At 40.2% G+C, this 129059-nt stretch overlaps 6 protein-coding genes across 9 annotated transcripts in view; 4 read left to right on the top strand and 2 right to left on the bottom strand.

Annotated features, from left to right (window-relative positions):
• The first annotated feature begins 23846 nt into the window (after positions 1 to 23846).
• Positions 23847 to 49042, top strand: lima1a (LIM domain and actin binding 1a). 2 transcript variants are annotated; one of them, XM_034202628.1, is made up of 11 exons: positions 23847 to 24217; positions 26242 to 26434; positions 28395 to 28440; positions 31333 to 31746; positions 42463 to 42529; positions 43883 to 43977; positions 44437 to 44523; positions 44651 to 44702; positions 45656 to 45720; positions 45916 to 46049; positions 47335 to 49042. In XM_034202628.1, the coding sequence occupies exons 2-11, from the start codon at positions 26310 to 26312 to the stop codon at positions 48395 to 48397; spliced, it is 2148 nt and encodes a 715-aa protein (XP_034058519.1). In that variant the 5' UTR covers positions 23847 to 24217; positions 26242 to 26309; the 3' UTR covers positions 48398 to 49042. The 2 variants fall into 2 exon arrangements, with proteins under 2 accessions (XP_034058519.1, XP_034058520.1); XM_034202629.1 differs by having other exon boundaries at positions 23854 to 24217; positions 44437 to 44502.
• A 977-nt stretch (positions 49043 to 50019) lies between these two features.
• On the bottom strand, positions 50020 to 50941 carry LOC117537340. Its single transcript, XM_034202527.1, has 2 exons — positions 50558 to 50941; positions 50020 to 50363 (listed from the first exon to the last, which is right to left on the bottom strand). The coding sequence occupies exons 1-2, from the start codon at positions 50909 to 50911 to the stop codon at positions 50064 to 50066; spliced, it is 654 nt and encodes a 217-aa protein (XP_034058418.1). The 5' UTR covers positions 50912 to 50941; the 3' UTR covers positions 50020 to 50063.
• Positions 50942 to 51098: 157 nt separating this feature from the next.
• On the top strand, positions 51099 to 52061 carry LOC117537394 (putative nuclease HARBI1). The gene has a single exon (XM_034202597.1). The coding sequence runs from the start codon at positions 51099 to 51101 to the stop codon at positions 52059 to 52061; it is 963 nt and encodes a 320-aa protein (XP_034058488.1).
• Positions 52062 to 54993: 2932 nt separating this feature from the next.
• On the bottom strand, positions 54994 to 113970 carry LOC117537397 (SPRY domain-containing protein 3-like). 2 transcript variants are annotated; one of them, XM_034202600.1, is made up of 11 exons: positions 113886 to 113970; positions 112401 to 112528; positions 110916 to 110991; positions 106303 to 106427; positions 105565 to 105700; positions 105250 to 105438; positions 87565 to 87714; positions 70110 to 70167; positions 63740 to 63859; positions 62009 to 62142; positions 54994 to 57907 (listed from the first exon to the last, which is right to left on the bottom strand). In XM_034202600.1, exons 1-11 carry the CDS (start codon positions 113895 to 113897, stop codon positions 57773 to 57775), a joined length of 1263 nt encoding a protein of 420 aa, XP_034058491.1. In that variant the 5' UTR covers positions 113898 to 113970; the 3' UTR covers positions 54994 to 57772. The 2 variants fall into 2 exon arrangements, with proteins under 2 accessions (XP_034058491.1, XP_034058492.1); XM_034202601.1 differs by having other exon boundaries at positions 113851 to 113961.
• Positions 113971 to 113983: 13 nt separating this feature from the next.
• LOC117537398 (insulin-like growth factor-binding protein 5) lies at positions 113984 to 121126 on the top strand. Of its 2 annotated transcripts, XM_034202603.1 has the most exons (7): positions 113984 to 114005; positions 114197 to 114258; positions 114390 to 114482; positions 117000 to 117578; positions 118376 to 118410; positions 119161 to 119280; positions 119590 to 121126. In XM_034202603.1, the coding sequence occupies exons 4-7, from the start codon at positions 117242 to 117244 to the stop codon at positions 119701 to 119703; spliced, it is 606 nt and encodes a 201-aa protein (XP_034058494.1). In that variant the 5' UTR covers positions 113984 to 114005; positions 114197 to 114258; positions 114390 to 114482; positions 117000 to 117241; the 3' UTR covers positions 119704 to 121126. The 2 variants fall into 2 exon arrangements, with proteins under 2 accessions (XP_034058494.1, XP_034058493.1); XM_034202602.1 differs by lacking the exon at positions 113984 to 114005 and having other exon boundaries at positions 114077 to 114258; positions 114390 to 117578.
• A 7055-nt stretch (positions 121127 to 128181) lies between these two features.
• Positions 128182 to 129059, top strand: part of pip4k2ca (phosphatidylinositol-5-phosphate 4-kinase, type II, gamma a) — a 13147-nt gene continuing 12269 nt past the window's right edge. Inside the window, exon 1 of the mRNA XM_034202616.1 lies at positions 128182 to 128611. Within this exon, the coding sequence (XP_034058507.1) occupies positions 128453 to 128611 (159 nt within the window). The 5' untranslated portion in view covers positions 128182 to 128452. The remainder of the gene's footprint in view (positions 128612 to 129059) is intronic.

The following is a 129059-nucleotide window of genomic DNA, read 5'->3' as shown; positions in this document are numbered from 1 at the left end:
ACTAAATATATATTTTGTTTTTAAAAAATTGGTTTTCTTAGTATTAGACAGACATATTTGCATGTCCTCACTAAGCATTATTACATATTAATTTAATATCAAACCAATCAAAATGGCCAATTATCCCAAAATGTTGCTGCTAATATAATCATATGCTTGTCAACTTTAACTGATCAAAAATAAATTCTGAAAAAATACTTGAATTATCTATGAAATTGCAATATTGTCCCTCAGTTTGTTTCAACCCTGTCACGCCATACCATTTACCCTCCTATTAAAATAATGGATCAGTCCATGTGTGATCTGCATTGAGGGAATTACAAAGTGATCGATCTCCCAGCTAACGCTGTTTGCGTAGTATTTTGTAACGTAACGCCCCAAATAGCGCCTGTCTGTTAAACGCTATCGATTCAAACGGCAGCGTTTTATTAATATTTAGTTTCAAGCTCTCGTCCTTAGTAAAAACAAAACTAGTGGAAAGGGAAATGCTCCCAGGGGAAGCGGATCCATAGGTGCTGGGACAGCTCGCTCCCTCTCTGCAGCGGTGTGAGCCGCGGTCTGTGTGAACGCCGCTCCGCAGTTTAATGCAGGGCCGTAGCTGCGTTTTTAACGGGCCTAAAATGATATTTAAAATGATTCACTTTTAACTAATGTAATGCTTGTTTTGTTGCTTGAGAAGCTTGTGGCAATAGTGTTGGTTTGTTTTAGTACAGTTTTAGGGAAACAAAAGTTAGGGGGGCAGCTGGGGGGGCAAGGCGCTACAGTGGGGGGGGGGGGGGGGGCAGCTCCCCTTGCCCCCCCATAGATCCGCCCCTGCGTCTTCATCTGATGCGGCTTTTACTGTCAAAGGTTTTTGCGACTGGAAACACGCATTACAGACTGATAAAGGACTCCTAAGGCATGCCGCATCAAAATAACACATTTCATGTGAGAGTTTGTGGAGAGAGAGAGAGAGACAGATACGCGAGGAAACAAATAAGGAAATTAGTACTTTGGTGCAGATCAGCTGGCACGGAACCGTTATTACGTGTCAGCTGTCGTTGATATTATAGCTTTTTTAGCTGTCAACCAACTCCCTCTCAGAGGTGACCACGATTCACTCCACAGCATGTCCGAGTCAGGCAGTGGGCTCTTCCTGTCGCTGTTTGAGTATACGCTGCACAAAGATGCAGAGTGTAGAGTTATATTTGTATTTATTCATGTTAGCAAACTATGGATAAGCTTAAAATGAGAATAATTTGGGTAAAACTGTGAGCTGGATATGGGGCCTGTTGACATGTGTTTTTGAGGACAAAGGAAGATGGGGGAAGGTGAGAGCATGTCCTGATTTGCATTCAACTTAGAACGAGCTACAGTGGTTTGTGATATTAAGAGAGGTCCCTTGGGTTTCTCTGGTGGTTATCAACAGTAGCAGTTAAGTGAATACTGTTCAAACAATACCTGTGTTTGTGTTTTATATTGATTTCTCTGTTTTATCCTTTCATAAATGTAAGGACTACAAATGGCTATAAACATTCTGGGCTGGTTGGAGTAAACAGGGTTTTATTGCTCTGTGGGGGAGGTGTAGGTATGCAGGCCTTGAGACCTTTTGTTGGAAAGTGAGCCTGTTTGGTTTCCTGCTGGCCAGCGTTGCGTCTCCCAATGAGATGACCTGAAAAGATGACCAGCTGACCTAACACCAAACCCCTCCTTCTTACTCTGGTATATCTCCGGTGGATCCCTGGCGTTCGGCCTCTTCTTCACATGCTGCCCTCGGGTGAAAGTAGCTCTGCAGTATGCGAACCAGTGCAGGAGTAAGCCGGCATTACTCCTTAAGCATTACAATATAACTGTAATATATCATGTTGTATTGTAATGATTGTATTGCATTGTCATATTGCCATTAAAGTAGATTATTGTTAACGGTTACTTTGTAGATATGGATTCCTTCCTGTATTATAAACAGCTTCATAGGAACGCGCGGAGATTTGAAAAGCGGATCAGATATCCCTTTTAATCTCCAACAAAATGGTGACCCGACGTCTAGATATAACGAAGCTGGGGAAGAATTCAGACGCTTTCAAACATCTCAGACAATCAGCAGGACTCTGCAACTTTGCAAATAAGGTAAGCAGACGATGAAAGTCGCCTGTCTGTAATTGGATACGCTAAAACTTTAGGATTGTCTGTAGGCGTTTCACAGTGTTTTTATAGTTTAAATGGAATATACAATGCATATTTTACTATGTTAGGAAAGTTATATACAAAACGTAAACGTTGATCGACAGGTAGACGAAAGTCCTGCGTGACGTAAAATAGAGCAGTTTGGCGTGGATCTGCAGGTAGATTATTCCTGAGTGGCGTGGAGATGGTGCAGTTTGTTTGAATGCAAGGTTTGATTCCTGCACGACAAAACCTGGAAACTCGATATATCAGATCGAGTCGCCGTTTAAAACTGGGGTTTAAATAACAGACCAATGCTAAAAGCTTAAAGCCAGAGGTCTGTTATATATTAAACCAAGGGAGAGCGTTTCCCTTTGTCTGGAAACTTCTGCTGCTGCCATCTAGTGGCTGAAAGGGGGTATCACACCCTTGAAACTTCTGCGAGCTAAAACTGGTACAAAACAATAAGGGATTGAACATTTTTTACAACGACAGCACCAGGAGATGAGTAAACTCAAGAATCTGTAGAGTGTAAATACATTGTGCAAAACACATTTTACACTCGAACTGTTTGCAAATTTAGACAATATAAATAAATGTTCAGAAAGAAGACATAGGCCTACACTTGATTCAAATTTCATTACTGTGATCCGATTGGTGTGCCCTGCAGGTTTACTATTGTTCGAAGTAACAGTGGGATTTAAAATAAGAGAAGATATGGAGAATGTTCTTTCATAGTGTGTGGAATATGTGATGCTGGAAACATGTAAGTATTTCAGAGTTGTGTTGGGTAAATATGTAACAATGGATGAAACAATTTTTGGAGTGAGTTTTTGTAATATCATAAGTAGACATTAATTATGTTGTTTACATGGCATTTAACAACTAAGACAGATAGTATGATTAGAAAGACACAGAGTGGAAAGGGTTGGATTTATTTAACATCAGTGTGCTAGACTTCTTATAGGTAATGTGTACCGAGACCTGGACTCCCCCTGTGAGTTAGAAAGGCTTTGATCCCGACCCTCCAAGCAGACAAAAACACCTAACCCAACAGGAGACTCCTCCTTCTCCATCGTACAGACAGAGAACCAGAGCTGAACCAACAACAACAACAAGACTACATCAAGACTGCAGCCAGAACTATCTCCACCTGTGGCATCCAGAACCAAACCAGCATGCTGACATACAGAGAGATACTCTCATCAGCCCCTCAAACAGGACATGAGAGCAGAATCCGCCCTCCATAAAAACAGCAGAGAGACTGTAAAGGAGGAGTGCAACAACAGTGGCATGATGGGGCTGCAGATGTGACTGGGCCAATGGCTGCCTACAAAAGTTACAGCGGATGGATTCAACAGCTGATGGACTGAAGAGAAGACAGAATCAGAGGAGTTGGCATGGTCGATTAGAAGTGAGGAGGCCGGGGTCACGGCTTGAGAAAACCAGGGGAGGAGGAAAGGAGAACGGGAATGAGTGAGTTACACATAAACACACTTATTCACGAAACGCACATTTAAATAACTTGAATTAACTTCATAAATACGTAAAGACAGAAAGATTTATTAATCATTTGGTAAATTAAAAATAGCAGTAAAGAGGAAACTATTAAAGTGAAATGATAATCATCCTAAAACACACTGACAGAGTAGAACCATATTCTTCAATATTTTCATCATGTTAACAAATCATTCTTTAAGACATTTTTATTCACGTGTGAATAAAGTAGTGATCTCATTGGTTACAATATTGATCACCATTAAAAGGATAGTTTTAGGAACCACTCTATAGGACAAATCTTTGTTTGTATTAATGGCTAGTGCCAAGCCACATATTAAATTCCAATCTAAAGTGTTGATTTCACCATTGTGGCATAGTTATTACCAGACTTCGGTTTTAAATCCTTGATAAAGGAGGGAGTAATTGTTGCATGTTCGGACACCCAAGGTTCCACACACTGCTAAAGAGTTTAACATCGTTTTTTAAGTAGACCAGAATTATAATGAGCTATGAAATGCAGAGCGACACAGATCCTAGTAATGTTTTGACTCAAGATAATAGTTATTGTAGACAAGTTTCTGAAATAGATCATTAGACATTTTAATACTAATTAGGTGTAAATGGATTGCAGTAGTAGTGGTACTCGAAGGAAGTGAGTTTTCTACCAAGTTTCAGGAAAAGTGGGAGGCAGAAGTCCCAATGACAAGTGAGAATCATCTTGAAAATTATAGTTGAAATCGTGACATATTTTTGTAGACAAAGGATACTGGCCTATGCTGAAATGTCAAAGTCTCTGCAGAGCACGACACATGGCCAAAAAAGACGGAGACCAACTGACCTTTGACCCTGACCGACAGTGTAACTTGACAAGGCACTGTGGATGACTGACTCTGGGGTGAACCTGACCAAACTTGACATGACAACCAGACAGTGTGAGTGTGAATGAATGCCGGCATGTGATCAGTGTAACTGCATGATTCTAAAACAATAACTAACCAAGCATGTTTTTGGACTAACATATTATTTTGGAGCTCCAAGGGAAACGAGAGGTTTCCTAAAAATTCCACAAAAAGGGGAAACCGCACATGTGATATTTACCTCTCACATGAGTTGGCGGTTTGCAAATGTAAAACTAAAATCTGAAGATTCTGTTTCTTTTAGGCCTGAAGGACGGAGAGGAACACTTCTTTTCACTGAAGTCTTTACTGTGGAAATAATGATAATGGATGTCAAATTGAAAATAATGTTCGTTATGTCCCTAACCAATTACCTGACAGTTTTTGTTCCCCTCCCATTACAGGGTTTTGTTACACATGATTTCATGTGTAAAAAGGGGGAGTGAGTATAAGGTATAAATGTCAACATGGCTGTAAAATTCACAATTTAAATTTTTCTTTTAAGGATTGAGCATTGAATGTAATTAACCTGCTCCATATCTGGGGATAAGATACTGTTTGATGAAGGTTGAGATGTTTCTAAATATTGATTTGAATTATAACAGGTAACAAAGAAGCAGTGGCCAAGGGGCTACTGTGAAACCGAAGAAGTTGACCTGTGATAATGAAACAATTTTGTAATATTTTAACAGACATTAGAGTAACTGAGGTTTGAAATGTAGAAAGAACATATTACAGTTAAAGCTAAAACATAGTAGTGTATTGAGACAGAATTTAATTTAGACAACATCATGTAACTAGCCTGGTAAAGAAGTAAAAGCCATATACTTTATTGTTTAGGTCATTATGGGGATATACATTTCATCTAAATTTATAATAGAAAGACATTTGATGACAGTTTGTTGGAATTCTGTATTCATTTTTTCAGCGTGATAATATCTAAGCACTGACAGGTAGAAGCAGTATCACCAGGAAATCATTCACTTTGTTAGCATCGTGATTTTGGTTGTTTTTGAATCCATAACATTAGTGTGTTTCTTTACCAGAAACATTAGCAGTTCATATTATATTTGGATTTTAAATAGGATTTCATTTAAAAATAAACACGGATGCTTGTCAGAAATTCAGAGCTATTGAAATATGTTATTTAGTTTACCTAAAGATGTTGAGGTTCTTATTTAGTTGGCACAATCCAAGTATTAAGATTCTGAAGCTGCACTGGCAGATAGGAGGTCTACAATTAATTTGGAAAACCTGTTCACAGACGGCTGTTGTTTCAAGACACCCCACCAACAGGCTCCAAGTGGGTCAAAACAGCTGAGCGTAGGCTTGAGGGAGTTGCATCAGATTTCTCCACACAGGTCGCTGGCGCCAAAAGGGGGACCCGAGAGTCATCAGGACAAAGTGGCTCAACCCCAGGCTCTCCGACCCCGACCGAGTGACCCAGCGGACCTCTTATGCCGTCTGCCTGGGAGAAAAGGGGGACAGCTCGTACCACGGGAGCCAGTGTGCGGCGGGGAAACCACCTACTAGGACCAGGGGACGACATCAGGACGGACGTGGCCCTGGCAGACGTGGACTACTCGGAAGCAGCAGACTGGAGGAGCAGGACCCTGGAGGCATCCTTACAGCAGACGACCCGGGAGGCATCATCAGCGGGCCGGAGAAGGAGGATCCTGGAGACATCTCTACAGCATCGACCCGGAAGCCGCCATCAGCGGGCCGGAGGACGAGGAGGAGGAAGACATCTCTCTAGCAGGCAGCCCAGAAGCTGCTGTCAGCGGATTTGGGGGGACAAAGACACGGCAAGCCAGGACGGCACAGGGGACTTTTCGAGGCAGCAGAGGAGTCTACTTCGCTCTGATCAGTTCTACCCGTGAAGGGAAAGCTGCATCTCCCCCTCCCTATTAGCTGTCCTTGTGGGCTATTCCTCCGAGGGGGGGGGGGGGGGGGGCTGATGATTCTAGCACTCAGCTACCCCCTCATGGTTCCTTCACTGCCATGGAAAGTGGTGTTCTGTCTCCATGAAGGTTTCAAGTACTCTGAATACCAGCTTCGGATGGATTTACGGACACAGTAGAAAAGAATGACAGTGGGTATATTTCAAAATGCCTTGTCTAAGTTTATCTCTGGAGAAGGAGATAAAAAGGGGGATTTGTAGAGTTATATTTGTATTTATTCATGTTAGCAAACTATGGATAAGCTTAAAATGAGAATAATTTGGGTAAAACTGTGAGCTGGATATGGGGCCTGTTGACATGTGTTTTTGAGGACAAAGGAAGATGGGGGAAGGTGAGAGCATGTCCTGATTTGCATTCAACTTAGAACGAGCTACAGTGGTTTGTGATATTAAGAGAGGTCCCTTGGGTTTCTCTGGTGGTTATCAACAGTAGCAGTTAAGTGAATACTGTTCAAACAATACCTGTGTTTGTGTTTTATATTGATTTCTCTGTTTTATCCTTTCATAAATGTAAGGACTACAAATGGCTATAAACATTCTGGGCTGGTTGGAGTAAACAGGGTTTTATTGCTCTGTGGGGGAGGTGTGGGTATGCAGGCCTTGAGACCTTTTGGTTGTAAGGTGAGCCTGTTTGGTTTCCTGCTGGCCAGCGTTGCATCTCCCAATGAGATGACCTGAAAAGATGACCAGCTGACCTAACACCAAACCCCTCCTTCTTACTCTGGTATATCTCCGGTGGATCCCTGGCATTCGGCCTCTTCTTCACATGCTGCCCTCGGGTGAAAGTAGCTCTGCAGTATGCGAACCAGTGCAGGAGTAAGCCGGCATTACTCCTTAAGCATTACAATATAACTGTAATATATCATGTTGTATTGTAATGATTGTATTGCATTGTCATATTGCCATTAAAGTAGATTATTGTTAACGGTTACTTTGTAGATATGGATTCCTTCCTGTATTATAAACAGCTTCATAGGAACGCGCGGAGATTTGAAAAGCGGATCAGATATCCCTTTTAATCTCCAACAAAAGTTGGCCAAAATAATGGAAAGCATTCCCCACACAGCAACATACACCTCTCACGACATGCACAATGCCATAATAGAGCTAACAGCAGTTCATCGTCTCGGTCTATTTCTCTCCGAGTGCAACGATGAGGAAGCTGCCATCCTTAACCAGTGTGCCAGATTTGTTTTCTGTTGTTTATTCTTGTTGACATTAACCTTTTTCATAGCTTCCTCATCACCCTTCTTTGGTTTTGTTACTGATTACACCCTGCATTAAATCCCATTGCTCTTAAATAAAGAAAGAAAGACAGACACAATGCATGCTGCCCTGATATCAAGTAATTCCAAAGTCTACCATTGTATTTAAAATCTGAATTAATAAGAAGAGTAGAAGTATTTAAAGGGTCTCAGAAAGTGATGAGCACATGACGAGTAGCTGTCTTTAGTTAAATTATTGAATTATCTCTCTCTCTTCCACAGAAATTTTGTTTGGGAAACTTTGTAAGCTTTAGAAGGGAGAATGTCTTTGAAGGGCTATTTACCAAGGTCAACAAATGTTCTAAGTATTTGTTGAAATCCTCCCTCTTTATCTGCGCACAAAATAAGAAGATGGCTTACGGCTGGGCATGTTGCAGGACGAGACAGATTTGAAAGCATTTCTTGCTACTTCAGACCAGCTGTAGGAAGATAAGAAAGTGACGTCCCGCCCCCCTTTATACCCTGCTCTCTGGACCTTTGTATCACTAATATCTGTGGCTTTTATCATCAAGAGCACTACAGATAGGTGTACTGTATAAACTGTGTAGATATATTTCACAACGTAAAGCCCAAGTAGTGTAGTGATCCTGATCCAGAAAATGTAGGTATAGGCAATTTTTCTGAATGAATATATGTAAGTAATGTTGTTGCCCCTGCTGTACACTCCCACTGCACACAACAACAACGAAACCACTGTCAAGCAAAAGCACAGTTCATTAAATTAACATTCCTTCACAAAAAATAGAGACCACATGCTCCTAACCTTGTCACAGTAAATGCAATTGGACACCCAATGCAACCAATACTGTCAGAAAAAAACCATGACCTGTTTGCTCCAAGCTTGGGAATTCTCCACCTCCTGGATGTGCTTTTGTTTGATTAATGCAACCATCACCAATCTACTGTCGAGTTTTTCCAGCTGACAGAATGTGAAGATGCTTTTGGCACTGCAATGTGACAGTGCCTAATTGGAATATTTATACTGTTTCTGCTAATGAGGAGGAGGAATAAAAAGGAAAGAGGACAGTGTCCGAGTTTTGATAAAGGAAATTAAAGAGAGAGGACACCTTTGTCTGTTAGAAGTTCAAACTCTCCTTAATTGCAATATTAACGCTAAATATGGGAGCAGAATAGAGGAAAATATGTGATGATATACTGCTTAAACTAAGATAAATCAATGATCTGTAATCAGTTCAGTCTATTTTTGCTTTATTCAGTAGGCTTGAAATACAATAAATTGCTCGTTAACTAAAAAAAAAATTAGTATTGTTTGAGCCATTAGCCGCTTTCACACCAAGTACTTTGCCGCACTTAATTCCCAGCACTTAGTTCCCAGCACTTAGTTCCCAGCACTTAGTTCCCAGCACTTAGTACCCCCATGGAACTAAGAGCCGATCGCGTTCACACCGGAATAAGTTCCCTGAGGGAAGATTACGCAAATGAAGCCGCTGACGTCACTTCTTCTTCTTCTGCTTTGGGTTTACTGGCAGTAAATCGCCAGAACGCCGACATCTCCTCATCACTCCACCGCTCCCATGTTTTTTTTTGTGTTGCCATAAGTTATTCTCTCTCTGTTGGTGTGCGGGGCTAATGCTAATGCTAATAATGCTAATGCTAGCAAATACAATGGCGGCTTCAAAAAACTTTTCCGAGTTTTACGGGCCGTGGATTGCAATTCGCCCAGCCAATCAGATATTGGTACTTTTTTCCCCCCAGGATAGTCCCACCTCTCTAGCAGGCACTAAACATGGGGGTAAAAGTTCTCTGACGGGACTACGGATGGAAATGAGCTCAAAGCTAAAATCCGGCTCATTTACATTTGAAAGCATTATTTTGTTTAAAATGTTCATTAATGTGCACTGTCCCGGTTCAAATAAACGATTAAGGCGAGACACCCCAGGTGAATAGGGTAACTTTTTTAACTTAAAGGTATCAGCTAGAAATTTCTCCAGTTAATTACTTACAATAAGGCAATTGTCTTTTGTATTACAAGTTTTGTGAAATAGCATGTTTAAATATGCAAATTATCCATTATCTCATTAAATATGCACATATTTTAACACATTTCAGGAATCGAAATCTGAACTTTGGATATAGCCAGATTCAAAATTCTTGTTTCATTTTGTAGTCATATTAGTATCTAAGGCTTTTACAGAAGGGATATTGGATATCTCTTTTTATCACTCCATAAATCAGAAAATACTGTCAACAGCCCTAAAATATCCATTTTCGCCATGTTTTTAGGTATATAATGTTGTATAATTCAGGCTATGAATGATATATGGACAAACCCTAAAGTAAAAGCCTTCATAATATTGATAGGAATATAACTGGAAGGTTTGGTGTCTCTACGTGCTACTGAAGTTGAAATTTCGAACTCAGAGTAGGAGAAAAAACTCATTTTGAGAAAACGACCTTTAAAGATTGCAGTGAGGCGCTAGCTAAACCCTCCTGTTCTTTGGATGACAGCTTGCGCATCGACGCACTCCGTGAAGGTATTTCATGTTCAGGGTCATTTTTTTTTGTATAACCTTGCTTCGTGCAAGTGACAATTGTTGTCGTCTTCTCTGTGAACGTTTTTTTCGCCGTTCTTTTTGCATTTTGAGATTTCAATTTCTAGCTGAAAGCTAACCAGGAAGTGTTTTAGCACACCACGTGACGCATCTGAACGAATCACGTTGTCATAAATTGACACCAGCCAATGAGATTTCGTTTCTTGGTTTAAGACCCCTTTGTGCTTTCACGATTGGTTGCTGATACAAAGGAAATGACCATATTTGGATCCGATGAGATTGTGCAGGAGAGACACAGCTTTCCAGCGATACCTCTGTTGATATGGTGCACACAGCGGTCGCGGTACTTTATGTTACGTTAGAATGCTAACTTTTGGTGAATTTAGGAGAAATGTACAGACGCAAATAGACAAACTATAGTAAAATAAACACTTAAATGTGTATTTTGTACGTTTTCCTTCCAAAACCCTGAAAGAAAACATGTTATGGAATCAAAATAGCACAAAATCTCAAAATTGACCTGTACTTGAAAAACGATGTTTTTGCCTGCCGTGTCTCGCCTTAAATGAAACTAAGTACTCTTTTTGGTGTGAATACAAAATTCCAGGCACTAACGGAAATAAACGGGAACTAAACGGGAAAAGTACGGGTAAAAGTACGGGTAAAAGTACTCCGGTGTGAAAGCGCCTATTATAATGGAAATAGATGAGCATATCCGACGTGAAGTTGCTTTTTTAACCAAACAGCCTTTGTTGGAGAAGGCCATCTTTCCCCACGTTACAGTAGGCCTACTGATCAAACCAATGGTGAAAAAAAATCATTTGAATTTGACTGATGTATTACATCGATGACATCTGTAATGTATTTACTGTGGAATGGTTCGATTTACACCAAAGCATCATATTTTTCAGAAATCATGTGAAGTAACAAAAGAAATGTAGTGGAGCAAAAGTATAATTCTTCTCTCTGAATTGCAGTGGAGAAGAAGAAAACACAAAAAGAAAAGAGTAAGGTCGGATAGGACAGCACATGTGTGAATGTACTTTGAGGAGGCTCCGGTTGGACTCTCTCCCACCAGGCGCTCCTATTCTCCCCAATGTTTGTATGACCTCATATTCCGCAACAAGCAGGACGTCCAACAATGTTTGCCTGATGGGTGCCTCTCTCTGTTCATAGGGCTCACTAAAACAACAAGCAGTTAAAGGGTGCTGCACACTCACACTCCGGTTGTGTTGCTTCATCCCAGAGGGGGGGAGAAAAACAAAAGACGTGAGGGGAGGGCTTAGGGTGAAAAACAGTAAGGGTGATGAGGGGGAAGGGAGCTGCAAAAACTGAGAATGAGAAACAGATTTTTGGGAGGGTTCAGCAGGAGATTTTTGGGGTGTAATGGATGCTTGCTGTGAGCGATAACAGTACTTGTGTGTCCGTTCCTGCTACAGTCATATAGGCACACTGAGAACAATACCCGCATTGTAAGTGAAAAACTTTGAGACCATAAAATCTGCCGATGTGCAGAGTCCACTGTGTAGGACACACTCAGATAAGATCCCGCTCTCATTGGTCATGCATGTCTTTCCTGACTTTTGCTGATGTGTGTCTTTTGCATTATCCCAGTGCATATGTACTGTAGTCCACACCCTTTACAGGTGCACATACATCTTGAATATAAGACTTTTAAAAGGCAATATTGCTATTTTCTTTTCATGTAAAAGCACTTTTTCCATAACTGAATGAAGTTAAAGCTTTACACAATATACATTTCCTTAAAAGCATACATACACATCTTGAACACCCATTGGGCGGTGGTGGTGAAGTCCATAGGGACTTGGCTTGGCAACTGGAAGGTCACCAGTTCAAGTCCCGGAAAGACCAAGTGCTACCGAGGTGTCCCTGAGCAAGGCACCGTTCCCTACACTGCTCCCCGAGCGCCGTACATAATGGCAGCCCACTGCTCCTAACACTAGGATGGGTCAAATGCAGAGAAACCGTTTCGTTACATGGTACCTGTACCGTGTAATGACAATAAGTTGAATCTATCTATCTGAACAATTCCTTTTTAAGTGGACAAAATGCAGTCAGTTTTGCGTTGAACTGTAAACTCACTGTAATGTTGGTTTTGGTGTGTACAATTTGGATCCAAAAAGTTGTGTCGTCCACAGTGAGAACGATTAGGGAGGTCTGATAGGTTAGAGATGAAAACTGGTTAAACTCCCATTATTGATCTGTGTGTCTCCGCTGAACCCTTTGACTCCCCTAACCTTTGTCTCTGTCCTCTTACCTTTGTCCCCCTTTGCATTGTACACAGTCTGTCACTGTCCCCCTCGTACACTCTGTATAAATCCAACTCCATTTAAAGGACATCAAGTGTTTGAATTGGGCTGTATGAGGTTTTTAGAGATAGTCAATGTTTTACCTACAGTAGATTGGAATCGGCACGCCCCCAGTTTGTAGAAGCAGACAGAAGTACCGGCACGCTATATTTAGACATGTTCACCGCTTTATCTCACTGTCAGACAGCCGTTTCCAATGGGGAACTGAAGCTGTTATATATGCTCTCTTCAACCCTAACCCTTTCAGGAAACTGGACTTGCTGGTATTTTGCTGCCTCAATCACTTAGTTTGTGTTATTGTGTGGCTTTGGTGAATCCGAACACTAAAATAAGTGAATTTAAACACTAAAGTCACACAATGAAACAAACAAACTTACTAATCGGTAGACCAGCAACTGTGTTCTGCAAGGTAAGTATCAATAGCACAGTTTGAACATATTCCACTACCAGTAAAAGTCCTACTTAAGAAAAGTTTGTAAGATTGAAAGTACCCATTGTGTAGTAAAATGTTTCTTGTCAGTGTTTTTGCTGTGAACCATGCATTCATGAGCTCAGAAAAACAACCTTACTTATTTTTATTTTCGATTTGAGAAAATGTGTTTTCTATCCAAGAGGGAGTTGATTTAGCTTAAGTGGTAGGAGTATTTTCTCAGCCAATAAACGAACACTTCATCCTTCAGTTTATAATTAACAGTTGATGGGAAAGATATACAAAAATAGAACCCAAAGATGTCAGACAAATGTAGTAGAGGAAAATGTACAACATTTCCCTCTTGGATGCAGTAGAGTAGAAGTATAAAGTAACATACAATGAATATACTTAAGGAACGTATTGCCTCAGATTTGTCATTAAGAACACAAGCTCCTAACCATACGGCAGAAGAATATGTGTTCACTCGGGATCACTTAGCCATTCAATTATTGATCACCACATCCCAATCTATCTATGCATGTGCAACCAACACACATAAATGCCATGTGTCAAACAGCAGACACCAGAGACCCTCCATCTCCACTTTTTTTTTAAACTCAGCGTTCTTTTCCACTCTCCCTTTTTCTTGTACACGTCTACCTCTACTTCAAAGTCCTTACTGGTTAAATTAAAGTCAGATTCCTAATGATTACTTCAAATAAATCAATATCTTGACAGAAGTATTAAAATATGACGAACTGTCAAACTTCCAGTATAGGTATTTTGAGTGTAAGTGTGATGAGCAGGCTGCAGATTTTTGGGACTCTTTTCAGGAGGACAGATACAAAAAGGGAAAAAAAGAGAGAAAACCAGGAATGCAGTGGTAAGTGTGTTGTTTTGTTTAGTTCACTGCATTGTTTGGTACAGTGATGACAGTGTGCTTTCATGCCTGAATGTACAGAGTCCAGAAAGAGCTCAGGGAGTTTTTTAAACCCAATCTCTTTGACCTATACGTTCTCTTTTCCTGTCTCTATATGTCAAACATGTTTATTTCAAGCAGTGGTGCAATGCACGAAAGCACATTTAGTCAAGTTCTGGTTTTAAGTACAAACAAAAGTACTTGAGTATTTACATGTGTCTGATACTTCATGCTCCAATACAATGCAGGTGTGAACATTTTACTTGTATTCCAATATACTTGCTTTGCTGTCCAGTAAAACCAATGTATCTCCACATGTGTGTATTGAATATTTATGATAAACTCGAGTGTTCCTTTCTCAGTTACAACATTTCTCCTTCATCTTAACCTGAATACATTTTTCTTTAATCCCTCTTGGATCAGCAAAAAAGAAAACTGAGTCACAAAGCTGAAGACAGGGCTGTTTTTTGAATAAACTCGTAACAAAAAAAGCCATGAGTTTTTAGAGATACATGTTTCTCAAAGGAAAGCATGCACATCTTCAAAAAAGTATATAGAATTAGATACGTAGCTGTAGATGGAAGCACACCTTAACCATCTACAGCAAAATACCCATTAAAGCCGCTGTAATATTAACCCAAACACGACACATAGTAACAGTAAACAAACACAGCACAAATCAACACTTTTTTTTAGCAACTTGAGCAATCCTTATATTGCTATAAATCAGGGGTGTCAAACCATCTCATTTTGTGCCATGCGCACTGAAGAGACTTGCAATTATTTGCCCTAGACTTTTGCCTTCAGACGTAGTTAATAATGAAGTTATTACCCTATCCGATAATAATCCAATGCAGAGGCAATAATGTAATATAATACATTATTTTATATATATTATATATTTATATAGTCTTAAAGTTACAACTGACCCTTTGAGTGCAACCATAATGTGGCCCGCGATGAAATTGAGTTTGACACCCCTGCTATAAATACTTAAATACTAAGTAAGGTTTTGAATGCAATACTTTGTGTGGTATTAGTACCTTAAAGGATCATTTCTTTCACTACTTTATCTGATAATGAATGAAGATAAGCAGCAGAAATTGTGTCAACGCTGGTTATGCTGAAGAAAGTCGGAAGTGAAAAAGCTTAACCAAAACCAGATGAGAACGTGGTTTGCCGAGGACATGCTGTGCACATCAGGCCACATAATTCATAGAAGGTTGTAGTAATCAACTCGGGCTGCTGTGAATTAACACAGGGTACAAACTGTCTTTCTATTTCATTTAACCCTCAGCTTCACTGACTGAGTATGATTCCTGCACCCTGAAAAAGAGAGACCCCCAAACTCCATACTAAAGCCATGTGCAGATTCCTTAAATCACAGGAGAGGTGGAGCTGTAACTCCCCTCCCTTTCCTAACTAGGACGTCAGTGTGAAAAGCGACTGTACCGTGTGGGAACGTGTGTGTGTGCGTGTGAGTCGGTCGCACGTCTTTCCTGTCTATATGTGGACATCACAAGACTTCTCTTTAATGTTAAGGTCATTTGTAAGTGTGCTTTCAAATGTATACTCTGCACGTGCACATAACAGCACACATATGAATTCCATATTTGAACACAATTGTGCTAATGTTATCTCACGCAGGCATATTCAGACTGCACCACGTAGTGTGTAACAGTGCCCTATGCGAGCTGCTGTTAAAATAAATAAAGGATTTCGGATATGGATTTCTGACTTACTCATTTAATACAGTTGTAGTGGCTTATTTATCAAATAAATACATTTCAGTGTTTATGTATATTTTTACTATTTTATTATTAAATCATTGAGAGATTTGTTTATTCATTAAAACACATAAATAAATAAATAATATTATATGTTATTTGTGAAATAAATAAATAAATGTTGTTTGTTTTCCTATTGTAAAAAAAACTCTTGAATTCGAACAAGGGAGACATTTTGTAGCAGTGCTCTCTGGTGGACAACAAATAGAATAAAGATGGTTTCTAAACTGCTGCAGGTTACATATCTTAAAGGTCCCCTATTGTACTGTTTTTAATCAATATATTACAGGTCTCAGATATATACAAACATGTCTCTGAAGTGTTTGGCTCCAAACACCAGACAGATCATTGTAGCATCCCATAATCCCCTCTGTTTCAGCCCTGTTTCAAAAGTGCTGATTCTCTGTCTGTTACTTTAGATGAAAATAAGGAGCCCCTCCCCACGCCCCTCTGAGAGAGACTTGGTTAGAAAGAACACAATGGTGCTCTAGGAGGAGATTCAGGTGATAAGATGGGGGGGGGGGGTTACCTTGGTTGGTGATTGGCTAATGGTTACTCAAGCCAAAACATCGTTATGACATCATGAAGTGGCCAAAATCTGATCAGCTCATTTTCAGACAGGTTTTTATAGAAATGGATCAGGACAAAAAGAGAGAGAATCTTTTCTCCTGAAACTTTCAGAATCTCTTTCCACAGAGGGGACACATGTTGATTTTGCACAATAGGTGACCTTTAACTGCAACAAGTCTTTCTGTTCCTTTATGATTGACCTCTGTGGAGTTTAGTCTAATGTAAGGACTGGCATTCCCCCACACATGCGAATGTGTGAAATTACTGCTGCAAAAAAAACGTTTAGACTCCTTAACCTCACGTCCCACAAAATGTCTGACCTTCATTTAGGGTGTTTTCATCTCCAGCAGCCATGCAACTCTTGTTTACCATCTGCTCATGAATGTTCTGCAGTGAAAGAAAAACAACATGAAAAAACAGTAACATGAAACGCAACGTAAATATGCACATACCCATACACATTTTTATGGCTGTCTAATCTGCAACTGCTGAACATGTTCGTACTGTTACAAGGGCTGCAACTAATGATCCATTTAATTGATGATTAATCTGCAGATGATTTTCCATAATATATTAAATAATAGGTTAGTTTCTAAAATGTCAAGAAATAATAAAAAATGTCCTATCCAGTTTCTAAATGTCCTAAATCATGACTTTAAATGTTTTGGTTTGAAAGATATAACAACATCAGACGGAGTTGAATATAATACATCTAATGCAGCGTTGATCTGAGACTACCTGGTGACATTGAGCAAGCATGTATAATACCAGAATCCTAGACAATAAACTAAATGGGATTGAATCATTATCTATTTGTATTATTTGGATGCATGTATTTTAAAACAGTGACATGTCTCTTTCATTGTCTTTTCTATGTTTCTAAGTGTGCCTTTTTATGTTAGAGTTCAACTTTGATTCTAGAAACGTAATGACCATCATCAGATTAAACTTTCTTTAAAAGAATACTTTAGTTCTGTGAAGAGATTTAAGGATATATGCACCGTACTTCACTTTAATTACAATTGTATGCTGATTTTTTGTTGAATAGATTTGAGTGAAATAAAAAAATGGGGTCCCGAGGCCTGACCAGTTGAGAACCACTGCTCTAGGAGGAGATTCAGGTGATAAAGTGGGCGGGGTTACCTTGGTTGGTTATTGGCTAATGGTTACACAAGCCAAACAATCGTTATGACATCATAAAGTGGCCTCATTTTCAGACAGGTTTTAATATAAATGGATCAGGACAAAAAGTGAGCTAATCTTTTTTCCTGAAACTTTCAGAATCTCTTTACACATAGGGGACACATGTTGATGTAGAAGAGACAGGAAAAGGTGGATTTTGCATAATAGGTGACCTTTAAAGTATACTGTGCAATGGGAAGCTGTATACTAGATAGATAGATAGATATATGAAGATAGATAGATAGATAGATAGATAGATAGATAGATAGATAGATAGATAGATAGATAGATAGATAGATAGATAGATAGATAGATAGATAGATAGATAGATAGATAGATAGATAGATAGATAGATAGATAGATAGATAGATAGATAGATAGATAGATAGATAGATAGATAGATAGATAGATAGATAGATAGATAGATAGATAGATAGATGGAGATAGATAGATAGATAGATAGATGGATAAATGGATAGATGGAGATAGATAGATAGATAGATAGATAGATGGAGATAGATAGATGGATAAATGGATAGATGGAGATAGATAGATAGATAGATAGATGGAGATAGATAGATGGATAAATGGATAGATGGAGATAGATAGATAGATAGATAGATGGAGATAGATAGATAGATAGATAGATAGATAGATAGATAGATAGATAGATAGATGGAGATAGATAGATAGATAGATAGATAGATAGATAGATAGATAGATAGATAGATGGATAAATGGATAGATAGATGGAGATAGATAGATGGATAAATGGATAGATGGAGATAGATAGATAGATAGATAGATGGAGATAGATAGATGGATAAATGGATAGATGGAGATAGATAGATAGATGGATAAATGGATAGATGGAGATAGATAGATAGATAGATAGATGGAGATAGATAGATAGATAGATGGATAAATGGATAGATAGATGGATAGATAGATACATAGATAACACACAAAATAAAAGGAAGCTATCGTCTGCCATCTAGTGGCATTGAACTAACATTACATTATCAACGTCATATAAACTTTATCTTGTTGCCACAAAGCCTCCTACTGGAGTTTACATGAATATGCAAATTCAGATCAGATCAGAAATCTTTTATTTGTCCCGCAACGGGGAAATATACATTATTAAGTGTGCACACGTTATTAATAACACAATAAGTAAAAAACTAAATAGCATAGAAGTACACCATGGTAAAAAAGGTTAATATTTATTTTAGAAAAGTGACCATAATGAATTAAGAGCTATCTGGTACTGTACCATTTGTAAATGAAGGTATGTCTTGTTGTATACTAAATTATGATAATTTGAAAAAAATATATAGGCCTACTATAATTTTACATAATGCATTTATTTCACATTTCCCAAACAGTTAATCACAGGTGATAATGTGACTGGACACTTACCTGGTTTCTGGACCTGCCGTTGACGTCACTGCCCCATCGGTATGGCTGTCAGTTTGTTAGCCAGTTAGCTAGGTTAAGTATCTTGTTGTCCTGGTGTTTCATGCTCGGTATTGCTCTCAGAAAGATGGTTTATGTCCTGAAAGCCATGTCCGTTGAACAAGTAGCGTCTACTCTGAATAACGGCAATATAAACATAGTTTTTCTCTGACATGCTAATTTAGCAAAATCATCGTTAGACAATAACCAATCAGACAAAAGCCGATTCAGAGATTGCATTTCACCAATGCATTTCTGCCTTCTCTGCCCTTTAGCACATGGACAGTGTTTACCTGCACTCAACCAAAGCCCTCTCAAAATGTGTCTCGATTATTTGCACATAAAATCTAGTCTTGTTTCCTACATATTCTACAAATGAATGCAGAATCTGTTAATGGAGAAACGTTTTAATGTAATATTAGATGCATTTCTTCAAGAATTGTATTTTACAAATGAAACATCTAGAAAATATGAGCAAATTGCAGGTTCAGGTATTGGTGCGCTAACGGAAAACCACCTGCCAGAGGGATACAGTTCAACTCTCAATTGAAAAGGATACATTATTGCAGTTAATCACAGCTGAATACGAACTGTCTGAGGAGTGAGTTCTGATAGACCTGTCGCAGTTCAGGTGAGTATTAACAATGATGTCATAACATTGTGCAAAAATGAAGTAATTGAGGAAACATGTGTTAACAAGATCGATCATAGTTCAGCTCCTTCCTGTCGAGTCAAGATGGTGAGTCAGAGTTCACCTGAGCAGTACCTGTCTCACAGTCTGGAGGACAACCTGTCTGTGAGCTCATGTAATGATCCGCCTGTAAAGTATATCAACTCAAGTATCCATTTCCATTTTATACTCTACGACCTAATACACTAAGATGTATAACCAAGACAGTTATTCTTACGTACTGTCTAGTTCATAAATATATTGAACCTCAGCTCGAACAGTTTGGTTTGCTTGGCGATGAGCTGAAACCTCACGTAGCTGCTGACTTGGCAATAAACTCGGTTTTAAATGTGGCACTCCAGTGAATTAGTGGTGTCAAGGTTGGTGAACTTGCAAGAGGTAATATTAGTCTAAATCAAAGCAGCAGAGGCTGAGACATTGACCTTTTGTCCATATTTGGCAAAAATCAACCAATATCTTCATGTTAGACCCTGACGCTCAAGCCGAGATAACCCTGATTACTTTTTTCAGACTGAGACTTTAATCAGAAACCTCTAATTTACATTGTTTAACAGTTTATTTCTACTTCCTGTTAAGGATAATCTGATATACCTCTGAGACATTCCCAAACTGTAGATATTGCAACATGGACTGGGTATTTGCAAAAGTCATGATTGTGTTGAACATTTCTTTTTGTTGAACTTTAACGATAAATTGCACCATACTAAATAATTGCGGATGGCTGTTTGATAATAATTGTCAGAACAAACAACAAAGAAGAGCACATTTGGAAAGGTGTGGACACAATTTGTTTTGTTTGTATAGGCAGATCAGTCATCTGAATCATTTTTGTTTTGTTTTACACCCATCTGCAGATTATCTGTGCATCGCAACAGGTGTCTGCTTGGACAGATGACGCGCTGAGTCACGACGCAGCGAGTGATGATTTCATATCTGATGAGCGTGTCCCTGCATGTACTGAGGTGTTTGTGTCGCTCATTGTCTAACATGTAACTGGGTCATATGAAAGCATCATTTGGTCATAGGCTTGATGTATTGTGTGTCATTGTGTACAGACGTGCAGTCACATACCCTCTGTATTCTTTGGTGGGAAAATTATTTTCTCTAGTGTAGGGTACTTAAGACACATTTTGGACTGGCGTACTTGCCATATACTGTACTTTTTAATTCACATTTATTTTGACAGTCAGTTAAAACATTTTTGATGGAATTAGCTCCACTTTTACCAGATGCAACATGAAAATGATATAAACAATATTGCATTAATAATTCCTACCCAATTATATACTGTAAACTATTCTAAAATATGCCCATCTGCATTTTGAGTACTTTTACTTTTAATGCAATTACTTTTAATTATTGTTTTTGTATAGAGAACTACGATATGCAACTGGTGTTGCAAGGTGTTGGAAAATGCCAAAGTGAAATTAAGCTTGGGTTTTTTGGAATTGCTATTCCAATATAATTATTGTGCCTTTAAATATAAATTGTTCCAGGGAAAAGCACAGAACACAAAAAGTCTTACGCCATGTTTTAGTTAAAATGTGCCATATTAATTGTAACCATGTGCATTCAGCAGCACATTCTTCTCTAACATCTACAGATCATTTTAATTCAATTAAATAGGAATTCCAGAGGATGGCCGTCCTCTGCATGCACAGTGCATTCTCTGATCACATGTGCAGCCACACGGCTGCCAACACCCCCGCTCTGTCTGAGCCAAGGACTGCATGCTTTCAATGTAAGTTATTATTATACAACTGCAGTGAATATATTGGATGTATTTTAATGATATTTCAGTGAAACAGCAGGTAGTTCATAAAGCAAGGTATAGTTAATAATGTGTTAACACTTTCTTCTAGTTTTTGCTAGCTAACATTAGCTGTTACCATGTGGGTGTAGCTGGATGTAGCTTAATTGTGCCTGCTAACAAAGATTTTACTAAATGTATTCCAATTTTTCTCCACCTTAAACCCTTTTTTAAAGAATTAGTTGTTCCCTCAAAACCTTAAGTTTGCAAATAGGATCACATTTGAGCTATCTGACCACATGGCACATGTCTCACTGTATGTAGCCTGCTTGACAAATGCATGTGTTTTATTGGCTATTTAATGCATTATCTGAATGTGACATGGGAAATACAGCCTGTGCAGACAATCCCTATAATTGCCAATGCATTCCTGTCATTTCCCATTCATTTGCATAAATTATCAATCATTCACTGTAGAACGCTTTCTTCTTAATATTTTCGGCATTTTCAACCTAAACTGTAACAGATTATTGAGACACTTTGGTATTTTCTATGTCTACTTAAAATATCGGAGTACTTCTTTTACCATTGTCTGTAACAAAGATGCAACTGATGGTTACTTTCATGTTTGATTCATCAGTAGAATTATTTTTGTGAGAAAATTGTGAAATTTGTCAGCCACAATTTCAAAAAGCCCAAGTTGAGACCTTCAATTGTTCTATTCTGTCTTACCAACATTCCAAAATGTCAAGTATTGAGTTTACTATAATCTATTTGAGAGAGAAAAGCATCAATATGCCTATTTCTCACTTCAACATACAATGGTTACTTGGCTGTAAACTTTGCGATGTGTTCAATTGCAACATTTTTGGTCAAGACGCTGCTAGTTCTTTGATGTCGGTTTGGTGTATAGCCTCCCTGATATTAACTTTCAGGACACTCTGTTTTGTTCTTACCTCCTCCCTATTACCATCTCTAAAAGCCCTCTTCTTTGCATTCAGGATGGCCTTGATGTATTTGGTTACACATGGTTTGTTATTTGAATGACAATGCAGAGTCTTTGCTGGGACAGTGCCGTCTACACACACTCTATGCAGTGGACGATGCACTCAGTAACCCAATTCATTTCCATTTCACAGGCCTCACAAAGTGCATGCCGGTCTGTCACCCCAAAACCTATTTTTATATGACAGACAAGATAAGTGTTGTTCTGATTGCCATGAAATCTGGGTTTAGGGTGATCTGCTGGTCCATGGAGTGCCGCAAAACCTGTTTCAAACCAGATCTCTAAACCATACATGTTCATCCCCCCCTGTTAAGTTATAATGTCCGATAAAGAAAACTAGACGTTAAGCCGGAGTCCTCACTACTTCACCTATCTACGCCTCCCATCTACATTACCATAGGTTAAATAAAGGTTTGAGAGGCTTTATTTTCAAAAAGCACAATAGCTACAGCGTAATTTTTGGAATAAAAAGAAAGAAGACATAAAACAGTGCAATCGACATAAGTTGCAATAATATATAAAGAATGTTCCTGTTGCCGTTCTGACACCTGAATTTCCCTTTGGGGATTAGTAAAGTGTATCTTAAGTAACACAACTCAAAAGGTTTGACACTTTTACACCCATAACCTTAAAGTGACCAATACATACCATTGCATATTTGGGGTTTTTGGACTGTTACGTTAATGAAGACGTCACTTTGGAGGTTGTAATTTGGCTTTTTCAATGTTTTATGATGTTTTGCAGACCAAAATCAATTATTTAAATCAATTAATCAAGGAAATAATCCACTTTTTCTACATAGTCCACAACAAAATAGTTTTTACTTTTTTCTCTTCTTATGTTGCAATATTAGACTATTACTGAATTTTGTTGCACAAACCTGGGTTGTACAATAACAACAAAGTCATCTTATATTTCCTTTGAATCTATTTTTTATGCTGGCTTGATGGTATGTTTAACCAAAATGGTATACACTAAACAACCACCATGTGTAACTGTCAGTGTGTCTCAAACAAAACAATGAAACATCTGTTTTTCTCAAAAGATGTATGACTGTAATGACGTTTGCTCAGCTTGTTTTTCTGACACCTTATGACCCACATGTCATATGACCTAAATCCTCCACCCTGTTAAAGTCAAGTTAAAGAAACAACCCAAATCTAAAAGGTGTATTGTAAAAATATGACTTTAAACTGAATAAATGCAACATTTTTGACAGCCTCAGACAAACAAATGTGCACCAAGGATTTGACAGTCACCTGATAAAAATCACACGTTTGTAAATGTATGGAAATATTTGGGATAATCTCCACATATTATCCAGCATATGTGGAGTTGTTTTTAGACGTGTTAATGCAGACACATTTTACCCTCAAGTAGCATCTCATGTTCTTTCTCTACCCCCCTTCCTTTGTTTTAGTGCAGTCATCCAGCATTGTGCATGAGTCACATCCTCTGAAGTCCTGACCTTGTGAGAAAGTAGGCAGTCAGTCAGTCAGTCTGTAGTTTACTCAACTTCCAGGAATCCAGAGTGGGATCCCCCTCCCCCTCTCTGTCCTCCCCCTCCTCCCTGTCTGCCTTGTTGGCTGCTCGTCTCACATGCCTCCAGCTGCTCTGAGCTCACGCTGCTGATTGGACGAGCTCCTACCTGCCAGGTGGAGGTGAATGCTGCTCCTTTCATTGGCCGGCAGGAGTTAAATAGGAGCTCCTCCTATTTCCCTGTCTACTCAAAAGAAAAGGTGACAGCTGCAGAGGAGTGAAAAGGAGAAGGAAATATACAAGTAGCAGACGACTGACACACACATCAGGGAGGAAGAACAGCTGAGAAAGTCACAGGTAGGCATTTTTAAATTATGACATCTTCCTTTTTTACTTAAAGTGGATAAATGTCAGGTTTCTTTTGATGTATTTTACCATGTGTTTCTTTGAAGTTTGAAATCATACATCCATGATATCTTATCACCTCTTTGAAATCAGGAAACTATTGTCTTCTTTTAACCTCGGGGGTAATTTTATGGTGATACTGAGGACCTTTTGTTGCCTTTGACACATGACTTTTAAAACTTTGCATGGTCACTTTTACATGCTGCTTTGTTTGTAATCTAAACCTTGTGACAGGAGAGCTGAATCGCACTCTGGACAGAGTCACTATCATGCTTCCTTTTTGTCTCCGAGACAAGTTGTGATGCCAAGTGTGACAGCGTAAAATAGAGATGACTGAAGTGAATCTCAAACAATCGCTGTTGCCATTCTTTCAATGTGATTTTCCTCCTTTTGTCATTTAAAAATGTTTTTGTATTTTAATTCAACGAGCCAAACTATTTTCAAATTTGGTTCAGGGCATTTAAATGTATATCTTAATGGAAGAAAGTGGTTAACTAATTAATTAAAGGAGGCAAAGATTGAGAGCGAAAGTTGCCAAATTCTTGTGCTTGTAGAAAATGAAGCAGATAATCCTAATTGGGGAACTCCCACAGTGGGTTGTAATTGAACTAATCACATATGACACGCTGTGGGAGGGGCCAACATCTCAAACAAAAGTGACAAACGTTTAATGGGTTTGGCTTGTCACATGACACAATCTGCTGATCTCTTGTCTTTTAAATTGTAGAACATGTTGAAAAGTAAATGTATTGATACAGAAAATAGCTTTATCATGAATTAATCAAATGCAAAGTACCTTCCTTGTTAGTTAGTTAGTTAGTGCAGATTAAAGAGCTTTCTGACAAACTGGAAATAAAACAGAATAAATTGAGACTGTGAAAATATAAATCGCTAAAAATGTGCGACCAATGCAATTGAGATACTAAAAACTATGAAAGTGTATTAAATTAATTTTAAAAGTGAAAAATATGAATAATAAAACAAATTGTGACATTTACACTTGATAAATAAAATCACAAAAAGAACAACATTTTTCAAATTGGATGATAATATTACAAAATAAATCTAATAAAATAATCCTGCCTGCTTGAATAGCTAGGTTTTTTTTAAAAAGCAGTGATTTCATGCAGAAATGTCACATTCTCTGTCATAAATGTTTCTTGTGCAGTTATTTTAAAACCCCCAGTTGTTGTTGAGTACTCTTACACAAAGGAAACAGTGTTGTAGAAACTAACGAGGCACGAAAAGGCACAATAGTCCACCTGCTGGGTGACGTGGAGGCCGGAGGCTGTGCCGTCACCGAGCCGCTCGTCGGCCTCATTGTTTAATTCATCCGGAGCGTGTATAACTCACAGATGACAGTTACTTATTTATTACAAGCTGAATGGTCTGCCGCGTGTGTCTGCATGCCCTCGGCCTCAAGCCTCTGAAGCAGGTAGAGACATGTGTGTGTTGTGAAAGTGTGTGTGTGTGTGTGTGTATACAGGAGGGTATATGTTGTCCTGCAGGGAAGGTGTCAGTTGTCTTGCTGCTAGTCGCCCTGCAGGCTCAGAGCACAGGGAACAGATGGTCGATGTCTGCGTGACGCGCTCTATTGACTTTCTGACTCGGAAACTGGGTGCAGGCTGCAGTGACAGTCATATGTGGCAAAAATATTGATTTCTGAGTGAGGATTTGTACAGAGGTAGCAGTCTAACTGGGACATCTGATTTAAAGCATGTTCAACTACAGACAAAAGTGAAGAAAAACGTGGTAGGGCTCTTTTTTAAGCTTGTATTTAAGTATTCCTTTTAAGCATTGCAAGGTGTCCTGAAAGGCGGCTCCAATTAAAATGTTTTATTATGACGCTTTATGTGCACATAAAGGGTGTTTCTGTCAGCTTAAACTCTAGTCTTAACTCCTCAAAAGTGCAGAGGAGGAAGGGAAATCATCTACTTCATGTGTTTAATCACTTTTATTTTTCGTGTCCTTTTCAGAGTTACGACGTGTGTTCCTGGGAGACTGCAGAGACAGATTGATAGCTCAGACTAGACGTACAACAAAGATGGCCTCCGCCGCTCCGTTCAGCCGCAGACCGTGGGCGTCCCAGTCGCTGAGGGTCACCGCCAAGGAGCTGTCTATCATCTCCGCCCGGGGGAAAAAGAACGCCATCGCAGAACGCTTCTCAAAGTAAGTCTAACTTTAGCTCTCTGGCTTTGACCACGAGGGTCATTAATAATTCACCAGCAGCCACTTTGGAAATGAGGTCACGGGGCTTCCTCGAATCACTTTATTGCTAATCAGCTGTTTTTAAGTTTCCTCTTTTCTGTTAGAAAGTTACACCATCAGCTCAGTCAGTTCTGGCTCACAGACTTTGCCGAGTTATACTGATGATTGTATAAGAGAACCATCATCCAAAGCTTTTGCTCTTTCACTTGATAAACAGATCAAGTTACTTATTTGTCAATTGAGAAGGTGACATAGGTCCTCTCTACACTTTCTCCCTCCGACCACTAGGAGTTAGTACTGCTCTGTTTTCAGGGCAATACATCTTACAGCAGGGGTCTTCAACGTTGTCAGGCAGGTGAAAAACATTCAGCTGGAAGACCCTCTACGACCTACTCATACCCTTGACTTGCATGTTAAACAATAACATGTAGGGCAGCCTTTAGTGCAGTGTTTTTCATACCAAGGACCACTTAACCAATAAAAAAACACTCGCGGACCACCTAACTCCACAAATATCCAAAAACACATCGTTTTTTACAAATCGCCTGAAAATTGTACAAACAAGTGGCCACATGTGTGATGAAGGTGTTTATCTGGGCTATATCATGCAATTGAAAGTGAAACTTAAGCTCGCTCCATTGCGGAGATATTCCCGCGAGAGTGCGGAAAACTTAAATGTATTTATGTGACATTTTACCAATATACTCACGGACCACTAGGGGGCGCTCACGGACCACCAGTGGTCCGTGGACCACACTTTGAGAAGCACTGCTTTAGTGCCATGTGTAAACGTACTTGTACAAGCTATAAAATAAAAATGGGCTGCGTTGTACAACTAGTCAGCCGCGTTGTACAACTAGTCAGCCGCGTTGTACAACTAGTCAGCCGCGTTGTACAACTAGTCAGCCGCGTTGTACAACTAGTCAGCCGTGTTGTACAGGTGCTGGACAGGGATTCAGCAAAGGTAACTAGCTCACATGATTGCACAAAGATTTTATTGAGAATAAGAACACTTTTTTATGCTGTGTGGGAATTAGGTTTTGTGACAGTTGCACCATTTTAGAATAAAAATAATAATTGTTTTAAGTAAAATTGTGCAATAAAAGCTCTTGTAGCCACTGGGACACGGCGTCATAGGAACAGGAAGTCATGAACGCATCATCAAAGTTGTGTACACATTTTTTTTTTTTAACGATTACAGTAACAAATGAGGAAATGTGTAAAGTGTATTTTCAGACACATTTTTATCACAAAATGAAAAATGCTAAACCTTATCAAACAACAATGAAATGGCGGCCCACATCCAATAACTTTGAGGACAACTTGTTAAAGCCCAATGGTTTTCTTTTCTTTCTCAATGCGTGTAAGAAATGGTTAAGTTATTGTGTTCAGATGTATATTGAATATTATTTAGAAACGGCAGGACATTTGTCACTCAATCTGTGAAATGCATAATCTTGTAACATATTCTCAAAATATACTGTTACATTTAAGATGTGTTGTAGTCTCACCTAATGCGATGAAACTCGAGTCCCCTGATGAAAGGCTTGATCGGAAAGAGAAAAAACGTTTTAGATATTTTGGTAATAATTGCAACTTTCTTGTCAAATACTAAAAGTTTTTCACTTCAGATCTCACTTTTCAAATTAAACGATTACAGAACATTTGATTGTAACTTTGATATCGTTTTGAAGCAGAAGTGAAACGTAAACATTGAAACCACTTCTCACTTCCTTTTCCTGCTCTGTATCTCAAAGTGGGTCACATGTTTTCCGTTTGTAATGCATGACATGATCTAATGTTTTCGGAGCGAGGATACTTCATGTTATCTTTCTGGGTGTGTGGGTTCAGCAGCAGAATGTGGTGATGATTTGACACTAAATGTTCTCGAAATCACCCTCTTCCTCTTCCTCTTTCTCAGGTACCAGATAGCAGCAGAGGAGGGAAATGCAGAGAAGAAGAAAGCGGTACGTAACTTTAATTTAATATTAAATATGTCTGACTATACTAATTCGCAGTGGTTAAGGACATATTCAAATTCTTGACCCTAGTAAAAGTATCGATATTACAATAAATCGATATTACAATAAATCTAAAAGCCCTGTGTTCGACTGAGTAAATTGGTACAGCATCAGCTATATGTACTCAGGATATGAAGTAAATGCAGTATAAAAGTACTCTATACAGAAAGGATACCATATAATAGAGCTCCCAATACCCTGAAGAACAATATGTGGTTTGAGGATATATTAAAGGGTTGTCTGAATTTTAAGATTCTATATAAATATTTGTTTTAAAGGCAAGTAGTGTTCTAGCTTATTGTGGTCCTTCTCCCGTAGTCATGCAGGTTTGTAGGGGACATGACGGTTATTGAGAACAAAAAGTGTCTTTTTTTTAATCAAGAACTGGTATCAGGAAGCAAATGACTCGTAGAAGATTAGCTTGGGCAAAAACGCCTCCGTAATTCACAAGCATATTAATTTTCTCGCCAAATGTTTTAGTTTTACTAGACTTTCATAAGGTCACTCTTGGAAAGGTTAATCGAACAGTAATGGCGATTGAAGCAATGTGTTTGTGGCTGGCGTATTTGTACATAATTTCAGCTTCTTTATCAACAGTTGTGTAGTTCAAAGACATTGTACACCCTTCATCTGTATTTCAAATTATATATTTGGTACCTGGTATGAAGTTTGTATTCCTCATGATTGTAGGGGTGTGCACATTCAGGCTCACACACTCTCCTGTTGCTGTTATGGCAAGAGAAATCCCAACTTTATTATTATTATGGCACGCAGTTTTGTAATCACATCACAATCCAACCTCAGAACGTCTAATCGGCTACAAAACACCTGCATGGACAGGCTGAAGTTTTATAGTTATGCGTCATATTTTATTAGATCATAGGTTTTTTTTTTAATGAACACTTGAAGCAATTGGTTACTTTCAGACAGTTGTAGCGGAGTTAAAAGTACAACATTCTCAATGTAATAAGTGAGTATAAAAAGTAAAGTACCTCAAAATTGTACTTGAGTAAATGTACTTGGTTTCTTTTCACCACTGGTCCTTCATACTGGTGCTTTGTTGCCTTATAAGGCTATGATGTAGAGTGAGGTCACCTGCAGGTAAACGTGATGACGGCGTGTGTAATTTAACCTACTGTCAGAGGGGGGAGACATAACATCTGTTTTGAAGGTTTAATGCATCTCATCAAGTGGACATTCTTATTTTTTAAAAGGGCTTTTAGGTTTCTTGCTCCTGTAAACGAATGACTGTTTTGTAGCATTTTCCTGGCATTCAGAAAATAAGGAAAATCATAATCAAAGTATATAAGTCGGGGTAGGTGTTTCTATCAAATCCATTTCCTAAAACAAACATCCAAGTCTTATCAGGAGATTTTTTATCCAGGTTTAGCTTCTTTTTGAGCTTTGTATGAATGTTTTTTGGTCCGGCTCACACTCCCCTTTTACCCTTTCTCTCATTTCCTGAACTTATTTTCCCTCCCTCACCCACTGTCTCTGGTTCTGATTTTCTCTCCTCCCTCCGCCCCCCTCACTCCCTCTCTGTTTCCTTCCCCCGTGTTGCAGGAGGGGGGGTGGGCCGGTTACTTCATGCTGCTATGATCACTTCTCAAGGCGCTCACATCTGGGACAGCTTGTAGCCGGGCAGCACACACACACCCACACACACATTGATTTTAAACAGACAACCCACACCGGACAGCCGTGTCTTCAGCGTCTCGCTCAGGTTTTTACTTTCTTCTGTGGTTTTTCCTAAAGTTTCCCAGCTTTTTGTTCCGTATCCAGCAGATTCAGGTTTATAGACTCGCATGCTGAGCAGCCCTTTGTCTTTTGTTTCTCCCTTCTTTCAAAGGTGAAAGTGTTTGCTTGCATTATTTGCTGACAAAGTTGTGTGTGTTTTTGGCTTAATTTAGAAGTGGGAGGATCAGGTTGCATCAGTTTGACTTTGATATAAATCATTGAAGCAACTAAACACGACTTTTCAGAGAGCAGCTACTCGGTGGGTTTGTCTGCTCTGACAAAGCTTTAACAGAAATAGTGAGTCATCCAATTTAACTTGTTGGTATGTGACTGTTTGTGTTGCTGGAGGTTTATCTTCTCACTGCTCTGTTGAAATCATTTATCCAAACTTCTTACATGCTCATATACTGCACATCTGCATTAGACTACTGCTGTTAAGCAATCTTAACTATTTTCATATATCATGGATAAAAGTTAACTGAACATATCTGTGGTTTAGGATTGTGGGTCAGACAAGCTGAGCAATTTCAAAGACCTCGCCCTGAGTGTCAGGGAAATTGTTGGCAACATTGTTCATCTACTATGCTTGGAATAATGTGTTTTTATTGACTGACACAATAAGATGCAACATTGTTAGCCTTTTTTTAAAGTTTGTTTTCAATTGCCGGAAAACTATTTTGAAAATCAATTGTCATTTTTCCAAAACATGCTAAACATTTTGATGTCACTATCAAATATGATTATTTGATACGTTTCTTAGTGGTAGTAAGCGAAGTACATTTAAACTGTTTCCTTGTGTTTCCAGTATATTGCGAAGTTTTTTGATAAACATTTGAGCCTTTTTAACAATTTTTTGTATATCTAAAGCTTGATCAATACGATCCGTCCTTATCAGGAACAAACGCATACTGTAGTTCATTTTAATTGAATTGCCACAAGGATTCATTCACCGCTGAAAATGGTCTTGAACCAATGCAATATTTCGAGATTTGGAGACAAAGCCACTTTTTATTTTTGGACCCAGGATTAAAATGCATTTAGGGTAATGGATTGAATTTTCTCTGAGTGTAAATAACAGCTGAGTGTTTCTTTCATCTGCAGGTCACAGAACCTCTTCCCTTCACACTGCGCAGCGGGAATCTCAGTCTTTTAAAGAAACGCTGGGAACAACAACATCAGCAGTCATCCAGCCTCAGAGCCCAACCTCAGGCCTGCAACCCTCAGACCCTCAAACCTGCGCCCACATCACACATCCAGAACCACGCAGAGACCCTGAAGACCGCCCCACTCTCTCAGGACCAGGACATCGACCCGGAGACGCAGCTTCACTGTGAGTCCAGCTCCCACCAGCTGCTGTCGGCTGTTCCTGAGGATCTGATCATGGAGGAGAAGCCCAGCAGAGAGTCGGAGGAGCATCAGGGAGTGCCGGCTGAAGTACCCGAATGTGAGAAGCCCAGCGTCCCCCTCAACAGCCTCAAGATGATGTTTGAGAAGGGAGAGAACCTGAGCGACAAGGTGAGGATTCAAATGTAATCGTCGCACCGCACACACAGTGAATTTAAGAAATAGATATTTAATCCATCCTAGTAATTGGGGATAGTGGGCAACTATACAGAGCCTAGGGAGCATGGTGGGGGTCTGATGCCTTGCTTTAGGGCACCTTTCAAAGTCACCACTCAGTACTTGGTCCATTCGGGGACTTGAACCGGCGACCCTCCGGTTTCCAAGCCATACAGACTTACTAACTGCCACTCATCTCAAATATGATTGGGGGGTTTCTGTTCTTCATCTGCTGTTTGAGCATTTCCCTTTTATGTTCGTACATCTACTGCATTCATTCATTTAAAGCAAATATTGTCCTATTTTCCTTTCCTACATTTATTTGACAACATTTTAGTTACTTTGCAGGTTTACATTATTAATACAACATAGAACTCAACTTATGGATTCATATACTGGCAATATATTTTCATCTTGAATCATAATAACTAGTTTAAATAAAAGTCTGGCGGTCTTGGCACAAAGAGGTTAGAACCCTCCAGTGCTGTCATGCTGATAGTCACATGGTTCAGCATCATACACACACACCCACACACCCACACCCACACACCCACCCACACTCAGCTGACTTTTTACGTCTTCTCAGCAAGCATCAGTGGCCGGAGCTTCATGCACTGCGGGGCGGCTATTTGTGGAGCATAAAAGTTGAAGTATTTAACGTCCAGTCATGCATTGGCTGGAGGCATGTAACATGTAAAGTGCTGGAGGTGTGACACGTTAACAAAGGCCACGCTGTGTTTCCGCAACACAGAGCGTCCATTTACGACAGGAAGAGAACATTACAGGCCCTTATGAGGCGTTAAGAGGCAGTTTGAGTGTTCAGTGTGTTTAACTGAGGACTTTGTGTTGCGTCCTCTGAACTCTACTGTACTTTATTGATCAGGAAATATGACGATGGTTATTAAGGCTGCTAAGGTCAAGCTTTTGACTAGGGTCACATGACCGCTAGTCACGAATCCACACAATGATCACTGAACTTCTCGTAGCTCTAGGGTGTTTTTGCAACAATCGGATCATTTATTTGGTTTTTCTACAACTGTACCGTTTCGGTTCCTTTACAACCTTTTATAGATTAAAACATATCCTTCAGGTGTTACTCCTCTGAAGGGGTTAGGTCAAAAGACATAGGAGAACCACACATGTGACTCTCTTTGACTTTGCCTGACTGGATGCACACAAGCAGCAGAGCAGACATCTCCTCCTGCAACTCGGAGCCAACTCCCTGGGCTAACAAACTCCTAAAAAAAATTCTGCTCGTCCATTCCTGTAAAATAATTTTCCAGTATTGTCTGCCAGACAAACGGGCTCAAACCTCAACTATCACCAATCATGCATAAACCCTTTTTTTTTTATATATAAGGATGAGGATATTTTTGGCAAAGACAAAGACCAACAATGTTATAGTCCGTAGCTCTCAGACCCAAACCCCATTGGTTCCTAGTTGGAAAAGAAAATCAATACACCTCATGTACTGCAAAGCTACAGCCACACCTGGTTAGCTAAGCTTAGCCACACCTGGTTAGCTTAGCTTAGCACACAGGTTGTAAACATCTTTACCTAAAATGGCCCAATAGACTTTCAGAACTAACACAATCTATATGAAACTCATTAATGAACATATAGCCTAGCATCAAGTTTGTTTAACCCGGTCTAATGCCTAAGTGTAAAATTGATTAGTCATAGTTTTAATGGGAGCTAGGCTAGCCTTTTCCTCTGTTTTCAAGTCTTTGTGCTAAGCTTACTGGCTGTAGCGTGGTATTTACTGTACAGCTATAAGACAGATGTCTTATTCGTCTAGTCAGTTGGTGATTTTAACATCCATGTTGACAACCCCCAGGACAGAGGGGCTAAAGAACTGTTTTGTGTTCTTGATAGCTATGGACTGACTCAGCATGTGACAGAGCCCACCCACAATAAGGGGCACACTCTGGACTTAATTATCTCAAAGGGTCTGAATATCTCTGAGGTTGTGGTGACTGATGTTGCACTCTCTGACCATTCCTGTGTTTTCTTTGAGAGCTCTATTTCTGTTCACAAAAATGTTCAAAAAGAGGTAACCACAAAGCGATATTTAACTGAAAATACTAGGGAAATGTTTACTCAGAATTTTTCTTCCACACTTGCCCCTGCTAACATCTCAGTAAATGAGCTAGTAGATCATTTTAATTAAAAATTTTAAAATGTTATAGATGCCATTGCTCCAACTAAGGTGAAGTAAGTGACTGGGAAGAAAATATCTCCATGGAGAAAGGCCATGACCGTGAGAGCAGAAAAAAGAGTGTCGAAAAGCTGAACGTAGGTGGCGAAAAACAAATCTCCAGGTTCACTTTGAAATCTATAAAGAGAGACTTGGCCTTTATAATTTGGAATTGAAAAATGCACGACAGTCTTTCTTCCCTGACATCATTACCAAAAACAAAAACAACGCACGTGCCTTGTTTGCTACCGTCGACAGACTAACTAACCCCCCAGTGTCAGTCGCCTCTGAATTTCTATCCACCAGGGCGTGCAATGATTTTGCCTCCTTTTTCACTGACAAAATTCAGACAATGCCTCTGCATCAGGAACAGCAAATGTGTTGTCTCTGTGTCCACCTAACATCAATTCAGACATCATGACACAATTCCATCAGATTAATGATAAAAACCTAGAGGACATTATACAACTTCTGAAATCCTCCTCCTGCTGCCTTGATATTATTCCAACAGGATTTTTCAAAGATGTTTTTCGTTGCATGGCCTCAGATCTACTTCATATAGTAAACAAATCTCTTCACTCAGGTATTTTTCCACAGGCCCTGAAAACTGCAGTCATTAAACCGCTCTTAAAAAAGAATAATCTAGATGCTTCAGTAATGAACAATTACAGGCCCATATCAAACCTCCCATTTCTAGGTAAAATCATTGAAAAAGTTGTTTTTCAACAGTTGAGTAAATTCTTGCATTTTAAATAGTTGTTTCGATGTGTTCCAGTCAGGCTTTCGTCCAAACCACAGCACTGAGACTGCTCTTGTAAAGGTCTTTAATGACATCCACTTAAACACAGACAGTGGCAGAACTTCAGTGTTAGTATTATTAGATCTCAGTGATGCGTTTGACACTGTTGACCACAGCATATTACTCGACCGACTGGAAAACTGGGCGGGACTTTCGGAAACAGTTCTGAATTGGTTTGAATCCTACTTAAAGGACAGAAACAACTTTGTTTCTATAGGTAAATACACATCTGAGATGACAAATATGACATGTGGGGTTCCTCAAGGCTCCATCTTGGGGCCTCTTCTCTTTAACATCTACATGCTACCACTGGCTCAGATAATGAAGAACAACAAAATAAGTTACCATAGCTATGCAGATGACACACAAATTTACATAACAATTTCACCAGGAGACTATGCTCCAATTCAAACACTGAGTAAGTGCATTGAACAAATCAATGACTGGATGTGTCAGAACTTTCTCCAATTTAAACAAAGATAAAACTGAGGTAATGGTTTTTGGAGCCAAGGCAGAACGTATAAAAGTTAGCGCTGAGCTTCAGTCTGCAATGTTCAAAACAACAGAGCCAGAAATCTAGGTGTAGTCATGGACTCTGACCTGAGTTTCAACAGTCACATTAAAACAGTTACTAAATCAGCCTACTATCACCTAAAGAATATATCTAGGATTAAAAGACTAATGTCACAGCAGGATTTGGAAAAACTTGTCCATGCTTTTATCTTCAGTAGACTCGACTACTGCAATGGTGTCTTCACAGGTCTCACTAAAAAATCTATTAGAAAGCTGCAGCTGATTCAGAACGCCGCTGCTCGAGTCCTCACTAAGATTTCTAAATACTGCTGCTTGTTTATAAAGCTTTTTAATGGTTTAGGCCCAAATTACATTTCTGACCTCCTGCTAAATGATGAACCATCCAGATCTCTCAGGTCTTCAGGGACTGGTCAGCTTTCTGTCCCCAGAGTCAGAACTAAACATGGTAAAGCAGCGTTCAGTTATTATGCTCCAAATATCTGGAACAAACTCCCAGAAACCTGCAGGTCCGCTGCAACTCTGACTACTTTTAAATCCAGGCTGAAGACTTTTCTTTTTGCCGCTGCTTTTAATTGAACTATTCACATCTTAAACTGCACTGTAACTTTTATCCATGTATTTTTTCTTTTAATGTTTATTTTATTAGCTTTTCTTTTTAATGACTGATTTTAAATGCCTTTTTCTTAATGTCTTTCATTTTTTGTAAAGCACTTTGAATTGCCTTGTGTTGAAAAGTGCTATATAAATAAACTTGCCTTGCCTTATCAATTATCTCATCTTAAAAGATTCCCCAAAATACTCCTTTTTAAAAAAAAATAGTTTTCAAACTTGAATAAATTGTGCTTGCCGCTATGAATTAACACACATTTTGGATGTTCAAGTGATTACTCCAGCAATAAGATGGCAAATTGATTGATTAATACGTTTATTTCGAACAGGTAAAATAAATAATTACAAAACAAAAATGTTGCAGTGCATAGTCATGTAAGAGAAATCAAAACAAATGACATTCACAACAACAGCATTAGCAACATAAACAGTCCCACATCTAGTGTTTGAAGAAGAGTGAGAAGAAGTATAATTTATTTAATCTCACCCCCTTGTCCCTAAATGATTTATTTATAATCGGCAATTATTATTATTAATCTGCTTTACCTGTTTGACATATATACATATATGTACATACATAATATACACATAATCAAACACCTTCCCCATCCCTGTACCTCAAAAAAATAATTTCTCTGTATTTCCTCTTGAACTGGTTAATGTCTGGACATCGCTTTAGCTCCAAATCACAAGACTATAAACTTCAGAAAACGTTAAAAGCTCCCCTGAGACCCAGTACCAACAAAGGAGTGGTTATTGGTGAAAAAAGAGATGTGTCGTCAGAATCTAAAAAAGAAAGTGCTTTTCTAACACAGACGTTGTTTTTTCACACTGACCTCCTACAGTATGTGGGAATTTTAGAAAGTGAGATCAAGGGGCGCTCGAGGGAGTTGGAGAGACTTTAACTGCATATTTGTCTTTCCAAAGGAGGGATTGTTTTAGGGGAATCCTCGAGCAGTAATACAAGATCTTTACAGTTCTTTTACAATAGCGTCCACTGTGGCTGGGGCTCGGCCTTCTTCCTCTTTGTTGAACTCTTATTCTCGCGGCAGATGATGTAATGTTGCGGCTCATGACTGCAGACAGCTGATCTTCAGACCGTCTCCCCCTCTGGCCATCAAAGCGCTCCCCCTTCCCCCCCGCCCCACCTCATTAATCATCCATAGTGTCCACTTTTCCACTCATTGGTCCTATTTCCATTCCCTTTTTTTCTCTCATCCCTTCCTTCTCCTCCTTTACCGTGATCTCCTGATATTCCTTTTGTTAACTTTATAACGACGCTGCTGCTTATTGTAGGCAAAAATCTCCATTTGTGGAAATCCATCTATTCATGTTCCCCTGAGGATGAATACTATTGATTTAGTTGACCTTTCTTGTAGCACCATCACGTGGTCTAAGTCTGTTGTTCCGAGTAAAATATCTCAACTGGATAATGGTCCAAATTGGTGAACTCTAACAATCCCCTCTGGATTAACTGCAACAATTTTGGTGATCCATTTTAAGGCTGAATTTGTATCCGCCCAATGCTTTGGTATATGACCAAATACTCTATTAGCTTATGCCATTCACATCAGGGATGTTCTTGTGACTAATTTCCCTTTTTAAAATGTGTTTTTTAAACTTGGACAGCAGTCCATGGTTTAAAACCAGCAGGATCACAATGTATTCCTGTTGTGGCTTTTACACATGTCCTATGGGTTTGGCTGCTCTTCTTGCAGGTTAACATCCACAAGCCTTCACTGAATGTGGTTAAACATTGCTCTTGTAGCATGGTCAATTTAAATGCCAATTTATTTTGAAACCATCTACATACAGTACAACCTAGCAAATGGAAATATTGCCAAAACGTACTGGTTATTAGGGCTGCTCGATTATGGCAAATCATAATCTCGATTATTTGGGTCAATAATTGATATCACGATTATTAAAAACGATTATCCATTTACTTTGAAAACAGTATGTTTTTAACAGTTGATTACCCTGAACTTTAGGTATAATTCAACTGAAAAACCGTTTCATTTGAAAAGGTAATAATACAAAAATAATCGTTTTATTTCGATTACGTTGTTTTCGTAATCGTTGCAAGCCATAATCGTAATTACGATTAATTGAGCAGCCCTACTGGTTATACTACAAGTCTGTCAAATAGCCCCAATTCCCATCAGCTGTACTTTGAGCTTAATGCTATAAAGCAAATGCTAACAACTTAAATTAAAACGGTGAACAGGTTACACATTACATTTGTAAAACCCTTGTTTATTAAAGTATCTTTATTAGCATTTCAATTGTTATCATTTCCTGCTGCCAGGGTGTTAACAGAGTCGTATTCTCTAAAGCCCCTGTGATGCACATTTTTGATACTGGGATACATAAACAAAAGAACATTGTAGTGTTAGCATTTAGCTGCAGCCTCACAGAGCTGCTAGCATGGCTGTAAACTCTTTTAATTATCTTCCCCCCCCAACCAGTATCTTCGTAGACCCCCTCCCCTCTAACTCCCCTCCTCGGGCCGAGCAAAGCATGAAGTCATGAGGCGCTCTGAAATTAATTGACCCCTCAGCCTGCTTTCCTAGAAAACCCCTCCCTCTCTCCCGCCGACACACGGCTCCCCCAAATTCCCCTCCCTCTTTCCTCCCACTGTCACCCCCCCCCTGCACCAGCTGCTCCTCCAAAAATGACTCCACCCAGACCGCCTGCCGCTTTATTGTGAAGCTGGGGGACAATAACTGCACACACCCACCCTGTATGGCACACTTTGCCCCCCCCTCCTGTCACCGTCCCCACCTTTTTTTTATCAGGACACGCCCCCCCTGTGAGCAGCCTCCCCCCCTGGAACACCTGCTCCCTGTCGCCTCTCCTGTTCCCACCCAGTCTCCGTCCCCTCCTCCCCTAAAACCATCTCCGTCTCCCCCGCTGTAAGCCTGTCTGTGCCTCCTCTCTGCTGCCGGCTTCAGTCATACGATCCGTCCGAACCGGCTTCCCCTCCCATCTTTCTGCCGACTCTTTCGTCCCCTTCATCTCTCCGCTCGCCTTCACCAGAGGTAGCTATGGTGTTTCCATTCACTTTAAATACGGGGTTGATTTTTTTCTCTTTGTTTAGCTTCTGCACAGGCGCCTGGCTTCCTTACGCTGAGACACACCGTCTACTTTGACTTTTCCTCTCTGTTTTTGTTGACTTAGATTAGTATGTTTTCTCTGCAGCTGAAAGAGGCCTTTTAGTGCCGCGGCTGCAGAAGTGCCTGCATTGAAAGCCTAATCAATGGCTGCTTTTGAACTGTGTGCGATAACTTTGATCAATATTATTATTGTTTTAAAGGGTTTCATTTATTATTTGGGTACTTCACTCTTCTGTCTTTGTTTTGCTTAATGTAAGCACATCCTATTGTCTTTGAATAGTGTGTTGCCGGTGGTGGGTTCAGGGACGGGTGGGGTTATTACTGCAAGTCAGTCTGTAAGGGAGCTTTAATGGTATCAGGATTAGCAGGAGATTCTTTGTCTAGCCGCTGATCCAGCCTCCTGGGACCTGCATGGGCCCGGCTGCTTGTTTACATCTCCCCCCTCACACATATGTTTACACCCCCTCCTCATGTACACACACATGCATGCAAACCAGCACCCCTCTTCTTAAAAACTGCACCTCCGGTCTGTGGAAGATAATCCACCCTCGTGGATTGATCTAGTCTTATGATGACGACGTTTCTTTTGTCAGGATGTGACTATGTTCACTGGAGCCAGAAACTCTGAGGGTGCTCATACTAATATTTATTATTTATGCTTGCATGTCTATTGCTTTCCTGAGTCTCAGATTACTTCATTTGTTATAGTCTGGTTTATTATCTTCTCCTGATAAAAGGATCAAAGTTTGGTTTGGGGTTAAAGCTGCGATAATCAATGTTTGTATTTTAAAGGGGCCTTTATTTTTGTGCATTTTACAGTTTTCCCTTTCCTATAATGTGTTTGTGTGCATGTAAATGGTCTGCAAAGGCTTTGATTGCTTTTCGTAACATAGTGACCTCACTATGTTACACTCACTTTTCTATTGGCTAGCGCTCAAACACATTTTACTTGATAGGCTAAGGGGCGGGACATCTCTAATGTGGTTGATCAATCACAACACAGCCGGCCAGCTAACCAATCAGAGCAAACTCTGGTTTCAGACAGAGGGTGAAAAGAGGTGCTGCAGCACAGACGGTATGAGAGAAATACAGAGCTTTTTGAACATTAAAGCATGGAGACATGTCCCAGTAGAGATACAAGAATTAACCTGATAATGAAAATAATAGGGCCCATTTAATATTGGATGAATTGACTACATGTTTGTGGTCAATTCAACAACTCTAACTTTTCACAGAGCATTAACACAAGTTCCCCTGAGCCCTAAAAAGCGTTTTAGCCTCTTTCAGCTCTCTGTTTTGGTTTTACAGCATCAACTTTTCTGCAGGTTTCGTTCACTCAAAACCTTGTTTTATGCCACAGCTGGCTGCTGTTTTCAGCAAAGATAAGCCTCACTACCTTCTCAGCACTAAACTGGAGACACGGGGTGTTTCTCAATGTCGAGGAAAGTAGCTCCAGAGCCACTATTTCAAGGATGCTACGTCATCGAGTCCCGCCGAAGGACTGTTCCAATGTCCAGGCTCCTTGTAATTCTACCGAGGCCGGCGTACTTCGTTGTGGGACATTTCGAGGCTGCACATGTGTATCCTCCGCAGTCTTAAAATCCCCACAATGCTTTGCGCACGGACCAATTTCCAAATATTTGGTGGAAATCGCGCTCCATTTTAAGGCGGGGCTTCGCATATGACGCACACCTGTTAGCCTGTTCCACCATTCTTCGTTTTCCGAGGCTAGGAAGGATTCTTGCCTCGCTTCTGAAGCAAGTGACTCGGAGGTACATGTGCTACCAAGCAAGCCTCCTCGACATTGAGAAACACCCTACAGTTGGCGATTAGCTGGTGAACATAGTGAAGCATTAAGCTCATTGGTTCCTACCTGAAGAATCAAAAGATTTGTTTTTGTTAATTTCCCAAATGAGTCTGACCTTGATTATACCGACGTGTTTCTGAGCAAGGTCTGTCACTAGAGGGGTTTTCACATTTCTCTGTTCATAAGGGAAACTTATCAAAAGTGTTTTTACCTTTCTTAAACTTGTCTGAATCTTACGTGCTGTTTTCAGTCTTCACCTCTACATCTGTTTTCTTTTCTATCGTCAAATCTTTCACAACTCTGACCTGCTGCAGCCTGCAGACTCTGAGCCTGTCAGGACGCAGAGGGCAGCTCAGGCGTAAGGACCTGGAAATAACATGACACTGAACAGTGGTGGAAAATAAAGTAATGCACTTAAACTTACCAATACAACTTCACTAAAACATAAATGTATTCATTACCTCAAGTTAAAATGGCAGATATTGTTAGTTTGGGAGAATGAATTTAGTTGTTTGGAGACTGACAATTATAGTCTTCCTTTATTACAATCAATAAGCAGTAATAATTAGGAAAACTAAGTTAATGTAGTTGTAAAATATGTTCGAGTCATTCTAAAAGCACTTCATGCTTTTTTCTGAATGAAGAGCTGCAGCTACTCTATGGCTAATGTATACCTTAAGTATTGGAGTGTATGAGTATGCAGAAAACCATTTTTGATACTTTTAGTATTCGTCTTCAGTATAACACTTTTACTGAAGTAAGATTTTAAAAGTATAACCTTTACCCGTGAAGGAGTACTTGCACACTGTGTATTCAACCACTGGCACTGAATCTGTTTTCACAAAAGGGTGAAAACAGATTGAACCTTTTTGTACATTTCCGTGGTGAATCTGTTGAGCAGGTGAAGGATCTGAGATGTTTCTCACAGCCTGAAGGCTAAATGAGTTGAAGCGTTATCTGACTTATCGTGTAATCTTTACCGTAGGATGTGTGCCCTCATGTTGGCACGACTGTCGGGAGGAGGAATTACACTTCTGTGATGTTGAGACTTGAATGTAACAACAACAAATGCATTCCTTTTATTTGATATAATAAATCTCCTATTATTTTTGTAAGGGATTCACATGGTTGTGGCCTTACATTTTGAATGATGCATCTTCAGAGATTGACGGGACACACCCATGAGTTTAAAGAAGAATATTCTGCTTTACTGTCTTTTATAGATTTCAGGTGTATTAATGGAGGGTCTGAACTACAACGGATGAATGAGTTTGTTTCTTGCTGTTGTTGACAGACGGTGTCTGTCTGAGGCTCCGTCTCTTTGAGCTCATAAAGGGATTAAAGTTGTTTGGTCGTACACACACACACACACACACACACACACGTTCTTCCTCTACACTCTGATCTTCCTGATGAGCGGTGTTTATCACCCGGTTGGCTCTACCAGTAGACATGTGAGCTGGCTCAGAGTGTGTCAGCAAACTTATATGTGTTTTTGGAGGTCATGCAGGACGCATTGGAGCTGCTTTTTTGTCCTTTTGACTTATTTTTAAACCATTTTTGTCTGACAGTGTGTGTATGTTTGCTTCTTGTTTGTTTCGTTCTGCAGGGGTCCAGAGAGCAGCCGAGAAGAGGAAGCCTCGGTAACACCGCCAACATGGACCAGCTACTAGGAGGTACACATTCTGACTTTTCTTTAGTAGTTCTTTGGGCATTTTGTAAGTGTGTGTGTGTGTGTGTATATTTGTTTAGGTAAAAAGGAAGGAATTAAATGTAGAGAAAGCTAAATGGGGAAACATGCGAACAAATGTCCCTTTCCAGCTTCAAACCGGAAACATGTAGCACTTTAACAAATACAAATAAGATTTATTTATTTTACTTTATTTGTTTTTTCCTATTTCTTAAGCTGCTAAATGCCCTTATGTTCACCAGATGTATGCCAACTGTCAGTCTGCTGCTTGCTTCTGAGCAGGTTGTGTACAGTGAGTTTTTAAAGTGCATTTTCACTTTCCTGCTTTGGCCAAAAACAACAGAGGGTCATGAGGGTGAACTAAACCTGTAAAGATATAGCTTTAAAACCAAAATAATGAGCTAAAGGATGCTAAAACATTGAATGGAGCTCAAAATGGCTACCTGGAAACAAGATGGAAACAAAAACATGGCATTGACCTGAAAATAAAAAAGAAACTGACATTTTAAATAAAAAGCTCTGTGATTATGCTCTAGTGACCCATTGTTAACATAACAATATTGATTATAGCTGCTTCTTTAAGACAAATGGATATTCTTTCCGTCAAAGGCATAAACATCCCTGAATGCTCTCACATTCACAAGCCTTCATCTGCACACACATTGTTAGGCCTCTCAGTTTCTTCACCATAACACGCTGTCGTCCCGCCTTCCTCGGGATGGATTACATCCTTCCCAGAAGTGAGCGCTGCACAAACTCTGGTCAGCTCCAGAGAGCACAGGAAGTGAGGCAGACACCCCCCCCCCCCCCTGCACACTGCACCCCACTCCTGACCTCATGTTCCTGACCACAGCCTGCATGACTAACCATCTGAACCGGGATGGGTGGAAGTGTAGATCCTGAACAGAAACATATTCTCTTCACTAAGAAAATACTTTAGTGTCGGCTCAAGACTGACATTTTTCCTGCATCATACAAGCTCTATTTAGCATCGAAATCACTGAAGACAATATGTTTAGATACTTTGACTCACATTTGATCTGGGATTTAACTCCCTATTTAATTTTAGGAGTTTTAGTTTAAGCATAAACGTGGGACCCTGCATCTCCTATCTGATTGGGCCTCAGAATCCATCAAAAAATCACGTTAAAGTTAAGATGCTGTTTTAACTAAATGTGTTCCTGACGTTTTCTTACCAGTTTGAAAAAATCGGCTTCAAACGAGGTCAACCGTGATGTATAAAACATCACATTTTGTTTTGCTCGGTGTGATTATGTGTTGATAAAGTTTGAAACGTTGGCATCAGTTTTACCTCGTCAGTTTTGTGTTTTTGTATCAGATGGAAGTCTTGCAGAGTCCACGCCTCTCCGGGACAGGATGGCTCTTTATCAGGCGGCCATCTCCAAACAGGAAGTCACGCCCTCCTCTGTCAGTGTGAGTACTCCTGTCAGACGAAACAAAATGCATTTCATCAGTTATCTTTACTGGAGAATTGTTTCACACTCGGTACTTCTAGTTATGTAAAAGTGTCAGCATCCAAATTAACTTAAAGTACAACAAATAAAAGCTTACATTGTGTAGTAAAAAAGATGTGTACTTGAGTGTCTGTTCACCAATGCTAACTGATTTGTTAAAGGGACACTCTTTGATCTTCATAGCCTTATTTTGATATGTAGTGCCTTTTTTACGTTTCAAGTGTATTTATTTTTTATTTAGTTATTTACAGCCTTATTCAAATGTATTAGTTTTATATTTTATTTGTATTCAGTAATTTTAGGCAATTTTCTTTCATATTTAACTTTTTTTTTTTTTTTTTTAATACAGCTTAAAGGATGAGTTTGTGATCTTTTAAAGTTACACTGAGTTCAAATGTTTTCTTTGTGATTCTCTCAGGGTGATCAGCAGGACAGTTTCTGTGGAAAGCAGAAGGAGAACGTTCCTCCGTGCTCTCTGGACTTGGTGAGGAGACTTATTAAAAATGTGATTATAAAAACGTAATATTTCAGACATGGTGGATGTGTCAGTGCATGTCTGTAATTCCTGTCACATTGTAACATGTGATTGCTTTGCCCTCGTTTATAATCTTCCTTTCTTTCCCTTGTTACAGAGTTTAGAGTGCGAGGCAAACGGCAGGAAAGGTTTTACCTCCGAGAGCAACGGTAATTCACTTTCCTGTCTTGATCTGACCTCAGATCATAGGAATTCTCCCCTAATGAGAACGTGGCGATCGCTCCGTCATTACAGCAGATGTTTGTGGGGTTAATGGATTTTAAGCGTCTGAAGTAGATTAATACAAAGAATCCAGTGTTTCAAAAATGCCAGAAACCTGAGTTATTTATAATTAATATAACAACTACAGTGTTTCTTAAATGAAGTCATGAGTACACAGAGTACTGCAGTGGGTATGTGAGATTTTAAAACATTTTATAATTTAAAATATAATGGTCATGCTCAATTGCTAAAATAATTAGACTATATTAAGTTTAATTAACACATTTAAGTTAGATAAAACTCATTCAATCGTATTTTTTCAATGTAATTGTTAACAGAGGTAAACCGTCCACTTCCAGGGAAGCCAGTTTCAATATTAAATGAAGAAAGTGTTGTTCAAGTGTAGCAGAAATGGCGCTATGAAAACAGAGGAAGAAATTATAAAGAAAAGAGAAACCGAGCAAAAAAAATAAACCGTCCATTCAGGTTTTTTCAAAATAAGATTTAGCTGGAAAGCTGCAATCCTCCCAGTTAGTTGGCATGTTTTGCAGGCAGAAATGAGCGACAAGTTGTAAGCCGAAACATCAATGTTGGTAAAATAATTGGTTTGCAGATAATTTATTGATTTATTCTAACATAAGAAATGTAGCATCAGGCGTTTGCAGCACTGCATCGTACCTCTTTTAATATAGGATCGTTCTTTCTACCAAACATGTTTTGCAATGTCCGAAAAGCTGTTTCAAAGGGAGCTCTGAGTATCTAATAAGTTTAATACACATGTCATTGTACTGTATGTGTAATCTATAATTGTATGAAACATGAATTCAGCTCCATCTAGTGGTTACAACTTGTCAACTCCTTTTCTTCATACTAGTTTTTTTTTTTTTAAATAACCCAACAGGCTCCACCAACGGCACTCCTGTATCCTCCAATCAGAAAGACTCCGCTCAGCCCAAGACCCCCAAAGTGAGTGCTCACAGGAAACTACCTTTGTGACTGAAAAATGTATTTGAATGTTAAATGGTTTGGCTGATTTAAAGCTAATATACCTGCAGGATTTTGGCCATTCTGAATGTGTATCCTCCTGATTGAGAACACTTTTTGTAAGTCGGCTAAATCAAATGTGTGAATGAATTAAATTGACTGTTTATGTGTGTGTAGAACTTCCGGCTGCCTGTGAGGGAGACGTGTGTGACGTGCCTGAAGACGGTGTATCCTCTGGAGAGACTCGTGGCCAATCAGCACGTTTACCACAGCTCCTGCTTCCGCTGCTCACACTGCAGCACCAAACTCAGGTTAGGACCACACACACACACACACACACACACACACACACACACACACACACACACACACACACACACACACTCTGACTGTGACTGTTTCTGAAAAGAGACAGAGCTCATATTATTACACTGATGGAGTGTACAGACCATTTAAAAATGTCCACTTACCGCAGTGGCCCTGCTTTGATTCCAACCCGTCTAATCTCTGAAATAATGGGATGGAGTACTTTGTTGATCCAAATTTGGGAAATGTTTGCGTTGCAGCATCATGAAAAACAAGGCAATAAGAGAAATTAAGACACTAGAAATAAACAATTCAAAACATTTCTGAAATAACATAGCATTAGCAAAAGTTACAAAATATACATGTCGAAATACGAATTTCCAGTAACAAAATATATTGCAGGAAATTGATTACTCAATATTACATTGAATATAACTGTAAAATATCAGTGTTTCCCACAGAATTTGATTCTATTTGTGGGGGCCCCGCACCGCACCCCCCCCCGGCAAGAAAAGCCAAAGGCCCTTTAACCAATTTGTGTTATCAAATAAGATAATACATGCGAGTTCATGGCTACTGTAGACAACGTTCTTGTTGCTCTGTTGCGTTGTTAATGAGTGAAACACACGAGTTGAGGATCTGTGGGGTTATTCTCCCAAAAATATAATATACAATTTACAAATTAGGCATTTAGCAGACGCCTCATTCCAAAGCGACTTACAGTGACCAATTACAGGGACATTCTCCCTGGAGTAACCGAGGGCTAAGTGACTTACTCAAGGGCACACTAGTAGTGGTTTTCCAGGCAGGATTTGAACTCACAACCTTCCGATCATCAGCCCACCTCACTATTCATTAGACCACCAAAAAAAAAAAGAATTAAAAAAAATAAATCAATGTATGGGAAACACTGATTATACATTGTCCACTTATCAGCCCACCAAGTTGGGTACTTTCATTGCATGCATCCCAGGTTGCAATATGTCTGCCCTGCTCAGTGTCTTTGCTGCTAGAAAATAATGTTTCTCCTTGACTTTTGGCTTAGTTGTAAGTGAAACAGATTTGCTGTCATTTTCGTTTGAGTGTGCACTTCCTGGAAAGTAAATGTTAAATCGGGACACTGATTGTTGCTGATTTGCTGCTGCCTGAATCAGTTTGTCTGATGTTTTACTTGTCAGATTCACAAAGGCCATATAACTACACAAACAAATGCATTGCTTGATGGTGGTCATAGCAGCTTTTTGCATCCTCTAATCATGTCTTCTTTTGTATCTCCCCCCTCCTGGTTAGTTTGTTGAACTACGCCTCGCTGCACAACAACGTCTACTGCAAGCCGCACTTCTCCCAGCTCTTCAAGGCCAAAGGAAACTACGACGAGGGCTTCGGCCACCGGCCCCACAAGGAGCTGTGGGAGAGCAAAGTGGAGAGTGCCGAGACCTCTCCTCAGCCCAAAGCCAAGACCCTGAGCCCGGAGGAGGAGGAGGAGGAGGAGGAGGAGCGCCCCAGTGTGGAGGACTCCCCGCTGGCTAAAGTCAACGTGCTGACGGCCACCATGGAGGCTCTGGGGCAGGGGGCGGGGGAGAAGTCCGACAGACCCCCGGAGGCCCGCCGGCTGAAGATCTCCTGGCCTCCTCGCACGGAGCAGGAGGAGTCGAGCGGCCGCAGTGGAGCCGCCACAGAGGAGGGGTCCCCAGGGAAGTCTGTCAAAGCAAAGTGGCCCCCAGAGGAGGATTCAGTTCCTGAGCAGCCCAAAGAGGCCCCTTGTCTGCGCCGCACCTCCTCCCTGAAGGAGCGCAGCATGCCCTTCACCCTGGCAGGACACACTCCAGAGGTGAGGAAGACGAGTCCTCCTCCTCCTCCTCTTGGCGACGACAGAGATCTGAGTCCTGAACCTGCAAGCATGGAGCTGCATGATGGAGGTCATCCCCCCGCTGAGGAGGTCCTCATCAGCTCAGGAGGAGGAGGAGAAGAGGAGGAGGAGGAGGAGGAGGCTGAAAACATGCCGGAGCAGAATCTCACCAGAGAGGAGGAGGACACCCCGGATGAAGAACCTGAGGACGAGGAGGAGAAGATGGAGGAAGAGGAGGAGAAGATGGAGGAGGAGGAGATGCCGCCTCAGAAACGGGAGGAGATGATCTCGTCTCCTGAAGGCGAGGTGGAGGCCAGTCGCTCCTCTCAGGATGTCGGGTTCTGGGACAGCGAGGATAAGGAGGCGGAGGATAAGGAGGCGGAGGATAAGGAGGCGGAGGATAAGGAGGAGGTGCAGCAGGAGGAAGAGGAGGGGCTGACGGTGGAGGATATGATCAAGAGAAACCGATACTACGAGGAGGAAGAGGAGGCAGAGGATGTATAAAATGACAACAGTGGACACTCGGAGGACTTTCCTTCTTCTTCTATTAGATGTTTTCTTCTTCTCTTCCTAAAAGAGCGTTGCTGTGTGAACTCTACTGAACTCTTTGTGCCTCTTTCTGAAACCTTTAAAGCCATTCCTACAAGAACGTTTTTACAACACTGTCGCTCGGACATCGTTTGTTTTTAAATGTAAAATATTTAAACTTACGCCCCATGTAATGAATATTTTTATCCCAAAATGTCCAATGGTTATGACACGGAACTATTTTTGTGTACTTTTCTATTCTCATTAGATGCCTCTTAATCTGGATTGAAACTGCTGTTTGAGTACCAATGATGTGGGATTGTTACAGCTAACGTAGCTTCTAAACGGAGTCACTTTTAATAATAAATCCAAAAGAAGCCACTGTTTTAGAAAAGCCAGCCCAGCACTTTGATCTGTTACCATTTTCTGTGAAGAAAACATCTTTGTCACTTTCTTTTCTATTCTTTATGTACATGTTAAACTCAAAACACCTTTTTTTTGTTTTACAGTTCAAGAGTTATAACTGGATTTGAATTATGTTGTACTGTTTTTTTTTTTTTTAAAACCAGGGGACCAAATATCCTAGATTACTACTGTTTAAATAAATTGTTATATACAAAATGTTTCGTCTTGAGTTGTTCTTGTTTAACTCGGGAAGGATGGGAGGACTTTTATAGGGTGGCTAAAATCAGTTTTCCCGTCGTAATTATAACTTCAAAGTTGATGTGAAACTGATTATGCCTTTTACGTTACTTGTTAGACGCTTTTATCCAAAGCGACTTGGGCAATCCCCAAAGGAGCAATTTGGGGTGAAGTGTCTTGCCCAGGGACACAACGACATGCTGACTGCAGAGGGGTTTGAACCTGTGACCCCCTGGTCCGAACACCAACGCACTAGTACACTGCGACACACGCCTTTATTGACCTGAACACAGCGTTAGATGTTCAGTCGGCTCTATCATGAGTCTCTTGTCCTGTAGTGTTTTATATAGTTTTGTTGGTGCATGTAAACGGTCTGCAAAGGCTAAAATCCCAGAGTTTCTCTCCCACACATGCAGGTTTAATGTTTAACATGTTCAACGTCTTACTTTAGCCGGCAGCTTGCTAACATTTAGCAAAAAACAGATTGATGGTAAGGGGATTTGTTATGCAGGATTTTATTTGGTCGTAAACTGCATTGGATAAATAAAAAAATGACGCGTTTATGGCGCTGGAGTATGTCAGAGGGACACATTGTTAAATTGCATCATCTGGGCCCAAGAGTTCAAAGCTTTTAATCTCAATCAGATCCGATCAGATTTTGAAATCCCATTTTTTTTTTTGTGAACCAGGATCAGACAAATCGGCCAAATTTTGTCCCTGGAGTTCAAAGCAATTCAGGATAGGATCAGTCTGATCCAGATTACGATTTTTCAAGATGACTAGATCCTGAATATCAGTGCTTTAATCCTACCGATCGCCATCTAGTGGATATGAAAAATAATACAAGGAAGACAAGAGACCACATTGTAGAGACATCTATAATGTTTAATTATATTTTTAAATACATAAAGGACATCAAATCATAATGAAATTGTAATTAAAAAAAATACTCCCACTAGGGTAACAACAATAAAGCATTCATTCAAAGGCAGCTGGATCATCATAGACGTGCTTTGAGGAGCTGAATTCTCAGTGAGGTTTCAGTTTGCTGAAGCCGGCACAGCTGTATTTGTTCTTCGGCCAGACGGATCTGCATCTCTGCCCTCTCCGTTTCACGGCTCAGCAGAGTCTCGTAGGCATCATCCCTCTGCTCTGGTTTTCTGGTGCGCTTGCATTTTCTCTTTAGAGGTGGCTCTTGCAGTGTGTCATCAGGCCTGGCTGAAGGTCCAGCTTCTGGATCCACATGGGTCAGGAGGACCTCATCTTCAATGGTGTGTGTCACATCAGGTGCATTGACGACCTGAAATGAAAGTTTATCAATATACTTTATACCCCTTAATAAGATGATCACACGCATGCAACCTGGAAAATTGTAGTACTAGGATGCTATGTAAGACATATAGCCATTGTAGTACTATGAAAATAACAATTATACAAGATAATAATTGTAGTTCTATAGGAACAAGGATAAAATCACACATACTTGCGACTCACCATCCAGTACAACGTTTGGTATTCCATGTAAAGATTGTGACTGCTGACCACCAATGATATCAAGTACCAGATCTGTGTATTGTCCCCTTTTATGTGGTTTGTTGCCTGGCTGTGGTCTTTGGTAGCTTGCTGCTTCAAATTCTTCCACCTCAACCTCACTTGGTCCACCGTCCTCTTGTGTCCAGATCCTGTGGCATTCACATTGTCTGTAACTTCCATCCATATTCCGCTCTTTACTTTAGTCGCTCCACCCTCTCTGTTAAAGCTACCAACTATGGAGTCATAATTGTTCCTTACACCCAGCAGCAGTGCATGGGTCTCAGCAGATGTAAAATTAGGCCCCTTTTTGTCCATCTTTCCAACTCAATGGTTTGGTCAGGTCAGCAATTAGTTGTATAGTTCTGGCCTTGCTATTAATTACATAATTAACCACAGGCCCTAACCAATCTGGACATTCATTCCAGGTGTGTATTTGCAATTAGTTGTTATTCAGAGACTGATGTATACGCCTACTGACTGAAACAACAGTCAGAACACAGTCATGGCAGGGATTGTTCACATCTTCCATGCTGGAAGGAGAGGTTACCGCCAAAGGGTCCACACCGAGCGCCCCAAACCTCTCCAACAGTACACAACAGAAGAACTGTACAATCGTTTTCGATTTGGACTTGATGACATCAACTACATTGCTGATCTGGTCAGGCCACAACTGCAGTGCAGAACCTTGCGGAGTCATGCTCTGACTGTAGAGGAACAGGTCCTCATTGCCCTGCGCTTTTACGCATGTGGAACATTCTATGAGGTCATAGCTGACAGCATGGGAGTCCACAGGACAACAGTGGGTGAAGTGGTGACAGCTGTGTCTGATGCACTGGCTCACCTGCTGGATCACTTTGTGACTTTTCCCACTGATGGTCAGATTGCCAAAGTGAAGCAGAAGTTTTTTCTTCTGGGAGACATGCCCAACACCATTGGGGTGATCGACTGCACCCATGTACATATTCAAGCACCTCGTCAGAGGGAGTGGGAATATGTCAACAGGAAAAGGAGGCACAGCCTCAATGTGCAACTTGTGGGAGATGCTGACCTTGCCATCACCAACTGTGTTGTGAGATGGCCTGGGTCAGTCCACGATGCACGTATCTTCAGAGAGAGCTGGCTGTTCACTGAATTCCAAACCAACAGGCCGGATGGAGTTATATTAGCCGACAGTGCCTACCCACTCCTACCATGGGTGATGACACCTTTTCCCACGGCCAACACTCCTTCACAGATGCGCTACAACAATACCCATGGAAGAACAAGGTGTGCCATTGAGCGCTTGAATGGAGTACTGAAGAGGCGCTTTGCATGCCTCAACTATCTGAGAGTGGAACCCCAAGGAGCATGCCAAATAACACTGGCTTGTATTGTGCTACACAATATCGCTGTCCATCGCAGAGTCCCCCTCTCTGACATCGATGATCCCCCAGAGCCCCTCGCACCTGCTGATGATCTAGGCTAGGGGTATTCAACTAAAATTCAACGAGGTCCAGTTAGAGAAAATCTCCCCATGCAAAGGTCCGGAACTTCAAAATGTCTAAGTTGCTTTATGAATTAGTGTGATATATTGAAGTAGCCTGTAGCTTTATCAATGTCTGCATGTAATCAACAACTGACTGCCAATCAAATAAAGAAAGTACAATTCATAAACAACAATATTTATTGTCAATTAACATTAAACTATACAGATATACAGTAACATACTGTGGATATGTGTAATGTTCCTCTCGGGCTGCATTTAAAAATAAAATAGAGAAAATAAATAAAATAGCTTTTGAAAATATGTGCATCTTAAAAGTGCTTTATTTTAGATAAATAAAATAAAGTGTAGCAGCAGCTTGAGTTTCCCTTTTTCGTTGTTAACCGTTTCACATCATGACTTAACAGTTTCAGCCGATTATAGAACATATCAGTCTTTACATCATAACAATTGAACAGTTTTAACGTTTCTCTTTCTTTCCCTCTTATATTGCAGCCCCTCACTCACTTTTTTTTAATTCAGTGCGAGAATTGAGCTTGAGCTTGTCCTGCCAGGAGTTTAAATCTGGGCTGAAATGGTGTCAGGGCCATTCTCACACACATGCAGGTGCTCATTGGTTTCAGTGATGCAAACACAGGTATGGTGAAAAAAGAGAGAACTATTCGAAGCAGAACAAAAACAGCGTAATATACCATCTGACAAAGGCCTGTGCTATAATGCTTCAATTAACTGGCTATTCTTTATAATATACTCAGATCAATAGGAGACAGAGATGTTAAGTTATAAATCAAGGGTTTTTATTATTATTTATAGCAGGGGTGGGGAACCTTTTTCCTTTTAATTTTTACAACATCCTCCGAGGGTCGTACAAATTATTGAACTCAACCTCTGCTTAAAAAAACTAAAATCACAGCCCATTCATTTGGCCTTTCTTTCATGCTGTGCAAAGAAAAAGCAACCTCTTAATCCAGATATCTCACCATGACTCACGTATGCATGCACGTGCACGGTGTGGCATGACCACCAAAACAGAACGATATGGACACAAGATGTGTGCAAATGTATTTAGTTTCCTATCCATGTGAACATAATTTAAGTGGGGGGACCTAACCTCCTCTAGGGGGGTCCGGGGGCATGCTCCCCCGGGAAGATTGTTTTTAAATATTGAAGTTAAAAGCATCAATCTAGTACACTTTGAGAGCAAAATGAAGAGATCTATAGATACATCTTTCAACACCCATATGAAACAGAACTGTAAGCAGATTTTTCTTTTGGGATATTTTACAAATCACTCCCCTTTTAAACTGTATTCTTGTTATTTTTAACTTTTTTGTTACTGTCATATAGTATTTTATACCTGTTTTTCATTTAGTCTCATTAATAACTATAATGATCATATCAAGGTGTGCCTTAACCTCACTGAGTTGAGGTTATTTGAGCCTCTCAGGAGAGAGCTCTCTTCCACCTGGTTGTAGAAAAGCTCTTTAAATTCGTTAGCATAGCTAGCTAACCAGATGCTAATAACAACAGATCGCCACTGTGCTTACAACTAAAGACACAGCCACGCAAACACTGCGGCATGTGTACGGCTCCTTATGGGTATTGCAATATTTGAAGGGCTGGAGCGGCGTTCCGGTGCTCTCCGTCAGCACTCCTTTCAGACGAGACATATACCACGTGAAGACACGTTACGCTCGTGTTGTGTTCAAGGAACCTGTCCTTGGCCAGGAAAAACAGGTACTCGCTTGTTTAATTATTTTTGCGGTCTAGATTTCTTCTTCTTTTTTAAAGTGAGAAGCTGTCCGCCACTCTTAGTTTCTCCACGAATTACACAAGTCACCCAAATCAGCGTTAAAAAACCGGGAGGCCCCGAAAAATCCCATATTAATGTATTGATTATAGGTCCGGGTCCGTATAGGTCGGCGTCTCGGTCCGGACCGCGGTCCGCCTGTTGCCGACCCCTGATCTAGGCCCACCTATGGATTTCCCTCTAAATGAGAGACTGAGTGGTGGTGCAAGGCGAGATGCTATTGTCTGCAATTACTTTTGAAAGGTGATGACAGATGGACTTTTTTGTTAAAGATATTTTTTATTTAATCTAAATTACATTTGTGATTAACAATCTTTGTTGTGATACTTTTATGAGCATAAACATTTATGTCATCAACATTTGGTTGAAAACTAAATAGGCCACCACAAACGTGAGCAAAAAATGGAAAAATAAAATGTATTTCCCATGAAGGCTAACAATTGTGTATTATTTCAGTTAACAAACGTTGCCATCTAATTTAAATTGAAACATATTTTAAAATAAATTGTACAGTAGGCCTACATTTTGCTCTGGAAATCCACCCCTCTGGTGGGATCAGGATAATCCAGTTTTTTGGGATCAAATTGATCCCAATCCTGTGTTGTCGGTTTGAACTACCCGTTTTGAAGATTTGATCCAGATTAAAGCTTGGATTGGATTTCCTGATCTGATCGGATATCAAAGTGATCCTAATCCTGTTTTTTGGTTTTGAACTCCCCAAAAGATAAATCTGATCTGATCAGATAGGGATTCAAAGTTTTGAACTCTTGGGCCCTGAGGATTGAATGTACTTCATGACAAATACTTGAGACATTTAACTCGAAGCAGGAACACACTGAATTTACCACTTATTTCTTGCAAGCCATTTTAACTGAGATGACCTGAATAAATGAAATGTTGTATTCAGCTGAACTGAAGACTATCAGTGCTGAGGCGTTCAATTACATTATTATTTACTGAAGTCCCGATCCTGAGAAAAAAGTTAACATGATTTACTGAACGGCACAAAATCAGCAAAGTGTTTTGTAATTAAAGTTGACCAATCCTCAGTCACGAGGACACAAATGCTTGATTAAAAAGTACATTTCAAATAAAACACATTGCATTACTGAAACCTTTATTGATGATCTGAAACAAGGTCTTCAAAGTGCAAGTCAACGAGGCGAGTTATCACACGAGTAAAGAGACGCTACAAACATTTAAAACCAGATTTAACTAAGAATTTGGTTGAACCGTGAAACTTTGTAAACGTTACAATAAGTGACTTTAATACCCTGAAGTGTCTCAATGTCTTTGCACTGTCTAGCATAATTAACATAAGTCTCTATCCAGCCCTGCAGGAGGAGGACAACTTAGTGATTTACATTTGTATTCACATCATCAATGGCTCTAAAACAAGATGCATAACAGCTGATTACAAACATGGTCTCCAGCAGATATGTGATTTAAAACGTAACCCTTTGTAGTGATTTTACATAAAGTGTTATTCCTAGCACGACTGTCTGCAGAATGAAAGCTGAAACACTACAGCATCCTGCAGTTTGCACCTTTACAGGAATGTAGTTTATGTTGCAGGGCTGCTGGTGTTGTGATGGACGAACACAGATGTGGGGAAGGTTTTAAAGATTAAGATTATACAATATAATGTTTATAATTTGTGTGGAAACCAGCTCCCACTGACACAATACAACAAACTACAGTATTTCTCATTCACGTGCACAGATTGCTGAAGTCTATCACAAATCCAGTTCAGCCTAACAGAAGAATAACCGTTATTTTTTTAACTAATCCAGTTATGACCGATTATTCAACAAGAGTTAAACATCCAAGTCTGTTTTCAGGTATTTGAGAGGACTAGTATGTTCAATAAAAGGTTGCAATGTGGTTTGGGACTAGCTTTACGTTTGAAAATGAAATAAATCTGTGGCTGTGTTCAAAACTGCAACTAATACTTTTTTTTTTTACTAAGTGTGGCGTTCTAACGTGGATTGTGTGTACATATGAGATATTCCTGATGTTGACTTTATTAGAAAACATTTTAGTTTAAGATGGACGTTAACTGTACATAATTGACCATCCCAGAATGCATTGCTCCTCCTCAGACTGTTTAATGGCAGACCGTTTAAGAATTAACCGTCGTATACAATTATTCGAACTATTATATACTAAGAGGAGAAACGCGGGAGCTCACATATAGAACATGGTGTGGTAAACGGATTTAATTTAAAGTATTTAATCATTAAAAATAAAACCTGAAAATAATACATTCACAGTTAATACTGGTTTACATCTGCCATGAAGAATTGTTGTTAAACTGTAGGTTGGAAGGCGCCGATACAGCCGTGTGACGCAGAAAAAAAGTATTGCTTGAGGCTATGGTGTTTGTCGAGTTGCATTGTGGGAAATGTAGGCTGAAGGTTTTAGGGAAGAAGAATTTAGAATATTTATTTATTTTCAAATCTATAATTATGATTTCTAAATATTCCACATGACATCTTAAAGACTAAACAATCAAGAAAATGTTTGCACTGCATATTTAATAACGAAAAACGATTGTTGCAGCCCTATGCTTTTGCATGGTTACCATAGTGATCCAACACAGCTTGAAGTGAGTCAGCATAAAACCAGAGTCTCTGATCTGATCCGTCTTTGTGATGCAAACCTCTGCTGCTGCTGATGATGATGATGATGATGATGATGTGCAGACACACAAACACAAACATGCAGCAACCACAAATCATCTTCATCCTTGAGTTAACTCTTCATCACATAATGTTATCACAGAAATCATCCTCTGACTACTAAAGCAAGGAATTCATTTGGGAGGATCTCTTCTTGTAAACTTAACGGTGATATATTAGTATAACTTTATGGTTAGAAAAACAGGAGAGGAAAAGTGAGACAGGAAATAACCCTTTGCATGCACTGAGGACTATGTTAAAACCCAAAGTAACACATTACTGTGTGATGCAATCCAACACAGCAGCCAGAGCTGATTACATTTAATGATTATAAATTAAGCTGTGGATATATTGTATGGCTGATGATTGAGGGGTTGCATCACACTGCAAGGGTCGTTTCAGTTTGGTCCACTCCCTGTATTCTTGTATGACTCCCCAAAGTGCAACAACAAAACACATTCCCTGAACTTTTTACGTTAAAGATTTTAAATGTGTATTCTGCAGATGCCCCTGTAGAAAACATACCTGACATGTTTGTTTAAGTGTAGTCCTTCTCCGATTAGAAACAGTTAACAGCATCTGAATGTGAGGTTGTGATGGCCAAACCTGCTCGTATACAATAAGCGTGGATGCATTTGTGAAATATTGCAACAGATCCTCGGTTTCACTTCCAGCGAAGCTCCGGGAGGCAGCAGGTCCCTGAACGCTCACAGGAGGGCAGCCTCACCCAGAGAGAGGGAGGAGGAGAGAGAGAGAGAGGGGGAGGAGGAGAGACAGAGAGAAGGGGGAGAGACAGAGAGGGGAGAGTGTATTCCCTGCTCTGCTTAGCTTTGGGTCGTGACAAATGAAATAAACAGAGCTCATGAGAGGGGGTTTAACAGCTCAGTGTTGGACACACTGCATGCAGAGGGAGGTTAGATGTGAAGGTGATAGCCGTACAGATTGCATTGAATAAACCGTTAAATATATATATTTTCTTTTAGGTGCAGCATGCTGTAACCTACACAGCTTATGTTTGACTTCTCTGCTACTGTACAATCAGGTGTGTGATCCGGTTGTGATTCTTTGATGAGACAATGTACAGGTCTTATAAATAAAAGCAGAGACAGCGCCGGTGTGTTTGAAGTGTTCGCAGCATGCTAGGCTAGGTGTGAGCTCTGCAGGGCAGCCAGCTGTTAGCAGAGCTCACAGTGGGGGTCCGCTCAGCCGCTGAGGGGGTGCAGGTCCACCTTCACCTTCTCCCCGCTGCTCAGCATCCCCACGGTGGGGAACAGACCCCCGGGAGGGACCCTCATCTCCCTGCGGCCCATCAGCTTCCCGTTCCTGGTGAAGAACACCTGCAGCACCACAAGGGGGCGACAACCAGTTAAAAACACACTGATAAAACACCTATATATCTTTTATTATTGTGTGTTTAAAGTTATGTTGATGCTGTCTACGATGCTGCCAGCTTTAGACTATTCTCAGGAATTGTCAATGTAATACCCAGTTTCTTTTTTTCTCTTGTACGGCATGTAAAGGTTTCGGGTACCTACTTACTGTATAGTGTGTATAGTGTGTATGTCTTTGCTTTATTGTAACTAAAAGAAAAATTCAAAAGAAAATATTAAAAGAAAAAGAAAAACGCTATTTTGATGGTACTGATATTTATTTATTTGTTATTATGATTAATTAGATTATATTATATTAGAGTAGATATACTTTATTGATGCCAAATTGCTTTAGTTTTTTGTTACAGTAGCATGTCAAAAACATTGCATATGTTAAAATGAACCAACAGTAAATATACATGTACAAACAATAGAAAGATAGAAAGACAAATATCCATAGAGTATAGAGTTCACAATTACACTTACAGAATAAGTTAGAAAATGTTTAAGTAGTCTAACCCAGTGTTTTTCAAAGTGAGGGCCCCGACCCCCCGGGGGGGCGCCAGGGGGGTCACTCAAAGTTTGAGGGAAACTTATTAATAACTCTATCAATCTATGTGTCCTTTGATGCCAATCTTTTCATATTTGTTGTCCTTTCAAGCTAATCAGAATCGAGCTGCCGCTACTGCGAGTGAAAATCTGCTCAGCTTTTGGAGCAAGTGAGAGCTAGTGAATGTTTCGCTCTGCAGCTGGATGAGAGCACGGATGTAGCAAATGTCGCAGAATTGCTTGCATACATCAGATTTATTTCAGAAGACAACTTTGTTGAGGAAATATTATTTTGCAAAGCACTGGAAGGTAGGACCACACGGAGAGACATTTTCCAAGTTTTAGATGAGTACATCATCTCAAACGGACTTGACTGGTCTCGTTGTGTGGGTGTGTGTTCAGATGGGGCAGTGGGGCTATGACAGGCAAAAAAAGCGGAGTGACAGCTTTGATCAGGCAGAAGGCCCCAAATGTAGTGGCAACACACTGCATGCTCCATCGGGAGGCACTTGTTCATTTAAAAAAAAAAAAATTGCAACAGGGGGGTCCCTGTCAGAGGATAATGCTATATGGGGGTCCTTGGCATGGCAAAGTTTGGGAACCCCTGGTCTAACCTACGACTACATATAATTTAAACATAATTTTTTATTATTTGTTATGACTTTTTATGTGATAATTCTACTCTTTGTTTTACTTTTAATTTCAGCAGAACTAATAGGTTTGTTTTGTAAAGAAAATGTACACGCACACTTCTGTACTTTGTATTTTGCACCGAACATATTAATCAGTTAATGATTGAATCATTATTTTGTCTGTACTGTTATTACCTTATTTATATTATTATTAATATTTTTTATGTGATATTTACTCCATTAGTATTACAGAGTATATGCAGGGATCCTGAAGTCAAATGTAAAACCTTTTAAGACCTTTTTTAAGACCCTTTCCACACATTTTAAGACCTCATCGCCACTTGGAGTTTTAACCGGTTACCTTGGCGACACACTTTACCTCACATTGACTATACACAGTATTGATTGTCCTTCCTCCTTATCTTCCAACCATTTGGACGCAGACTTGCATTTCCCCATAACGATGTTGTTTAGCAACCGGTGTAAACGGACCTTCGCACGCTATCAAGCAGTGAGCGTGCGATGTCCTGTTCAGATGACGTCAGATCCAACGGGATGCCATCAATAAACTACACAGAATCACACTACACACCTATGCAATGATTACATTCAGGCAAACTGTAGAACACAACCTCTTTGGACCATTTATATACTTATTGAAAACAAGCTACAAAATGTAATACCTTGGAAAATGCCTTTTAATACTTTTTAATAGCCTTAACTTTCACTAAATTGATAGACCGTTTTTTGTACAATATATTTTAGTTTTTCTGTATTTTGCAATTAATAAATTGCAAAGCTTCTATGTCGTTGACGAAAAAGAAAATGAAATCCATGAATCCGCTGAAGGAGCACTGGAATAATCACTCAATCATAAATGCCTTATGATGATGACTGATGAGACAGACTTCTCTTGAGAGCACACGGCGTGCCGGTTGAAAGCGGGAATTATGTGCAATGAGGAAATATCTTTAAACAAATAAGTGATAGTGTAATGTCTGCGTTGTTGAAGTGGGGGGGAAGAAAGTCAATGTTTACTGAACATGTCTCTACTAAATGAGAGTGATCAAACATTATCCAGCCGTTCAAAAGAACATCAAAAAGCTTTTCAGCGCTAACACGGAGCGCAAACAGCGACACACTGAAACATCGTGGAGTCATTTACTGCGCCACCCACTCGAGAAGAGAAAAGGCTTAACTGCTATTGACTCTCAGATGAAGGGTGAACTGCAACATGCTTCATTACTTTGATCAACCTCCCCCTCCCCCGCGCAGCAGTGCATTTTGGGTAATGTAACCCACTGAATTATTATGGGCCAATCCTCTGTTTTATTTCATCCTCACCCTGTCATAGTTTTATTACAGCGTGCACTCACTCACCCGCTCCCCTCTGGCTTTGACTTGCACAACTGTGTGGGTGAGTCGAGACAAAGTGGAAACCGCAGAATTTAAAACAATAACAAACAAACAACAGCTGGAGCTTGAAAGCGGTCAGCGATTAGAGAGCAGAGAGATTTCCTGGAAGGTCGTAACAGTTGGGGTTGGATTGGAATATTAACAAACAGTTACCAGTGGAGTTGCACCAGAATATCAAGGTTGTCATTGACGCAAACTGCTGAGCTTCTGTTGTGAAAAACATTTTAAATATCAGCAATAATATACAATATATTGACCAAGAGTTCTGATCTATTTAGGCTGTAGATTATCTATATCAGGGATATGACTCTGTTGCAAACTGACAGGACGCCATGTACCAGTTAATAAACAAAACATTAATGATATTAATACAATTTAATGAACAACGTTTAGATGTCCACAAATTATCTTTCTTAGAGATTCCTTACTTTCAAATGAACTTAAGGTTTCAACTAAATTAGGTAAATCGGCACATGAATCGACAATAGGCCTATGTGACAGATTCATCTGACATCAATGAGTTTTTACTAAATAAACAACTCGAATGTTGTAATGATTCATAAATATAACGTTTATTTCAATGCTGGTAAGTGATGATTTAGAGAAATTAGATGAGGTTGTCCGGCAGTGGCTCAGTCAGTAGGGACTGGGAGCTGTAGGGTCGCCGGTTCAAGTCCCCGACCAGACCTAAAATACGGAGTGTGGACTGCTACTTGGAGAGGTCCCAGTTCACCTCCTGCCCTGCTGTGGTGCCCTTGAGCAAGGCACCGGCCACCCCCTTCCCCCCCACTCCCATTGCTCCCCGGGCGCTGTGCAATAGCTGCCCACTGCTCCTAGTACTAGACTCCTGGTACTAGGATGGGTTAAATGCAGAGAACACTGTGTAAATAACTGTTTATCAAGTTTACAAAATAAAATGAAACGTTGATTTGTTAGTGTTGTCAATTTTGCTAAGCTCTTCAATTGAAATTCAGATGTATACTGTATTAGATATTCTTAAAGCAACTTTTTATATTTATTTTTATTTCAACTAGCAGGTATACAGTACATATTTTTGTAGTATTTTTTCCAATTTCTTATCTACATTTTTGCTTTTATTTTTGATTTCATTGTGTCTTACTAAGTGTTATGTTATGCACCAACACCCCAGACAGAAATCCTTGTATGTGAAAACCTACTGGGCAATAAACCGCTTCCTGTTTCAGATTTACAGCTTGTTATGCTGTCCCCTAGTGGCCACATGAACATACCTGAACACAGATTTATATTACTTCCTGTTTAAATCGTAAAACGCTAATGAATCTCTCTAGGTCGTCCTCAGACCAGCCCTCCATCGTTGCTTCCAGTCATCCCAGTTCTCCATACATCTGGCCAGTTCATTGGTACTTTGTGCTAAGGAATCTCTAACATTCAAAGTTTATGTTTGTGCAACAATGGTTAGCACAGCTGTGTGCTGTTTTTTTTTCCTCACCGTGACCTTCCTGGCCTCCTGCTCGCCCTCTTCCCCGTCTTCCTCTTCCTCCTCTTCGTCGTCGAGGTACAGAACGTTCTGGACTCCTTCCCGACCCTGACGGACCTCCAGCCGATCCCAGTCGTCCACGTCACCTGAGGACAGCACAGAGCACCGTGGGGAGAAAGGCTTATTTTTATAATTAAAAAAACATGAACGAAAACATAGAAAGGAAAAGTAAGACAGCTAAACAAGTTCAAACATTTATTTATTTTTCAACAGGAAAAGCAGAAATTCTAGTAGGGCTGCACAATTGGGAAAAAATACCCACTTGCAATTATTTGAACTGTTAATGCAATTGGGATATGCTTCGCGTAGTTGAGGGAATTATCGTTTTTGAAACATTATTAAGCATTAGCATTCGAAAACATATACAAATGTGATTTTTTATTAAGAGGATCTGTCCCAAACAATGGTTTTTATTAAGTCCGAAGAATACCCTTTGCCGGTCGGGACTTCTCTCTGGCTCCTCATTACTTAATTTACATATTTTTCTCTTACCAAATATTGCGTTTAATGTGATATCTAGCACTATATGTACTATGTACTAGTCCATATTGGGATTTTGATCCAATTTCAATTGATAGTGCAGCCATTAAGTCTGCATACCTCCCATAGCTGACTACCTGTTTAACTGCACCTTAGCCAACAAAATATATACAATTCTGTATACCCATCCACTTGAAAAAGTTTGACTTATTTCATTTCAATCTTTATTTCGAACATATTAAAAAAATAATAATAATAAATCATGTGTCTGAAAGGGAGCAGGAGGAAGCAATGCTTATTAATTCCCACCCCTTACTTGATCAATGATTGTCCTTTAAATCATTATGCAAGTTATTCCTACTTACATTTATACACACATATACAATCATTTCTGATCTTCAATCACCTTTCTTCATTTTCATAGTTGTCCCAAAAAGTGTTTCTGTAGATCCTTTTAAACTGAATTATGTTTGTGCTTTGTTTAAACTCCTGCTCCAAACCATTCCATAAAGTCACCCCACAGATTGTTATGCTCTTACTTCTCAGAGTTGTTCTGACCTTGAGTTGTTTAAAATGTAGATTTCCTCTCAAAGTATACCCACCCTCTCCGTCTACGAACAGTGGTTTTAATTTCCTAGGAAGTAGATGATGTCTTGCTCTGTACATGATTTGTGCCGTTTTAAATGTAACCAGGTCAGTGAACTTCAATATGTGTGACTTCAAAAATAATACATAGTGTGTTCAAGATACCCAACATTATTGATAACTCTTATAGCCCTTTTTTGTAATGTGCATAACGGCTGTAATTTGTAATTGGCTGTATTTGAAGCCGTACTTGCAGGATTCTTGCTGTTCTTTTTTTGTATACTCCTGGTTGGTTTTGAAAGTCGCTTTGGATAAAAGCATCAGCTGAATTAGATGTTTTGTTTATGAATCTTAACAAAGTTAGTTGCTCTCTCTGAATTGCAATAACTGGATTGGTGATGTATGAGAAGATCCCCTTTGAGTGCTTGTTCTGTTTTCTGTGCGGGGGATCTTGGTTTGCATCCAGTTTCTTTCCCAAGCGCAACACCATTAAGACTCCTTTAAGACCGAATGTTGCATTACTCTAAACCACAATAAGTACGTTTAAGAGCGAAACCTCCCACGCCCGATTGTAATGAGTGACGGTTTAATCGCAGCGCCTGAACCCTCTGCCCTCACCTTCTTCGTCCAGGATGTAGTCTCGTGGGAACATGATGCCGCAGCCCATAATGTCGCCTTTCAAGCAGCGAGGACCGAAAGCGTCTCCGACCCCGCTGCCGTGGAAGACCTTGCCGTCGTCTATCAGAGGAGAAAGAATGATTCAAAGGCTTAATTGTCATGCATTACAGTGTAGATGTTGGCAATGAAAAACTAAGTCTAAGTTCCAGGCTCTTCGATAAATACAACAGTAAATATATTTAAGACATACAGAGTAGACGTGAAATAATAAGGGCAAGGTGCAGGTTAAAAGCAGTAATAAGTAACATATATACTACACTACTTTTATCTGACAGCTTTAGTTTCATTAAATCAAGATATCTAAGAATTTATGAGAACAGCAGCATTTTTTTTGTAAGTTTCAAGAAAATACTTTTTTGATATTTGTTCGAAAGGTTTCAAGTTACAACATTTCCTGGTTCCAGCCACACACATGTGAGAATGTGCTGCATTTCTTTAAATTGTTTGATAAATTAGTTTATATGTTATAAAGTTGAACTGTTTTTCGGATAAAACTAACATTTGAGTTCTTACAAACCAAACAATGAATACATTAATGGAGAAAATACAACAGTCACTGGTAGAGTAACCCAATAATGTTAAGACTACTATTGTGAAGTCAAATGGAAAAAAACAGTTCAAACTAAAAGGCCAAGTATCATTTATATTGCTGTTTATGATGATTTATTGAATCAAATCAATGCAACCTGAACCGGCTAACCTATAGCAAATGTATTAATGGATTAGGCAATGATGTATTTCTATCTTATCTTAAATATTGTTGTTCTTGTTGATGTTGCAAATGAAGCTGCTCTGATGCAAGAAAAATGTCAGACTCCATCTGACAGTTTTACCATATTGTATTATTATAACATTTACGTTTTTGCTGACCTGGACACCTGCCTAGCTGCTGTCGCTAGAAGTATTGATGCTACAGGTCTGATGGTGCTGATTGAACTTTAGTTTGTAGGCGTGTGAAATAACTAATGTCTCCTGACAAACTGTAATTAGATCCTTCACACTTTAAAACAAACATTACTGCCTACAGCTGGCACGCTAAATGTATTTAAGACTATTTGAAATAAAATGTAAGACTTATCTTTAAAGGCCTTCTTATTAGGAAACGGCAGAAGTCTTGAAAACTCTTAAAAAGCCTTGAAATCAGACGCCCTGTGTAAGGTCATCTCTGTCCATGTGTCCCGATGCTGAACCTAACGTTACGTGGGCTTTGCTGCGTCTTGTAATGCGTTTACCGCAGCGTGCGAGATGGTCACATACAATGCAGTGCTAACATACAGGACATCCTGACATTTCTGACAGATGATGATGTGCAAAGAAGGTGAAAGCAGCGCTCGTAAAAACAAAAAAACACTTAAAAACAACTAAAGGAAATCACCAAATCAACACATATTACATTCGCGAGAGACAACAATGGAAGAAAACGGGCAAAAGAAAAACATTGTGGAGGTAGCCTGCAGACGAGCTCTGCCCAAGCGAAGCGCCGCGGCTGCTGCTGGTAAATATTTATGGAGTTGTCATGGGACCCATCCCCGGCTCAGGATACTGTTTAAACAATCTCTATCTGAGCCCCGGCAGGGAGGCGGAGACACTATCATTACGGCTCCCATGCGGGCCCTTGTCACAACACCACGCTCCAGGCTAACCGTGGAGCCACGCCGGCACAGCGAGGCTCCGCTAAAAATAGCCGAGCAGGGCGTCTTTGGAGAGTGACGAGGGGCCGGAGCTGGACCTGAGCTCTGGGGGGGGGGGGGGGGGGGGGGTAGACGTCCAGGTTTGGGTTTGAGGGTGGACTCAGTTCACTGGGACAGGAAAGGCAGGAGAAGCCTGGCGGAGCTTTATGTGGTTCAAAGGGATGTTCGCTGGAGGTCAACATTTCTGACTACCTGGAAAATGTGTGTGTGTGTGTGTGTGTGTGTGTGTGTGTGTGTGTGTGTGTGTGTGTGTGTGTGTGTGTGTGTTTCATTACTTCTAAATCATTAGGGCTGATACGACAAGGGGATGGAACGATTAGTTGGTCGGAAAAAAGAATACAAATAACCAACATTTGACAAACAATATAAAATAGAAATGTAGTTTAGTTTCTGCATTTAAAAGGAGGCCCTATTATGCTTTTTGGGGTCTTCCCTTTCCTGTAGTGTGTTATAAAGGTTTATGTGCATGTAAATGGTCTGCAAAGGCTAAAATCCCAAAGTTCTCTCTAGAGTAAGTTACATACCGTGCTAACCCACTAACAGGGTGAGTTTTTCTCCCCTATGACCCATCGTACTATTAGGAGCTGTTGTCAGATATTAAACAGCAATGCGGGGGTCCGATGCCTCGCTCAAAGGGCACCTTATCAGTGCCCGGGAACTGAACCTGCAACTCGTAGTACCAGACAACACACTTACATGGTCCATTATTGAAACAGCGATCCTATGTTTCCCAAAATAAGTCTTGAGAACTTGGCTACTGCCTCCGTCTTCAGACAATAACATGTTCTGTTGCTTTTCTCAAGTGTGCTCTGGTTCTAAAGGAGGTCGGAAATTGAATCACAGGAAGCCAGCTCAAATAAGCGCTTGGCTGTGTTCAAAATTTGTGTTGGAGACCGGAGAGTTTAAAATTAGCACAGAGGTGTTGACCAAGGTTTGGCTCTGAGGCTGTTGATGGAGCAGAACACCTGTGATGGCGTTAATGCTAAAGGCAGGACCATAAGCTGAGGAAGTTGTTGGTAAAGCTAACACTGTGAGCTACTCTCTGGCCGCCAACAGGTGCTGGATGTGAGACGGATCCCAGCAGCAACCAGGAGGTGAAGACTGGAGCTGAGTTCAGGGACTGGAGTCAAGCCTGAGACCGGCTGAGAAAAGTAAAACCAGACTATTTATTGTGAGTCTGGAAAAGACCGGGCTTCCTTGCCAAGGGAACAATGACAAATTAAAAATAAAATATTCAAATTCTTTCATGATTTCACACACATGTTCCTAAAAATGTAATATAAATTCCCTTTGCAGCTGCCATTGGAGTTGATCAAAAAGCGTTGAGCTGTTGATAGATTTTGTACAATATACGTCCTGTTATTGGACCATTTTCCAGAGTGGCCCAAGCGTGTATATACATTATTAAAGGGCGAAAAAACTCTGGTTGGATCTTCATCGCAGGGAAAAGAGTGCAGTGTAAGGAGGCAGTAAAACTATGGTATGGTTTCAGTCTTTTGTTTTAGATCCAGGTGGTTTGACGATAGCTGACGGGCGCCAACATATTTTTTTCCACTTTTGTTAACCGTGCAAGAGAATGGGACTTGATATCGTTACTTAGATGTGCGGTGACCTCCACAGTATGGACACATGATCTGGGTGCATTTTAGATTTTAATATTCATCCCTAATGTACCTTGTCTTTTTGTACCTCAATGTTGAAAGAGACTTTATCATCCAAATCCATTTCCATCCCATTGGTTAAGAAGGTCATATAACCCACCCAACACAACATGTTGGGGTGGAATAATTGTTTTTGCAGAACCTGAGCTGGAATCAGATTAGACCCGTCACAGAAGTTAGACTGAGCCCCATTATGTGAGGTTAGCCTGCTCTTGAGTGATGGAGGGTTGTTGTGGTGGTGGTGGTGGAGCACAGCCTTCCTTTGCGGGTGTTGAGTCCCAGCACGTGTGACTCACTGAGGCAGGGTTTGGAGGGGGTGACAGGGTTAATGAGGCTTGCTGAGGAGCACTCACTGGTTGGATGGCTGGTTGCTCCTGATAGGGTCCACAGGGGCCCGCAGAGCCCCACGGCCCATTAACTTGCGGAGACAAGCGGAGCCAACGCACAGGATGGAGGTCCACGCTGGGCCAGAGCCCAACAAAAACACACGCGGTAACACCAGCGCAGGCCAAAGAACTCTCAAACTATACAAAGGAGCAGCGCTATGGTTGGCAGCCATTTGTGGATATAACTGGAATATATCTGGAGTAAAATCACAACCTTTAAAGTCAATAACACACATCACATGTGATCCAGGTCAACACTGGTCGCGTGCCCATTACAACGCACCATAAATCAGGACGACAGAAATAGAGCTAAGTAGCCATACTGTACATGCAGAGTATAATAAGAAAAGAAGGAATGTTACATTGAATCATTACAAAATGTGTGTATTCTCCTCCAGGCTGCATGATATAACTTACATACATCTTTCTACAGCCACTGTTTTTCTTTAAAGCAGGCGGTAAAAACATTACAAACACACACGGTGCCCTAAGGAACAGCGTGAGGTTTGATACAAAATAAAACAATGAGTCCAAACTAAGTCCAGCACAGAATATCCTGGCCTTTTCCCCACTAGGTACCGAGGTGAAACGCAAAAACCCCTCATAATGGTTAATAAACACAGGTTACAGTGTCACAGAAACACCTCTTCACTGTATTCTTGGCTCGCAAAGTGCATGAAAACCAGGGTAAGAAAGTCATTCCCTCTTTAAGCAATTTCTCCTGCGGTTATATGACCCAGTGCATACAATACTGTGTATACATTAAGTTTTTGTCAATTTGCCAAAGAGCGTCTGCGTGCAATTCTTGAGGTCCCTGAGCTGAAAATCAGCATGGAGGAGCGAGGGGAGACGTGAAGAAGAGGCCCTGGCTGTTGACTTTAAGTTGCTGGATCACGGCCTGCACCTTAACCCAAGCATGGGAAGGCAAACCTCAGACGCACTGCGCGGAAAGCCACATACATCATTTTAGTCTCTAACAAATAAGATTAATGGGAGCTGTGCTGGGGCGTGCACATTACTGCGGCGTCCGACACGCAGCAGCCAAACCAGGCGGACCGCAGCTGGACCTGTGGGACCGAGCGCCCGGCTGTCACTCAGCGATGAGATATCGTCCGCAGACCCCGGCACCACGCGCAGCATCAACTGTTATTATTAATACACTCTAAGTATAAATGGAATCTGCAAAGGGATACGGGATTTCATCTTGTGACATATCCTCATACTGTAAACCTCCAGCATTCCTGTGTATAGTTTACACATGACTGTATAATGCTCTTTAAAGCTGCGTAGCTCAACCACTATTTCATGTTGATATACTGCACATATTTAGATGTGTGTCATATTCTTCATCTAATTAGTCTTGCAGTCTTTTTTGGTACATTTCTGATAAACTACTGAGTTAGTTGTCGTGTTCTCATTGTACTTTTTTCATATATTAATATTTCTTCTAAACTTTAATTTTTTGTATTTTATAATGCATTTAAAACGGCATAGGTTTTCCACTTTTAAATTCTGATATACAGTACATATTAAGCTTTATTCTACTACTTTCTCATATTCTTATTGCACATGTTTTTGTGTATATTTATATTTCTTGTAAACGTTTCTTTTTTTTTATCGTTTTGGGAAAAGGTTAGATTCTGGCCCTGAGTTTATGTATGCACAATCACAAACTACAGAACATTCCTTGTATGTGTGCACCTACTTGCCACCTGATTTTAATTGTGATTTAGGACTTTAACAATGAACTAGGAACATGAATACAATGTGCAAAGTGAATAAGAAAATGTGTTTTAGAAACGTATTCAAACCTTTCTCTAACGATAGGAAATCGTACACATTTCCTGCTAGAAAATCGTACGACAGAAAGTGATATAATTGGCGTGTGAATCACCTGGAGTCCCCTGTGAGAGAGAACAACAATGGGATGCTTCAGACCAAAACAATGCTGATAAAACCAGCTCTGGTCTGATAAGGAATAACAAGATTGTGACTGTCAGTGGGTAGAGAGATAAGACGCCGGTTACCTACTGTAGCTCGTATGATGTAATAACAAACACCTACCTGGTTGCTGCTAATCTCACATCACAGCAGCAGCTAATCTCTCAGCGGTGATAGTGGGGGGTGCTGAGGACAGAAATGGGATCTGTGGGGGTTTTATGCAGATGCCTGTGCAGATAACGTCCACAGCTCATCAAAAACAACCAGGACTTAACATGGAAGCACGGGAAGATACGTTTTTGTGTCTTGTTTTTTCTGGTTCATTGCTACTGATATTTACATGACTAAACTTCCACAGAGAGATGGAGATAAGATCCTTCTCGTCTTTCTGATGCTGTCACCGTGTGTTTTATCAGCTTGCTGTGCTTTTAATCTGCCTGCCTTGATCTCTGTTTTTGCTCGGCACCTCTAACATCCAGCGGAGACGGAGCCCTGTGATGTTTGCATCTAAAAAGCAGCAGATGGATGCTTTTTAGAGGAAGTAGATCAGATGTATGTATTTCTGCTAAACAACACTACAGGGAGAATTCCACACTTTCTTTCTTAGTAAAAAAAGGGTTTGATATCTCACCGGCATGGTACGCCACCGACCCTCGGCTCCATCCCGGGTGTCTGTTCCTGGGATAGTCCTGCAGAAACAGATCCACGGGTCACAAATACACACTTCACACAGTTTCACATGTTTCTACTAATGTGCCATGAGAATGAGCAGGATTCATTCAAATTGAAATGACAACCAGAGACGAAAAACTAACCAAACCCAACCACATAATAGGGCTGCTGGATTATGGCAAAAATCATAATCACTATTATTTTTGGTAAGAATTGAGAACACGATTATTTTACGTAATTACTCGTTCACTTTGGAAACATCGTGAATTTTGAAAGAACATTTTGTACAAGTTAAACACATCAATATGGTGCACTTCGAAGGCAACATTAAGAGGCTTGATCTATAAAGAACATCTCGTATAAAATGTAATCATAAAAACATTGGTTGTATTGGTGAGGGCATGGAAAAAACATTAAATCCACTGCATTAACAAAGAGTCAACGTCAGGGCTGCACTACGATGGAAGATTAGTTGGTTAGTATCTGAAGTTTATTACAGTATGTTACGATGGCTGGCTGTTTTCAAAGCTGTTAGATTAACAATTTAACTTTGATGCAGACCCGTTTATATTCAGAGTTTGTGATCTAATTGGCACAAAACAAAAGCCTTACACTTACACCCTTTGTAAACACACATCCATTCAGTGATTGATGCCGATCGTTTTTCTAAATGATTTCTTTGTTTCCTATGAGATCATGTTTTTTTGTTTGATAACCTGTTGATAACATCCTAACATAAACGTTACTTTCCGTTCTGGTGATGTCAGGACACTGTCAATCAACTCTTAATTACAGAGTAGCTAGCCGCTGTTTTTAAAGAAACCCTAACCCATACAGTACTTTCCTGTAGTGTGTTATATAGGTTTGTGTGCATGTAAATGGGCTGCAAAGGCAAAAATGTCATACTTCCTTAACATAGTGACATCACTATGTGTACCGGCGCTTCTATTGGCTAAGGGTCGGGACATCCCTAAGCGGTTGACCAATCACAAACAGAGCCGGCCAGCTAACCAATCAGAGCAGACTGGGCTCTGGTTTCAGACAGAGGGTGAAAAGAGGTGCAGCAGCACAGGCAGGATGAGACAATAAAGAGCTTTTTGAACATTAGAGCAAGGAGACATGTAGAGGCACAAGATATACTTATGAAAATGAGCATATATCCTCTTGAATGTGTTAATACCAGTGCTGTTTTAAATCATGTAACTAGCGTTCACATGCTAACAGGTGTGAGGATTCCTCTGCCACTCTGTTTTGGATACCGGTCAGTGTCTTAGGATGTGTTTGTCTCTCTCCGTCTGTCTGCATGTACAGTACGTATGCCTTCCTCCAGGTTTCACCATGCCAACAGAAATAACTACTGGGCAAACTTTCGGATAACATCAGAGCATGACTCAAGGGGTAATTACCAGAGATTTTTATCTGTCTTCTTGGCTGCACCTACATTACTTTAGAAACACATTACTGAACAAGAGAGGAAGGAGGAGGACGAGGAGGAGGAGGAGGAGGGCAATGACATTACACTTTCATCTCTAAGTGGGCTCCATCTTATAAATCCTTTCTTGTTTGCTATTTTTCCACGAGTTCTCTAGGCTGCGTTTCTTTTAACAGACACAAAAGGCCACTATTCATTTGTATACGTCTGAAGAATCCAAAGTATGACCAGGATGACGTCCAAAAAAAAAATCATAGGTCAGCCTGGGAATTGAGCTTTTATCCAAATAAAAGAGCATCCCCTGATGACTGATCAAAGTCTACATTTCTCATCAAATGAAAAGGCCTTTGCACCCGTGTGCAGAAATGAGTAATAGGGTCTGAGCAGACAGACAGCGTGGTCGGGCCAGATAGACACGAGTGCAGCATTTGAGGACAGGACATCAGGGAAACATCAGCGACCCATTGGGGCTGGAGGAACAGGAAATGGAGAAGGATGGAGGGAAAAGAAAGAGAGAGGGACAGAGTGAGACATCAGCAGAGGAAGACAGAGAGACATGGAGGAATGCAGCGACTCCTCCAAGCCTGAAACCCTCTTGATCCGCCAAGTCTGCTCCTCTTCCCCCTCGTCTAAACCACAAGCCCGAGGATTCCTCCGGCTGACTGGCATGTGGGCTGAATCTCCACGAGCAGCGCAGGAACGTCTGGCTGTTTTTGCTCCCTGATTGATGATCCACAGACTCGGATCTGATCAGCGACTTGCAGTAACTCTCTGAAATACGGCAACATTAGGAACGGCTAGACAAATAAGGGGTGGATTTATAATGCTTTAATGTAAACCGCAGACTTGTGTCTGATGAATGGATCAACTGTTAAATGCGTGTTTTCATAGCAGATTTCACGGGTAATTGTTCCTCATCTTTAAATTTAAAACGTACACTCGGTGTGCTCTATACATCAAATAAATACAGCGGATTGGGGGGAAACCTCAAGAAGAACTCCCTTGTCAATACACTTTAAAAGAAGCTTTATCATTTTACAGCATAATAGTTTTACTTAGTTATGTCGCTCTGTCAGCGACTTTGGTCCTGAAATACCTTGACAACTATATGATGTGTTCAAATAATACTTCTTACTGACATTCATGGTCCCCAGGAGATGAAGCCGACTGACTTTTGTTGATCCCACAACTTTAAGTCGGCCGCATTTGTGATTCAGAGTCAAATGTCTAGACAACTGTTGGAAAGATTCTTTAACACGTCAATATAGTCCACTACTTTTGGTTTATGAGCAAAAGCTTGTGGGGGAAATTCATACATAAGCTACACCCAATGTTACCAGAGAGCTTTAGGTTTCACATCAATAATATCTCCCTCCTCACAGCCTTTTTCACTCATAATATTAAATGTGAAAACATACAGTTTGAAAATACAAATATTTTCCGAGGCTATGCAGCGAAAAAGTACAATTGGGGAAAAAAATCGAAATACATTTTATTCTATCTTTGAAATCCACTGCTTTAAAAATATCAGTAAATGTTTTGAGTCAGAAATATTTCAACATCAATATTGTCACCTGCATATATGCAATCAATGGCAACAGATACAACTACAGTAACTACAGGGCTTTCTGAACATTCACACAATTTTGAACAGAAACACCATCAAAAATATCGCCATGATATCTTTTCTTTTCTTAAAGCAAATAGTGTGCATTCTTTCTCCTTTCTTTTAACAAAGAAGTAAGCATTCGTTGTGGTACATCGGGTCAAAATGAATATGCTCATAGACGATGTCTTAATACCCGAAAAACAATATGACGGTGTAAAAAATATGACTTGTACTCTTATCTAAGACTATTCTCAAAGTCAATATATCTTTTTTCAGCCGTAAACTCTGTGAAGCACAGATCATATTGTTTTGTTGGAGTTGGATCTGTCTGTGATAAAAGAAACATTCCAACTTTTTGTGGTTTGGAAACTACGACAGTTAATACTGTGATTTTTGTTTTTCAATCAGTGGTGGCGCCACTAAATTACACCTATACTCCTCCTCTATCAACATCTGATGGAATGCCTTCTAGAGACGCCATGTTAACCATCTGCTGCTATAAACTTTCGAAACATGTTCACTACCCCCCGTTGGCCTGCAGAAGCCAACATTGAAATGCAAGCTGCTTCTAAGAACAACAAACACCAGCGTTGTGTCCACAGCTTGTGGGAGAAAAGCCCTGCAGTATCAGATCCACAGCTGCTACACCGGTGTCTTCAGAGCAGCCTGCATTTCCACACGGTGGCAGAGTAAACAAGTCTGAATGAGCGGGAAGGTGCGGGTTGAGCGGGTAACCGAGTGGAAGCAGATACCCATCATCCTCAGCAGCTATCACTCTGGCATATCACAGAGCTGTCTAAAAATATGAGTTTTCGCAGAATGAGTGTATGTGTGCGTGTGTGTGTTGCAGGTACAGTTTGAGAGGCATGGAAAGTAGTGTGTTTATACGTGCCCACACACCCTCACCTATAGGGGTTGGGTAGAGAGTGTGTAAGGAGCTAATGCAGGTCTGTTTGTATAACCTTGTGTCATCAGGCTGAAACCTCCAGCTCCTCACACGATGACAGCCGGGCCTGAAATTAGTGAACAACAGCTTGGGCATGTGTTCGGGCATGTTGACCACTTTATATGGATTCTAGGGCATGTTTTAATGTTTTCTTGATATTAACACGACACTGAAAAACTACAGAGTTTGAAAAGATAGAAACTTCTTGATGTTCGTGTTGTAAAGAAACAACAAGAGCTTCCAGAGGGTGTAGTGCAGGGTTCTTGAGTTATACATTTTAAAAATAGATTAGACAAACTATGTTCAGACTAGGATATGTCGTCTAATTAGAAAGCTGCATTGTGATCATTTGTTATATCAAACAAGTATACTGTGATACGTGTTGGACTACTGTTTGTTTGTTGGTTGGAGTGTCTGTACAGATTATTTTCTTATTAACAGATTGAATGTTTGGTATAAAATATCATAGGTAGTGAAAAGCGCATGCAATCATTTCTCCATTTGTTTCCATCTTGCTTTAAAGGTGGGGGAGGTAATTCACTTCAGAAACACTTGTTATATTCCATGGAATGCTCTTAACATCCCGATAGCAATGAATACATTAAATGCTTTGACAATAAATACATAAAAACATTTCATCTGTGGAAGCCGTGGCGCTGTAAAAAGCACGACCAATCATCTGAGCCGGCTAAAGTAACTGGATGGCCTACCTGCCTGTCAGCCTTCCTCTGTGCACAAGCTTATCTCGTGCCCTCATTGGTCATGTGCGCGTTCGTGTGTGTTGGAGGAGGGGCTCTGTAAGGAGGTCTGAAGGAAGGGGCAGATTTTTTCCGGTTGTGTATTTTCAAATTCTAGCGATCTCGAGCTGGTTTCTCCGTTCTTACCTACCCCACCTTTAACCGACCAATAGTTGAAATTCAAAAATGTTTATGTTGTTGTCATGTATAACAAATAACCCTACTATATTCTGAAATGAGAGAGGCTAGAAACAGCTAATGTTTGGCATTTATGCTTAAAAAATTAAAATAAACAACATGATCAGATTTTTTAAATATTTGCAGATGAACAGTTTGTCGACTATTTACTGACTAAATCTGTTCATTTCTAAACATTAAGTTACACCAGGGAGAACATGCTACATTATAATTGCGCTGCATGTTCTCCTTGGCAGAGAGTCAGGTGATTTGTTTTATCCTAAATTGACCCTGTTACAATAAACAGGTTTACATGAGCAGCTCTGAGTAAAGGTCAGTTTGACTGCTGCCTCACAGCAGGAGGAAGAGCCGTTTCCAGGACCGGATCCAGGGGCATCCCAGGACAGAGGAGCGCTGCCATTATAGTCTGCTGAGCAGCTTTACATCTGGTTTGTGTGTAAAGGTGTGTGTATTCCTTTTATGTACATGCACAGAGCGTAAATCAGTACAGTCATCAGAGACCGAGGGTCAGGGCCGGGGTGATCTGAGAAAATCATTAGTTACATTCAGACTGACTTTACCCATGAATAATCCCATGTTCAAACGTCTCCCTACCTGCTTCTTCACTTCCCTCTCATCCCACAGGGCTATGATCGTTTTCCTTTTTGTGGTAGGATTGTGTTTGTTTTCAGGACATGAGGGTTTTCCTGCTTTTTTTCCAGTGTTTTTCAGTTTCTGAATAGTTTCCTTTCTGAATAGTTTCCTTTCTGAATAGTTTCCTTGATGTTTACAGCCCCGACTTTCTACCTTAAACCCCGCACACTCCCATCTTCCCGTCATTGACTCCATAACTAAGCCTAGACCTGTATTTGTCCTGCAGCCTGGCAACAGCTTTGTGGACCGGATGAAACGTGCTACAAAGCATATGCACGCTCTACGTTAAGTGAGACCCTTATCTTCAGAGGAATGAGAGAGAAGCCAGAGGGTTTGCAGTGTTCTATATTAAGGAGGTCCTATTGGTGATTTCCTTCCCTGTAGTGTGTTATATTGGTTTTTGTGGAAGTAAATGGTCTGCAAACGCTAAAATCCCAACCTTCTCTCCCACACACAACAAATTCTTATTGCGATTAAATTATCTGATATTGCAATTGTGATAGAATTCGCACAATTTTCATTCATTATTCACATTATTGAACAATACAATTATCATGGTGTGATGTTTCTTTAGAGCAACAGGGGGGGGGGGGGGGGGGGGGGGTGCGCGCTAGTGGATTGTCAACGGGGGAAGCCTCGCTGCGGAGAAATTCTAGAGATGGCCAGTCCGCCCCTGACAAATGTCTATGCACACATTATTAATAATTTTTAAAAAAATGCTGATAACAACAATTATAATTTTTGAATTGTCAATTTGTAATCACTTTGGGAACCCCTGAGGATCTGTACTAAGCACATACATTAAGCACTGTATTTGTTAGTTTGGTGCCAATCCATTTAGTTAAGTTGAGATATTTTACTGGATAATTGAAATCTCTTTACTGCTGGTGGTGCTAATCCGTGCATTACCAAAGAAAGCAAAGCCATGTCATCTGGGAACAATGAACTTACCAACGTTCATGTCAATCTATTCATTATTTGTTATAATGTGGTGGAACAACACTGTCATCACAGGAGCAATGCAGCAAATTAAAACCTGTTACTTTTATTGAAAAATGCCGATTATAGCGGATGAGAGTTGGCAAAGGGTGGCATTAAGATTTATAAAGTGAAGATAAGCGAGTTACAAGGTTGAGTCAGCGACCACAACAAACAGAACGAGACACACAGGCAGAACCTGGCAGCCTGCTGGGCATTCATGACGGGATTTATGTTTATATTCAGGTTTATCGGCTTACCACGTGAAACAGACCAGCATGCAAACCTCCATCTACTGTTGCGTAAACAGTCATTACCCCAGCTCTTCAATTTGCTGCTTTATCACCTCTCCTGGACTCAAGCTTAATGTCTTAATAATGAAACACAGATGCAGAGAGAAAAGAAATTGAGCAAACTGTAAAGTAGTGATCTAATTTCGTAAAGTAATCCAGTAAAAGCAACAAAAGTGGATTCGGAGGAAATTTGATTAAAATGCTTTAAATTGAAAAAAAATAATTTGCTAAGAAATCTTTTAAATATTATAATTCACATTAATTAATGGAGAGATATGTGGCCTCTTAATGTGGGAATTTGTATATATGTGTCTGTTTGATTATGTAGGTATTTTTTGATATTTTTACTTGTATTCATCAGGATTGTGAGAAACAGCATCTCCCTGTCTGTATCTCACACACAGAAGATTGACAATAAAGTTGGCTTTGACTTGACTTCAGTAGCGTAGGCAGAAATGTACTTTAGGGTGGGCCTGTAAAAAATTGGGTGGGCCAGATTTTTCTTCTGCGCATCAGAAGCTACACTGAACAAAAATATAAATGCAACACTTTTGTTTTTGCTCCCATTTTTCATGAGATGAACTCAAAGATCTAAAACATTTTCTATACAGAAAATAACCATTTCTCTCAAATATTGTTCACAAATCTGAAAAAATCTGTGATAGTGAGCACTTCTCCTTTGCCGAGATAATCCATCCCACCTCACAGGTGTGGCATATCAAGATGCTGATTAGACAGCATGATTATTGCACAGGTGTGCCTTAGGCTGGCCACAATAAAAGGCCACTCTAAAACGTGCAGTTTTGCTTTATTGGGGGGGTCCGAAAACCAGTCAGTATCTGGTGTGACCACCATTTGCCTCACGCAGTGCAACACATCTCCTTCGCATAGAGTTGATCAGGTTGTTGATTGTGGCCTGTGGAATGTTGGTCCACTCCTCTTCAATGGCTGTGCGAAGTTGCTGGATATTGGCAGGAACTGGAACATGCTGTCGTATACGCCGATCCAGAGCATCCCAAACATGCTCAATGGGTGACATGTCCGGTGAGTATGCTGGCCATGCAAGAACTGGGATGTTTTCAGCCTCCAGGAATTGTTTACAGATCCTTGCAACATGGGGCCGTGCATTATCATGCTGCAACATGAGGTGATGGTCGTGGATGAATGGCACAACAATGGGCCTCAGGATCTTGTCACGGTATCTCTGTGCATTCACAATGCCATCAATAAAATGCACCTGTGTTCGTCGTCCATAACATACGCCTGCCCATACCATAACCCCACCACCACCATGGGCCACTCGATTCACAACATTGACATCAGAAAACCGCTCACCCACACGACGCCACACACGCTGTCTGCCATCTGCCCTGAACAGTGAAAACCGGGATTCATCCGTGAAGAGAACACCTCTCCAACGTGCCAGACGCCATCGAATGTGAGCATTTGCCCACTCAAGTCGGTTACGACGACGAACCGAGTCAGGTCGAGACCCCGATGAGGACGACGAGCATGCAGATGAGCTTCCCTGAGACAGTTTCTGACAGTTTGTGCAGAAATTCTTTGGTTATGCAAACCGATTGTTGCAGCAGCTGTCCGAGTGGCTGGTCTCAGACGATCTTGGAGGTGAACATGCTGGATGTGGAGGTCCTGGGCTGGTGTGGTTACACGTGGTCTGCGGTTGTGAGGCCGGTTGGATGTACTGCCAAATTCTCTGAAACGCCTTTGGAGACGGCTTATGGTAGAGAAATGAACATTCAATTCACGGGCAACAGCTCTGGTGGACATTCCTGCTGTCAGCATGCCAATTGCACGCTCCCTCAAAACTTGCGACATCTGTGGCATTGTGCTGTGTGATAAAACTGAACGTTTTAGAGTGGCCTTTTATTGTGGCCAGCCTAAGGCACACCTGTGCAATAATCATGCTGTCTATTCAGCATCTTGATATGCCACACCTGTGAGGTGGGATGGATTATCTCGGCAAAGGAGAAGTGCTCACTATCACAGATCTTTTCAGATTTGTGAACAATATTTGAGAGAAATGGTTATTTTGTGTACATAGAAAATGTTTTAGATCTTTGAGTTCATCTCATGAAAAATGGGACCAAAAACAAAAGTGTTGCATTTATATTTTGGTTCAGTGTAACAACAATCCCCACCGGTACCGATGGCAGATTACTTTTAGAATACTTTCTTTTTCCGTAACAGATGGAATGTTTTGGTGAACAGGAGACACATATTTTACTGTTTTAATGGCTTATCAAGAGCACAAACACAACATCTTGGTGTCATTCTGGACAGCTCTCTCATCTGCACCCCACATAAAAAACATCACCCGGACTGCATTCGTTGTCCATCCATCCATCCATCTTCTCCCGCTTATCCGTGGTCGGGTCGCAGGGGTATCAGTTCCAGCAGAGAGCCCCAAACTTTCTTTTCCCTGGCGACATCAACCAGCTCTGACTGGGGGATCCCAAGGCGCTCCCAGGCCAGCGAAGAGATATAATCCCTCCACCTGGTCCTAGGTCTACCCCTTGGTCTCTTCCCAGCTGGACGTACCTGGAACACCTCCCTAGGGAGGCGCCCAGGTGGTATCCTAACTCGGTGCCCGAACCACCTCAACTGGCTCCTTTCGACGCGAAGGAGGAGCGGTTCAACTCCGAGTCCCTCCCGGATGACTGAACTTCTCACCTTATCCCTAAGGGAGACACCAGCCACCCTGCGGAGAAAACCCATCTCGGCCGCTTGTATCCGCGATCTCGTTCTTTCGGTCATGACCCATCCTTCATGACCATAGGTGAGGGTAGGAACGAAAATGGCCCGGTAGACAGAGAGCTTTGCCTTCTGGCTCAGCTCCCTTTTCGTCACAACGGTGCGGTAAAGCGACTGCAGTACCGCTCCCGCTGCTCCGATTCTCCGGCCCATCTCACGATCCATTGTTCCCTCACTCGAGAACAAGACCCCGAGATACTTGAACTCCTTCACTTGGGGTAAGGACTCATTCCCTACTCCATTCGTTGTACCGTCTTAAAACCTTTCCTTAGAATATGTTATGAATTGTAAGGTGTCCTTGGGTGCTTTGAAAGGCGCCCCTAAATAGAATGAATTATCATTATTATTATTATCTGAAACGATGTAATAACTTTTAAAACTTTTTCCAGTTACTTGCCCCATGCATTCAGCAGCAGCAGGCCATTCACTTTGATTTCATCCCGTTATAAATGTCATAATTTCGACAATAAAGAAATGCTACATAAACGTTATCTTGCACATTTTATCTAACCATCTCCGTTTCTAACTTTCAATATATTTTAAAAGAGATCTCTCTCTCTCTCTCTGCGTGCGGGGGCGGGGCCTCACAGACACGCTGCATCTCTCTCTCGCTCACAGACATGCTGCAGCGCCGTGCAGTGGGCACACAGTTCTGCCGGTAATGAATATTACATTTTGTAAGGAAACTTTTACACCAATAATTCCAATAAGTATTCCAAAATGTATTCACTTCAGGTTTACGAAAGTAACTGTAATCAGATTACTTCTTCAAATGTAACGCCAGCTGAATACACTTGATTTTTGTATTCTGATTACGTAACGCCATTACATGTATTCCGTTACAACCCCAGTGGCGGAGCTGGGGGTGGCTTTTTTTTTAAAATGACATCGAAGCTTTCTCAGGGTGGGCCAATGAGTGAACTGGGTGGACCTGGGCCCACCATGGCCCTATGGTGGCTACGCCACTGCTTGACTTTGATTTGTGTTGCATTTATGTTGGGTCAGAATAATCAGAACAAATAATTATAAAGTGAAACGCCCCATCTTTTCAAACAGAAATCAGCATGTTGTTTAAAAGCTTTTAGGTAATACTATAAAACACATTTTCTATGTAGCATAGCATCCATGTTTGTTCCACATTAAGCCCATTCAAAACACAGATGTCGAGGAATGACTGTCTAAATGGGGCCATCTAAGAAGCAAGTGAACGCATCATTAGCCCTGGCGGATGTCTGCGCTCACTGTGTGCCATTCTAGTTTTATCTGGAATGTGTGCTTTGTCTTTGTGACTCAGCCTTTGAGTTGCTCTGAATTGAAAGCATGACACAGAGGGCGGAGAGTTTCTGGGAATTTCAATAGTCTGTCCATTTACTGTGGAAGCAACTGGACCCATGAAGAGATGAATAACAGATGGGTATGGATATTGTCACTTGTGCATAGTGTAGTTATGACGATGAAAATCTTAGGTCAATGTTCTAATTTCAGTAAGCTTAGGAAGAGTTTGGGCGAAAACTAAAAAGGTGAATCCGTTTTGGTTTCAAGACCCTGGTTCACGGAGGACACCAAAAAAGTCCTGGAAAGACCAGGTCAACTTAACTATGTGCATTTAAAAATAAAAAAGAAGAATAGTTTCGGCGAAAACTAAAAGGTACCATGGGGTCAGATTATAATTTTCCAAAGGGGGGTTCGTTTAGCATGAAACACTTGAAATAACTAAAGGACAAGTTAACAAAGAAAGTAGAAAGAAAGGGAGGTGATAGAAAACTATTTCTGCTAAAAAGTTAGCAATGATTGAGAGTCAGAGCTAAACATTTCAGATGTGTGTATCTCACACTGCACTGTCACTTTTATTCCTGTACCTTTGCTTTTAAATGAGTGTTTTTAGATATCATTTCATAATATGTTTCTTAATGCTATTAATGCCTTTCATTTTTGTAAAGCACTTTGAATTGCCTTGTGTTGAAATGTGCTATATAAATAAACTTGCCTTGCCTAAGCTAGCTTTTGCTTTCTTCATCAATACAGACAATGTTACATGTTTAAAGGTCTGAAGGGTTTGGCACCCTCATATCTCACTGATTCTCTGTCGTCTGATGTCCCTGGACGAGCCCTAATGTCCTCTTCAGCAGGTTTTTTAAAAGTGTCTAAAGTAGAGAATAGAGAGGCAAACTAAGTGGTCAAACAACAGCTGAAGAAACTATTGTTTTTGTTATTAGCAACATCCCCTTTCATTGGTATTTTTATTTACTTTTTAAAAAATTTTATTTAATTTTATAGTTTTCAATATTTCATTGTATTTATTGTTTGCTATGTCTTTTGATTATTATTTATTTTATTTAAATGTGTTGTTTTCATACCTTTTTTACCTCCTTGTGTTTCTTTAATGGTTGTATGGTTTTTATGCTGCATGTGCGCAAAAAGTTGTTTTTGAATTTCTTGCTCTCTGTTTTGATTTGTGATGTGTGCCATGTGGTGAAAGCACTTTGAGCTGCACCTAGTGCAGGGGTCAGCAACAGGCGGACCGCGGTCCGGATCCGGACGCCGACCTATACGGACCCGGACCTATAATCAATAATACATTAATAGGGGATTTCAGTTTTGACGGGACGATTCTATTTTAACCGCTGCCGACAGGGGGCAAAAGAGACGGGTGAGCGATACAGGGAGAGACACACAGACGAAGAGATGAGAGCGCGGCAGAGACAAGCAGAGTGGAAAGTGAGTGAAGAGAATAATTAGCGATACAGGGAGAGAAGCGGAGAGGAGAGTGAACAGGCGTGTTAGCGGCAGACAAATAATTACACATGGCGCTCTCCAAGAAGAGGACAGTGAGAACAGAGCTTTTAACCCTGAGTGGACGGACTCGTTCATGTTCCTCCTGCCCATTGGGAGCACAGAACCAGTGTGTCTCATTTGTTCAGAGACCGTGGCGCTCATTAAAAGTGCCAAAACGCCACTATGAGACAAAACACAAAGTGTTTGACCAAACATTCCCTCTCAAGTCAGAACTGAGGTCACAAAAAATAAGCAGTCTCAGAGCCCAACATGATCAGTCCACCAGGATCAAAATTAAAACTAAATATCGTTCCAGGCTAACCAATGAGCACATGCATGTGTGTATGAGAATGGCCCTGACACCATTTCAGCCCAGATTTAAACTCCTGGCAGGACAAGCTCGAGCTCAATTCTCGCACTGAATTAAAAAAAAGTGAGTGAGGGGCTGCAATATCAGAGGGAAAGAAAGAGAAACTTTAAAACTGTTCAATTGTTATGATGTGTAAAGACTGATATTGTTTCGTCTGAAACTGTTAAGTCATGATGTGAAACGGTTAACAAAGAAAAAGGGAAACTCAAGCTGCTGCTACACTTTATTTTATTTATCTAACATTAAGCACTTTTAAGATGCACATATTTTCAAAAGCTATTTTATTTATTTTCTCTATTTTATTTTTAAATGCAGCCCGAGAGGAACATTACACATATCCACAGTATGTTACTGTATATCTGTATAGTTCAATGTTAATTGACAATAAATGTTGTTGTTTATGAATTGTACTTTCTTTATTTGATTGGCCGTCAGTTGTTGATTACATGCAGACGTTGATAAAGCTGCAGGCTACTTCAATATCACACTAATTCATAAAACAACTTGAACATTTTGATGTTCCGGACCTTTGCATGGGGAGATTTTCTCTAACTGGACCTCGTTGAATTTTAGTTGAATACCCCTGACCTAGTGTATGAAATGTGCTATACAAATAATGCTTATTACAAAGGGTCTCCCATATGTTTGATGTGGCAATCACTAACGTTACATAATCAATGTTATGTGGGTTGAATTGAAAAAGGAATAGATATCAAATATGCTCTTGTCTTCAGGCAACTCCAGCTCTGAGATGTCATTCCTTCGCTGACAGGGGAATTGCCCACCCAGAAGTGTCCACAAATATGTTCAAAAACAGTTTAATCCTCTTTAAAAACATAGGGAAAAAAATGCAAATCATTAGGATCAACACCTTAAATGTGGCTTTTAATGTAAAGTATGGGTTACACTCCCTTCTCCAGCTGGTTGTGTAAACAACATCTCTATAAAGATGGTTATACTACCAGTATTACTGATATATTATATATGTCAGGCACACTCGGTTAACCCTAGTGAGACTATCCACAAAAAGGATGCTTAGATTTAGATTTTGACCAATAATAAAAAATGGCATGGCTCCGTTGGAAACCTGTTAGTACAGCACAAACACCGGGTAAGTAAATATCTCCAGCTGAGTGTCCTTTCTCTATAGCGTTCCTTATCTTAATGTCATCCAGCGAGCTGTGCATCCCTCTGTTCCTGCTTTATATAAATGGCCTCTGAGACCTTGAGAGATGTTGAACAAGTTTTATCTTTTATTTTTGTTATTATAATGGAGCAGAGCTTTGACCCTGGGAGAGACAGCACTGGCAGCTCTCCACAGGCCTTGGCTTCGGCAGTCGCTAATATTTCACATCCATAACACTTTCGAGGGGAAGCAGGGGGGAAGCAGGGGAGTAAGAAACTCACAAATCATGAACCCATACTGTCGAGGAAATAGTTCCTGAGTCAGTCGAATAATATTAGGTAACAAATGTAATGAAAAAAAGGTTTTGAGGGAACCTTTCCACCAGAGAGACGTACAAGTTTAATACTGCGCTTTATAAGCTTAGTAAGGGGGTTCCAAAACAGCCTTGCACAATCCTCAACAATTGCTGCTTATACTTAACACCCTTGAAGCTTTGTATGGAAATATATTGAGATATTAACTATTCTTTTATTCACTTTCTGCACGTCTTAATATGAATCACTCAGTTCCCAAGCCCAGTTCTTCAAGATTGTCTGTTAAATTCTTCAAAGCAGTTAGCAGTAGTCACTTGCAGAGCTGCAGTGCTGATGCTCAAATGGGAACCTCATGTGCATTCTTTGGAAAAATAAATAAGGGCACAAATGAGAGGTGGTAAAATGTCTTGTATTTTCCTCTTAGAGGTGTTTCCTCTACTTGAGAGCGAGCCATTACATCCAAAGAGAATGGCTGAGCTGCTGGACTATGGGAAAGAAAATAAAGCTGTCGACAGAACCGCTATTTTTACTTATTTACCTTGTGCTTGTAGGGCGCTTCCTTAATGCCATATTATGTGTTGGTACTTCCGGTTAAGGTGTAATTGCTATTCATTTGCATAGCGTAGCCAGCTTTCAGGGATGCAAACACACGTATGGTGAAAAAAGAGAGAACTATTCAAAGCAGAAAAAAAACTGCGTAATGTACTATCTGACAAAGGCCTGCGCTATAATGCTTCAATTAACTGGCTATTCTTTATAATATACTCAGATCAAAAGGAGACAGAGATGTTAAGTTATAAATCAAGGGTTTTTATTATTATTTAGAGCAGTTGTCGGGAACCTTTTTCCTCTCAAGGGCCATTTCAAGTTTTACAACATCCTCCGAGGGCCGTACAAATGATTGAACTCAACCTCTGCTTAAAAAACTAAAATCACAGCCCATTCATTTGGCCTTTCTTTCATGCTGTGTGCAAAGAAAAAGCAACCTCTTAATCCAGATATTTTACCATGACTTGCGCATGCATGCACGTGCACGGTTGTGGCATGACCACCAAAACTGAAAGATATGGACACAAGATGTATTTAGTATCCTATCCATGTGGACATAATTTAAGCGGGGGGGGGGAACCTCACATTCTCTAGGGATGTTGAAGTTAATAGCATCAATCTGGTGCACTTTGAGAGCAACATTAGGAGATCTATGGATACATCTTCTCCTTCTGGGTACTGCAATATTTGAAGTGCTGGAGCGGCGTTCCGATACTCTCCGTCAGCTCTACACCACGTGATGACACGTTAGGCTCGTGTTGTGTTCAAGGAACCTGTCCTTGGCCAGGAAAAACAGGCACTCCCCTGTTTAATTCTTTTGCGGTCTAGATTTCTTAAAGGTCCCATGTCATGACCATTTCTACTGATCATATTTCCGTTGTTGAGGTCTACTAGAATAGATTTAAATGGTGCAATTTTCCAAAAACACATTGGTTTCTCATACAGCATCTCTGTATAGTAATTGTATTCACTCTCTGTCCTAAATGGCTTGTTGGAGCTCCTGCCCCCCCTCCCTGTGAGCCCAGTGTGCTCTGATTGGTCGGGACGTTGCGAGGCTCGTTGCGAGGCTCGTTGCGAGGCTCGTTGCGAGGCTCGTTGCTGCTCGCTGCTGCTGGCGAGGAGCGGACAGGTTTCCGGGCCGGCGATACAGTGAGAACAAGCAAAACTCATCCTGAGCACACACAAACACTCACAGCCGAAGTAAAAACAATAAGTGTGGCTTGATATTGAGTAAGAAAAAGGTTTATAACGCTGAGAGAATGGGTCTGCGGAGAGCATTTCTCCGCCATCCCAACTCGTCTATTACCAGCGTTCAGGGAGCTCTATGCAAGTCAATAGATCCCTTGGCTGTTAGTTAGCCAAGGGATCCTGGTGTGTCAGGTGCTCCGCGGATTGGTCCATTTGGGCCAATCCGGTCATTTGTTGTTGATTTGGGTTTTCACACGTCACAGAACCCAAGAAGTAAACAATGGAAAATGAGAAATGACCAACGAGGCGTTCTGGGGCAGCATAGACAGGTCTTTTCTGTGTTAGAGTTTTACTCGCTACAGGGTGTACTTTGAGGGTTTTTGACTCTGCAGACCGTTTACATGCATACAAACCTTCATAACACACAAGGGGACGGGTAATAACCGGAAAAGCATGACATGGGCCCTTTAAGCGACTAATTTGCATGCATGAGCTTTATCAACCATTACTTGCCAAAGTATCTGTAAGTAAGCTTTTGAACAACCTTATGAAGTTACAACAGTTTTTCAGGCAAGCAACTCACTATTTTGATTACTAATATGTGATTATTTTATCCCAAAAAAACATATATTTGAGAATTTACAGCGATGTTTGGAGCTGTGAGGCTAGCTGTATGAGAGACAATATCTGCTAGCCAGATTATTAGCTAGCTTAATAGCACACTGACAGGTTAGCTGTGAATGATGTCGAATAAAATGAATTGTGTACAATGTTGCTATTGCTAAACCGGAATAACTAACATATACTGTATGGGTTTGAACCAGAAGTAGGAGAGGGGCGGGGTTACATAAGGTGAATAGTAGGATTCATTTAACAAAAAAATCATCCGTTTTTTTTCCATACACTGTTTTCTCTATATACTGTGTCCGTGTTTGAGCCATCATTTGGACCAAAAAATAAACCTGAGCACGAACCATGGCAGCAGTCTAAGGCCCAATTTAAAATCCAAATTGACATTTGTGACACTATCTCCAATATGCACCTTCTTCCGCCTCATCAGCACACATACATTATGACATGACAGACATTTGCTTTGAAAAACAAAGAAACTCTGGAGATTTGCTGCAAACACGACTGTAGTGCTGCCTCTCCTCCATGAGGCCAAGCCTTTCCCAAGACAGGGCTTGATGGGACATTTTTCAAAAGCTATTGGTCCTCCTTACTTCAATTTGGGTTTATGTCATATGCATGTTGTTAGCTCAATGACTTATTGAACTATGGAGACCAAAGGGGGAGTAAAGTGAATGTGCTGATTATTCCTGCAGTCCACATCACTTGAGTTCTTGGTCCTAGACGTTCTAATGAATAATGATGTGGAAGAATGGAGGAATAGGCCAAAGGTTTGAGAAAAAAACCAAAACATTCTTCTTTGTTGAGTGTAAGTGTGTGTGTGTGAGAAATAGTATAAAGTTGTTCTTTTCTTAGAAAGCTCACCTTTTTCGCCAGGCCCAGGGCAATGTAACACTTCTCTCCAGCATCAACAATCTCCACTTCGTAGTAGTGGCAGCGGGTGGTGAGTGGCTGGCGGGCCTGAGCCAAACCCACGTCCATGATGCTCTTTCCCTTGCCAACATACTCCAAGAGCTGAGGGGGGGATAAACAGAGGGATAAACAAAGAAGAATGGGGGTTAATAGGTCAGGAAATAAACTGTATAGACTCATTTAACACCAACAGCTTAAGATGTTTCCCGACATAACGTTCGTTTAACCGTAGACATGCTGTTGTGCATGTTGTTGTGATTGTTGGATGAAACCTTTCCAAGTTTAAAAAAGTGCCTCTGACCAATATTAAACCAACAAGCATCCACTTCTGGTAGACCTCCCACTTCACACAGCCAGATGTTTTGGAGGTGAGTAAATTGGCAGGATTAGAACTGCTCTCTCAAGCATGTCTTGGTCCACCACTGTGGTCCAGACTGAATATCTCAAGAACTATGGGATGCATTGCTATTAAAGTTTGTACAAACATCCATGGTCCGATTATGACTTTGGTTATCCCCACTTTTTATCTAGCACTAAGATAAACAACTCTTGGATGGATGGCCATGACATTTGGTAACGGTTTTCATGGTGCCAAGAGGGTAAACCCTACTGACATAATGGATCCTCTGACAATGAAAACTGCCATGGTCCCAGTTAATATTTTGATTGCCAACTAATATTTGTGAACATCTTGGCAAAGTGACACCATGTAAAGTATGCTAAATTAGCCATTTTCTGTTTGCTGTGTACCCATGGATGTCACCTATCACTGGAGTTGTTTGATACTGAAGAAAAGTCAAAACAAACCTAAATATTATTAAGCATCTTCTTTTTTTTCATAATTGAAGGAATTTTTCAGGCCAAACAAAACAGTTTATCACAATTCTTACCCTCAGGTACCTCTGTTATTTAATTGTTTCTTTATTTACTTTATTTGATTAGTCAGGCAACCAGGCCCAAAGTGCCGGCAGTCTCTGGGAAGTGGGAAAGTTGAGATGGAGACAACAGATTGAAGACACAGCAGATCAAGCTTGGGCAGGATCCCCGGCCCACTGTTGTTCTCGTGACGAGGGACTTAACCACGCAACCAGCTTTTGCAACTGGGTCCTAAGTGAGTGGGCAACATGACAGATTGACACTTCAAAACCCAGTCAAACCCAAACTGAACCGCCCAGGGTGACTCTCCTGCAAGTACCAACAGCCATTAGAGATTGCATGTACAGAACCTGATGATAATGCAATTACTTTCAGGTCTATTTTGATCTTAAGCATCTAAACAGGTGAAGATGGGTGGGTACAGGTGAGTAGGTGGGCAGCTAAGCAACCACAAATCCTTTAGGCTGAGCCGTGTTTCCATGCCATATGAATGCATGCATTTCATTGTGTGTGCAATGCAGGATCCTCCCGAATATAAAAGGCTATGACAGACATGGTGGGGGTGGACGACATTCCTCCTGTATTAAGCCTTTATGTTTAAGCGTGTGTAATGGAGAATGTTTTTAGCCAGAAAGCACACACCTGGTGCAAGCAGCTATTCAACATCAATGTAATAAAAGTCAAGTGTCTCAATTAAGTTATTAACATTTCCCTTTTAGTTTTTCTCCCTGTTGCTTAGTGATGCATCAAAGTGAAAATAACTTTGAGATGAAGCAGAGGCCGCTCTAAAGCTTCATATCATATGAGTTTTGTAATGAGTTAGTCTGGTTGTTGAGAAAAGTAATTGATAGTTCAAGAGTAGCTGTATAGTGATAGGATAAGTGGCAACACTAATGCACTGTTAAGTAACACTGTGTTCATAATGAACTAATAATGATTGTACTGTATGTGAAGCGTCTTTGAGCATAAGGAAAGGCGCTATACAAAACACATCTATGATTATTATTATTAACTATCCAGAAGAGCTACAGTAGTTTTATATGTAATGAAACATTTTTTAAACTCAAAACCATGCAAAAAATCCACAGCCTATATTTGACCTAAACTTAATTCCAGGTTTTCAATAGACATTGCTAATATAAGAAGTATTTTAGGAATTCCTTAAAATAACTTTGGTACCTCTTTTCTTGTAAAAACAAGGTGAGGACTCAGTAAAAAAAAACACTCCCGGTGGTCAAAAACTCCACTTGCTCCCTTTGAGAGAAACACACATCAAACAGCCGCAAAACTGAAGCTTTCTTTCGGCGAACTCGTGCCAAATTCCTTGAAAAATAATGTGCAGGCCATCAGACAATGAGGTGATTACACCAAGACCAGTTAGCCATTCAGGATTATTAAACTAAAGCCTGTGTCTACAGTCAGCGCTTGAATTGGAATGAAAAAGGTGCCAGTACTCTAAATCAGCAACTGTTTCAAGTCAATTTATTTATACAGCACAAAAACAAGAATTTGGCTCAAAGTCATAGTATATCCTATAATGCTGGTGGGTTTGTCTCTTTACTGTATATTTTAGAAAGGCTCACTGTACGTAAACAAAATGACTCGGGGTGCATCTGAGATTAGAGGGGGTGCAGGGGTAAAGTGCTATTTTTATAAGCGGGGAGTGGATCTAACACAAGATTTTTTTGTCTACAGTTACATCATTCCATCAGCTATAGGTGTCAGCCTGGCTGCAGATGAAATGGTCACAAATGGATCTTGACAACAGAAATGGTGAAAGATGTATTGGCGGTAGACCTCTGCAGCAATAATCTAAAGCCGGTGTCTGTACCAGATGTGTTCGGGGTACCAGATGTGTTCGGGGGCCGTCTCTTACCAATGACGTCACGCATTGTACGCATTGTGATTGGCTGTACGGTAATTTACCCAGGGGTGCTCGGGGGCAAATCACATCTACAGATCATGACGAACCGAATTTAAGTATTCCTATACTCCTAGCGTGTGAACATTTTTGTGAAAAACATGTTAAAAAAACATGAAAACGGAGCAATGGCTGTACGGCAACTCAAGAGGACCTTCATACACGGTCAAATTCCGAACATTTAAACATAGCCTACACTTAATTCTTTACTTTGTCCGTTATTATATGTAGAAGATCCGTGACGTCACCGGGCCCAAAACAACTTTTTCCCATTGACTAACATGGGGAAAGAGACGTCTGTAAATCGGTGGATACTTTTTATAGCCCTTATTAGAATCATTCGGTCCTTAAAGTTGTAAAATGCACTAAAAGCCGAATCTAGATTTATTTTCTCTCTCCATTCATTCTACTCAAAGCCCGCTGCTTCTACTAAGCCGAGAGTGGGAGCTCGGGGGGCGGGGCTTAAGGGGCGCATGCTCTGTGAGTGCACATACGGGTTTTTCTGCTCTGACAGCCAGGCATGAAGGGTAATCTGTGACGTTTCGCTCTCTCAAAAGTTCGGCCATTTTGTCTTCCTGCGCCAATGAGCAGCTCTCATAGGAAAAAACGAGACCCCGCCTCCCTCGCTGTATCCAGTTCTTATTATACATCCATGAACTGGACCTCTTCGAAATATAATTGAATACCCCTGATCTAAAGCCTGCCTCCATAGTTTTCTAGATAAAACGTTTTGTTTTTTTAAACCCTGAGAAAGGCTGGAAGCACATCTAATCTTATGGTGATTCTTGGTCATAAAGAAAGTTAGTTCTACTTTCTCCCTCGAGTGCTATTGCAAATAGAAATCTTCACACTTCTGGAAACAAAAGTGTTTCTTTATAGTGTCTTTATGGTACTCTGCTGGTTAATTGTTCACATGGGTGACAGTTACATTGCGTCCACCTTTTGTATTACAAATTCCCCTTTGATGTGTACTCTTGGGTCTCCTTAACCTGCTGCACTTTAATGCCTGGACAACAACATTTATTTTTGGGAGATGAGGGAAAGAGTTTGTTTGCAATAAGCATTCAATCCCACCTTTCTTTTGCTTCTTGCTGCCGAGTAATAGAAGCAGGAGATAGAGGGCAGGGGAAGAAAAGAGACGTCGTAGCCTTGAGCAAAACATGCCTCACTGAGATAACTGACAATCTCCCCTTTTCTCTTTCACTCCTATAATTCAATAAGAGTGTTGAGAATGGTAATGGTGGTGTGCAAGGCCGTGTTTTGTTGAGCTGCTGCCTGGGAAACAGATGCAACGCCCAGAGAGTGGTCCTGCCAAACCTGTCACAACTAATGGGGAAACTTAAAGAAGGGTGAAACTGAAATTAGGAGACCTCTTCTGTATTATGTGGTTTACACTTGTCAAGCAAACTGTGATAAGATTGTACATCACGCATCAGCTGATGAGTCAATATTACTCAGCCACTTAATCTCGTCTTCATTGGATTTGTATTTTGACATTTCGTTACATCTATGTTTTCCATTGGATTTGATTATTTGTGCATTTCTGAATTGTTTTTTTGTCCTTGGTCCTGACTATTTCTTCTTTGCAAAAATAAATACTTCAAATATATGTTTTATTTTTAATAAAATCTGGACATTAAGTATCTGGGTCACATGTGCCACTTTAATAAAGAAAATATATCAGAAAGGCCTTGTCCTTGTTCAGAGGATCTAAATCATTTCTGGATGTCCTCCAGTAGCTGAATCTGACTTGTCCATCAATCACTTTTCTGTGCATAAGGTGACAAAGATGAATATCCTGATGGATTTAAAAACACACCATAATACTACAGCTGGTTACAGCCATTCTGTCAGTGCGGCTTCTTTTTCTTGGCTAGCAGTAAACAGGTTAGGCTTGTACTGAATGGATCAAATAGTGCGGATGCGGAACGGTGTCAAAATACCCAAACCATGTCGTGACACTGTTTACATTACTATGAAACGAACCTTAGCTTGTTCTTATTAGCTTTGCCTCAAAACCTATTTCATTTTAATGTGAACAAATGTTTTTGTTCACATGAAAATGTTCAAAACAAATCACTCACCATTTACCGAGTTTTTAACAACTTTCTTGTTCAAGCGTGTGATGTGCGTAATCAGAACTACTTCTGCTGTGGGACTGACCTTGTTTAACATGGGTAGGAAGCTCAAGGACGCACTTAGCAGCAAAACCTTACACTAAAATCAAAGCAAAACCTGTAATTACCATAGCACTGACACAGTAAGTGAGGTGGAGTCAGGTGAACAAGGATCTACTGTTAGAAGACAAGATGGAATTCGCCTGAATGCATACAACAAGCCTTACGGCCACATAGCTACCTGGAGCAACATCAGTGTGTGCAAGACAGCAAGTGACTACCTTTCGTTCTGACAGATATCTGGTATGACACACTGGTAATAACATTTTGAAAACCACGCAACTGCGACAACGCGCTAAAACAATGGACATTACTAAAACAATAGACATGCATAGTCACTAGGCAGGTTTAATCAATCAATCAATCAATCGTCCCCTCTAAGATTTCCAAAAGCTGTGAGAACCAAGGAGCCACATTGTTGACCTTCACTGACACCTCATCACTCTGGCCGTGTGGAGCTTTTCATCACCTTTTAATACACTCCATGTATTATCTCCATTACCACTGCTGGGAAGATGTTGCCCAAATTAACTTGCGGCTCCAATGCCAGCGCGGATTGCCACTTGGGCAAAGTCGTAAAAAGTTTGTTTTACAGGAAGGTTGCCACCTTTGGAAAAAATTTTGCTCTTCGGGGTAAACGCTAGCAGAGATGAGATGGCATAAAAACATTGACAGATATATAGAATTTTCCAGGTATGATGCTTTGTACTGTATGTTGAAACAAGTGCAGTAGTGCACTGTTCAAGGCTATGAGGAAAGTGTTTCCTGAAACACCTTACTTGAAACTTTCACCTCAGCCAAAGTTACAATCTGCCAACAACATGAAGGCACAGGTCAAATCTGCACTCGCAATCTGTGATTATTTACAACCGGGTTTACTAAACAGCTTACAGTGTATGTCAGTGTGTTACTGCTTTCTAGGAACAAGTGAAGTGCACAAGTTAAGGTAAGGTCAGTAAGGATCAGTGGTGGGATGTAAGAGACATCACCAAGTTCAAAAAAGTAATAGTTTTTCCTTGTGAAGATAAAATATTAAGAAAATACCTTTTGTGGCACATTTTCCTTCTAATTGCATTCAATGTAACTTGCCAAAGCACATTCCGAATCCCTGAGCTCTTACTCACATGTTGAATGCATTTATTATTCCTGTATTTTTGTATGATCAGCATTGATTACATTCAAGTTTACTTGCTAGCACTTCTCTCTCTTCATTGGTTGCATTGAAAAGCATCTTGTCTTGTCACAGTGCAACACCATTGGTAGGACTGCGCATACACCCTAATTGTGTACAAAACATGTGTTACCCCTACAGTGTGCAAATAGTAGTAGTAGGGTGGACCAGAAATCAAGCTCGACTCCAGTCATCTTGTGAGCGTCATGTCCATCGACCCCAACCAGCCAGCAAGACTCCACTTGGTCACTCTATTGACTTTCCTTGGATTAAGTTATTCATAGTTTCCTCTTTTCTCACGCTACTCGCTTCAAGAAACAAAGTCAACAACTGGTGCCAGGCTAGGCCTGGGAGGTAGAAACCATAACAGCTTGATGGGAATGTGGTGAACTTTTGCCCAAGAGCAGTGTCATGGTGTCATGTTAGGATTCTTGACTATTGTTCCCAGAGGAAGGAAGGAAGGAAGGAAGGAAGGAATGAAGGAAGCAAGTAAGGAAGGAAGTAAGGAAGGAAGTAAGTAAGGAAGCAGGCAACATTAGAGGGGCGTTGGTATAACAGTTTTCTCTGAAAATTGGAAAAGGTAACAAGGAACGGAGGGGTGCTGATTTTGACTTGACGATGATTGGTGCAGTTCAAAGTCATCTAAAGAAATTGCTCTGAGGAGGAAACTGCAATGTGGAGGCATGTTTAAAAGAATGTGGTGCACCTGTACAGCATGAAAAACATGTTAGAGGGGAGAGTGAACGTGAGATATGGGCCGTGTGGGAGCGCTTGTGAAAACTGATAACCGCAGTTTTGGGTGCTGTCCACTTGCTCATCCGCAGCTGAGGGGATTAAGGTGAGTGGGCACAGCGACTGCCGTGACAACAGGAGGCAGAGGAGTGGACGCACCGAGCTGCACGTACGCAGTGGAAAGCCGGCCAAATGTCTCCTCTCAAGAAAACAGCAGAGCGGGAGCATGGTGGCATGTGGATTTTATCAAACATGTTGTGTTTGCCTAAGACACCTCCAGCTGACAGTCATGACAAAGATAGAGAAAGTATTAAATCCCTTAATGTATGTCCTGTGAGGTAATCTAATACAAATCAAGAAGTAGGATCACTTATACAGGAACATTTAGTTTATCGATGTTACACAATAGACTTGAAAACTAAAGCCAACAGATCAATCAAATCTCAGTGTTTGTGGTTCGAGTTGTCAGAAGAGCTCAGGATCCAAACTGCCGTTTACAGTACAAAGTCATGTGATGATGTGACAGATCATCACTCATTCCAACCCCTAAACACACCTGTTGCATACACCTTGTAATGTTAAAATTCTATTAAATCACACCTTATTTCCTTTGAACGGCACGCTCCATTACGAAAATAGAGACAATATGGTGTCACATCAGCGTCAATACAACAGAGTCCTCTATCCTAGTGACTGTTTTACATCTCCATGTGTAATAAAGCTGTTATAAAAGCCACGACTTTCACTTTCATTGTGAAGGCTGATAAAGGCAGAAACCATTGTTGCTAGGAAGAGGTAAAGTGTCTATACATGAAACCATAAAGAAGACTGACATGATTTGTAAATTATATTTTTCCATCAATTCACTGCCGTCAATTTTAAGGCATCAGAAATGATGACAGACATTTAGAGCCCTATTCGAAAACAAAGAGAAGTTTTAAATGTAAAAAAGACATTGGTATTCAATAACTAAAAAGAGCCCAAATTCACCCTGAATGTCAGCATTGCAGAGAGATAAACCTTTAGTCGGTGGTTTTCCTATTTAGAAGAGTTAATACATTGAGGCTATTAGGTTTTACATTTTTGCATAATGACAAACCTGCTTTTATCAAATATCAAGCAGCCAGTAAAAATCTTTATGGGCAACACTGAGCCAACAATGGCACAGCAATCAAATAAAAATTCACTCCATTTACTTCAGTTTTCCACCTAAGTATTACCTTGAGGGAGGAGTATTCATTAGCCTGAACAAATGGCCGTCAGATGAGTGATTAAAAAGCTGAAAAGGAACAAAGAGTTTAACATGATAAAGGATGATCAAAATAAAAGAATGAAGGAGGCCAAAGTGAAAACAGTTACCTCCCTGAAAAGGAAAAATGTTTCCAAATTTATCAGAGTGGTTTCAAGGACAACCAAGATAAATGAAACAAATGCAGCATTTCATGGCAGAAAATAGAAAGTGGGCGTTATAAAACAGATAAATACCTGAGCATAATGGAGGCAAGAGAGGGGAATATTTGGCTTGGTAGGTGTGATGATAGAGGGAAGAAATGTAGGATCAGATATCCACCTATCTAAACAGGAGAGCCCCCCCCCCCCCCCCCCAGCTGTAACGTAAGCAGTTCTCAAAATCAAAGGCTGCAGACAAGTTGCTACGTTTACCATTGTGCACTGTGCATTCTGCGGCTTTGCACTTCTTAGAAGGCCTCATCATCGCATACCAGTCGGAAAAGTCATTTATCTTGCAGCCATCTTCTCTGCACCCCCCCTCCCCTTTAACAATCAGTGAGGACAGCTCCCAACCGGAGCAGTCATTATCCGGCGTACATAGAAACGTGTGTAAACGACTACCCTGTTTTGACCAAATGTTAGCAAGGTGATGTTAGGTGAAGCAACCGCGAGCAGCCAGAGCGAGGTGGAAATTATCCGTGGCAACCGGGCGATAGATCCGTAAATCGTCGGAAACCACGAAGACTCGAAATATCTGTTACATAGCCGCACATGTGAGAAAGTAGGGAAACTATTTCCATGCCCGCCAAATATTAGAGCTGGCAGTTACAATTTGTACTGAAATCCATAGGAGCTCTGCTTGGACCAGGAGAGGAGAAGTGAGGCAAGGACAGAGGAGAGGTGAGACAAGGAGAGCAGGGCTGCAGTCGAATAGTCCAAAAATCAGCCCCTATCGTCTATTCCTTGACCTCTGTGTGAAACGTCACGGGGTTAAGGAATAGTGGATAGGAGAATTCAAAAGGACTTAGGAGAAGAGACTGCGGTGCTTTGAGAATCCGACTGCACTTTCACTATCCGACGTGTTTATGATACGCCAGCGGACATCATGAATGTGCGTTTGCTGTTGGGAAAATACAGCTTTCTATACAGCGGATTGAGCGGACTACATGTTTAATAAGAACGGCGGACGCATCTAGATAAGTTGCACCGGCGCGCTCTTATGGTGTTGTTTTATGCTTTATGAACGTGGACAACAGAGAAACAAATATTTTTCATGACCAAGGTTGGAATTTAAATAAAAAAGGAAAGTGAAACTTATGCTCGTCACCCTCTCCCTCCGGTCCACACGTATTAATCCACATGAATCCCAATACGTATGATTGTATGAAAAGATCTTAAAAATAAATACGTATTTATTATAAACGTTAGTCCTTAACATCTATCACTGTGTATATCACCATTCAAACATCTTTTAAAAGTTGAACAAACCCCACACAGCTCAGTAAAATGTTGACTTTATTTGATCATTTCAGTAAAAACTAACGTTCATATTTCTCTTTTTGATTATAATACTGATGAACGTTCAAAACAAAGCACTTTGGCAAGTTACCGTTTTAAAATGCTTAATAAGCACCGTAACTTTCATGATATAATTTATCGGTCATAATCGGTTGTTTCGGTGAACGGCCGAATGTTGTGTGACAGCGAATGCTGCGGCTGAAAGGCATTGTGGGGCAGCACTTTCTCCTTTCCAGGTCCAATGTTTCCTAAGCTAAAGGAGGTTTAAAGGAAGTTTCAAAGCTCCTTTCCTATCATCTAGAGCAGTGGTTCTCAAACTTTTTTCAATAATGTACCCCCTTTGAAAAAGAAATTCAGCCAAGTACCCTCTGATCAGCGCAAAAACAATTGTTAGGGAAGAAATGCTTATATAAAGAGGTACAGTACCGCACCATCAGTGTCTGATTTATTAAAACAACAACATTGTAACTGAGAAACACTTAAATGCTACATTTCAAATGTTTACAATCCATCACTAAATTCGTGGCAAACCCATTTTAACATCATGCAATAACACAGAGGACATTAGTTGCATTGAACTGATCTTTTTAATAAGTTGTACTTACAATTTAGTGAGAAACATGGGCTTGTGCTTCACTGAGGATCTTTGTCATTCTGACAGGGAGGCATGCAGTTATTACACTTCGCGTTTTGAAATATGTGTAACTCTGTTCATATAAAACCCACACTGCTCAAACTTCCTTACTTTTCCTAAAATTAGTATATTTATTTATTTTGGGGCTATTGGAATGAAGAGAAAAAGATATGAGCATTTTATGAGCATGGGATTTTGACCCCTCATATAAACATATGCATAATGCTGCGCTATACTTTGCGGCCACAAGCCGTTGCCAAGCAACGCTTATTGTTTAGGTCCTTTGATAAGCAGGCAGTCATATCATTAACTAGAACTAACTAGATCTGATAGATTTGGACATAAACGTGAGTGAAGTATAACCGGACACGAGAGAGAGAGATCAGAGATCGGATCAGCTGCTGCTGACGGAGAACACGCAGCTCTTCCGGATCACAGCTCCGCCGCTGTGACGGACCGTTGAGCGAAGCAAAATACACTAAGAGTTAGACCTAACACACTTAGCTAGTTTATCTACTCTGGAACTAGCTAAACTAGTTATACATATATTTATTCTTTACTGTCGGGTCAATTATTACAGGTTCAGCAAGCTGCACGAGACTGACGGGCTGTCAGGAGAGGGAGAGGAAAAGAGAGCACCCCGTTTATTTTTCCCATTTTATTATCCAGAATTACTGTAAACCTTTGAAGAAAGTAGTTAATCTACTATTAGTAGTTTGTTTAAATGAATTAATTACGTTTTTTTTTCATTAACATAAAATAAATCTCACGTACCCCCTGCAGTACTCCAACGTACCCCTAGGGGTCCGCGTACCCCCATTTGAGAACCACTGATCTAGAGAATTCGAACGGCTCTTATCATGGCTGCCACTGAGGGACTTCCGGGTCATTTCACTCGGTTAGGAAGGTTCCTAAGAGAAACTGACAATTCGACTGCAGCCCAGGAGATGAATTAAGGAAAGTGGTGAGAAGAGAGGTGAGCAGAGGAATTAAGGTGATAGGAGATGAGCCAAGATGATAGGAGATTTAAGGAGGAGTGAAGTATAGGTGGGGAGAGGAGTCAGGGATATAGGAGAGTAATTAAGGGGAGAAAAGTCAAGGTGAGAGGAGTCCAAGAAAGTGGAGATGATTCAAGGAAATAGAGTTGACTAAAGGAGAGAGGAAATGAGTCAAGGAAGGTGGTGAGGAGAGGAAATAAAGGTGATGTGAAGGTGATAGGAGAGTAAAGGAGGAGATAAGTATACGTGAAGAGAGGAGTCTGGGATGTAGGAGAGTTGTCAAAGTCAAAAAAGAGGACTCATGGAGAGTCAAGAAAAGAGTAGAGAAGTCATGTGAGGAGAGGAGACAAAAAAGAGGAAAGTAATCAAGGTAAGGAAAGAGGAGTCAAAATGAGAGAGGAGATAAGGAGATGAGGCAGGAGCCCAGGAGAGAGGAGAGGATAAGGGTCAAACAGAGAGGAGAGAAGTCAAGGAGGTTGAAGGAAAGAGGTGTAAATGTTAGGGAAATACTTTTTAAAAAGAAAGTAAGAAGGTGAGAGGAGGCAAGGAGAGATAAGAAAGGGTCAAGGACAGAGAAGAGAAGTCAAGGGTAGTGGTGAGGAGTCAAGGGTACAGGTAGAAGACACAAGGCAAGAGAGGAAATAAGAATAGAGGAGACAAGACGAACATAAAAGCAAAGAGAGGAAACAAGGACAGAGTTGAGTGTTCAAAGATCCAAAGTGGCTCTTGGAAAGGTCTGGTTGAAGCCGCACAACGAAATGAATTAAGAGTCAAAACCAACAAAGATTAAGTGAGACCACCTTGTACCTGACATAATGTTCTCACCATAATCTTACCTCATAATAATCCTCCTACTCAAAGGTTTCTAGCCTTCAAAACAAACCTCTTGTTTCCCCTGCTTCTCTAGTTTCATTTTCCTCTGCCACACTTTCCTTTTCTTTCTCTTGTTGCTCTATAAACTACACGTTCTCTGTCATTGCAGGAAGCAGCTACTGTTGCTGCTGTCCCACACCCTTCCTCAGCGTCTGCACTTAATACTTGTCAAAACTTCACAGCGATTTTAGTTTCAGTATTTTCACCAGCTTAAACGCATAATATGTAATTTTCTTCCATTACATTACATTTAGCTGACGCTTTTATCCAAAGCGAATTACAATAAGTGCGTTCGACCAAGAAGATACAAACTTGAAGAAAACAGAATCATATAAGTACATCAGGTTTCATAGAGCCAAAACATTTCAAGTGCTACTCAACTGGCTTTAGATAAGCCAGTCCTTTATTAGTATATAAGTGCTTTGTTAGTAATTCTATCGCTCGAAGTGGAGTCGAAAGAGATGAGTTTCCAGTCTGCGCCGGAAGATGTGCAAGCTTTCTGCTGTCCTGATGTCAATGGGGAGCTCATTCCACCATTTAGGAGCCAGGATAGCAAACCCACGTGTTTTTGCTGATGGGAACTTGGGTCCCCCTCGCAGTGCGGGTGCAGCGAGCTGTTTGGTTGATGCAGAGCGGAGTGCACGTGCTGGGGTGTACAGTTTAACCATGTCCTGGATGTAGGAAGGGCCAAATCCATTCGCAGCATGGTACGCAAGTACCATTGTCTTGAAGTGGCATCTAGCAGTTACCGGAAGCCAGTGAAGGGAGCGGAGGAGCGGTGTGGTGTGGGAACATTTAGGAAGGTTGAAGACCAGACGAGCAGCTGCATTCTGGATGAGCTGCAGAGGTCGGATGTTACATGCAGGTAGACCAGCCAGGAGGGAGTTGCAGTAGTCTAGTAGGGATCTTTAACACAAAACAACACCAAAAGATGGAGGTGGGAGTGAAATAGCATGCCGCATATTTCTCTCAGATAGGATTCCATCATTTAATTGTTCAGGATTTCTTTTCGAGGGAACAAAATTACCCCCCTAGATCAGTGTTCCTCAAACTTTTTCATACCAAGGACCACTTAACCAATAAAAAAACACTCGCGGACCACCTAACTCCACAAATATAAAAAACACATGGTTTTTCTAGAACAGATTACAAATCGCCTGAAAATGGTACAAACAGGTGGCAACAGTGACGAAGGTGTTGCGCTGGGCTATATCATGCAATCGAAAGTGAAACTTAAGCTCGCTCCATTGCGGAGATATTCCCGCGAGAGTGCGGAAAACATAAATTTATTTATTTCAAATGTGAAATGTTACCAATATACTCACGGACCACTAGGGGGCGCTCACGGACCACCAGTGGTCCGCGGACCACACTTTGAGAAGCACTGCCCTAGATCATGTCCTCTACAAACCAACCGGACCGGGGATAAAAACTAGTACAAACCATGAAACGGATGCACACCGCTTTCACCAACATTTGCTCAGATTGATAACCAAATCATCCAATGACTGAAACCCTTCATCTGGTTGATATAGCGTAAAAAAAAAGTGCCTTAAAACTGGAAAAAATATATTACAACCACTGGCACAACGCTAAAGTTTGCACAAAAAGGGAAGATCCCAAGACCGCAGGAAGCGCTGAAGACTTTGAAGCTAGTACAAACTTTGAATAGCCCTTATTTAAATCATAGATCCTAAAAATAAAATTATAAATTCATACTCGGAAGCCATATTGCCTTTATGTTCCACTGAGAAACTTTCATAGGAATAAACTGTGCCACACTTACAACACTTTATCCATTACATTTCACACAACCAAATTAAACTGGTTGTGACCTTGATTAGAATTTGGTATCTCTCTAGGTTTGATAGTTGTTGGAAGCATTTGGGATATTTCACAAAATATATTACATTACATTACATTGCATTTAGCTGACGCTTTTATCCAAAGCGACTTACAATAAGTATATATAACTTAGGTTTAGTTGTTTGTTTAGACATTCTTAATGCAGAAATGTGACATATTCTACTTTTAAACTCTCTCAATGATGGCTACATCAAGGATCTTAAAGGCTTACAGTAGAAGAATAGAATAAAGAAATCACTGCTGGACGGCTGAGCGGACCATGCAGCCGACACCCCAGCTGTGAAAACCTCTAACCACATGAGTAAAAGATTCCTAAGAGTCCCGTTACTCCACTTATTGAATTTTTACAACCTGGTGGGCTGCCAGGCACTTGGCTGCTCCGACACGTTTCGTGCCATTGCCACTCCTCGGTCCAGAGAAACACGAGAGACAGACAGAAAGACAAGAGAGCGAGACAGCTGGCTGAATCATCCTGCTCACCGACAGCCCTCTGCTTAATGACCGCCATCTGCCTTTGGAAAAGATAATGGCACATGTTGCTGTGTGGCAGATGATTGTGTACCGGCGTGGAGAGACATGTTTATCACTAAAAACCACACACAGCCTGGCCTTCATCGCTGCTCTGTCAATGAGAAACCTGTAGTCTTGTGGTTTTGAAGTTGGAAGAAGTGAGGGTGGGACGGGGGGTTGATGAGAGCTCACACCTTCACACAGAACAAAGGTGCTATAGTTTCACTACTGTAAAGTGGTGGGAAAACAGCACTTGTGATATCACTGATGACACGGTTGTTGCCAACAATGAATTCCATTGGAGTAGCTCACGTCGGCGACTTGAAGCATAGTTTAGTCTGAGTCTGAGAACACGGGACTATAACACTCTTATCCCACCAACAAGGTCAGATATTTGTCAGCTACAGCTTATGAATTTTTAAAAATCCCTTGACTTGATGGTGCCCACAGCAATGACAAACAAACAACAAAATATTCCAACCTCTGTCGTCTTACTGTACAAATGACTGTAGTACATATTGGTGAATGCTGCTGTATTAATGATGTCTATTGAAGATGTATTAATATCAAAGCACTTTTATCTAGTGGCGTTACACGGTGTCCGGGCAGATAGCAATTACTTTGTGCTCTTGTTCTGTAAAAAATAAATATTTTCCTCTATTTTAAAAAGGTTCCTGAAATAAACTGCAGGCTAATAGTAAGGGACTTTATCCATGATCTAACAATTCTCCGATAATTAGTTTCCTTTTTTCTGATCATGTGTCCACATGTATTATCAAAGCCTGTTATGCACAATAGGCTTTCCTTCTAGTCTTTTGGCTAAGAGACGATTCTGGTCTTTTAAATAAAGTAACAATAGGCTACTTGTCGATCCAATGTGTTGGCATTTCTATTGTTTCTTGGCAAATAGAAATAAAAACCTAAATGTGAAAATAAATAATTGTTCCATTTCTTAGTTTTCCCGGGCTAAATATTCTCTGTATGAATTTAATTGTAAAACTCACTCTGTATTTTTCGAACACCATCAGTCAGTACTGATTAGGGCTGAACGATTAATCGATTTTAAATCGAAATTGCGATTTTAAATGACGCGATTATCAAATCACAAAGCCTGCGATTTTTTTTTTAACTTTACATTTATTTATTTTTGTTCTTCTTGTGTGTCAGTCATCCACACCAATCAGAAGTGCTGTGCTCCACATGTACCAGCCATTGTTAACAAATCAGAAGTGGCCCATGATAGAAGGTGATAGACAGATTGATCCAATCACCTGCCAAGTATCTTTGAAAGTGCCTGCCCTTTCCAAATGGCTTCCAATGGAGCTTTAGATGGTTTGGTGAAACAAAGCATCTGGGTCAGGTTAGTAATGCTCCATCACATGTTTCTATTACAGGGTGAATCTTAAACTGAAGCTTGACTTTAAAGCAACCCAACGGAAGTTTCATGTAAGTTTAGTTCTTTTGCTCGGGCTGCGGGGGTGCTAGAGACATTTTACAATAAACTTGCGTTGGGTCGCTTCAAAACAAATATCGCAAATCCAATTGCAATCGCAATATTTGTCAGAAAAATCGCAATTAGATTTTTTCCCAAAATCGTGCAGCCCTAGTACTGATCGCTGTGTAACACGGCCCGTCCACACGGCGGCGTGCGTTGAAGCTTCAACGCGTCTGCCCATTCACTTTGAATGGGGTGACGTCACGCTTTGCCGAACTGCATTGTGGTTCCTTCGCTTCGCTCGTGTTGCTCGCTTCAAAAGTTGAGCAATGTTCACATTTTGAAGCTTCGACGGAAGCGTCAGCCAATCAAATCATATGCCAGTACAAGTTCTAGACAATCAAACCGAGTGCTTGTGTGTCCGGGGCGGGAGATTCATGTGATTGGTTGTTGGTCGAGTTTCAGACACGCCCACCGGTAAGCTTCAACGCACACCGCCATGTGGACGCTGCGTTACTGTTGCCTTTTAAGCTATTACCTATTGCTACATGACTTTCAATAACGTACTTCTTCAAGAATATATATAATTTGTTATACCTTCCTCATATAAAATGTTAACTTGAACATTTGGCACTGATTGCATTCTTGAACAATACCTGATTCAGAGTGTGCCTAGTGCGATAAAACCATCCAGGACTGACTGCCTCGTAGGAATCATACGGATTTATAGTTCAGTGTTTAGCTCAGCCAGTGCCGTGCAACACTTTAATTATATACGCTAAAGTCTTTACATTCTTTTATTCACCTTGTGAGAGGCAACAGCAGCTAACAGATAGTTTGAAAACTGCTTTGATAGATCCTAAGACGTGTCCACGGTTACTGAAAAAATATATCACTGAGCCTTTCTTGCTAAAGCATTAAGCACAGTTGTCAACAAAGATGGATTTACTGGAGAATAGGCAGATGAAGGATCTTGTAAAAAGGCACAAAACAAACACGGGGAACTGGCAACAACCACGCAGAAGTACAAGAGACGGAAAAGCCACACATTAATCTGTCCCATTCAAAAAACAGTTAATACATGTAATTTTCTAATGTAAATTTTCTTTTTCACGTACATCGTGTGCCGTGTTCAGGAACTCAAATTACCGGTCATAAATCAGCTACAAGCTAACTAGCATAAACTGCTACATCATGTTGTTTAATACTTCTTGAAACAGTGCTTAAGTAATACAACTTTGAATATTATAAAGATTATAATTAATGTGTTGCCTTTGTTTAACGTGATATAGTCCCAACAACGAGTAAGATCTGTCTGTTTTGTATTATGCTTTATATTATGGCCAATGGTCGGAACAAGGTAAACAATTCAGTTCAAGCTCTGCAAATGTTATTTCTCACATTTTATAGTTTAATCAGAGACACACAGTCCCACCACAAATGTATCTTGAAAATATTGTCTGTTTTGTTAAAGATTGATAAACAGATTCAATATGGATAATGTTAATTTGTACTTGCACTGCTATTTGGAAATGCATCTAGGAATTAAAATACAGTCTGCCATTGTCTTATATGCTCTTATACTCATGATACTTAGTAATACTTGCAATCTCCGAGTTAGGCTAGGCAAGAGATAGCAGACAACATGTATTGCTTTAACAGGGACAAAACAAAAGTGACCTTTTCTACTTCTTACCGTGCCGCTAACCCTGACATCGAAAAGCCGCCCCCAGTCATCTTCATGGCTGTCCACCATCATCATACTATCGTCTACCTCCAGGAACCACTCCGCCTGCAGGTCAACCTTCACCTCCTCCCCCATGGAGTGCATCCCTACGGCGGGGAACAGCCCCTCCGCAGACACGGGAACCTCCACTGAACCCACCTGCAGAGGTCAGGGATGCATGGTAACAGTGGGTGAAGAGAAAGAAAGACACGACGCTAATACATACTGACAGTTCCTGTTTGAAACAGAACATTACAGAATGTCCTCGTGTTTTAAAACACCTACCTCTTTGCCGTTTTTGGTGAAAAAGACTGTTGTAAAACCTGCTTCAATGTTCTCTGAGTGTATTCCACAGCCGATGCGGTCACCACGAGCACACTTTGGCCCAAACTGCTGACCGACAGGGTTTCCATTGTATAACCTAGGAAGAACAAAAATATATGAATCTTCACAATATAAAAAAAGCTAGCTACTGCAAATATATAACCATTCAATCATTATTATGTGTATAAATAAACAGCAATAACTGTAATGTATGAGCTTTCTGCATGTGTTGTCTTCTGCAAGTTTATGATGCCAGTAATGTTTATCATTTATCAAGCAACAATGTAAAAACTCACTGCTTCCAGCTCCTCAATTATGAGGATTTGCTGCTTTCTTTGTCTTTGAACTATTGGTCAGACAAAGCAAAACATTTAAAGAGGTCACCTTGAGCTCTAAATCTACAGACAAAGTAAGTTTATTATGAGAGTAGTTGTTAGTTGAAGCCCTATGAACAATAATTAGGTGTGCAAGGTTAAGAGCCATTAGGACAAGATTAGATAAATGTGACCGAATAGTTAAGTGATTTCTTTTGTTTATAATGCAAAGAAAAGAGCTATGGAGAATCATATAGGGAATGAATGCTGTAGTTATGTGTGGATGAAGAACCGGCAAAAGCCACAATCCCGTTTCTCCATCCATGCAGGAAACCGAAGCTGAACTGAAGTTAATGGATGGCTGTGGGCTGGTGGTTTGACTTACTTGCCGTTGTCAGCGTGGTAAGCTACAGAGTATGGCAGCCAGCCAGGCTGGTGGTCCAGTCTGTAGAATTTAGGCACCAGGCCCACAGCGATGGTCCCCCTCACCCCTGTGTCCACTAATGTCACCTACACACACACACACACACACACACACACACACACACACAACACTGTAACTCCAATACTTTTCATTTGATACAGTCAAATCCTTAATTAGATCCTGAATTAAAACTACAACACTGATTTGTGTCTTTATGTATCACTTCGGTTTGATATTTAAAGTCTTTAAATCAGGCAACACTATTATCATTTGTTTCATACCACTTTTACCATTAGATTTAAGTGGTGGCTACGTAACATTGTTTTCCGACTAAGGATGTTAAGTTCAAAAGTGAAAAATGTATTGAAAAGTTAAGGACAATAGTTTTAGTCCAACAAAATATTTTTGCTTCTATCAATATTTGTTGGCATTAAGCCTACAAAAACAAAATGGTTTACAGTGGTTAAAAAACGTTTTGCTCTTCCGCCCTCAATATATTTTCACAACCTGCTTCGGTTTCTGGTGTCGTTAGTGTATTTATGGTCCAAAAAAGCTGCAATATATAATTCAATGTTCCTTTTTTAATGTTTAATTCATTCCAATACAATCATGGTGTGTATACTGTGATATTTCTGGCCACAAAATTGGTAGCATGAACATTTTATACCGGCCCATCGTTAGTCCAACGCCCCTGTGGCAGTAGGAGAAAATGTCACAACCGCCTCCGCCCCTCAGCTAGTTAAACCCAATCAGAACAAAATGACACACAATACCTAAGCAGAATTAGGTGAAAGGTAATGCCGGCGAATACAGGAGAACGGCCCCATGGGGAGTGAGCTGCATTTCCTTCCTTTTCCCGCTGACCTCTCCAAGTCATTTCTCCCCCCTCTGTATCATTCCTTGCATGTTTTTCTCCCCTTCCCCACATATCTGCCTCCCTCATTCTCTACCTCCCTCTTCAGCTCAGACCCCCAAATCGCTTCTCCTGCATGACGGCACATGTTAAACCAAACGGCTTGGGTTTCTCTGGCTACGAATTCCAGGGCCAATTCCTTTTCAGTCTGGCACTTTTTAAAGGACAATACTAATACTACACTCTTGGCCTCGGCAGGTCATTACTTCCACATGTAAACTGTTAAAATATCATTTTTGTCTGTGAAGGCCGTGAGTAAATGTTACAGCGCAGGAGTTTGCACACTGATGAGCCGTTATGTCGAAATACATTTTCCAATAAATCTATTAAAACAAGTGGAATGCTTCAGATGTTCAGCTCAACTTGGAGAAAACAGCTTGTGATAACTGGAGAAAGAGCAGCAGTAGTGACAGAGGTAAGATGGATTCCTTGTGAAAGCAGAACGAGGTGAAACACGAGGATTGCAGTGACGCATACGTCCACATAGGCCTGCCCTTTATCAGAGGAAACGCTCCCAAATCTTCGAGATATCGGGGAAGCTGACAGCGTGTGCGTCACAAGGTGGAGAATAATGTAGCATCAAACTCAGGGTAATGACCACGCTTAAATCCCATTGTTTAAATGTCAGAGCGATCCATCAGGTTGCAAATGGGATTCTCGTTTCCATATAAATATTGTTATCGTTCAAATATCCTTTTTAGATAGGAGACGAAGTGATTCTCAGGTCAGAGTGATTGACATTGCATTTGATAGAAATGTCACATCTGGCACATATCTGGGAAACATGAAGGCCAGAAGTTAAACAATGTCAAAGCACATTGTTAGCCTGCCTTACTCAAGAAGATCTGAAATGTTTCAACGGATGCCGGAAGTGGTGCTACATAACACACTGCAGCCCTTTAGCAGGTTATTTATGACCAAACTTTTGCAACTTTCCTAAACCACCCAAAAACTTGAAATATACTCTTGTAGGGCTGCACAATACAGTGGGGCAAAAAAGTATTTAGTCAGCCACCAATTGTGCAAGTTCTCCCACTTAAAAAGGAGAGGCCTGTAATTTTCACCCTAGGTATACCTCAACTATGAGAGACAAAATGAGAAGAAAATAAAATCCAGAAAATCACATTGTCTGATTTTTAAAGAATTAATTTGCAAATGATGGTGGAAAATAAGTATTTGGTCAATAACAAAAGTTCATCTCAATACTTTGTTATTTACCCTTTGTTGGCAATGACAGAGGTCAAACGTTTTCTGTAAGTCTTCACAAGGTGTTCACACACTGTTGCTGGTATTTTGGCCCATTCCTCCATGCAGATCTCCTCTAGAGCAGTGATGTTTTGGGGCTGTCGCTGGGTAACACGGACTTTCAACTCCCTCCAAATATTTTCTATGGGGTTGAGATCTGGAGACTGGCTAGGCCACTCCAGGACCTTGAAATGCTTCTTACGAAGCCACTCCTTCGTTGCCCGGGCGGTGTGTTTGGGATCATTGTCATGCTGAAAGACCCAGCCACGTTTCATCTTCAATGCCCTTGCTGATGGAAGGAGGTTGTCACTCAAAATCTCACGATACATGGCCCCATTCATTCTTTCCTTTACACGGATCAGTCGTCCTGGTCCCTTTGCAGAAAAACAGCCCCAAAGCATGATGTTTCCACCCCCATGTTTCACAGTAGGTATGGTGTTCTTTGGATGCACCTCAGCATTCTTTCTCCTCCAAACACGTCTAGTTGAGTTTTTACCAAAAAGTTCTATTTTGGTTTCTTCTGACCATATGACATTCTCCCAATCCTCTTCTGGATCATCTAAATGCTCTCTAGCATACTTCAGACGGGCCTGGACATGTACTGGCTTAAGCAGAGGGACACGTCTGGCACTGCAGGATTTGAGTCCCTGGCGGCGTAGTGTGTTACTGATGGTAGCCTTTGTTACTTTGGTCCCAGCTCTCTGCAGGTCATTGACTAGGTCCCCCCGTGTGGTTCTGGGATTTTTGCTTACCGTTCTTGTGATCATTTTGACCCCACGGGGTGAGATCTTGCGTGGAGCCCCAGATCGAGGGAGATTATCAGTGGTCTTGTATGTCTTCCATTTTCTAATAATTGCTCCCACAGTTGATTTCTTCACACCAAGCTGCTTACCTATTGCAGATTCAGTCTTCCCAGCCTGGTGCAGGTCTACCATTTTGTTTCTGGTGTCCTTTGACAGCTCTTTGGTCTTGGCCATAGTGGAGTTTGGAGTGTGACTGTTTGAGGTTGTGGACAGGTGTCTTTTATACTGATAACGAGTTCAAACAGGTGCCATTAATACAGTTAACAAGTGGAGGACAGAGGAGGCTCTTAAAGAAGAAGTTACAGGTCTGTGAGAGCCAGACATCTTGTTTGTTTGTAGGTGACCAAATACTTATTTTACCGAGGAATTTACCAATTAATTCATTAAAAATCCTACAATGTGATTTCCTGGATTCTTTCCCCCCATTCTGTCTCTCATAGTTGAAGTGTACCCAGGATGAAAATTACAGGCCTCTCTCATCTTTTTAAGTGGGAGAACTTGCACAATTGGTGGCTGACTAAATACTTTTTTGCCCCACTGTATATCGAAATGTAATCGAGATCCTGATAAGGGTTGGTGCAATACTCAAATCGCAGAAGGTGCAATATTTCTTCCATTCAAAATATGTGTTAATATTACTCAGCAATGTGATGCTACACAGAAATCCTGTGCTACACATCTTACTCCTACTCATTTCAAACCCTGCTTTAATCGCTTTGTTATTGAACAATTGGACAACATGAGAAACAAAAAAGCTGCAAAAACCTTCAAACATTTCAAAAGAAAGACATTTAATCTGATTTCTGAAAAGGACATTGATGAATTGTGTAACCAATTGTTTTTTATGGCAATTGTTGTTAAACCGCTTAACCCTGTTGTTTCAGATCCTCATAAAAAACCTAAAATAATAAATACATCTTTCAATGATAATGAGGATAATGACACAAAAACAATCAATCCCTCTAACAATGTGATTCATATTGCAGTTGCGGTATCAGTCAGATTAGTTGCTTTTTCCACATTGTACAACCCTACTCTCCTGAATGAGTGGAAGTTGTTATGACAGCCAGATTTTCTTAATACATGTCCGATAGTTTCTCCTGCTGCCAGTCTGCCTGCCTGCCTGCCTGCTGGAAAACACTGTTAGACTAATCTCACTCAAAGATTACTAACCCACACCCTATCCCTCATTCCAATGCAGCTCGGACATTCTTGAGGTAGTGGTTTTGCACTGGTGAACGTGGACTGTTGGGGGGCACTCAGAATTTAATATGAAGTTGAGAAAATTGTCAGCGATGGGATTCCAGCGGATACAATTGCTGGCTTGATGGTAAAGCAATCTTGAGCACACAAAGGGACGACGGTGTGTGGTAATGATATCATATCACATATCAGATCCCCCCCCACCCAAACATTTCAGAATGAATGATTGTGCAAAGGACAAACATTCAAATTATGTTCGAATGATTACCATAAAGCTAGAAAAAAAAGTAGATACAGTTAAAGATAGCAGTTGGACAAATTAATCCTGGGAGAGGTCTCGCAACTCGATCGGAGCTCAGTTTAAATAACAATGCCAGATATTGACTTACAGCACTATAAATGAGCCTTACCTCAAAATAGCAATTTCCCTTTGATAAAGGATGGCCAGCCACATAGCAACCCACCTCCTCAGAGTTCCCTTGGTAACTAAAGAGAAGAAATGACAGGTTAACAATAGGTGACTTCTCATAGTTCCGACTGCAGGTGTATAATCAGAAACACAAGTACAACCTCGTCTTTGGAAGGAAATACAGTGGAGACACTATTAGAGTAATAAGATGCACAAGACGAGCAACAGATATCAGACTACAATATGAACCCAAAGCTTCAAATGAAAAGACACTTTAGAGGCTGCTCAGACAGATGATTAAAGGAAAACAGATCAAACGACATGATGCGCATGATTTGTATTTGCTGTTACCGTTGTATTAGTCTCACACAGCCAGACCTATCTCATGCTCTTCATTATTATTATGAAAGTGAGTCTGCTTACATCCAAGTAGTCAGCCTACTGTTTGATAAGATATACATATCCTCCACTGCTAAATAATAACTGAAGGGATGTTTTGTTAAGAAAGGGGAAACTGAAGATGTGCAAGGGCAATTCAGTGTTTAGCAGCTGAATTGAATGCTAACATATTTAGATGTTTTACTGTATGGTAGGTATGTGACAAACCTGATGCTAACTGAATGTAGGAGCCAACATGTGTGATAAGCCTGTGGAGCTCATTATGGGATTGTTTGGACAGGTCATCATCTGTGCTATAACTAACTAACACTTGTATGACGGGATTTAGACAGAGGGTAAGCAGGAATCCATTTTTTCTGTATACATTTACTTCAAAGTTTTTGATTTTAAAAACAGTATAATAGCCAACGGGACTTCAGACTTGATTTGAATCAAATTAGCTTCAAATTTAGCAGCTTACTTATTCGATCTATTTATGGTTAGTGGTTGCTACACTAAAAAAACTAAAATGTTTGAGAAAATGTTGTGTATTTTATGTTATGCTGACTTAGAGACAGGCCACCATTTCAATTGGTTCTGAGGTTACCAGTAGACCTGTTCGGGTTTATTAATGTGAAATTGCAAAACAAATGCTAACATATATGTGTATATATATGTTCCTGTTTTCTCTATTCTACTAGTTGTAAGTCAGTGAAATAAACACCATACTAATTTCTTAAATACAAACATTAAAAGCTTTAAGAAGGGTACAAAGCTAATGTGTAAGTTCCTCACAGGCTAAATAGCTCTGGATCTTAGGTTTGATCCGTCATAGCAGCACAAATACTGTCCTAGTTAGGTGGATTCTATATATATATATTGTAAAAGGAATATTTTTATCTTGGCATCCCTACAGGTAGAATATTTTAGAGCAACAAGTTGAAGCTTAGAAACGTGCTGAACATTCAGGATTATCTTTACAGCACCAGCTTCTGAGTCCTTTTTATTCTTAAAGGAATGAAAACACTTGACGAACAAGTACATTTATACAATCAGGGAACAGATTAAGCAGAGCCCCATTATCACTTCAGTTTGAGAACAGGCTGACCTGAGTGTCTCTCCATCCTTCTGTATCCTCATGTAGCGTTCCTGTGCAGGGCGCCCATCCCCGATACCTCGGATTCGACGCCTCAGATTCAGGAGGCATCTGTGGTGGAGTACGTTGATGTCATCCATCTGAATCGTGAAAAAATGGTGGGTAAAATAAGGGAAAATGAACACAAGTTCAGCAGGCTGTGTAGAATGGGAGAAATACACAACTAAAAGTTAAACTACAATCGCAGCACCAATGAAATGTACCATTTAACACATTTTCTCAAAGCATGTGCTCCTTTTTGTATCAGGATGTGGCGCCGATGAGGGCTCAGAGGTGAATTATCAACAGTTGTAATTGTATTGATTTTACATTGATACAAATGTAAAATCTCTTGACACTGGGCTTTTTATCTTTTTCTCACAATGTAAACATACAGATGAGTTTCTGCTTACCATGGACAGTTGGACACTGATCGTTCTTGTAGTAAAGTTTCCATTTCACTTATAGTTTAAGGGTGTTCAGTAATACTGTAGTAACCCAAAGAACCCTGAAAGTCATTTCATAAGACACAACTCATACTGTAGGTACTAGAGTCAACTAAATCTGTTGGGTGTGAAACAAATACAGCTACATATGGAGTCAATTCAAATGAATTTAATTCAAATGTATTTCCTTTTTGTGTTTGTTATTAAACATTGCCTTGCTCTTGTAGTTGAAATGGTTAACCAGTTGCAAGTGCCATTATGTAAACAAAACGTTAAATACTAACTAAAACAATTAGAACAGGTGGTTTCAGTTTCTAATCGTGTGCCAATGAAACATCAGTGTGCACGAAAAACCAGGTGAACACACACACACACTGAACTGCCATAATCAATATGTTTTTTAAGATGCAATGATCGTTTTTTCAAATATTGACAATGACCAAACACTACGAGACAAAATAACTATTAAACATACGAAGAAATTGTAGTTTTCAGTTTGCTTTGGGATGCATTGAGGGCACAGTAAAACACGTCAAAAACGTCCACACAATTACCCAGTGTCTCTTAAAACAACGTTCAGAGATGTTCCGATAGTAAAACAAAAGACGTTTAAACTGACAGCAACGAGAGGAAGGTGGGCGTGCCAATGTTTACATCTAAGCTGCCAAGCTAGAAACCATGCTAACGATAAAGCTAGTTTAGCATGACTCGTTGGGCAGGCATTTATAATGAAAACTGTTTATAGCCTTGTGTTTATTACATAGCTTAAGATAATAATCCTTTCCTCAGTTGGTTATAAGGGGTTAAAATACTCGTAAAGCTAAAAAAGCATTAGCAGCGTTAGCAGCTAACGTCGTGTAGCTTCTTTGCTCTTTAGCTCAGGTTCGTTGCTTAGCAAAGAGAACGACTGTTCCTAAAAGTGCAGCGTAGAACAATACTTTATTATAGGTGTCATTATCGATATGTCAGTCACTTACCGGTTAACTTGGGGACAAATACGACAGAAACTCACTTTTATGTCCATCAGCTATCCTTAGCTCCTCATAAAAACTTTGGAAACTGGAGTTCGGCGCTTGCCTGTGACGTCACGATCATTAATGGAACAGCCAATCACAGTGAGGATTGAGAAATGGTGACAATCTTTCAGCCAATCCTGTCTCTCTGTTTCTCTGCGTGTGTGTCTGTTTTTGTGTGTGTCATATTTTGACATTCGGGTCTTATTTGACAAACTTAACCAATTTAAACAATTGTGAAAATAATGAGTCGCAACGTGACGATTTTAAAAACAAACCAACACCGAGTTTTTCCACCTTCTGCTTACAGTGTGTTTCATGCAGTGCTGGTAAAAAGTAACAATACCGCAGGTTGAAAATACTCAGATACAGGTAAGACTCGTTAAAGTTCTAAGTATAAGTACAAAATTGTTCCTTTCAAAATATCAAGATTAGATCTGTGGTCAAAGCTTTCATATTTTATATCTGTTTTAATGTCTTCATATTGTGTTTTATGGTATCAGATGGAAGTCTTGCAGTTTTCTAGGAGTTTGCTCCTCTCAGGGACAAGATGGCCCTTCACCAAGCTGCCATCTCCAAACAAGGAGTCACAAGGGGTGAGAGATATTGCCAAAATCATATATCATGATATATGTAACTGTATATCACAATACTTGTAACTGTATATCACAATACTTGTAGGCTATATCAGGATACAGTTATTGTTGGTTGTGTTCTTTGGAAGGATTGCACCCTTTACCTTCTGTCTAATGGAAGAAGCTCATTTGCCCTCAACACAGGATTCACAGGATGTCATTTTCATTACAATTAAGTACTAATGTCCTTATCCTAAACTGAAGTATTACCAGAAAGTCATGGAGATACTACTCTTCAGGGCAGAGAAGCGTTCAACCACAATGTTTTGAGTGGATTCTTGTAGTTGTATTGAAGTTGGTGAAGAGAGACTTTGAGGCAGCTGGCTGGGAAAGACCTGAGCCATGGAGGCAGAGAGAATGACAAAACTGTGTAGTTGTAGGAGCAAAAATGAATACACCCAAGTGTAGAGTGGAAAAGAGAGCCCCCGTTGGTCTGGCGTGTGTCTTGGAACATTCTCCGGATATGTGGAAACGGGCTAACTTGCACGCTGATGGCAACACAAGACGGCAGGTGATTTCTGCCCTCCTTGCCAAGACTAATCAGAACAACAGGCTGCTGATGGCAGAGCAGATGATTGGCCTCATGTAGCCCTGCATTCCAGTGGGAAGTACAGACCAGTGGGTATGTCTTTACTGTACTACTGCAAATCATATAGGGCCAGGCAACTGCTCACAGCACAAAAAACAAGTCCCATAGTTTAGATCAATACCCAAATGATGTTCATGTTTCAAGTGAATTACTAATTTGGTGTAATGTCCATGATGTGCATCTGTCTACGTAGCGCCTTTCGCAGCAATGCAGTTGTCAGATAACACAGGAGACAATGAGACTTTAGATAAGAGAGGAATCCTCAACACTCCCAATGATGGTCATGGTCAGATCCTTGAACCACATTAATTTTTAACTCATTCTTGCAGTGCCATAATGTGCCGTTTCATAAATAGAGCGTAAGTACTCAAGTGCAAATGTAGAACAACGACAAAAATGCGTTGCTTTAATAGAGTTTCTCGTTTTATAGAGGTTATATAGAGGGCTTTTAAACAAAATCACTCAAAATCTTGCATACATAATTCCTGCAAAGTTGCTTTTGGTTAAATAATAGTTAGCAAATCCTAACTGAGTGGAGGAATTATTAGGAGTTTGACTCCGGCTGGTCAATGTGCATTCCTGCAAAAGTGAGCCCTCCTCCTCCTCCTCCTCCTCCTCCTCCTCCTCCTCCTAATTATCCAGATGATTTCTCTTCCAATTCAAACATTTGCTGAGCAAAGTACTTCGCTGTTCTCAAACTCCAATATGTAATATCGTCCATGAAGTCAGTTAATATCTGATAGTTGTTAGTAGAAGTTTATTTAAAAATATAAAAGCGCTGTAGAGGCAATGCTTTACATACCTGACTCAGCAGGGATTTGATAATGCTGAGGCTCAGTTTTAGTTAGTGTATGAAACATAAAGTCTTATCTTACACTTCAGTTTTGGAATATTCTAACATTTGGAAGAAGCACATTTAGGAGATCAGACTGTGGTGGCATTTGCATCCATCAAATGTGGATAAAGAATGAAACCATTCAGCTGTCTTTGTGGTATTTTATTTCTTGTAAGAAAGTCCAGTCAGTCGTACAGAGAGCATCCGAGTGAACGTTACAAGCTTGGCAATACTGAAAGGAGCCTTCTGGAAGTCATGGAGGCAGCATCAGGATGTTCTCAGTTCACAGAAGTCGAAGGTCATACTGTCGGTGCAAATAGATTTTAACTAACAACATTGCAACAAATCTTCTTAATAAGGAGTTTTCCCAAGCTAAGCAAAGACGTGAAAGCCAATAAATTAACATTAGAAAGTAAGAATCACACAATGATAATATTAAAGTTAGTGACTAAAATACTTTTCTGTTACAAGACTTTAAATCTTTACAGATGTATTTTGCATATGACTCATTACTTCAACAGTCTCTGAACTTTGATATGTGTTTCAGATTTGACAGAAAGACAGAGTTTCTCAGATGGAGCATTCGTGTTCTTCCAGGAAATATTCTCCACATAATCACATCGGGAGAAACCACGCAGCTGTGCATGTAATGTAGCAAATGGCATTGCAGTGGCGAGGCTGATGGAGGCACGTGTACATTTGTATTTGTTACCATGGCAAATATGATTCCAGAAAGGTCTCTGACACTGGGAAGAAAGTGCAAAAAGCAGAACATCACTACTTCTGATTCATCATCTGTAACGTTCAGAATGAGCGGAAGAAGACGGGTTGGATGTATGTGTTAGTATATAACAGGAAAGGGTGGAGTGATTTTGATAATTTCTGAAAGGAACATAATCCACCCCCCACTTGCTCTCTCTCTCTCCTTCCCTGCCACCTCCCTCTCTCTCTCTCCCCTTTTCTCTCTCTCTCTCTGAGTCCCAGCCCCTGAAGGTGTCATAACTGTGCTCTCTCTCTCTCCCTCTCTCACTCACTCTCTATCACCGCCTTTCAGATCTTTAAAAGCTGGTGCTTTGCTGTCTCTCTCTCGATCTCCATTTGTCTCCTCTGGCACTGCAGGGGACTCAACCGGCAAAGCACCAAGGAGAGCTACTGTATAGAAACGGGGAGGAAGACTGAGGAAAGGGGAGAGAAAAGGGAGAGAGACTAAGGGAGAAATATACATCCAGAAATAGCATCATCCACATTTAACTGACAGAGAGTGACAGAGTGGAGAACCTGAGACCTGGACACAAAATGCCTTTCCTTTCTTACTTAACAACCGTTGTTTTGTTGCTGATTGCTCACTGCGGATCATGGACCGGGGCAAACCGCTTGGGCCCCTTCAAGGTCTGTCCCTCCTGCAGGGATCCACTGGGGGCAGGTCGCCCCCCCAGAGACCATAATGTTGCCGGCAGCACGTCAGTGTTGGCCCAGGGAGAGCCCTGTGGTGTGTACACCCTGAGCTGTGCCAAGGGGCTCCGCTGTGTTCCCCCACCAAGGGAGCACAGCCCCCTCCAGGCTCTGTTGCAGGGAAGAGGCATTTGCGCCAAGCACAGCAGGACTAGTCCCACTGAGAGGCCCCACCCCGCAGGTAAGATACTGTATACACACGTGCATGAAATCACGTATGCACACGTACATGCATGCACCTACAGATGCACTCAGACCTGCGTGGACACTGCAGGTGGGCTGGACAAGTGCACATCCACCACAGAGTAATGTTTTTACAGAGTGTCTCCTGTATTGCTGTGAATTGCATGTGATGCTGTGTCACTTACCAACAAAAATAAAGGCCAAATAGTGTGTGACATTTAAGCCTGGATGCATTTTATGCACCACAGATGAATTTGAAGTCCTCAAGCATCTAATACTGTTAGACTGTGAACAAATGTAATTTGTCCTTCCGATTGTAGAAGATCAGAAATGATGGCAAATCACATAAAACAAGGATCTCAAATGTAATCTCAGATTGCTGCAACAGTGTATACGTGAAAATATCCCTGCATTGATAAAAAATGTTATACATTTAGTCCATTTCAATTCATTTGAAACGATCTGCCCTACAAGTCAGCCTCTCTGTAGAGAATTAAGAACAAATGTGAAACTGTCAGTGTCACCTACATCAAGCTGCTTTTTATTGCAGTGATCTCCATCTACTGTTCAAACTGAGATACTGCGATGAACTATCTGAAAAGGAAGCATACTGATGGAAATTAGGTCTCTCATTGAATGGCCACACCAGATAGATCCCTTTGAGTGACTGCTCAGTGATACAAAGATATACACCAATAAGGGCAGCTTATATTGTAAAATGTGGTTGTGGTTTGATGTTATCGGCTACGTTGGTGTAATGTCACATTCTCATGCCGGTGTGTCGTTTGCTCTCAGGTCCCCATCCCTCACACAGTGGTGACATTGAAAAAGTAAGTTCCTGCTTTTGATTTACAGTCTTTCACGAGTGAAGCTCATGGAGCTTCACCTAAATGGTCAAAAATCTGAGACGTCAAAAGCATTTTTACCAAACATTATTGTGTTAAACACATCAGATGTGATACAGAGGGCTGTATATTGAGCTGCATTGTGTTATAAAGAGTTATTACCATGGATTCTTTGTCGTTTAGGGTGTTGCAGTGGCATGTACACACACTGCCCTGAAGCCATGCATTATGGTGCATGATGTGTGTGCTGCTATGCGGCAGAACTAATTGAGCATGATGTGAATCAGGAAAGTTTCAAGTCGGCCGCTGCCGCCTCAGATTTTACACTTTGCAATTCGGGTGATCTCCAGCATTTGAACTAATGCATAGTATGTATAATATGGATGACAAAAATCACATAATTGATAAAGAGGACACAGATTCATTTCCGAAAGTGACAGCAAGACGCACTTCAAACCATCCACTGACCTGAAAAGCCAAAGCATTGTGTAACAATATGGTTATATAATGTTACACAATATGTGACATCTGATATACATATTCTCTGCTTCTGGCTGTAATGCTGCGACACTGTGGCAAATCCTTTGTGATTCATATCGACATTTGTTGTGATCAAAGAGGATTTCTGACAACACAATCAGCTGAGGGGAAACAGCAGCTTGCCACTGCCACTCTTTAGATGAACATGTCTTTGCTTCTGGTTATGTTAGTCACACTCTGCGTTGCTGTTTTCAGGCACCCTGCCGCAAGCTGCTGAATCTTGTCCTGAGGGGTCTGGAGCTGACAATCTTCCAGTCTGACCGTGACATCTATATACCCAACTGTGACACCCGTGGCTTCTACAGGAAAAAGCAGGTAGACTGTCACACACACCTGTAACTTTATTGGCTCTTATGTGATCTGAAAATGTGTCTTTGCTGGTGTGTAACTGTGTGTATGTGTGTATTTCTGAGAGCTGCACCCCACTGCAGCTTTCTTTTCGGTGCATTCAGAGATTTGTCTGTGACCACAGGAGCTGAGAATATGTGACACTTCATCCTCTGAGCCTCTCAGTACTGCGCTATGATGACATATCATTTTCTCTCTCTTCCTCTCTCACCACCTTTTCTCCCACTCCCCTCCTTCCCCTTTCAAAATATCCCTCTGTCTTTTAACCCCACACAGTGCCGCTCCTCCAAGGGCATGCAGCGTGGCCACTGTTGGTGCGTGGATGAACTCGGCACGCCTGTGCCCTCACGTGCCAGCGAAGATGGCACTTTACCATGCGATGGGGAGTGAGGCATGAGTCTGTCCAATTGCTCTGAGCCTGGAGGAAGAGGAGAAGGTGGAGGAGGAGGAGAAGGTGGTGGAGGAGCAGGAGCACAGGGAGAGAGGGTGGCTTTAGCATGTGCTAGACAGTGCCTGGACAGGAGGTAGCAGGGATAAACCACTTCCTATGGAAAATACATACCAGTTAACGTTCATGTCCTCTCTAAAGCAAGACACACACACTCACAGTCCAGCAGCAGCAACAATAACATCTTCCTGAATGTTCAACAGTTGCAGCAGCGTCCTCTGCGTCGTCTGGTGACATGCTGCATGCTTACATTAATGCTCTGTGAACTGCCTCAGTGATCCAAGCGGTATTACTCCGAATTATCTCTATATTCCCTGGCTCTTGTCCTGGCTTTCTGGTAGATCTTTATTTTACTTTTTAGTTTAGGATAGCTGACACTGCCTGTGTTTGTTCTGATCTCAGTGGGCTGAAATACTGTTACGCAGGTGATGCGACACAAATGTTTGAAAAATGTGTCTCCCTCACCGTCCTCTCTCCCTCTCTCCAAAGATACACTGATATCAACATACCTAATTGACAAAATATTTCTTTTCTATTAATTTATTTTTGAGTATGTGTTTCCATCAAGTACTGCTTGAATCTTACAGTATATATATGTCAAGTCAGAAAAAATAATCTTACAAATATGATCCTGAATGCTTTTGTTCATTTTATTTGTCAAAATGGCATTCTGACTGCTTATTAGTTGATTGTTTGTACATATGTTGGATTTTTGTGGTTGACTGTGTGTTCTGAAGTGGCATACAAAAAGCTTACGGCTGTTACCCTTTTCAAAAAGTTGTAAGGCATATTTTTATACACGTCAATATAATATTTTATATATGAATTGTTGGTTTATTTAATGAACTACAGTACAATGCCATGTATTTTTATATTGTCAGCAGTTTCTTATTTAAAGACAGAGATTATTTTATTTCATGTTAGGGGAAGTGTTGTGCTTGAAAGGCACCTTTATGGCAAAACTCATCATTCATCAGAGCTCTATTCAACTGCTGCACATCTTATGGTTATATCTCATGTTTTTAATTTCCTTTTATTTATGCTTTGTTTATTTGAAAGTTGAGAATATCCATGTTACTATTATGTTTTATTTCTGGCACATCATACCACAAATTCTGAGTTCAGTAGAGGAAAAAAAAAATCAAATTTGTTATTGTTATGTCTCTCCCAAGTCCTTGCAAAAGTCATGAAATGGTGTGCTATTAAAGTGTGATTAGAATTTATCTATTTCTGAACAATCTTGTTGTGCCAATGTGTGTGCCGTGATGAAAGGTCCATGCACAAAGGACCTGTAAGATTTGCAAATATGAAAATAAAACATAATGATAATAAAAATGGAGAAGAATTAAACATATATTAATATAACAATGGCTGTTGGGTGTGTTCTTTTTATTGGATGAAGGTATTTGTGATGAATTTCAATAATGCTGCTGTTGATAATGATGATACGTTGATGAAGATGATATCTATTACATTTTTGGCTTTAAGTTACACAAAAACATAAACAACATGGATACCCCAGATATGTCATGAAAGTAAGAGAAAGTACAATTACGTCAGGTTCTTGTGATTAAACTGTAGGCTACTATTGTCTGCATCCCAACATTTCAGTCAACAGTTACAACCCAGTCTCATGGCATTTCGTGTTCACCAACACGATTTCCCTGTAAAATGATGTGAAAGCATGAATAAAACTACACATCTTCAGATGTTGTACATACATAAGTGTCCTACACTAATAATACAAAGTTATTATGGCTGTGTGTACCTTGTGTGCACCGCCTAGTGGTTAAAGCACGTTATTGAATTATTGTTCTTATGTGTTATATTTGATTAAAAAAATATTAAGAGTACATACTTTCATAGGAGGAAAGTAGAAGGTTTGTGATAGAAATATATAATATAAAAATCAACCTTTGAAAAAAAAATCTATCAAATATCTCTCCTGATTGTTGGCACTTGACAATCAGGAGAGATATTTGATAGTTGGTGCTTGAGAAGACTAAACATGTATCTGCAATTGACATGAATGGAAACGAGTAATAAAGTATATTCATTACTCGTTATTCTCTAGTAATAGTTAATTAAAGACTGTATATTATGGCTATTTTGCACATCCCTTTCAAGATTTTCAAAGGTTTATTGACATATCATATACACAACTACGGTGTAGTTATGCAATGAATGAAAATATTGGGTCACAGGTTCCTCAACAGCGCATTACAAGACATCTATCAATATGTGTGTGTACCTCCACCATTAAACTGTCATATTCTGCACATTTCTTATACTATCTACATAAGAGTATAATTCATATGTATAATATCAGTTAAAATAAGTGCTTCAACATAGTTAACATTGCAGGAAAGCAATATATTAGACGTTAAGTACTTTGTCAGGCTTAATATGTATCTGTAGATAGATACCCCCAAAGTGTTTTTCTTATTTAAAAGAAGACCTTAATCTAAAGTATTATTTAATGTTTAAATAAAGGTTAATTCGTTTTTCTGTTTTGCACCTCCTCCTATTAATATCTTTGTACATCCTGCACTAAACTGTTTTATTGTAGAGATCACTTATAGTATCTTCTTGATTTTTTATATTCTATATTTCTATCACAGACCTTCTACTTTCCTCCTATGAAAGTATGTACTCTTAATATTTTTTTAATCAAATATAAGACATAAAAACAATAATTCAATAACGTGCTTTAACCACTAGGCGGTGCACACAAGGTACACACAGCCATAATAACTTTGTATTATTAGGGTAGGACACTTATGTAAGTACAACATCTGAAGATGTGTAGTTTTATTCATGCTTTCACATCATTTTACAGCATATTGCTATACTATTTCAGACTCAGTATTTACATTCTTATATTCAAAGAAAATCAGTAATATCTTTAAAAACTACAGTCCTTTTATATCAGCTGTGCACCGTTATGGTGTAAATATAACCTATCTATGAATTAGATCAAATGTAAAAGTCAGCCGAATTAGTGTTGATACTGCAAGGAGACGTATTGTGTGAAGAGAAATTGAAGATGTTGTTTAATTGTTTGATATATTTATGATCCATGTCAAGTATTCAGTTTCGGCTGCATTTCTTCCAGTTTTTCTAAAGGTCTTCTCATCAGGGCTCTATAAAGAACTACGGCAGATCTGTAATATGTAATGCAGCCGAACCGTGTATTACAATGCCGTTATGTGATGACTTTCAAAGAGAAAAGCAAGAACACTCGGAATTAAGTATTATTTTATTATTTTAAAATGTTTTCCGGATTTCATATCATATAAACACCAAATCCCAGCATGCATTGCGGCTAAAACATCCAATCAGCGAGCTTAAATCATAGCTGAGGATCTTGGGTAATCGCTCGAAATGCCTACGTCTGTTTCCGGTTATTTTTATTTTTAAATTCAGTTCCTGACGGACGCCAAAAAAGCACGAGATTATGAAATTAAACCAATAAATAAAAGCAAGAATAATTGTGTGTTATTGGTGAGTAAATAATAGTGTGTTATTTTGAAAAGAATAACAAATTAGAAGGAAAAAAAGATTTAAAAAATACAGATTTCAGTATTCTGAGGCTCTGAGCCCCATTTATTTTCCTCACAGCAAAAACGGCAAAAAAAAAGTCCGAAATTATACGATTTAAAATAAAAGCAATAACTGTGGCTTGATATTGAGTAAGAACATGTTTTTATGAACCACACAGCTTCCGGTCTTCCACGACCCGACCGGAGAAAAAGACGTGCTGCAGGCACGAAACACATTACCAGTATAAATACATTGCTTTTAAAATCGTGCTGTGCAACACGAAAAAAAGGGGGAAATCGTGTTGGTGAACACGAAATGCCATGAGACTGGGTTGACAGTTAACAGTTACTATTAACTCTAAAGATTAACTTTTTGCATACAAAACACGATTTAAACAAGAAACATAGTTCCAACTGAGCAGTTTATGTCTCTAAAATGTAACCTAACTGTTAACTAAGAATAATAATACAGGGTATTTTAAACTGTAAAAGCAATCCCTCTGCATTATGAGTACTTCTACTTTTGATGCATTTTGCACTGAATACCTACAGTATGTAGTTTTACTGAGGAAAGAGTTTGAACGCATGAATTTGATTCCTCATAGTATTTTACACTGTTGTATTGTGTTGTTCATTGCTACTTTTATACAACGATTGAAATACTTCCAACAATGCGGAAATCGGATATTTAACACAATTATAAAATATTATAATTATTATCATAAAAAATATTTGATCCTCAATAGCAATTAGAATCATCAAAAAAGAGTCAATAAACGATGGCTTTTAGGTACTGTACTCATTAGTGTTTTGAGGTAAATGCTAACGACAGCATGGCAACATGCTAACAACAATGCAGCCTGTCTGATGTTTAGCAGGTTTAAAGCTAACATGTTTAGCATCTAAGTTCATTTTGTTAGCATGTTTATATTTGCTAGTTGGCAATAAACAAAAAGCTCAGCTGAGGCTGATGGGAAACTCAAAGGTTTTGTAGGTATTTTAACAGATTTCTACACTGCAGTTGACCCTCTGCTAACTCTGGTATAATTGACAATGCATTATATTGGCCTGGGTTCATGTCAGTTTTAACATGTGAGTGCTAAAAGTATAGAATTGTTATCAGTCTGCTGTTTTTTCATGTGGCCCGTTTAACATTGGCAACTTTTAGCCGGGTTTACTCAATTTTCAAATAACCCCAAAACTCGTTGCTAGCCCTGCACTAGAGCATGGCTAGCAAAGCCAGCGCTAGTTGCAGTTAGCCCTTTCTTGAATGTGCCAGAATTGTGTCAGTGTGACATTTTCTGAATTGGACAAATCAACATTTTGACCCATAGTTGGCACTAAAATAGAATCAAGGATCTTGAGGGGGACAACAAAGTCAGAACCAAATTGCAATTCAAGAGTTATCCAGATATTTGACACTGACAATCAAAACCACACATGAAGGCTATTGATATAGCTTTAGAGGAAAAGTCTGGGGATTACATTACATTACATTACATTGTATTTAGCTGACGCTTTTGTCCAAAGCGACTTACAATAAGTACATTCGACCAGGAAGACACAACCTTGAAGAAAACAGAATCATATAAGTATATCAGGTTTCATAGAGCCAAACATTTCAAGTGCTACTCAACTGGCTTTAGGTAAGCCAGTCCTTTATTAGTATAAAAGTGCTTCGTTAATAGTTCTAACGCTCGAAGTGGAGTCGAAAGAGATGAGTTTTCAGTTTGCGCCGGAAGATGTGCAAGCTATCTGCCGTCCTGATGTCAATGGGGAGCTCATTCCACCATCTTGGAGCCAGGATAGCAAACCCACGTGGGATCACCATTGGAAATGTATCCCACAGGATACTTTGGGCCGACTGACTGACTGACTGACTGACTGTCATGGCCATCCAAAGAGCCATGCTAGCTGGCAGCTGATTATGAAAAAGACAACAAAATATATATAACCTTGATTAAACTAACACATCAAAACAGTAATGCACTGCCCAGGCCTCGGAGAAGCAGACCTTTTGGAACACCAGTAACCCAAATACTTCCTTCCATTATTCCAAGCAATAACACAATCAAATGTTCTGTCAGGGTGGTGACAAAGTGATACACATGATGAAGGCAGACAACACTAAATCAGTTGTCTTAACAAATATGGGGACTTTGTCACTTCTGAAGCCTTTACTACTAAGGGTCCCTCTGAAGCACTTGGACAGCTTACTGTGTACTTCAGTTTGAGGCTTTATGCTCACATTCCTTATGCAGTGAAATTGAAATTACACATTAGAGCACATTAGAGTCATGCTGCTTTTCTGCCATTACTAGGCACATAAAGGATGATTTTCTCTTGCTCTGCAACACAGAGACCAGATACATGCCTGTTTCCAAGGTAACAGCATAGAATATCCCATTTGTCCATGCGTGATATGAAATGAAGGCCTTGCAGAAAATGAAGGAGGAAGCATGATCCTTTGTAGAATCACACCACCACACGTCCTACTTCTCTATGTAGGGTGCTCTGCTATTCTTGGCGATTCTTTTCTGTGCATTAAGCATGAGATGCAAGCACAATACATCCACCGTTCTGTAAAACTTACTTAAAAATGACAAGTATGATGTGAATAATGACACGTACAGTTTTTTATCCAAAATTAAACATTGAAAGCAGATGTCTTGCAAGCAGATAGTTTGAGTGCTTCCATTCTCTAGGTCAAATATTACAAAATGTTTACATGCTAAAACATATCAAAAGTAAAAACTGATAATCAATCCAAAAATATTTCTACACTTGTTTGTTCTCACGCACCAAGTAAATTGCTTTTTTCAACATCAAATACATTTGGGGATGTTCCCTATATTTTACTTTACTATTATTTTGTTATTTATTGGACACAACACACATGAAAAGCATCATTAAGATGTAAATGTGTCAGATTTAGCCAAAGGGGAAAATAGAGCTTGTGTACTAAGATGTATGTTGGAAACCGTGCTACGTTCAAAGCATATTGGAAAAATGAACTGTTTACTACAATTGAATTTACTACAGGCCTCACATTTGGAAAACAAAATAACATAGTAATGCTGTCATACATTCAAATAGAAAACTAGAATATAGAAGAAGAAAATTAGTAAGTTACCGTTCCCTGGAAACTATTGCATATAGTGGTTTAACCCTTCACCTCTCTGCAGTTATGTAACAGCGCAATCTGCCGAATTGTGACATAACTGTTGCAAGAGGTTACAGGTGCAACAAAGCACACTTCTGGACACACCCAACTATGACACAGACATGAAACACTGCTTTACCTGGGGTTCATTTAACCTCTTAGTTGCTCATTTCAAAATGGTACATGATATTAAATATATACGATCAGCATTTTGTGATATGTAAAGTCAAAGACAATAAGTTGAGAAAGTAGATTTGCAAATGATAAGCTAATCGGTATAGAAGTGTATATTGACTTGTATTAACTAGTTATAACAGTAGGTACATTTGCTATTTTCTTGTATGCAGGAAAACATTTAATTATCTGAGTACTTGGACCACCTCTGATAAAAGTAAATCAAATCAATCAATACCTTTTTTTGTATATTACTGATTTTGTGTTCTTCTGCTATTCTCTATGCATGTCAGTTGTAGTTTAAACACATATTGTATTTGTTTAATGTATATATATATATGTCACATTGTCAATTAATCATCAATGTTTAACTTAAATGGAGGCGTGTGGCGCAGTGGGTTGTGCGTTGGTGATCAGGGGGTCGCAGGTTCAAACCCCACTGCAGTCAGCATGTCGTTGTGTCCCTGGGCAAGACACTTCACCCCAAATTGCTCCTGCGGTGATTGTCCACTGTATTGAGTATGTTAGACGCTTTGGATAAAAGCGTCTAACAAGTAACATATAATGTAAATAACATTTTATTTATTTTTTATAAATATAAGAAAGAATAAAAAGAATGTTCTTTTTTTTCCAATATTAGGGATTAAAGCCCTGGATATCTTAAATTCTGCCACAGCTTTTTTTGTATTATATCTGTCTCTCACAAGTCCAACAACTTGATGGAAGTGGCAAACCACATTGCAAGAATTACATTCCCCATTTTAAACAAAACAGGGTTATAATAAATAGTAGCTCTGTTTCTGTCAGATGTCTACAGGTACCTCAAATCATGATGTTCATGTTGTCCTTTGTTTTTAGGATCTTACTGCCCTCTAGAGGTTAACAAATATATTTTGGGCAACCATAATGAGAGTTGAATGCATCTGCTTAAATTTGATCACTAAGTAGGACACTGAACACACACATAACCATCATGCATGGTTTGATCCAACAAAGCTGTCTGTCTGTATCACTATCACTTAATCATTGTCCATCAGTGTTTGGAGCATTGGTATGACTATATTGTGTTCACATTTCTGCACATTGCCCTCATCTTGCAGAACTGTTATGCTTTTGAACTTACTATATGAAGTAGTTTTATGTTATCAACCTAATAACATAAAATGAAGTGTACAAATCTAATTATCTAATCTAAAGTCCAATTATAATTGTGTGATATAGGCTGATTTATTGATTATAGAATTAGACATTCTAGATAATGAATACATTTAATTTAATTACAGTTTGCCAATATTACTTATGTAGCCTACTTTAGCTTGCAACAGAGTATGTTTGTTGTAATTTCACACATTTTATTTGATTAAAAGATTAGTACAACTGAAGTTAGACGAAGTGATGAGGTAACATAATTAAAGAGGTGATAAATCCGACTGACCTCTCTTACTTGAAAGCACCATGCAACTTTGCCAGAACCGCCCACTTTAGGTCACCTGACGCACTTATATCGATTCTACTGGTCGTTGCCACCTGTCAATCACAAACTCACCACGTGGTTGATAATAACATGGGTGGGCTCGAGAGGGCGGAGGTGGACTGTCAGCAGCAGCAATGATTTGGGAAATAATATAGTCACGCATTAATTAAGTTAAGTAATGATTCAGCTCGCCAGGTTTTGAAAAATAGAGACAGTGTAAAAGAACCGAAGCTCGACAGGTGACCTTTGGTTGTTTTGTGGCCGGGAGGAGACGTTAGCTAGAGCCGTTAGCTCGTTTAGCTTCCAGGAAGACTGACGAGAAGAGCCCGTCTGCGGTCATGGCTGCCTTCGGTAACTCCGGAGCTATTTCCAGTCCCATGGTGGTCTTGGCTCCGAAGACTAAAACGAAAAAGAAACATTTCGTGCAGCAGAAGGTGAAGGTGTTTCGAGCCAGCGACCCCGTCCTGAGCGTCTTCATGTGGGGCGTCAATCACTCGGTGAGTCGCTAGAAGCTAATGCTAACATATCTCTGCCATGTAAACGTAGCTTAGCTTAGTTAGCAGTTAGCTAACTTTACCAACATCTGTGAGATTCTGTGACCCTAGAAGAAAAACTCAGATGCTTTGACTAATTATTGACATGTGGGTTCATTAGGATCTAGTGACAGACTTGTAAACAGCTGTTAAAGATGGGAGAAGTTCTCTTTTACCTGTACCTGAGTGTAGGAATTCTCTGTTACCAGTAATTGTACTCAAGAAAAGTATTGGCAGCTAAATAAACTTTAAGTACCAAAAGTAAAAGTACTCATTATGCATATTGGCCCATTTCAGAATAATATATATTATGTTTAGATTATAATTATTTATGCATTAAAGTGTTATCAGAGCCGGAAAAGGTTTGAATGACTTTTATGCGGTAGGGTAGCTTGTGAATTTGGAACTAAAG

This window comes from Gymnodraco acuticeps, unplaced genomic scaffold (genome assembly GCF_902827175.1).
Source record: "Gymnodraco acuticeps unplaced genomic scaffold, fGymAcu1.1, whole genome shotgun sequence".
NCBI lineage: Eukaryota > Metazoa > Chordata > Actinopteri > Perciformes > Bathydraconidae > Gymnodraco > Gymnodraco acuticeps.
This window is presented reverse-complemented; position numbering and strand designations above follow the sequence as displayed.

Bases quoted from the DNA above. Each gene is read 5' to 3' on its own strand.
- LOC117537394 (XM_034202597.1), top strand. From the start codon at position 51,099: ATGGCAGGGATTGTTCACATCTTCCATGCTGGAAGGAGAGGTTACCGC.
- LOC117537340 (XM_034202527.1), bottom strand. From the start codon at position 50,911: ATGGACAAAAAGGGGCCTAATTTTACATCTGCTGAGACCCATGCACTG. The intron at 50,364-50,557 runs GTGAGTCGCAAG...CTTTCATTTCAG, and splicing joins ACCAAACGTTGTACTGGATG to GTCGTCAATGCACCTGATGT.
- lima1a (XM_034202628.1), top strand. From the start codon at position 26,310: ATGGCCTCCGCCGCTCCGTTCAGCCGCAGACCGTGGGCGTCCCAGTCG. The intron at 42,530-43,882 runs GTACACATTCTG...TTTTTGTATCAG, and splicing joins CATGGACCAGCTACTAGGAG to ATGGAAGTCTTGCAGAGTCC. The intron at 44,703-45,655 runs GTAATTCACTTT...ATAACCCAACAG, and splicing joins TTTTACCTCCGAGAGCAACG to GCTCCACCAACGGCACTCCT.
- LOC117537397 (XM_034202600.1), bottom strand. The intron at 105,439-105,564 runs GTAGGTGTTTTA...TGACCTCTGCAG, and splicing joins TCACCAAAAACGGCAAAGAG to GTGGGTTCAGTGGAGGTTCC. The intron at 70,168-87,564 runs GTGAGCTTTCTA...CTGTTTCTGCAG, and splicing joins CCCTGGGCCTGGCGAAAAAG to GACTATCCCAGGAACAGACA.
- LOC117537398 (XM_034202603.1), top strand. From the start codon at position 117,242: ATGCCTTTCCTTTCTTACTTAACAACCGTTGTTTTGTTGCTGATTGCT. The intron at 118,411-119,160 runs GTAAGTTCCTGC...TGCTGTTTTCAG, and splicing joins ACAGTGGTGACATTGAAAAA to GCACCCTGCCGCAAGCTGCT. The intron at 119,281-119,589 runs GTAGACTGTCAC...AACCCCACACAG, and splicing joins GCTTCTACAGGAAAAAGCAG to TGCCGCTCCTCCAAGGGCAT.